Genomic DNA, 144,179 nt, shown 5'->3' with positions numbered 1-144,179 from the left:
ACAGCACCATGCATTTACCCTGCTGATCCCTCTAACCTACACATCCTGCGATACTAAGGGGAAATTTAGCATGACTAATCAACCTAACCTGCACATCTTTGGACTGTGGGAGGAAACTGGAGCACCCAGAAGGAACCCACGTAGACATGGAGAGAATGTGCAAACTTCACACAGACAGTGACCCGAGCCGGGAATCGAACCGGGTTCCTGGCGCTGTGAGGCAGCAGTGCTAACCACTGTGCCACCGTGCCACTTTAACAGAATGGTTTAACAGAACATAGTTGCATCCATGGAAATTATCTAATTTCCACAGTGACTTCAGAGGGTGATATTAAATATTGTGGAAGGAGGGACAGTACTTGTATCCTCTAGCATGGTCTTGCACACTTTCTAAACAGTTGACATAAGATTGGTTAAAGATCAAAAATTGCCTGAAAATGTAAACATTTTTTTAAAGCCAAGTGCTGTTCCAGCAATCATTCTGATCCCTTCCAATCACTTACTCCATCCATAATGAAAGGGGAAAATGCATATGCAAAAGGAAAATCCTGTTGGCAAAACAGCTCTTCATTAATAACCCCAATGTCAGCTGAAGATGTTTCTGCTCCTTTGCTCCTCCTCTGAAACCCCCTGGGACTGGAGGCTGTTAGTATTTATCACGGCTGCTGTAAAATTCCACATAGATCTGCTATTTTAAGAGATAAATCTGTACCAAGGATATCTGCAGGAATGAAGAAGATAAATGACCTCCACATTATTCTTGGGTGGCACTTTCACGATTTCTGGCATAATAGATGCTAAATAAATCAAATGTTCCTTGTTTAGCAAGGAAAAATATAATACTCAAAATGTAAGTGCAGCAGCAAACATCTATCTCAATGATCACCCGTAGTCCTGTGTGCAGGGCCATGAAACATTGAAGAGATACAAAGTCATTTCTTTGTGAAAATATCTATCCTGGAAATTAATGGAAAGAAATCAGAAAATTTAGAACTGTTACATTTGGTTTGCTTTATTCATGCACAAATTATATGGAGAAAAATGACCTTCTGCGTCATTGGTATTTTGACATGAAAGGAAATTTGTGCGTTAGATAGATATACCTTGAAATTCAGCTTCCAAAATAGGTATCTACTATTCAATTTTAAGAAAAAAATTCACTGGATATCACTAGTGAGGCCAACTTTTGTTTGCCAGTGCCACATTGTTCCGAGACCACAGTCACATGTAGACCAGAACTGATAAGGCCATTAGTGAACCAAATGCCAAGTAAGGGCATTAGTAAATCAGACAACAATCACTCATAGTTCCAGATTTTTATTGAAACCAAATTTCAACATCAGCCAAGATGGGATTCAAACAAATTACCTCAACGAATCACCTGGGTCTCTGGATTACTCATTCAGTGACAAAACTACCAGGCCATCACCTCTCCATTTCCTTCCCTGTCGATGATAGTTTCATGGCCACTATCTGTTATTGAAAGTAGCTTTCAATTCCAGATTTAATTAGTGAATTGAATTTAAATTCCACAAGTTGTCATGGCGGGATTTGAACACATTTCCCAATGCATCCGCCTGGGCTCAGTGATAACTGCCCTACTGTCCACCCACCTTGTCAATAACACTGGAAAACAGATGCACGATTACCTTGTGCAGCTTGATTGCAGTGTAGATAATTTCATCTGCTGCAGGCATTTCCAGTACCCCATCCATTGATTGTGCGTGAATGCTCTTGTATGAGGCCATTAATTATCACTCACCCTGGCAGTGTAGAGAAAGTAATTCAACCTTTATCAGCAAAGCAGCCCCATCCAGCAAGATGACCCAATGGCTGCTGATCTCTGAAACCTCCATCCACACTGTTTGGTGCTTTTCAGTGGGTTTTGTTTGCCAATGGGCAGCAGGATGTGAGAGCAATCAGACACAGCATAGAGGAGGACATGCAAGGAACAATCATCAAATTGTAGGGCCCTCTAGGTTTGCGAGTCCACCATTGTACCAAATGGTTCTCAGGTGCCCATTGGCTCAAATGGTGGGTTGGGCGGAGGGGATGTGCCTAGTTGGTCTGGCTTCTCTCAGATTGAGACCGGCAGATGTTTAAATCTTCAGCTGCAAGTCACCAGTGAGCTATCAAAGCACCAGCCTCAATGATTGAAGCAGCCCATCTCTACATGATCCTGTCAGCCCTTGAAAGACATGCCTGACCCTTCTTCTGGGTCATGGACTGCCAGCACTGAAGAGTTGGATTTGGGACCCTTCTTGCTGGATTCGCCAGCAACCCTACTAGGTGAGCTTTTGAATTCCTACAATGCAGAAAGAGGTCACTCGGCCCATCAAGTCTGCACTGACAGCAATCTCACCCAGGCGCCTTTCCTGTAACTCCACATATTTACTTTGCTAATCCCCTTGACACTAGGGTCAATTTAGCATGGCGAATCACTCAAACCCGCACATCTTTGGAGTGTGGGAGGAAACCAGAGCACCTAAGGGAAAGGTTGGGGAAAACATGCAGACTCCACACAGACAGTGATCCGAGGCCAGAATTGTACCCGGGTCCCTGGCGCTTTGAGGCAGCAGTGCTAACCACTGTGCTACCGTGCCACCCCAAAAATCTTTGATTGATCCCTCAGCTTTAATGGGCCCAGAAAGAGTTTTGTGGAGCTCAGTGTGTGGGATGCCTGCTTCTGCATCAGGCAGTGAGACTCCTCATCCCACTATGTAATTCAGCCCAATAAGACTGGAGAAGACTGTAACCTTCTGACTGAAAGGATGTGTTCGGCTATGTTGCAGACAGGGGAGATGTGAAAGATAATTTCTCCCTTTTTCCCACCTCTCAACTGACTGCAATAAGATGTATTTTAGAGATGCCTTTTAACCCCTTGAGTTCTGTGACTTTAAAGAATTGATGCAAAGCAGGCTTTCTTCAATGTTTAAATAAAAATATATAAGAATGTAAGAATATAAGAAATAGGAGCAGGAGTAGGCCATCTAGCCCTTCGAGCCTGCCCCGCCATTCAATAAGATCATGGCTGATCTGTCGTGGCTCAGTTCCACATTCCCGCCCTCTCCCCATAACCCTTAATCCCCTCGTTTATCAAAAACCCATCAACCCGCATCTTAAAATATTTAGCGAGGCAGCCTCCACCACTTCAATGGGCAGAGAATTCCAGAGATTCACCACCCTTTGAGTGAAGAAGTTCCTCCTCAACTCTGTTCTAAACTGCCCCTCCTTTATCTTGAGGCTGTGCCCCCTAGTCCTACTGTCCTTTCTGAGCGGGAAGAGTCTCTCCACCTCTATCCTATCCATCCCATTCATCATGTTATATGTCTCAATGAGATCTCCCCTCATTCTTCCAAACTCTAACGAGTACAAGCCTAGTTTATTCAGCCTCTCCTCATAGCTCAACCCCCTCAACTCCGGCATCAGCCTAGTAAACCTCCTCTGCACTCCCTGCAAGGCCAAAATATCCTTGCGTAAGTGCGGCGACCATAACTGCACACAGTACTTCAGCTGCGGCCTCACCAATGCCCTATACAGCTGCAGCAAGACCTCCCTACTTTTATATTCAATCCCCCTCGCTATGAAGGCCAGCATCCCATTAGCCTTCCTGACCACCTGCTGCACCTGCAAGCTGGGTTTTTGCGACTCATGCACAAGGACCCCGAGGTCCCTCTGCACCGTCGCCTGCTGCAGTTTTTCGCCACGTAAGTAGTAGCCCTTACTTCCATTATTCCTACCAAAGTGGACCACCTCGCACTTGCCAACATTAAATTCCATTTGCCATTTCCTGGCCCATTTGCCCAGCCTATCTAGATCCTTCTGCAGACTCTCCACACCCTCTGCGCAATTTGCCGTTCCACCAATCTTGGTGTCATCAGCAAATTTCGACACCATACACTCGGTTCCCTCCTCCAGATCATCTGTATAAATGGTAAATAGCTGAGGCCCCAGCACCGACCCCTGGGGCACTCCACTAGAAAGGAAAGCTGTTCACTTGTGCAGCACCACACACACACACACACACACACACACACACACACACACACACACACACACACACACACACACACACACACACACACACACACACTCTACACATCCTAAATGATGATTTCTAAAGAATTTCTCCATGAAAGGTATCAAAGGGCTTGTTTGCCTGAAAATGTTCTTGTTAGTTCATTGAAGATACAATGGAGGTCGAAGGTCTCTGGTGATGAATTCACAATGGTAATCCCTGTAAAGGTAACTTTCTGGCTTCTCCAATTGAAGCTGTGGTTGAGCCTCTGTAGGAAATTTTGCTAGTGTAAGAAAAGCCACACTCCTTTGTCTGCTGTGACTTTTTGAGCAGTGTTCTTCCCTTTGCTCTGCAGAATGGCCTCCAATTATTTGGAATTCCATATTTGTGGATTCAATGATGTCCTTTAGGGACATTATCCTTTCCTGGTCTGGCCTATGTGCGACTCCAAATCCATAGCAATGTGGTTGCCTCTTAAATGCCCTTTGAGGTGGCCGAGCAAACCAACTCAGTTCAAGGGCAATTAGGGATGGGAAATAAAGGCTGGCCCAGCCAGTGGCATCCACGTCCCATGAATGAGTAAATAAAAAGGTGCCAATCTGCCTGACAGTCATTGTTACTTTAAATTTCTTCAAATGAACTGAGATGTGATCATCAACATCCAAGTAGACAGTTTGCATTTTAAATACATTTTCAGAGATATGCTCTGACATGCAAACAGGTGAATTAGCAATGGGAGTAGGCCACAGAGTCCCATCAGCCTGCCCCACTATTCAGTAAGATCAGATGGCTAATCTGATTGTAGCCTCAATTCCACATTCTTGCCTACCCCCAATAACCTTTCACCTCCTTGCCTATCAAGAATCTATCCACCTCTTCCTTAAAGATATGCAGAGAGTCTGCTTCTATCCCCTTTTGAGGAAGAGTTCCAAAGCCTCAGAGAAAATAAATTGTCCTTATCTTCATCTGAAATGGGTGACCCGTTTATTTTTAAACTATGGCCCCTGACATGTCTGTCCTTGTCTGTACAGAATCCACAAACTAAATCACCTGATCCCCAGGCCCCATTCTGTCAAGGTCAATTGTTCATATTCTATGCTCCTTTTAAAAAATGAAAAAAAACTATCACCATCATGCATTCACAGACATGGGAGATGTGAACGTAACAACTGTTAGTTGCAGCAACAGATGAGTACAGTTCTTATTAGCAAAGTTGTTATCAACTGATCAGTAAGTAATTAATATTTCTCAGTAACTATAGGAAAGGTAACAGACTGGAATGTTCTGTCCTGAAATGGGACGAAACAGGGCTAAAATAACTAAAATAATGGCCGCTGAGTGGCATTCGTGGAAGTGCTGCCTCCACTTCTGCCAATAGCCAACTTGCAGGCCATGAGGAACGGCATGGGGTGGGAATTCTACCTGCCCTTTTCAGAAGGCTCAAGGCCAGACCTTTTGAGATTTTCACAGGGGTGGGTGACTTCTGAAGTTCTCCATAACTTGACTGAGTGAAAAGAGATGTGAATAGCCATGTAGACAAAACAGAAGAGCAGGGTTCATCTTGAAAGGTAAATTGGAGGATTTCTTTTAGGCACTTGAGTATTGGAGGAAAGATAAAATGGAGGGAGATCAATCAGGAAGAGAATAGAGGTAGAGAGAAGACTCAATTGAAGGGCCAAATTTTAAGCAGGCATTGACTTTGATGGGGTTTCTTTGATGGCTCGAGAGGCTCTCATCTGGATTTTTAAGTGCTGGTAATAGAAGCTGATACGTAGTGTCAGCATTTACAAGGACCGGCATTTTCTGGCCTTTCCAACAGGAGGGATCTACTTGTCCTGCTAAATGTGACTATCTGCTGTGCGTTCCCGGGTGGCAGGACAGGCAAGCAATGTAGAACACCAAAAATATTGGCTGGACTGAAAAATCCTGCTGGCGGCCACTGGGGAAGCATTTCTGCTGTCAGAAAACACACTGCAGGGATTGGCTGGAGAAAATCCCACCCAAGGTGTTTCGTTATGTGGTCAGAGCTTGGAAGTGTTTTAGGCCTCTAAAGGTATCCTGCTCAAGGCTATAACGTTTTGAACATGACTTATTTATTTATAGCAAGTATTTTACAATTCGGACCTATAAACGAGGTAAAGAGCTTCTGCTCTCTTCAACATCTCTCTTGCTTCTCAGTCACATGACCTATTATCATTATTACAACAGCATCATGCAGCCTTCTGATATTAACCTTTTACTCTACATCTCCAACCAAATCTTTATCACCACCTTATTTACATCTCTCTACATCTTCCCCCAAAGTCTCAAACTGCACAGGCAGAATAACCTGCTCCCAAATCAAGTGTTCCTCACATCCAGAGAAGTAATATCAGTTGTGATGATGTTGGGAGACATTTCCAATGTTGTTACATCAGTTTTGTATAATACAGCAGGTGAGTGGGCTTAAAAATTGGAATGCTGCCTGCGTTATGTAAATGTCAATTAATGGTGTATTTAAGGCTGTTAATGATCAAATTGACTGCCATAACACTATACTACACCTTTCAAGTCAGATTCAACCCATCTGTAGTTCCATTTGTTTAAGGGCCAGCTTGCTAGGGTGGGTTTAAAAGCTACAGCTTTTAGCATATGGTGGATGTCTTGCTGATGGGAGAGCTTATTTAAATGAGCAGGCTATACATTTTGAGATCCTATGAATTAGAAGCCTTTCCTCAGCTACTGAGCGTTCTGCTGAGCACTCTATTTTGTTCCTGTAGCTATAACATATCTGTGGGAGCCAGGAAATTTTTTTTTAAGTTTATTTATTTGTCACAAGTCAGACTTACATTAAATCTGCAATGAAGTTTTTACTGTGAAATTCCCCTAGTCACCACAGTCCGGGACCTATTTGGGTCAATGCACCTAACCAGCACGTCTTTCAGAATGTGGGAGGAAACCAGAACACCCAGAGGAAACCCACGCAGACATGGGGAGAATGTGCAAACTCCACACAGTGACCCAAGCTGGGAATTGAACCCGGATCCTCGGTGCTGTGAAGCAGCAGTGCTGACCACTGTGCTATCGCGCCGCCCGTGGTTGTTGTGGTCTCACTCCACCTGAAAAGTCAGCTTATTTCAATCCACTGTGAATAATAATCAGTAATGATAAGGAACATTTCCTTCTTAAATTCAGTGAAGTTCATTCCAAGGCTGTGGCCTTGATGGAAAATAAAAAGGTAATAATTGTTCTTTTTGTTTCTGGCTGTCTATGGCACCAGTAAGATAGGAATAATTTCTTCCTTAGATCGAGTAGTAGCTGGCCACCAGACTGATTGTTGCACCCTCACACCAGATTTTGTAATTTTGCAATGTCATTGGTGAAATCTTTAACAAATATCAACCGAGGACTCTCAATCTGATTAATCTCTTGCTGAAGAGTAGTAAGTCATTAATGACAGTGAGATACTCGCACAATTCAAAACACTTGACAAAATGGGTCATCAGAAATCTTGAAGAAAATGGCAGCTGAGGCACCTTGGCTCCTAAGTAATTGGTAAGCCTACCTCCGGCTCAAACTGGGCTTTCCCTTCCAGGAATGACCATTACCCTGAGGCTCGATGATGGAGGCAGGATTGTGATAGTAGGATTAGTCCCACCTCAATCCTTCATGAGTTCAAGGGGACAGCTCCTTTTCAAACTAAGCGCAAGTTCCCTGAGCAGATTGTGAAGTAAGGAGAATGGGCGGATCTTTCAATAAAGCAACACTCTTAAGCAGTTGCAACTTCCATTAAAACAATATTACACATTTGTAAATCCGACTGATGACAGTAAAGAATGGGAGGGGTGTGAGGGGGTGGGGAAGGAGGGGCTTCTCTCCTTTTGACTATGCTGCTCTGGGGATTTTATGCCACAATGCGCCAGTAAAGAGAGTTTCCCTGACTTGTAGTTCCAATCAGAAAGACAGCTAGAAATTCCTGGGCAGAGGGGTTTGGTGGTTCAGTCATATCTGCTGGAGTTTGTGCCAAGCAGCCCAAAGATTCTCAAAGGAAACTTGAAAAAGTCTCCTATCTACATCCATCGAGTAATATATTCTTGCTGTAATGATGCGCTTTCAGAAACTTCATTAGTAAACAACAAAGGATTTATTTATTTAAAGTTTATTCTAAGCTTTTTTTTATTAGACACAAGTAGGCTTACATTAACTCTGCAATGAAGTTACCATGAAAGTCCCTTAGTCACCACACTCCAGCACCTGTTCGGGCACACTGACAAAGAATTCAGCATGGCCAATGCACCTAACCAGCACATCTTTCAGACGGTGGGAGGAAACCTGAGGGCCCAGAGGAAACCCATGCAGGTATGGGGAGTACATGTAGACTCCACACAGACAAGTGATCCAAGCCTGGAATTGAACCTGGGTCCCTGATGCTGTGAGACAGTGCTAACCACTGTGCCACCATGCCACCCCTATTCTTCTTCTTCTTATATGCAAAATTTGAAAAGAACAGCAGCATTTCTGCTGTAAGTCCTGAAATGCCTCTTGCTTAAGAGAGACCTCCCCCTCCGTTGGGATGATTCCCCACTCTGAGTCCCACTGGCCTTTAAAGGGACAATCACCACATCTGCTCAAATGAGTTGTATGCCACCATGGAGAGAAAGCCAGTCTGTTTTTTTATGATTGAGGCCCAAGCATGGTTTCATGAACAAATACTCTCACTGAGGATACAGACACATAGACTTCCAAGATTCAACATAGAACATTACAGCCCTTTGGCCCTCGATGTTGCGCCGACCTGTGAAACCAATCTAAAGCCCATCTAACCTACATTATTTCAATATCATCCATATGTTTATCCAATGACCATTTAAATGCCCTTAATGTTGGTGAGTCCACTACTGTTGCAGGCAGGGCATTCCATGCCCTCATTACTCTCTGAGTAAAGACCTACCTCTGTCCTATATCTATCACCCCTCAATTTAAAGCTGTGTCCCCTCATGTTAGCCATCTCCATCCGAGAAAAAAGACTCTTACTGTCCACTTTATCTAATCCTCATCTTATATGCCTCTATTAAGTCACCTCTTAACCTTCTTCTCTCCAATGAAAACAGCCTCAAGTCTCTCAGCCTTCCCTCATAAGGCCTTCCCATCATACCAGGCAACATCCTGGTAAATCTCCTCCACACCCTTTCCAATGCTTCCATGACCTTCCTATAATGCGGCGACCAGATCTGTACAGAATGCTCCAAATGCGGCTGTACCAGAGTTTTGTACAGCTTCAATATGACCTCATGGCTCCGAAACTCAATCCCTCTACCAATAAAAGCTAACACACCGTATGCCTTCTTAACAACCCTATCAACCTGGGTGCCAATTTTCAGGGATCTCTGCACATGGACACTGGGATCTTTCTGCTCATCCACACTACCAAGTATCTTACCATTAGCTCAGTACTCTGTATTCCAATTAGTCCTTCCAAAGTGAACCACTTCACACTTTTCCGCATTAAGCTCCATTTGCCACCTCTCAGCCCAGCTCTGCAGCTTATCTATATCCCTCTGTAACCTGCAACATCCTTCCGCACTGTCCACAACTCCTTTGACTTTAGTGTCATCCGCAAATTTACTAACCCATCCTTCTACGCCCTCATCCAGGACATTTATAAAAATGACAAACAGCACTATCCTTTAGCCATCTTTTACAATTCTGGGGAATTGGATGGTGGAAACCTGATGCGTATCTTCAGTATCATTGAATATTGAATAATTCCCACATAAATTAGTTGACATACTGAGGGAGTATTCAACAACAGGCAGTTGGCAAGGGTTTGAATGGATGATGGAGTTGTCTCTAATTGTGGCCTTCTCCTACAAATCAAATTGAACCATATATCCAGCAGGCCATCACCCTCAACACGGTAGTTATAACAGCTTAAATTGTCGCATTTATAGGCCTCCACAGAGACTCGCAGCAAAAACAATTGAACCAGTGCAAAAATAAACTCAATAAAGCATGAAATTCTACAGGTAATGAGATCCGTATAGTACTTAAACTAACTGATAGTGCCTTGAAAGCAGCAGTCTTAATTAAGTGAGTGCTCAGTAACTTCCATGTATTGTTGACTAAACAAAGGAAACAGTATAACCAGATAGTTATCACACCTGTACACCTTTATTGCAAAGTGAAGATAATGACCTGGTGATATCGTTAAAACATGGGATCAGTCTGTGCAAGAGAAACATAACTTTCTACAGAATGTCAATCAGCCAGTTCTTTTCCCCACTCACTTGATGCCATAATTGTCCTTATTGTCTGAAACATAGGGTACATGCTTAATGAATTTAATTCTCATCTTCTAAATGCATCAGCAAAAATTAAAATCTCAATGCCAGGCTATAACATATTAATCTCCAGGAAGGAAATTCAGGTGAGTGTAGAGGTTGTATAGATATTAATAAAATTGTATTAATTTAGTGTGAAGTAACAGCAGTTGCTATTTACATTCTAACTGACAGGGTAGTGGCTAATGTTCATTTCATGTTTCATTGGTCATATCCTGAATTTCAAAAAGAGAAGCATAATGGAAAAGATTGACCAGAAGCCCTAATAGTAAAGGGTGACATCTGAGGTGTCATAAGAAAGGGTCTTTTTCCAGAAGATCAAGGTTTGAATAAGAACGTGGCTGGAGAAAGGGAGTTATAATGGTCAGAAAATGCTGGTGGCAGTAGTGACAGTTGTTACTCAAATAGATAAAGCATTAAGCAAAATACATTTGGAACTTATAATTGTCATGATAGGGCGAGATTTTCCAACTGCACTCGCCCCAAGACCAGAAAAACCTGTCTGAGGTCAAAGGACCTTTGCATAAGTCCTGTCCTGCTTGCAACTATTCCTGTGGTGGGTGGGACAGGACAAATCCTCCTATGATTTTAAATATATACTGGGAAAATCAAAAAGACAAAGGTGGTCAGGCAGATGAATTTGCTTTCATGGCAATTTCCTAGAATATGTTATGAAACCAACTACGAATAAATCTATTTTAGATTACATATTGCGAAGTGAGGAGCGTTAATTAGGAATTGCATCAAATTAGATCTTCTGGGAAAAATTATTATATAATTGAATTCTACATTAAGTTTGAAGCGACATCTTTGAGTCCAAAAACAAGAATCTTAAACAAAGCCGATTACCTAGCTATGAAGCGAAAGATTTTAAAATTCACTAGGTAAATAAACGATCTGACAGTAAATTTAAAAAAAATTGGAAATATTTAATGAAATGGTCAAAATTTTCAATAAAAAATGGTCCATTAGTACATAAAAACTGAGCAACAAGGGTCCATCTGTTTCTGGGTAAGTTATTTCCACCGGTCACTGGGTAATTCATTTCTCTTTTAAGAACTTAGTAGTCATTGTGGACATCATAACAGCGGAGGTGGAGGATTGCTTAACAGTCTGGAAGCAGAGAGTTAGAATAAATGGAATTATAATCAATACAGGAGTGCAAGGATCAATCTGAGGCCTCAACTGTTTATAATCTATGTTGTTGAGTTGGACAAAGCGATCAAGAGTGATATATTTACTGAAGATATAAATTTAACATAAAAATGTTAGCTTTAAGGAGGACACAAAGAGGCTGCTTGGAGGTATAAACAGGTTAATGAATGGGCAACCAGGTGGCAGATGTATTGTGAGTGTATTGTGAGAAAGTGAGAGGTTATTTACTTTGGTGGTAGGAATAGAAAAACAGAATGCTTTAAAAAAAGATTTAAATAAGGTGAACCATACTCTGATGCAACAGGCACAAGCATGTAAAAATAAAAGTCACAAGGTAGAGAAGGTTAATCTTTGGCTAAATTGACAATCAATGATAAAAGACAAAGATATGGGGTGGGATTTGCCTTCCCCCAATGCTGCAGCCATTGCCATGATTTTCCTGTCCCACCGATTGGTTTGATCTGTGGCTCACGTCCTTCACTACCAGGTAACCTGTCATGGCGGGATCACCATCCCTGGAAGATCCTGCTGGCAGGAATTTTGGCCATTAAAAGACTTTATAAAGAGGTCAGTGATTCCTTCACTGTTGCTCCTGGCGGAGGCAGTTCTTAAGCTATAGATGTTGGGCTTTCCTCTTGGAAACATCACTTCGGAGTTGAGCTTCTTTGGCTGCTGCCCAGAGTTTGACACAAGCAGAAAAGTCCACTTCAGCTAAAAGAGAGAGAGGCAAGCTGCTTTGTTGTTGCTTACAGATATTCCTTCGCTGGATTGTTCTTAGAAAGTAGGGTTTTGCAATAAAAAACTTCACAAATCAAAGAGTTTCAAATATTTTGGCCAGAACTTGCTGGCTGTTCATGCCGGCGGGATCTTCTGGTCCCATTGATGGCACACCCCTAACGCGGGTTCCCCAGCAGTATGGGGTAGAGCCAATTGGAAATCCTATTGACAGCAGCAGGGCCAGAAGATCCCAACTCTGGCCAATAGTGCGCCAAGTCCCACAGGAGGCAAGAGAATCCTGTCTGTCCATGTGTCAGTCCAACAGATGAAATTGACATTTAATATGTAATATCAACACAGCTCTGTAACAGCTCAAGCTTGCAAAATTCTGCACAATAAATAAAATCATGTGACAGTCAATTAAGACCAAGGCAATGATTTTGTATTTTGCATTGGGATCCCAAATCTGGAGCTGAATGGGAGTCCTGACCTACAGCGCTGTGTAAGGAACACCCATCTAACAGTGATTTTGTCTTGATTGGATAATAAGTGGCTAGAGGATGACAGAGGATAGTACGTGAGTTCTCAACACTGAAGGGTCAATAGAAAGCTGTCCGGATCTACGACCTGCCATGACAGATAAGGGGGCGAGTAGGCATCTCCATTTTGCTTCTCCCTCCCATCAATTTTAAACAGTCTGGAACATAACAGATACTGGGCCACCATTGTGGGATGACCTCTCCCTGGGGCAGTCTGTAGCCACAGGCTGTGCCCAAGAAGGTAGAGGGAGCCTTAAAATCTGCTTGGTGTGCCCCAACCCCCATCCCTCCCATCACGCTCACCCCTCCCCCTGGTTTGCTGTGGGCAGGCCTCCTCTAAATATGATGTTTGTGATGTCATAGGAACCTCACATTCCACTTTGCCTTCTATCCATTTCCTTAACTGGCCTTTTAATTAGTTTAATATGCTACATGTTGCTTGTGGGCCACTAGACATATAACACACCCCCCGATACATCTTTCAGCAAAAAACTCAGGAGCTGGGTGGTGCAGGCCACCTGACATGCTCGCTCGTTGCACCAAATTGTACCCCCACTTGTGTCCATTCTCACCCACCAATTGAGGTGAGAGCCTTGCTCTATATTCTCAAAACATACGTGGACCACCTATAGGCAGAGTTTAATGTTAAGAGTGGATTACTGTTGACTGGCTGTGAAACTGGTGGAAACCTCGCATCAATTATTTTTGAGAGGCCCAATGGTATTTCATATCATTCAGGCACTTACCTGGGCAGTGCCAAGCCTCCCAGTGAATTAAGTTATCTTCTAGAATTGGTTGAGAGCAGGGCAGAAATCCTGTTGCCAAGGATTACTGGCCAATCTGAGGCCAACAGCTCTCCAGGAGCAGCTTTTCCAGTAACTTCATTGCAGTGTTAATGTAAGCCTACTTGTGTCACTAGTCAAGAGGGGCTGGAAACCTGATTGAAAGGATTCAACATGGAATGGTGGGAAAGAAAGGAAAGGATTTTGGGACTTGATACCACGTTCAAATACTTTGGTAAGACAAGGGAGGTTAGAGATCTGGGGAAGTTTGCAAAGACAAAGGCCTTAAGTGTATTTTTTTTTGAGTGGCTTTACACAGACAATTATTTGGTTGAATAGTATCAAGAGAACAGTAAGTGAGGCTCATGGAGAAGGTGAGCTCAGTGAAAGAATCATAAGGTAGAGTTGTTAGGGAGGAATTCTTTACTTTGGCAGAAAGGTTTAGCACCAATTGAAGGTGGTTAGCAAAAGAATCAAAGGTGCATGAGAAGAAACTTATTTTTACATAGTGTGTGGTTCAGATCTGGAATGCAATGCTTGAAGGATGTTGGAAACAACTCAAATTTGTGACTTTCGAAAGAGAATTAGATGATAATTTCTTAAATGACTCTGACTATTAAATAAACTTTACTTTAGTGGCCATTTCCAGTACTATGCTGGGACTTTACCAGGGATTGATGGTGGGATCTTGATGTTAAATGTGGGTAGGATGAGTGTAACTGGGAGCATGGTGGAACAGTAATAAAGGTGGTGCCATTTATAGACAGGCTGCGGAGGGTAAGTTCCCAGGAGACCCCCTCACTCTCTTCTCCCTTCAATGCCAGAATACTCGCTTTGGGCCTGCACACCTGGTTAGATGACATTTTTGCTTTATTCATTTGTGCGATATGGGCGTCGCTGGTTGGCCAGCATTCATTGCTCATCCTGAGTTGCCCAGGAACTGACTGGCTTGCTAGGCCATTTCAGAGGGCAATTGAGAGTCAACCATATTGCTATGGCTCTGAGGACGGCAGATTTCCTTCCCTAAAGGACATAAATGAACCAGATGGTTATTTTCTGACAATCAACAATGGTTTTGTGGTCATCAGTAGATTCTTAATTCCAGATTTTTTTTATTGAATTTGAATTCCACCACCTCCCTTGGTGAGATTTGAACCCAGGTCCCCAGAACGTCAGCTGAATTTTTGGATTAATAATCTAGAAATAATACCACTCGGCCATTGCCTCCCAACCTTCACTAATTAGGTTGGTACATAAAGAATGGTCACTTGGACAAGATATCAGATTGCTATTAGCATTTGATGAGCTGTCAGTCAATATTTTCACAAGAGGAGCAATTCAAAATTGAGAGACAGTCACGTAGAAGATAGGAAAGTAAAGGTTTTGTTGAAAATATTGTTTGTGTTAAACTACACTTACTGTCTGTGTGGAGTTTTCACATTCTCCCTGTGTCTGCATGGGCTTCATCCGGGTGTTCTGGTGTCCTCCCACAGTCTAAAAGTTATGCTGGTTAGGCGCAATGGCCATGCTAAATCCTCCTTCCACATAAACAAACAGGTGTCGGAGTGTGGTGACTAGGGGATTTTCGCAGTAACTTCATTGCAGTCTTCCTCTAAGCCCACTTACGACTAATAATAAATAAGTAAAATAAATAAAGTACACAGGTGAAGTTCAGGAGTCCATTGGCTGCCGGTCTAAATAAAGAGAAAGTTGATTCTCAACTCCTGCTGCTTCTTTCCTTTAGGATCAGCTTCCCCTCACTAAATTGAGGAACTCGTAGTCCACAAAGCCCACAGGAAAATCTATTGACCGTGTCCCATGGCTGTCATAACACCAGGCTTGTAACATAGGTTAATGTGAAGGGCAGTGGAACTAGCAGATTAGATTTGGAAAATCCAGCAGGAAGAGCTGAAAGGGCACGCATAAACTCTAACATTAAAATATATAAGAATAAATATTAAAACAATGCATTGCTGCTTTAAGCTGCGGTGGTGAGAAGATTCAACTGCATTTAATATGCATTGGTATTTAATATTGATTATGCATTAATATTGAGGTTGCATTAGTTTTAACATAGTCATTTAAGATCGTACATATTTTGAAAAATGTCGTTTGCCCAGAAAGTATTCAGTTATGTTCATAAGTTTTTAGAAAATGATTAGGGTGCTATTATCTATGAAGGGAAGTGAGAATTGAAATTCTTACCTTTAATGAGACAATTAATTGAGATGTAAGCAATTAAAACTAGTTGCTCATTTACGCACCACCTTGTTTGCCTCATTTCCATTTTTAAGTGTCATCCTGACTAAATCATTAATTATCATAGTCTTCTCTCTTCCATCACCTGTAGCAGAAATTGCTTGCAGCTCATGAGATTTGCTTTACACTCCAGCCACATGTAATATACCTTTTCACAGAATTATATTAACCCCAAATTACACTCAATGCAAAACGGAGTCACTCGTTCTTCATTACTTACATTGATGAGCTTAGAAAACGCCTTCTTATCAAACAGATTGAAATCTTCCAATTATTTCTGACTTCTCAAGACTCAGGTACAGGTGGTATCAATAGTGATAAAAAAAATCTGGAATATAGAATCTATTGATGACTATGAAGCTGTTGTTGAATGTCTCTAAAACCCATCTAACTCACTAATGTCCTTTAGAGGACGGAATAGGCTGTCCTTATGTAGGATGTCCACATGTAGAACTGCAGCAACTGCTCTCTGAACAAGGTAACTAGGAATGGGTAATAAATGCTAGCCAGCCAGTAACACCCATGTCCCATGAATGAATAAAAAAAACTGTAAGAGAAAGCTTAAGGACTGAAATCCCTACTCTCGTTTCCATGGTTCTGATGTTTCTATGAATAGGAGAATATTTAATTAGCAGATCTACCATCTCATCCAATTTCTAGAGTTTTCAGAGCTTCAAATCACCTTCTTGAATTTGTCTTCTACTTTTAAACTGAAAACTGATACTCAAAGTTACTGCAAAAAAAAGTACAGTGGACACGCTTTGTCTACCCATTTAGAGGCAAGGTACTGTACCTAAGTTGCGGTATCTGAAAAACATCTTTGTTGTTGGATAGTAATAAAAATGAAGACCAGATTTCAGCTACATTCCCATGAAGAGGGGACTTAAAGTTCCCTCTGATATTTGAAACTCTGAAACTGGGAGCAATGGTATCCATGGGAGCCCTCCTGTGCAGAAGGAAGCCATTTGTCCCATCGGGTTAAATTTTCCTGTTCCGCCTGCCCCAAGAATCGTAGCAGGTGAGGGGTGGATCATAGAAAGATCTGGTGACTTCACATGGGATTTTCTGGTTTGGGGTGAGTGTGGCTGGAAAATCCCACCCGTTGAGTCTGCACTGGCTGTCTGACAGAACATCCCACCCAGGCCCTATTCCCATAACCCCACGTATTTACCCTACCTACCCCCTTACACATCTTGAGCCACCAAGGGGCAATTCAGAATAGCCAATCCACCTAACCTGCACATCTCTGGACCGTGGGAGGAAACCAGAGCACCCGGAGGAAACCCATCGCCGCACAGACAGTCACCCGAGGCTGGGATTGAATCCAGGTCCCTGGCACTGTGAGGCGGCACTGCTAACCCCTGTGCTACCATGCCACTCAATATATAAGCTTCTACGTCCTGTTTGGTCTCATTAGCCTTTCCTTCACTATTGCAGTGATTGTTAAATATTCTCTGCTAGTTCATTCTGCTTTCAAAATATCACTAATTATCACAATTATCTTCAAGGAGTTTTTGGCACATACCTCATTTAAAATAGTAGATTAATTGGGTATGATGGATGATTTAAGATGGGCCAACTGGTCTTCCTCATCTGTACTTGTGAATCAAAAAAAAGGTGTTTTGCTGAAGTAATTAAAAAATGTACAGCCGATTACTGTCGGCTCATAACCACTGAATCAAATTCCTGACCTGCTTTTGACTTAGAAAAATCGTGTCCTAAATTTCAGCAAAAGGCCTGAATCTAGTGATTTACAGGGATGTGTGTGATTAAAATCCAAGCAGTTGGTGGCAAAGAATACTTGAGCCCAGATTGCCCACGATGAGTCGTGTGATCTGTGTTGCTTCACCAAGAAAACTCTCAACAAGCAGAACTTGTCATCAGTCTTCCCTAGAGTTTTATGAAATTGCAGCATCTACACTATCAATACAGATTTAACCCATGTTAGAGCTGTTGTTTATCAGTGTAGCATTCCTGTTGGGTAACCTATGCTGCCAATTAGAGGTGGCATGCTGGCACAATGATTAGCACTGCTGCCTCACAGTGCCAAAGACCCCAGGTTCGATCCCCGGCTTGTGTCATTGTGTGGAGTTTGCACCTTTTCCCCGTGTCTCCGTGGGTTTCCTTTGGGTGCTCCGGTTTTCTCCCACAGTTTAAAGATGTGTGGTTAGGTGGATCAGACATGCTAATTTGCCCCTTAGTGTCAGGGGGGCTAGCAAGGGTAAATGCATGGTGTTACAGGGATACAGCCTGAGTGAGATTATGGTCAGTGCAGACTTGACAGATGAATGGCCTCCTTCCGTACTGTAGGATTCTATGATTCTATGAATGGCCTTTCATTTCACAAGCAGTTAATGATCACATCATAATTGTTCTACACAAGCCACTTTGAGCATGTGACCTGGATGGAATTTGTTGCGCATTCTGCTTCAAGCTCATGTTAAAGTCATTTCAGTTTGTTAGAATTTAAACTGAACCCCACCTCCCATACTCCGTTTCAAAATTTGATAGTCTACTATTTTGTATGCAACTACCTTCTGAATTAGTAAGTAATATAAATGTGAAATAATAACATTCTGAACTCTGGCTAGGAGAATGCTTTGGTTATGAGTTCATGTGCTTGTTCCATAGGCAAAAAAAACCATTTTCTCCTTCTTGTAATTTAATGATAAGCTTTGTCGAATACCCAGTGACCACTTCAGAGATTTGCTGACCACACCTGGCCCATCTGCTCTGAGTGTGCTCCTGTTAGTCTTTTTGACATATCTCACTTCTGTTTTAGCAATTAAACAGTTCTAAAATAGTTATGGGGATTCTCCTGGTATCTCTTCTCCATAATTGCATGGCGTGGCTCAACGTAAACTGAGTGTAAGCACACTTGCTGTAATATTTTCTGTAGCACAATAACAAAATGGGCAGCATGGTGACACAATGGTTAGCACTGCTGCCTGACAGTGCCAGGGACCTGGGTTCAATTCCAGCCTTGGGTGACTGCCTCTGTGGAGTTTGCACAGTCCCCGTGCCTGCGTGGGTTTCCTCTGGGTGCTCCGGCTTCCTTCCACAGTCCAAAAGATGTGCAAGTTAGATAGATTGGCCATGCTAAATTGCCCTTCAGTGTCCCAATATGTGTAGGCTAGTGGAATAGATGTGTGGGGTTACGGGGTAGGGCAGGAATGGGCCTAGATAGAACGTTGTGTTGGAGAGTCAGTGCAGTCTCAATGGAGCAAGTGGCTTCCTTCTGCACCGTAGGGATTGTATGAAAAAAAATACTAAATTGACCACTCTTGAGAGTACCAAATATCTTGAACCACTAAGTTTTAAGTGCGCTATGAGGGTTTGACATTGGTTTCTTTTCCTTTTCAAATTTTCCACTCTTATTCTACCTTCGTTCTCGCTTCTCCTGTTATCCTTGGTGTGACAGTCACAGCCTGCATCCCCCACCAGTCCCCATAACCATGTCTGTCTCCTATCCTTTTATCACCAGACCCCAGCCCTCTTCCCATTTTAGATCTTGGTGCTCTTTCAGTCTTCAATTCTTCCTTTGTGACCTTTGAAAAGTGAGTGTTGCTGTGCTATTTGACCGTGGTAAACATCATAACCAAATCTGTTTTAATGTTCTTACCCAACACTCTCATGCAATCGCACCAGGGATTATTGAGAGTCCCTTGTGTGAAGGGTGCCACAGCCAGTCAGGTAATGCCTGCTGCAAGTAGATCCAGATGGGTATCTGATGAAGCCTGAATCAGGTTTGCCTGTTATGGCCTTATGATCATCAGCCTCACAATTCCAATGAGAAGTCCTGCCTGGGTGAGATATCAGGGGTGGGATTTTACACCCTTGCTTACCCTGAAACCATAAAATCCCATCCAAGGTCAATGGACCTTTCCACGTTCTGTCCCTCGCCCAGGCCGATTGCCATGGCAGGTGGGGCAGTAAAATTTGGGCCCAGATTGGAGCTCATACTCTAGAATTGTCCTCCTACAAGCGATGCTACTTTTAGAAAGGTGGGGGGGGGAGAAAGTTCAATGGGATCAATCGATGTGGGGAAGATTTATTTCCATTGATTGCAACTGGGTTACAAACTCCCTTTTGCTGCTGGAAATGCTTTGGTTTTGATGGAAGGTTGCACTTAAAGTGTGAACAATTCTTTTTCTTTTTGAAGTTGCCTACTGATCTAACGGGGACTTTTCACATTTTCTCTTTTGTGTTTAACAGTACACTCTCAATTAATCTAAATGACAGCAGGGAAGGAAGATACCTGGATTCTTTCATTCTTCGACATTAATCCCATTTTTTAAAAAGGCTACTTGATTCAAATAATCTCATTCACATTAACGTAACCTAATTCACTTGAGTGTAATATTTTTCCATTCCCTCTCTGCTGTGCACAGATGAAGGGACCGTTGGATGCACACAAAAGTTTTTTTTAAGATAGGATTCAGAATGAATGACATTTTATTATCTGGAATCAGGACCGTTGCCATGGCAGTGTGATGGCTGACTCTCAAAGGGATTGATTCTTTCATGATGCTTTTTTGGTCAGTGTAATTTGTAGAAGACATCATAAAGAAGCAGGGAAGGCAGGCTCACCTGTGGCAACACGAGGATAAGAGATTGCAGTACATTGATGTTACTTTCCAAGGTTGTAGTTACTCCATTCTTTTGTTCATCAAATAGGAGGATTGCTTTGCAGCCTTGACACTGGATTGAGAGAGCTCCAAAGATCTAAATTCATGCCAGTTTACTGACTAATGCTCTCTACTTCATCTAACTGAATTGCTCCGCTGACTATGTATTTAGTGTTCAATGGATACCTTTGTAGGAAATAATGTGTTTTACACCTTCAATACATAATGATCAGCAAAGGCCAGAATTTTCCGGCCATTCACGGTCCACAGCCACTGCAAGTGAGGATGGGGAATATGGCGGTCGGCCAAATCTCCGTTCACTACAGTGGGACTGGAGAATCCCGCTGACATGAATGGTCAGAGGATTCTGGTCAATATATTTTTCTTGCCCTGTGATTGAGTAAAGATGTGTAAATCTGAATAATTTTGCAAATTAAACAATATCTGAGCATCTCTCTTTCTGGATTTACTCTATTTAAGCACAAAATTTAGAATAATGTTGAATTAAAATATTATAGAAGTAATGCACCAATTTCAGGTTACCAGTGTGGCCACTTTTTACTTTGTTTGTGGGATGTAGGAGTCACTGGCAAGGCTGCATTTATTGACTATCACTTGTTGACCTGACAAGATGGTCATCAATGAACCCTGTAAACTTTCTTTGCCTGTACCCTGTATTTTAATCCACAACACTTATAAGTCTTCTTCTGTGTTGCCACAGAAGCACCATGGCCAGAATTCTCTGGACGTTCATGCCATGCCGTCGCTGCCAGCGAGGACGGAGGATCTGACATTCAGCCAAATGTCCATTCACCACAGCAGGGCCAGAGGATCCCATCCACTATCTTCCAGCAGACAGCTTGTGAATGACCTACATAGGACATTCACAATTACTGCATGGCCATGCACATATGCAGTCTAGAGGGAACTTTGACACTTAGCCTAATCAAACTGCAGCTGCTCTTGCATCATGAATGCTCCCCTAATGGTGTTAAATAAGTGTTACAATCCTCATAGAGATCGATAAATTAAAAAAAAGGTACTTTCTATTAATAGCTGAAATGATAGTGCAACAAGGTGTCATATTTTAAGACTTTTGCGCCAGCAAACAGACTTAACAAACAAATAAAAAGCTCTTCTAACTAGACGCTGGACAGGATTCTCTGGCTGTTGGCTGGTGGCAGGATTCTGTGGTCTCATCAGCTGCGCATTTGCACCCATGGGCTTCCCAGTGGCGTGGGGTGGCTTCAAAGGGCAAATCCCATTGGTCCTGCAGCTGTCAATGGGATTTCCCATTGAAGCCACCCTATGCCACCAAGAAACCCACGTGTGGGGAGGAGACTGCTGACAGAACCAGAGGATCCCACCGCAAGCGAATGTCATGCTGTCTCCGCCACCGAGAAATAGACAGCTGAGATGCAGCGAGTCCTGCCCACTCTTAATAGGCAACTTATATTTTAAACCATGGAACAGAATTTCAAACACCAACAGAAAAGCCCATTATTAATATACATTGTTCCTTGTAAGTAAAGAATCATGCAAAGAACAGACCAGTACAGGAACAGGGCCATCAGTCTTCCAAGCCCTGCGCCGATCACATTGTCCTATCTAGAGCAACCGCTTTTGTCTCTCTATTCTCTGTTTGTTCATATGCTTATCAAGATAAGTCTTATAAGTCAACCTCACTTGGCAGTGCATTCGAGGCCTCCACCACCCTCTGTGTAAAACACTTTCCCTGCACATGTCCACTGAACATTTCCCCCCTTCTCTTGAACTTGTGCCCCCTTGTAATTGCCATTTCTGCCTTGGGAAAAATCTTCCAATCGTTCACCTTATCTATTCCTCTCATAGTTTTATGAACTTCTATCAGGTCGTCCTTCAACCTTCGTCTTTCCGAGGTGAACAATCCCAGTTTATTCAATACATCCTCATAGCTAGTACCCTCCATATCAGACAACATCCTGATAAACCTCTTCTGTTCTCTCTGCTAAGCCTCCATGTCCTTCTGGTAGTGTGGTGACCAGAATTGGACATAGTATTCCAAATGTGGCCTAACCAACGTTTTATACAACTGTAACATAATTTACCAACTTTTGTACTCGATGCCCCATCTGGTGAATGCAAGCATGCTTTCTTCACCACCTTTTCCACCTGTGCTACACTTTTGAGGATCTGCGTGCGGATCTGTCCACCCAGATCTTTCTGTGTGTCTATGTGCTTGATTGTTCTGCCATTTACTTTATTGTCCCCACCTGAATTGGATCTATCAAAATGCATCACCTCACATTTGTCCAGATTAAATTCCATTTGCTGTTTCTCTGCCCAATTTTCCAGCCTATCTATAACCTGTCGTATTCTTTGCCAATTTTCATCACTATCCGCAAATCCATCAATCTTAGTATCATCTGCAAACCAGCGATGTTTTCTTCCAAGTCATTTATATATATTACAAACTGCAGAAATTCCAGCACTGATCCTTGCACCATGAGATTTAATCTTTTATAACAGCCTGCCATGAGAGACCTTGTTGAATGATTTACTAAAATCCACATAGACAACATCCACAGCCCTACCCTCATCAATCATTTTTGTCACTTTCTCAAAATATTCAATTCACCCAGAATCAGCCCAAAATGACTCTTAGCTCTTGAGGGTGTACCTCTGATCTTTCTCTTTCCCAGCCTGGAATCATTTAATTCCAGAACAGTCTCATGTTTTCCTGGAGATCTCTCCCTCTAGCTAATGCTAGGGAAATATTCCAATCTCATTTTAACTGCCAAGAGCTCAGTCTTTCTTGCCTGATTGCAAGCTCCCATCTGCATTCCTGCACAGTCAACCAATGCATCTTGCTACCTATAGCTGCTTTCCACCTTCTGGATCCAGGCATGCTAACCTGCGATAGTTAGTGATATTTTAGGAAAACCTGTAACCTGAGATTTACAATGGCTTTCCCTGCACCCTTCTCCATTGCAATAAATCCCACAGGCCTTGTATCAGGATAGGAATGCTGATGAGCTGTTCTTTCAGCACCACCTTTATTCTATCCTTGAATCAGATAAACAGTTCATAGTACAACCTGACATTTTAACACTTTCTTGGGACTTGGAGAACCACATCTTTTCATCGGCATTACAACTGCCTTCACCATTGTCTACAAGTGTGACTACCTTGCAATTTCTTCCCAGGAAAAGAATATTGCCCTTAATTTAGATTTAGCAGTTCCATGACCCAGACCTGTTTTCAGGCAAGCTCCAGCAAAGGCCACATGACTCCATTCATTACTATTCTAAATTTAAAGACACAGTCCCAAAACATAATAATCTCATAAACCTCATGATTGTAATATAAGGAATGACATTGATCCAGATCTTCTGGTGCGAAGATAGTCATTCCAGCAGCATTGACTTGAGTTGTGCGCCAGGACCCTGCAGAATTCCTGATGCAAGGACATGCACAGAAGATATGCACAGTATTTAATTTTCCGAACCAGCTTCTTAAATTGCCCAGCTCTGACGAAGGGTTACCCAGATTCAAAATTTTAGCTCTATTCTCTCTCCACAGATGCTGTCAGACATGCTGAGATTTTTCAGCATTTTCTGTTTTTGTTTCAGATTCCAGCATCTGCAGAATTTTGCTTTTATCTTAAATTGCCCAATTGTCTACAATGTTGTAAGGAACAGCCTTTTCAATAAATATAGCAACACTTGCTTCGATCCAGTGATACAGAAGAATTTAGAGGCATTTCTTCAATATTTTTCATTGATAGACTAAGAGCAGCGAGGAGATGCAACGACTATATTGGAGGACTTGTGAAGGAAGGTGAAAACTGATTTCTGGATGTTTAATAGATACACCAATGATCCGTAACTCACAGAGTGTGTAAGAAAGATAAAAATGTCAATTATTTTACAACGTTTTATGCCTTTGAAAAGGGCTGTCTTTATGAAACATGGTAGTTTTAAGTTTTATGGGTCGCTTTTCCAAAAGTAGATTAAAGTTTATTTATTAATGTCACAAGTAGGTTCACATTAATGCTGCAATGAAGTTACTGTGAAAATTCCCTATCCACCACAAGCAGTGCCTGTTTGGGTACACGGATGGAAAATTTAGTATGGCCAATGCATCTAACATGCATGTCTTAAGGACTGTGGGAAGAAACCAGAGTACCCAGAGGAAACCCACACAGATACAGAGAGAATGAGCAGACTTTACATGCACAGTGACCAAACCAGGAATCGAACCCAAGCCCTAGTGCTGCTGAGGCAGCAGTGCTAACCATTGTACTACCGGATTTATGTGTTATCAATTCTTTTCTTTATACTGAACAGTATACTTAAGTTTTAGAGTCTTTAATGTGATGTTGAGAAGCTTTTTCAACAGTAAGTTTGAAATATGCAGTGGAGAATTCTGCAGCATTTTATAATTCACTGTTACATGTCTATTTATGTAATTTGGCTTTTCAACATGTTTTATAACAGTGCAATGTGTTATAAATGACATATGTATGCCATCTGTAAATTGATGTGAGCTATCACTTCACTGATACTCAATAGTTCTATCACTATAAATGTTGAGAGCATGAAGAGGGCGCAGGAACCATCAGGACACAGTTAGGCAACATGTCTGTTTGTTGAATGATTTAGGGGGAGGTAATGGCCTATTGGTATTAGCGCTAGACTATTAATCCGACTTGGGTTCAAACCCCACCAAGGCAGCTGATGGAATTTGAATTTAATAAAAAATATCTGGAATTAAGTACCGACTGATGATCATGAAACCATTGTCGATTGTTGAAAAAACCCATCAAGTTCACCAACGACCTTTAGGGAAGGAAATCTGCTGCCCTTGCCCGATCTGGCCTATATGTGATTCAAAGCCATAGCAATGCGGTTGACTCTTAAATGCCCTCAGGCAACTAGGATGGGCAATCAATGCTGGCCAACCAGTGACGCCCATGTCCCACAAATGTATAGAATAATTATCCATTCCAGACAGTGGGCTGGCAGAGTATGTTTGTTGAAATGATGTTGGAAGAGTTGTATGTTGTGCTTCAGCAAGGAGATTTTGGGACACCTCTGAAATATTGAAGGATGATGTGAAATCAACTTCAAATACTGAACTGTCTTAACAGTGCCAGTGGAAGTCAACACAACACTCAATTTCTTCGCATATGAGTCCTTTTGTTGGTTACGACTGGCTGAGGAATGACTACTGAGACAATGGTATGCCTGAATAATAACCAGTTTATTGGATAAACTTAACTATACAGACATTGTTGACTGGGTGTTACTCTGTCTAAGCCATGAATATTCTTTCTCTCAACTCTAGGTCTCTGACATAAGCATACATGTGGTACAGTTTCCGCAATTCCATATGTTAACCTTTTCAACCCTGATCACCCCTTTCCATCTGGATCTGGTGACTTGTGTAACATTTCCCAAAGTGCTCTGCATTCCCAGATAACTGAAGAAATTTTTCACATGGCTTCAGACTTCATTAATTCCAACCTGCACCCTGTGAGGATGAAAGAGGGGTCCTTCACATCCTACAAGATTGTTGAGCTCCCTACCGGATTGGGACCATTGATGGAATACATATTCCATTGAAGACATTGATAGATGAAGTTTCATCAAGAGGAAGGAGGTCCTTATTTAAAGATTTAAGAAATATATGCATACCTTGGCAGCACACTATCAAGATTCTTCTAGCATGGATCTGCTATACTTCAGCACAATGATGTTCACTTTGGCTACAGTCATTGCTTCCTTCCAGTTGATGGGCTGCACTTTTCTGGGTGGTTTCACCTTTCCTCGCTGTTTTTGTCCTCAGTAATGGAATTTGCAGGTTTTCAAGTGCTGTTAAGTTTGGGAAGTTTCTGTATTACATCTGTGGATAGGACATCTGTAGCCACCATTCCTCAGTGATTAGAAGGACTGATATTGGCCAGAATTCCTCAATTTCATATGCCTCGCTACCGCTGCCAGTGTGAATGGACAATTTGGCAAACAACCAAATCTCCATTCATGAAGTGGGACCACAGAATCCCAGCTGCAGATGAGGCTGGAGAATTCCAGCCATTGAGTCTACTTTAAGGAAACTGTTGATGAAGTCGACTGGATGATGTTAAGCTTTTTCTATGTTGTTGTGTTTACATCCGTCAAGGCAAGTGGTTCTTCAGATCTGAACCTTGTAGAAGACGTTAGAGAAGTTTTGATGGATCATGAGGTGAGCTATTAGTCATAAGGCATTACGTTTTAGCCCTAATTTTGTAGCCATGTTGTTCATATGACTAATCAGTTAAGACTCTGGTCAACGATGACCTACTTCCCAAAATATTGGTGGGAGGGAATTTAACAATGATAATGTTACTTACAGTTCAGGAAGGTGATTCAGCCTTCTCAATTTCTCTGTAATTATTAATAAATTCTCAATTTAAAGGTTGAGTCCTCCATAATTACCAAGAAAATAAAATCATGCTTTTAGTATAACAGGTTTTGAAAGTTAAGTTAGAATCATAGAAACCGAACAGTGCAGAAAGAGGCCATTTGGCCCATCGAGTCTGCACCGACCACAATCCCACCCAAGCCCTACCCGCTTATCCCTACATACTTACCTGCTAATCCCTCTAACCTACGCATCTCAGGACACTAAAGGGCAATTTTAGCATGGCCAATCAACCTAACCCACATATCTTTGGACTGCGGGAGGAAATCAGAGGACCCAGAGGAAACCCACGCAGACACGAGGAGAATGTGCAAACTCCACACAGACAGTGACCCAAGGCAGGAATCAAACCCAGGTCCCTGGAGCTGTGAAGCAGCAGCGCTAACCATTGTGTTACTATGTTGAGTAAGAAAAATCAAGAGGCAAGAAAGGAGTCTTTGTAAAGTTAAGATGCTGGACTGTGTTATCAATTCCATTCTTAATAACTGAGAGAAAGCTATTTCCAATAAAGCTCTGTGGAGGATTTATCCACAAGATATATTTTTGCCTTGCTAGACAGCACAGCTGCATATTGAGAGTCAGAGCAAAAATTTGCATTTGTCCTTTTCTTCAGTGAGAGATATGAATATCAGTGTCCATGATACAATATGTGATGAACGTGTTCAGTGAGAATGATGTGTGGAGATATGACAGCTTACTTACAGAAATAAAGTCGGCATGGATTTCTGATGATGGACTTATTTTTAAGGAAAGAAAGAAGGAAACATGATTTCCTTATCATATAAAAAAATGAAAATACATCTTTGGACTGACAAAACTACATCACATAATGTTTGCACATATGTAATGGTGGAGGTTATTCCATTGAGACTGTGTATTGGTGAAAGCAGAAATAAAAATTATTGAATTACTTTCTGGTTAATTTTTAATGGGATGTGGGCATCACTGGCATTTATTGCCCATCCCTATTTGCCCTTGAAATGAGTGGCTAGCTTGGTCACTTCACAGAGGGCAGTTAAGAGTCAAGCACATTAATGTGAGCCTGGAGTAAGATGTAGGCCAGGACATGTAAAGATGACAAATTTTCTCAGTCAATCAGATTTTTGCTTTCCCAATAGTCAATGATTATCAATCAGGATTACTGAAATTGACATTATATTAATTAATTGGATTTTAAATTTCTCTAGCTGCTTTGGTAAATGTTTGGGGTTACGGCAATAGGGTCTGGATAATCTGTCAGAGGGAGTTGGTGCAGACTCGATGGGCTGAATGGCCCCCTTCTGCATTGTCCGTTTATGTTTATTTATTAATGTCACAGAGTCTTATATTAACACTATACTGAAGTTACTGTAAAAATCCCCTAGTTGCCACATTCCTGCGTCTGTTCGGGTACACTGAGGGAGAATTTAGCATGGCCAACGCACCTAATCAGCATGCCTTTCAGAGACTGTAGGAGGAAACTAGAGCACCCAGAGGAAACCCAAGCAGACATGGGGAGAGTGTACAGACTCCAGACAGACAATGACCCAAGCTGGGAATTGAACAGGGATCTCTGACGCTATGAGGCAACAGTGTTAACCACAATGCCACTGTGCCGCCCTAGGGGATTCTATGAATACCCCAGTTCCAGAATTTGGGAGTGGGAGGAAATAATTAGATCCACATTCAGACTGTAATTTGTTTATTTATTTGCCACTAATTCCTTCCCAGGAAACCTTTACAAAATGGTGAAACAAATTAAATTCTAAAAGCACATTAAAGGCTGTAGCCATGCTTTAGACTTGAGCTGATGTGAAAACACTGCAGGAGGACATCTGTCTTCTCCTGCATTTTACAATGTCATTGTGATAACATTTGATGAGTTTGCATCCACTATGCATGACTACAAAATTGATGGAATCTGGCATTTTCCCAAAACCAAACATTTCAATGGAAAGACAACAAACACTTCAGTAGAGAATGAAGACAAATGATAAAAATTGGAAGTGAATGGCAGTTCTGAATTGCGTTATTTGTGATTGCATTTTTTTTTGTCTCCCCAACTCAAATGAATCACCTCCATTGGTGCTGGAAATAACAATTATGTGCACTGGCCATCAATCACACTTTATTTTTAACTGTTATATGTAATTTAGAGCAGTGGAATTTCTTCGACACGTAAGTGTGACTTAGAAAATCTCAGCTTTTTGTAGCTTGACAATAAGAGAATTATTCATACAGAAGATGATTTGACCTTTCCAGGAAAATCTGGGAGGAAAAGGATCACCTGGAGCATCTTATGTGTTTCCACACCAATAATTCACCCTTCATTTGACAGTGATATACTATATTGAATTGTATCTGCTAAGGTCGGGAACCAAGGTTAACCAGTGCATGTACATTACGGGCTTAGTGTCTCAATGTGCAAGAGTTGCAAGGCAGAATGGTGCTTTTTTGAAAGAGAAAATCTTCTAAGTTGCTGTCTGACACCCTTAGTAATGGTACACACAAAGTTACAATAGATACGCTTCAGAGGATAACCCTACGCAAGTGATACAGCGACTCCAGCAAAACAGACCGCTACAACTGATAATGGTATTATGTTGATTAAGATAGTTAGCCTTCTGCATGCAGTTTCTCTGTTGGGTTTGCGCTCATCAGTGTCTCGCTTTCATTTTACTGGAAGCCATGGTAAAGGTGCATCTATTAAAGATATGAGGGGTGAAATCTTACCAAAACTTGGCAGCCTGTTGGTTCTAGCGAGAAACATGCCGGTTCTCTCTCCAGGTCTTACCACACTCTGTCACAAAATGACAGCTGGGCGTGTTTCATTTCATTGTATAGAGGGCAAGACCTCAACATGCCAGCAAAACCTGGCTGCACTGAGATTGGAGTGCCATGTTTAAAGGGCACAGTGCTTCGATTAGACCAAACAATGACCTCCCCCCTCCCCCCCGCCCACCACGGTAGTCTCAGGGGCTTCCCTCCACTGCCAACCCCCTTCCACAAAGCCCCTATCCCAATCAGACCATCTTTCACCACACTTCCCTCAAGTCAGTGCCAGCACCCACTCTTCCTCCCAAACATCGGACCCCTTCATCATCCCCCTGTCCTGACACTCTACCCACATAGGCACTGCCAGCACCCTCCCACCCTTTCCCCAAATGGCCATTGCAGGCATCCCCAGCTCCCATATCTAATCCACTCCCACCACCACAAATAAATGAATAATCACCCCCTCCCCCTACTGCCAACCTGGAAGTGCCAACCTGTGCCAAGAGGCTGTGCCAGGGGCATTCCCATGACACTGCCTGGCCATTCCCCTCTCCCCCAAGGATTATACTGACTTGTTTGTCCCTGGGGGATCCCCTTGACAGGTTCACGTCTGGGTGAACATGTTGTAAACCTCACTGATGTGACATTATATTGGTGTGGATCGAAAATACACCTTAGGCTCAATATATGGTGAGTGGGGTCTTTAATAATATGTATGTTTAGAGCAGGTTCACACCAGGCGTGGGCCTGAGCCTGATTACATTGCGGGCGAGTGGTGGCGAAAATCGGAAGTCGATCTCACCGGCAAGGTTCGCAAATTTCTGGTTTTCACTAGATCTCAAGTGGCCAACATTCCCACGGATTGCAAATGCAGGCTCAAGATCGCCCCTGGGAAGCTTGACAAATATGTCAAACGTGAGAGCAAGGGAACAAGAAACACTGAGTGCAGGTGCTGCAAAATGTACTGAAATAAATTCACCCTTTATTCCTGTTTGTAGATAAGAAAATGTCTGATGTCCAAAAATGCAAATGGCCATCATCTATGATGTTCCTTGTAAGGTTCCTGTGGAGGAGGCCGAAGACACTGGTGACTTTAAGAGCCAGTGACGATGCATGGCAGATGTCTCTGCAGGTCTTCAGAAAGTCGTACCTCAGTCACAGACTTCCAGGAGAATGTCAGAAAAGCCACACACATCATCTTTACCATACCCAGAAAGCTGACTCTCTTTTCATTTACCTACTGTTTTGGAATCACGCATGAGAAATGAGGCTTGACTAAAATGAAAATAAGTGAACAAATTATGTTAAGCGTTCCCATATGCACAACAGGCCTGCAAGATATCTAAATAGTCTTCAAAGCCCTAAAGCACAATCAATTAAGGAACTATTAAATTATATTCAATAACAGCATTCACTTTAGGGATCATAAGCCAGAAAATAGCACAGTAGAAACATATGAACATTCAAACACATTATAGATTTTGAGAGTATTTGGCTTTCAAATATTCAATTAAACCTTGAATGATGAATGTTCTCTGCATTCCTAAATCTTTTGCCTTCACCTTCTAATGCAGTGATTCAGCAGCTGTTACTCTCAAGCTGAATGCATCTCCACATTATTCTTTCTATCATTGTTCATGGAATCATAGAACACAGAATCCCTACAGTGCAGAAGGAGGCCATTCGGCCATTGAGCCTGCACCGACAATAATCCCAACCAGGCACTATCCCCGTATCCCTATGTGTTCACCCTACCGATCCCCCTAACACTAAGGGGCAATTTAGCATGGCCAATCAATCTAACCCGCTCTTTGGAGTGTGGGAGGAAACTGGACCACCCAGAGGAAACCCACGCAGACACGGGGAGAATGTGCAAACTCCACAGTTACCTGAGGTCGGAATTGGACCCGGGTCCTTGGCGCTGTGAGGCAGAAGCATTAGCTACTGTGCTGCCATTGTTATGATGATATTTTAAAATGCTTCCCTTTTGTAAATACAAGTGCATGAGTTGATTCTCAGTGAGGTTGAACCATGTCTTAAGAAGTTAGGTTTAACCTTAGAATCAAACAGTGCAAAAGAGTCCCTTTGGCTCATTGAGTCTGCACCAGCACACACAAAACACCTGAACGCCCACTCATCGTAGCTGCCAGCACTTGGCCCATAGCCTTGAGTGTTATGATGTGCCAAGTGCTCATCTAGGTACTTTTTAAAGGATGTGAGACAACTGACCTCTACCAGCCTGCCAGGCAGCACATTCCAGGCTGTCACTGCCCTCTGGACAAAGAAACTTTCCTCCCATCCCTCCCTAAACTCCTGCCCCTCACCTTGACCCTGTTTCCCTTCAAAGATTTCACATTCTTTTCTTTAAAAGAAACTATTTTTTGGATAGGATGGATCTCTTCAGAATATTAAATATAGATAACTATTCTGTTAGTCGTTTTAACCTGATGATGCATTTTACCAACAGATGCTTTTCATGAGGATCAGTGGTTCAAAATTAAACAGCCGCTGGACAACAGTTTTCAAAAAAAAAGTTGATGGAATCATAGAACGTAATCTTCAAAATGCCTTTAAAAATATTTGATTAGTACTAAGTAACATTGGGGGTTAGGAGAGCCCACACTCACCGTCTGCAGGAATGGCAGCAGACGCTCAAAATCCGGAAAGCGCGATTCGCACCAGCGAGTCTCCGGATTCCAATTTCCCTGGCCCCTCGCTGGCAGAGTAGCGTGAAACAAGCTGTGGGACCCCCGGAAGCATAGTGAGCATCCCCTCTGGGACTTACGATGGGTCAAATGGCCTCCTCCTTCACTGTAGTGATTCTATGATCTCTTTGTCTAAGCTTTGCTGACTGTCCTTATATCTTATATTATCTTGCCTAATAATATCTCCCAATAATGTCTGGTTACATAGCTCAGCATCAGATTTTGTTTGATAGTTCTTCCTGTGAAGTACTTTGGGACATTTTATTGTGTTAAAAGAACAACCAAAATAATGTTGCTGGTTACCATTTTCTGTGATCTGTTTTTCAGGGGTGAAACCACCAGGTTCTCAACGATTCATGTCATCTCTGACAATGCAAGCCACACTCAAGTTACTGATGGCACTTTTGTTCACATGCCAACTTTGTCATCTCTAAATCGAGCTGCCTTTAAACGTAATTTGTAAATTGAATCTCCCTTTGTAAGTAATATAACTGACCTTCAACTGAAAAGGCCAAGACTAAATAAAACCTCCAGGAAATCCAAACGAAACTGAGGAGTGCAAAGGAACCTTCTGATATCCTCTTGCTTCAGATTGTGAATTGCTGTTGGTCCAGACTTTAAGTTGTTTTGAGAAGTGATACAAATTCATTCATGTGCAAATCAGAAGCTATGCTGTGATTATTTTCCCCTTTAAGTAGATTTTAAACTTAAATGACATTAATTGATCTTTATTAAACAAATTTCTTGATACAAAAGTGAGAGCATCCAATACAGGCCTGAATTTGATAAATTGTTATGCAAGTTATTTGCTTACCCTAACACCAAATATGAAGTAATATTGATTCTTTAAAATTGAAAATTATACCGAAAGGCTAATTGCTTTAGTTCAGGAGACCATCAAGGGCGAAGAGAGTAAATGTCAATGAAATACAAAGTGTAATCACTGTTGTAATGTGGAAATAGCAGCAGTCAGTTTGAATACAGCAAAATCCCACAAACAACACACTAAAAATATCATCTATTTCAGTGATGGTGATCAAGGGACAAAAAAATGGCAGGACATTTCCCCTGCTATTCTTCAAATCTCTGTCTTAAGGACCCTGAATGACCTGGCCTCCACAGCCTTCTGCGGAAAAGAGTCCCACTGATTCACCACTCTGGCTGAAGAAAATTCTCCTCATCTCTGCTTTAAAGGATTGTCCCTTTAGTCTGACTTTGTGCCCTCTGGTTCTAACTTTTCCTACTAGTGGAAACATTCTCTTCACAGCCACTCTATTCAGGCCTCACAGTATCCTATAAGTTTTGATAAGATCCCCCCTCATTCTTCTAAGCTCCAATGAGTACAGATCATTCCTCTTACGACAAGCTCTTCATTCCAGGGATCATTGTTGTGAACCTTCTCTGGATCCTTTCTAAGGCCAGCACATCCTTCCTTAGATATGGGGCCCAAATCTGCTCACAATACTCTAAATGGGGTCTGTCCAGAGTCTTATACAGCCTCAGAAGTACATCCCTGCTCTTTTATTCTAGCCTTCTTGACATGAATGCCAACATTGCATTTGCCTTCCTAACTGCCAACTGAGACTGCACATTAACCTTAGGAGAATCTTGAACAAGGGCTCCGAAGTCCCTTTGTGTTTCTGATTTTCTAAGCATTTTCCCATTTAGAAAGTAGTCTATGCTTCCATTCCTCGTTCCAAAGTGCATAACCTCACTCTTTTCCACATTGCATTCCATCTGCCACTCTCCTGGCCTGTCCAAGTCCTTTTGTAGTTCCCCCCGCTTCCTCAATACTGCCTGTCCCTCTACATATTTTTGTATCATCTGCAAATTTAGCAACAATGCCTTCAGTTCCTTCCTCCAAATCATTAATGTACATTGTGAAAAGTTGTGGTCCCAACACTGACCCCTGAGGCACACCACTAGTCACTGGCTGCCATCCTGAGAAAGACACCTTTATCCCCACTCTCTGTCATCTGCCAGTTAACCAATCCTCTATCCATAACAGGATCTTACCCTTATCGCCATGGGCACTTAACTTATTTGACAGTCAGAATACGTTACGTAATGAGAAATAGTTGAAAATGTAGTGGGGAGGGTGATTCAGGGTAAAATTTCTGAATGTATTTCATTGTCACAATGAACAAGGTGCAAAACACAGTATAGATGAGGGCTGAAAAAGAATGGAATCTAATAAAGATAACAGCTAATATAGTTAAGGCCTTTGAAGTATGGTCAGCAACAATATTCAAAGCATGCGGACAACCAAATAGCTTCGTGAGCAGGCCTCTTAAAACAAGATGGGGCATGCTTTATCATCATCAATGAAAATATGAAGCACATTGTTTGAAAGATGTCATTTGATTTGGTTGATTTGTTATTTTCACATGTATTAGTATACAGTGAAAAGTATTGTTTTTTGCACGCTATACAGACAAAGCATACCATTCATAGAGAGGAAATGAGAAAGTGCAGAATGTAGTGTTACTGTTATAGTTAGGGTATAAAGTTTAAAAGAGTTAGAATGAAGTTTTAGATGCATAGAACGAGAGTAAAAGATAGAATTAGAAGGTATGCTGGGCATAGCCTGCAAGAAGTCGCCTCGCTCCGACGCCATCTTGGATTATGACTGGATTGTTCTACAGAAATTAGGCATGGACTCGAGTTACTGAATGGTGGTGAGAGATGATATAGGTTCCATGGAAAAGAATGTTGAATCCATTTGAGTGGAAATTAGAAATCGTAAGGAGAAAGGCTTAGTCTATAGGCCACTAAATAATAACATTAAAACATATTTAAAACATAAATAGTTAAATCTTGCCGGCCTGCAAGTTTGATGTAGTGGTTTTTACTTGGCGACCCTTCGGGCCAACAAATTAATAAAAAAGACCCAAGTCATCAGGATCAATTGCCCAAAATATTTGGAGGAGATCTGTGCCTGTGTGTAGGTCGATTTTTTTCCCAAAAGCAACGTAAATTTGTCACAAAATTTATTCATTGATCTTTCTAATGGATCTGAACAACAGAAGTGAGGAGCAGCTATGTTGCCGGAGAGGAGGGTGTAATGTGCCTGACGCAACATGTAGCATAGCAAGCAGTTGATTAAATATCAGTTTACTGTACGGTGAGTAAGTCAAGTGGAAACACAGTATTCCACAGCTGCATAGCAAAGTACAACAGCAGATGAGCATTACATAAGGGCTTTTGTTACTAGGCTAAGATGACAAGTTTGCTGATTAGGTCACAGAGTTTGATTTTCTCAACAGTTTGCATATGATGATTTCAGTTAAATTGGTGATTGGGCAAGGATGAAGCCCAAGTGAATACAGTTTGTACGATGATCAAGATGCTTCGTGCATTTATGAGCAGCGTTGGCATCGTGCAGGGGAAAGATAAGAGAACACCGTTGCTGGAATCATTTCAGACAGAACACTGACAAAAGTTTGTATTATTCATCAGTGAGATTTCGGAGGTGGAAAAGTCACGAGCTTGATTGGCAAATACACCATCATCAATACAAATGCATTTCTACAATTTAGTTGCAGGCAAGTTGCATAAATTGAAAATGAGTGGTACAAGAACTGCTCATTGAAGGAGACTGTTGATTTTGTATCCACATTAGCTAACGTGGTCAACCATATGTACTCTGGTGTCAGTAGTTTAACTTAGTTGGTGGCTAATAAGGCTGGACTCTTGAAACTCTTTACCAGTGCTTTGATTAGATGACAGGCCTGGCTGTGGCCAATCAACAGGTCCCTTACAGGAAAATGGCTGATAAAGTCTCATTGTTCACTCATACTTGGGGTCAGTACCTGTATTTGATTCTAACCTCAGACCCTCCTCTCCTGAGGAAATTCTGCCTAAATTGGCTAATTTATTTCAATGTTCAGAAATGACCCTCATTGAGGCTAAATGCAAATTTTAGTCTTCTCTGAAAGGCCGGAATTTTCTATCTGTTCACGCTCTGCCGCCGCTGTCAGTGAGAACAGAGAAGCTGGTGCCCAGCCCAATTTTCATTCACTGCAGTGGGGCCAGAGAATCCCAGCTGTGGGCATGGTCAGAGAATCCAGTCAAAAATGTTTGCTTGCTTTTGCCTACTCAGTAGCTACAGGCAGAGCCACCTCTATCCCAACCAACATTTGTAATTTTGAATTGACGAAGATTTACCTGTCTTTGCTGATGTGCTGGGGAAACAAGCAGAAATGCCTGGTGTATTGACAGAGAGTGGAATTGGCAGTACCACACATCTACAGAATTGGGAGTTCAATCCTAAATAGGTGCAAGGAACAAGGGAATAAATGGAGGAGAATAAACCCAAGGACATTTAATTTGTTTTTGATTATGTTTATGTTAGTTCTTTCTGCCTATCAATTGCAATGTTATTTTAAGGATCTTATGGAAAAAGTTATGTGATCTGGAATATCAGTGATATTAATCATTAATGATAATGATAAAATCCGATTATACATTATTTAGGGGTCATACATTTGTTTAAAATTCCATGTAATCCTATGTGTTATAAAGAGGAACTGGTAGAATTTTGATTTTTTTTTACACTTTCTTCATATATTAAATCTACTAGTTATCAGTAACTTGAAGTGTGCCTCCAGTGACTTCCACTAAGAGTAAAACACTCTTTAATCCTGATTTTATATTAAAGGAAATGCCACAGAAAATAATCAATCTTTACTTTCTTAGGTAAGCAGTTCTCATGCCTGAAACGCAGTAGCAGATGGGCGAATCACCTTCGAACCAAAGAATCTTGACAGTGCAGAAGGAGGCCATTTGACTCATCAAGCCTACACCAACAACAATCCCACACAGGCCTTACCCCCGTAACCCCAAATATTTATCCCACCAATCGCCCTGACATCAAGGGACAGTTTTAAAGTTTTATTTATTAAAGTCACAAGCAGGCTTACATTAACACTGCAATTAAGTTACTGTGAAAATCCCCTATCGCCACACATTGCCGCCTGTTTGGGGGAACACTGAGGGACAATTTAGCATGGCCAATGCACCTAACCAGCACGTCTTTTGGACTTGTGGGAGGAAACTGGAGTACCCAGAGGAAACGCATGAGGAGAACGTGCAGACTCCGCACAGACATTGACACAAGCCGGGAATTGAACCCAGATCCCTGGTGCTGTGAGGCAGCATGGCTAACCACTGTGCCTCTGTAATTTAGCATGACCAATACACCTAACCTGCACATTTTGGAGTCTGGGAGGAAACCAGAGGAAACCTACATAGACATGGGGAGAATGTGCAAACTCATTTTTCCCTTTAAAATGTTTCGTACTCCATGTAATCTATTTATATTTATTACATGTATTACTTTATATAATTCTCAGATGAGAATTGATTTGCTCTGCTCTCTTATCAAGTGTCAAAATTGTTACAGTGAATGTTATATAAATTTCAAACATTGACACATTGTAAACTCTACATAATTATGAGGATGTTCACACGCAGGTTTGTGTAACACATGTTTCTGAATTTTGTGCTGATTGGGTGCGCTAATAGGCAGGACCCGAAGTGGCTGCATTGACCACTACTATCTGCCAAATTTCTAAAAGACCCAACATCACACTGGCAGGCCAATTGAGGGCCGGACAGCACAAAACACGCCCCCACTCAATGGTGAAAGGTTGCCGGCAGAGGCATGGGTGTGCTAGGCACCTGATTCAGTGGGACCTGGTGGTGGGTTTAAATATGGCTGTGGGCAGAATACAGAAGACATCTGAAGACATCTCGTCCACTTCTCAGACAAATGCCCCTACACTCTTGTGGTGGTGGTGAGTACCAGCTGGGACACCTTCATGCCACAGGATGACAAGTGGAGGCCCAACCCCATCAAACAAAGAAAAAGGCCTGGGCAGAGGTGGCAGCCGAGGTCAGTGGGCACGATTTGGTGTGCAGCTACCTGGATTCAGTGCTAAAAAGGTTCAATGATCTTCTGTACTTGACAAGGATGAGTACCAAGTTTGCATGATGGAGAAGTCTGGAAGGGTGGCCATTTTTAACAGTGTCCGGGCTAAAGGAACCAAAGTAACAAAAGGCACAAATATGTGTGCATGTTAAGGCTGGGGGATAAAATTGGGTCCATCTAAGGGTCAGGTGTGCAAAGATGACAGGAACTTCAACATGGTTCACAGGGGTGGGGGTGATGGGGACAAGCACGTGGTCTAGTGCTGCAGGTTGAGGGTCAAGTAATGAATGGTCCTTTATAATGATAGGGGAAGAGAAGCTGAAATGCTAAGCGCCTAGCAACTGGTAATGGGATGGTCAGATAGCCCATCCTGAGTACAATTGAGATGGATTCCCATGAGTTTGAGAGCATGCACAGAGGATAGTTCTTATGTCATGGAGAGGCAGGCACCTTACAGGAAGGCAAGAGTCCACTGGAAAGAAGGGGGACAAGCAGAGAGTTCAAACAATGTACAGCCGTCACACTTCATGCAAGGACTTTGAGTCCCCAGTTATTTAGCAATCACAAAGATACCATGATGCCATTGATATCAGTCTCACCTGGTTACATAATATGGACATTGACTATATGATAAGTGATCATTGATTTTTATTTGTTCATGGGACATCGGCATCGCTGGCAGGGCTAGCATTTATTGCCCATTCCTATTTGCCCTTGTAGGGATAGTGAAGAGTCCATCACATTGCTGTGGCTCTGGAGTCACTTGAGGGTCAGACCAGGTAAGGATGGCAGATTTCCTTCCTCTCGCAGGATCAGACATCAGCACAGATGATGGTGGACGCCAGTTTGGTGGCTCAGATGGAGGGACAGCACGGCACACTCACATGAGGAGCTGGCAGAGGCAACAAATGCCCAGGGTGCTAGCTGTCAGAGGACTCCTGGAGACTAGAACCAAGCCAGTGTGATCCGAGGCAATTGATGAGCTTCTGGAGATGCTCACCATGTGGCAGATGCCCAATGTCTTGTGGGATGCATGGGGAGTTCTGGCAGAGATCCTGGGGGGCCCATCTATCATGGTCTGTGTTGTTCAGAAGTCGATGATAAGCTTGAGCAGTGTCCTGCTACCAGTGACCGTGGCAGCTTCTGAAGCTGTGAAGAGTGCCCAGCTATGTCATTAGATGTATGCCCTCTGGCAGAGCCTGCTCAGTCTCCACTGTTCACAGGATGACCATTAATGTTATCAGGACTGACACAACAGCAGAGTTAGCAATCTGCCTCGAATGCCATTACCAGTGGCCAGTGGGAAGCTCCGAAATGCAGCACCTTCAAATATATGGTTAAGGCACAGGGAGCTCAGGATGGTGTTTTCACAGGTCACATTCCTCAATGTAGTTTATAGTTTTAGTGTAACTGTGGCATTCAGTTTATGTTTTGTTTCTTGCTGTGAAATATATAAATCAAGACTTTGTTTCAAAGCCTTGAATGCCCTTTATGTTTTCTATTGGTACATGCCTCATCAGTGTCTTATGATAGACAGCGGGGGAAACAAACCTTATTACAGGGATTGTGAGGCAACACTGAGGTCATGGCATTGTATTTTCAGAAATGTACACAAAAGAAGCACTGTCCTTACACAGAGATGGAAACTGAGCCTTGGCAGACTAAATGAAGGAGGGTTGAGTCAAGGCCTCTCTGATGCCCTGCCTTCGTGATGGCTCATCTTGTCTGCCTCCTTGTCCTCTCCCTTTGCCTGCTTGGGCTCTTCATTAGATCCATCTGCGGAGTCTTCCTCTGAAGCTTGCAGAGCTACTAGAGTATCTCTTCCTGCTGGCCTTGCATCCCCCTGTGCCTGCGCCTCTCCTCCCATTGATCTCTCCCTGCATCCTGGTCTCCCTTCCCTTCTGCCCCTCTCCTTCTCCAGCGAAATCCCCATCTACTGAAATGCAGATAGCACTGCCCTGTGCACTGAAGGCAGCAATGGGCAGAAATGCTTCTGAAATGTTCATGAAACAGAAGTCCTCGGTATAAGGCTTTGGAAGAAAACAGAGGAAAAGATCTGAAATGTTAAGTAAACTTTCACCTGAGCTCCTAACAACTTACATAGCTGATTCTCCGGCGCCTTTTATCTGCTCTTGCGTAAGAAAAGTGAAAAATCAGGATGGCCACCTGCCCATGTTGATTAAGCACTAACCTAAAAATTGGATGGGCGACATTAAATTTACTCTTTATTGCCTTATTGCCAGCTGATTAATTGTCTACGGGCTTGTTTCTAATTCTCATGTGTACCTGCCAACCGAAATATCGCCCCGATGCGCAATAATGTCAGGACGCATGCCTAATATTTTCCGCATGATTTCGCATTCTTCCAAGTAGGCCGCAGCTTCAAAAAAAACATGGAAAATTCCAGCCATAGGTTTCTATCAAATGGGACTCTTAGCTAGCGAAAGGTTGGTTATTAAAAGATCACCTCAGTTAGGGATTATGGTTAAGGTGAAGTTTTGGGAACAGAACTCAACTGACAAGAATCTTTAACAGGGAGATCTCGGTAACATATGAGTCTAGCTTTAAAATGTCTGAGAGTGTGGTGTCAAAGCGTAATAGTATTTAATCTCATGTAACATGTTCATCAGTCAGTCACAATCACATTTCGCACATTTGAACCGAGGGAATGAGGCACATACAATATCATGAGTGTGATTGCTAAAATATGATAATCTATACAAGTACAGTTTAGGTGCATTCACACAGTAGGTGTAGTGAACATGAGCAGTCATCTCACTTTGCAGCACTGTTAGTATTGTATTCATGCAACCTGGCACTGGAGTCAGATTGGATGGAAGTGGAGTGGGGCTGCTTAGAGAAGGAAATCTCAGAGTATTTCACTCCTGGACAAATAATTCTGAATTTATGCTAAACATGTTCAATGTTGATCTGAAGTAGAAGCTATTTAGATCAACAGCAAAATTAAAATGTGCATATACCTTTAGACTTCTGTAGCTCCTATCCTGGCTTGATGATAAGTGTGACGATAGATGGGACATACATATTAAAACCCAAATGTTCAAACAAATTTATTTGTGCTTAGCTGATGGTATGGAAATTATAGTTACACTGAAGATTCTGGATACATATGTGTCTTATTATTACCAGTAAACATATTAACAATTAATTTAAACGTTAAATTCAGAAAATAATGTTTTTTGTTGCGATCACTGGCGAATCATAAAATACTGAATGAGACATAGTCATCAATTTGTGCAAATAGCTCAAGCAATCAGCAAAGTAAACGTCAGTTCTTGTAACACGTGAAAACAACGTGTAAATTAAACTCAAAATTATTGGAGCATAGGGTCAGATTTTATCTTTTATCTGGGATAGAAAGGTGTGATTTTTCAACAACTGTGCTTCTGCTATTTCGTATCTACTTGCAAGGTATAATGTTATTTGGTGAAAAATTTCACACCTCGAGTACACTGTGTACTGCACAGCTCTATGCACTGCTGCCTTTGCAGAGCAGATAACTATCTTAACAAATATTAATTTAGTCCTGAGAAATTAAACAAGTCACTAAGATGTGATTTTTAATGTGGCTCACATTGCATGAAGATGCAATTTTGTTGGAAATATCAATGTAGGAATGGTTACCACTCCCCTCTTTTCGCTCTAAGGTAAAGCCATTTACTCATGTTTGAGTCACTTCACTCAGTATAACAGCTTGACTGGGAACTGATAACACACACCATGCCCATGACTGATGAATTAAATGAACTGATACGCTTGTGACTTGAGCCTATTGTAAGTATCCTAACCACTAAGCTGCATGCTATGTGGTACATTTAGAATGAATGAATGCATTTAGTTTGGTGAAAGATTAATAGTCCTCATAAATTCTGTTTGTATTCAGGTAATGTTTCTTTGTTATGGCCATTTGAACTATTTCTGTCATAGACTTGTAGTGATTTATGGTATAAAAAGAGGCCCTTCGGCCCATTACGTCAGCCATCATGCACTTATCGATTCTCATTCCATTTTTCAAGCACTTGTTCCATAGCCTAATATGTTATAGCATTTCAAGTGCTTATCTAAATGCTTCTTAAAAGTTTTGAAGGTTCCAGCCTCTACCCCCACTTTCTGACAGACTCCTATCACCCTCTGGGTGAAAATGTATTTCCTCAAATCCTCCCAAAATCTCTTGCCTTTCCATTCAATCTATGCCCCCGGGTTATTGACCTTTCTGCAAAGGGGAAAAGTTCCTTCTTATCTACCCTATATTTGTTCCTCATATTTTATACACAATGATCAGGTTTCCTCGTAGCCTCCTTTGCTCGAAGGAAAACAACCCCAGCCTATTCAGCCTCTCTTCATAGCTGAAACTCTCCAGCCCAGACAACATCCTGGTGAATCTCCTCTGCACCCTCTACACTGGTGATCAGAAGTGCACATTGAACTCTAGCTGTGGCCTAAAAACTGTTTTATACAATTCCATCATAACCTCCCTGCCCTTATAGTCTATGCTTTAGCTAATGAAGGCAAGTATCCCATATGCCATCTTATCCATCTTATTGATATGTTCTGTTGCCTTCAGGGATTTTTGGACATTCACCCCAAGGTCCCATTGGCCCTCTGTACTTCCCAGCATCCTACTATTTACTGTGTATTCCCTTGCCTTGTTGGTCCTCCCAAAATGCATCACATCACACTTTTCAGGATTAAATTCATTGTGGTGGCACAGTGGTTAGTGGTTAACACTGCTGCCTCAAAATGCCAGGGACCTGGGTTTGATTCCCTGATTGTGTAGACTCTACACAGACACTGACCCATTCTCCCATGTCTGCCTGGATTTCCTCCGGGTGCTCTGGTTTTCTCTCACAGTCCGAAAGGCGTGCTGGTTAGGTGCCATGCTAATTCTCCAGTTGCCACTGGTTTGCCCATCTGACCAGCCAGTCAGTCCCGTAATCTAATATTTTCCTCTGCTATTTACCACACCACTAACCTTCATGCAATCGGTGAACTTACTGATCGTATGTCTACTTTCACATTTAGATCTGACAAGGGAATTGTCATCGGTCCCTGTGGTTCCTCCATATACAGAGGCTTCCAAATCACTGAAACCTTTGACTATCACCCTCTATTTCTGGCAGCTCGTTCTAGACACTCACCACCCTCTGCATGAAAAAAATTTTCCTCTGCACCCTTTTGTATCTCTCCCCTCTCACCTTAAACCAATGCCCTCAAGTTTTAGACTCTCCTACCCTTGGGAAAGGATATTGACTATCGACCTGATCTATGCCCCTTATTATTTTGTAGACCTCTATAAGATCAACCATAAGCCTTCTACGCTCCAGGGAAAAAAAACCCAGTCTATCCAGCCTCTTCTTATAACTTAAACCATCAAGTTCCCGTAAATCAAATAAATCTTTTCTGGACTCTTTCTAGTTTAATAATATGCTTTCTATAATAGGGTGACCAGAACTGTATACAGTATTCCAAGTGTGTCCTTACCAATGACCTGTACAATTTCAACAAGATGTCCCAACTCTTGTATTCAATGTTCTGGCCAATGAAACCAAGCATGCTGAATGCCTTCTTCACCACCCTGTCCACCTGTGACTCCACTTTCAAGGAGCTATGAACATGTACCCCTAGATCTCTTTGTTCTTTAACTCTCCCCAACGCCCTACCATTAACTAAGTAAGCCCTTTCCTGGTTTGATCTAATGTGTGGCTTCCTTATTTCTCTTACCAAAATATGTAGCCTCGAATTCTATTTGTTGAAATTGATTTGTCAGTTTTATGGCCTTTCTACAATTGTATTCTTATCACATGTTGCAGTCCTCAGTGTTGCCGATTCGGTGTCAATATTTGAGCGTACGTTTCAAAGCCTGTATCGTTAGTACAAATTGTTTACATAGTGGCTCCAGCATTTATCTTTGTGGATTCTATCCTGTTGTTGTCCACCTGTGACCCCACTTTCTAACTTGTGCTGATCTGCATAGTTACAGCACAGAGGCACATGGTTAGCACTGCTGCCTCACGGTGCCAGGGATGCAGGTTTGATTCCCAGCTTGGGTCACTGTCTGTGCAGAGTCTGCACCTTCTCTCCACATCTGCATGGGTTTTCTCCAGATGCTCTGGTTTTCTCTTATAGTCTGAAAGACGTGCAGGTTAGGTATTAAATTATCCCTCTGTGTACACAAATAGGCGCTGGAGTGTGGCGACTCGGGGATTTTTCACAGTAACTTCATTGCAGTATTGATGTAAGCCTACTTGTGACACTAATAAATAAACTTTAAAATTCTTTGCTCTCTCTGCTTTAGGTGTTGCAGCTACCTAGTTGTCCATATGTGTGCTTGGATCAACAGCACAATGAGCTTGCCAGCACAGGGCACTAATCATCTCCAGTAAACAGTGCAGAAATCTCCACCTATCCATTAGCACAATGGTTTGCAAGCTGCTATCTGGAACTAAGAGGGAAGAATTCCAGCCTCCGTTGCCTTGCCTTACCCTTCCAGGGTCCATTCGTAAGCTGCCTAGTCAATTATGGGCAAAACCCTGAAGGATTACAGACCTGCCTGATTGCTGAGTCTGCCACACAGAGTTGGCCAGCACTGAATTGCCATCATCCAGCATGTCAGCTCACAGGCAGTCTGACCTCACAAGTGATCCAGCGTGTTTGGACACCTTACAGTCATGATTCGTGACCTCTCTTGTAGCCAGGAGAAATAGATTTCCATTCCAACCTTCTCTGGTTCAAAGGAGTGTTCACATCAACAGCACCATCCAGACCATTATATCCAGTCTATAAATCTGGCATTGCTATGTAATCTAAGCAGTGAAAATAAATTCTACAGACATCTTCATGACTGGATTATATAATAAAGGATGGGAACTGATATACACAGGCTCGTTGAATGAATTCACATACAATGCCCAATAGTCTAAATATAGTGCATTAAATTAACTTTATAATAATGTACAGAAGCTCTGCATTCCGAAGGAAGTATTCTGCTTCATTAGTATGAAAATAATCTTATTCCTTCTGATTATTGAGTTAGATACCAAAACCACTGGTAGATGGCAGTGTTGGATCGTGCATACCAGGCCCCTGATACCGAAGACAGAATACCGCAGTGAAACATTGATATGCATGTTCAGCTTTCAGCCACTCCAACAGCTTTGAAGTCCTTCACTAACATGTAGAATCTGCCCTGTGAATTCATCACCAATTTTCAATCAATTGACAAAGAGAAAGGGGGGGAATATATAACTTCTGTGTTGAACGCATATGGCAGAGCAGAATTAAAATATTTTGTGTATACAGATTAATTAATGCATAGATATCTTTACAATCTATAATTTTTTTTCCAGCTTTCGATGAATGTACTGGATTTACAAGAAATATGGGCGATTTTGTGATTAGGAACCTTATCTTGAAATCTGATTACCTTTGTCAGTGCAATGGTATTTATTGCTCTGGGCAATTTGGAATAAATCTGAAGTAACAGCAATCTGTAAGTCCACCATTCAACAATGTAATATAGGCAGAAAAGGGAAACAGAATTAAAATTATACTACACTTGGGGCGGCATGATGGCATAGTGGTTGGGCGGCACGGTGGGACAGTGGTTAGCACTGCTGCCTCACAGTTTTGGGACCTGGTTGGATCATTGTGTGTGTGGAGTTTGCACATTCTCCCTATGTCTGCGTGAGTTTCCTTTGGGTGCTCTGTTTTCCTCCCGCAGTTCAAAGATGGGTGGGTTAGGTTGATTGGCCATGGTAAATTGATCCTAGTTTCAGGGGGATTAGCAGCGTAGAAAAGAGGAATTACAGGAGTAGGGCCTGGTGGTATTCAGTGCAGACTCGATGGGCCAAATGGTCTCCTTCCGCACTGTAGGGATTCTATGATTTGAGATCAATATGCGTTATAATGTAGCTTCTACATAGGAGATGAATGTTTCTGATGTCTTGGACATTTCGTCATTTATCGGAGTCTGTTCAATGTTTGGATCCCCGTCGTGTCAACCAGATGACCACAGGTGGACATGGATAATGTGATATATGTATGTTGGGGGTTTGGAGTGCGTACTGCCCCTTTAAGAGTGTAAGTCATGTGATCCAGGGGGTTGGTTAGTTCCTCCTGGTTTGGAACCTAGTTAGGCAGTTTAGGATCTGACTTTGGTGCAGTGCACACCTATACTGAGGAGTTCCCCAGTCTTCATGATACGTGGCCTATTTTGTGGTTCTTTTTGCACCATACATTTATAACAAATAAAATCCTCTCACCAAATATACATGTAATATACTTTAAACCGGATTGAAATGGATGCTTTAATTAACTGAGTTGATCATCTCATCCCCAACAGTTAATGTTCCAGAATCATTGGCAGATTCTTTATCTATCATTCAGTTCACCAGTGCATGAGGATAAGTAGATTACTTAAAGTGGGGTCAATTTCACACAATTAGATTGGAAGTGATTAATAATTTTAGATTTGTCTTCAATGTGCACAGTGTAAGCGATCGCGATAAAAGCAGAAAATGCTTGATACATTCAGGCAGCATTTGTGGAGGGAAAAACAGAGAGTGGAAATCGGCAAAGACTGATGACAGATGGGAAAAGTGATGTCGAAGCTGCTGACAGCAATGACAGCTTTTGCCTTCATACAGTCTCATACTTAGAGTAAGAAGGGGTGGATCCCACAATGTAACATTGGTGGTGTGGCCTCAGATTTACCCCCCCGCCCCACTCCCCCGCAATGTAGTCCCTCGAAGATCAGAGCGGCATTGTTATAGCACAAAGAAGTTCACCTGGAGACACTGCCCATCCATGCCCAGGAATGACCCACTTCCTCGCTGAGCGCCTCACTGAGGAGCCCGTTCACCAGATGGACACCTCGACACGTCATCCATGATTCACGCTGTTCTGCCTTCACACCAACCTGACTGGACTTTCAGGATAAAAATGGATTTTCAGGTGTAGTGGCCTAATAATGAGATGACAGTGCACTCAATGATGTTCTCGATGTTGAACATTGGCACTCCATCACTGAGAGGGGAGTGGAGAATTGCATCCCACTTGTCTGTCAGTGTGAAATGCAATTTGAGATTTCTCATGAGATTTCTTACTCGTTGTCAAATCCACCTGACAAAAGCAGGAGCGGAAATACCTGGGCAGAGTTAAGGTTCCTGAGTTCCTTTCATCAGAACTATTCCAGCATTTTTGGTTTTGGTTTCAGATTTTCAGCATTTGCAGGAATTTGGTTAGCACTGCAGCCTCTCAGCGCCAGAATCCGGGTTTGATTCCCAGCTTGGCTCACCATCTGTGTAAAGTCTGCATGATCTCCCCGTGTCTGCGTGGGTTTCCTCCGGGTGCTCCAGTTTTCACCCACAATCGAAAAGATGTGCTAGTTAGGTGCTTTGGCTATGCTATATTCTCCTTCAATGTGCCCAAACAGGCAACAGAGTGTGGCGACTAGGGGATTTTCACAGTAGCTTCATTGCAGTGTTAATGTAAGCCTTCTTGTGACACTAATAAATAAAGTTATTTTTGTGATAGCTATCGCAATCCTTATGGAAGATTTTGTAAATTACATTACTTTCAGTAGATTATAATTTCCCATTAAATACCAAAATAAAGTCACTGCTCATTTACTTCTATCATATTGTAAATAATGTCTTCATTACTCATGATCAGGAGTGTATCTTCTCCAGCAAATATTTAGTCATACAATTGCATGATGCCAGACTGAAATCCTCTTACTACACACACAACTTGACACATGCCTCCATGTGCCTTCTCCCATCTTCCAAAAAGGAAACCAATTAATACTTTAATGAGATGAGGCAGAATGCAATTAAAAAGGTGTTTTGCTATTGTCAAGTGAATGAGCAGCTTAACACCACACAGTCAGTGTGTGTCCTGATAAGATGTGGGTGAAAAACAAGGCAAAGACCCCTGTTTCTTCTCCAAACCTGACAGATACACCATTATAAATGGCTTCTTATCCTACAATCTCATTTAGCTTTCACTAACCCACAAATGTTGGAATTCTATTCTCACACTCAGGCTTGTGCTCTCCAAGCAATCATGTTGAATTGTTTATCCAATACTTTAAATTACTTTGACACATTTGATTCACATGTTAATTAATCCCTCTTTAAGATAGAAAAGCCCATGGAGGCATGCGTGGGATCACAGTATACGATGGATCCATTGTATTGCGCCCTTGATCATGCATGGTGGGACAGTGGTTAACAATTTTGCCTCACTGTGCCAGGGACCCAGGATCGATTCCCGACTTAAGGCACAGTTTGTGCAGAGTCTCCATGTTCTCCCTGTCTCTGCGTGGGTTTCCTCTCGGTGCTCCGGTTTCCTCCTGCAGTCTGAAAGATGTGCTGGTTAGGTGCATTGGCCATATTAAATTCTCCCTCAGCGTACCCGAACAGGCACCTTAGTGTGGCGACTAGGGGACTTTCACAGTAACTTCATTACAATGTTAATGTAAGCCTACTTATGACACTGATAAATAAACTTTATTGTGTGACTAAATATTGGAGGGTATAGGTAGACTTCTGATCATAAGAGAAACAGTGATGACTTACATTCATGACCAATGCTATGGACCACAAGGGAACCAAGTCTTGAAATCTGTTCTCATGGAAAACAAACATTAAGATTATGTAATTGAGAAAAGGGCTTTTGTTCTGAAATTAATAATTGCTGAAAGCAAAATGAAAATTTCCTAAATCAATAATATTAGCATTACTCATTAAATCTAAAATTAATACAGCTGTCGTGTGTTGTATCTTGAACACATTATATTAATAGTTCTAAGTTGTCTCAATCACAATTCTGCATGATTTGATTTATTATTGTCACATGCATTGGGATACAGTGAAAAGTATTGTTTCTCAAAAACTTACAGAAAAAGTGCCATTGAGAGAGTAGAGGAGAAGGAAAGAAGAGGGTGTAGAATATAGTGTTGCAGTTACAGATAGGGTGAAGACAAAAATCAGTTTAATATAAGGTAGGTCCATTCAAAAGTCTGATGGCAGCCAGGAAGAAGCTGTTCTTGAGTCAGTTGGTGTGTGCTCTCAGACATTGGTATCCTTTTCCCAACAGAAGAAGGTGGAAGAGAGTATGTCCGGGGTGTGTGGGGGCCCTTGATTACGCTGGCTGCTTTTCTGAGGCAGCAGGAAGTGTAGATGGAGTCAAAGGATGGGAGGCTGGTTTTTGTGATGGACTGGGATACATTCAAAAATCTTTAGTTTCTTGCAATCTTGGGCAGAGCTGGAGTAATACCAAGCTGTGATATATTCAGAAAGGATGTTTTCTGTGGTGCATCTGTAAAAATTGGAGACAGTTGTAGTGGACATGCTGAATTCCCTTAGCCTTTTGAGAAAGTAGAGACGCTGGTGCGCTTTCCTAACTGTAGCTTCGATGGCGGGATCAGGACAGGTTGTTGGTGATCTGGACATCTAGAAACCTGAAGCTCTTGACTATTTCTGCTTCATCACAGTTGATGCAGACAGAGGCATGTCCTTCTTGAAGTCACAAACTACCTTTCTCATTTCACTTGAATCAATTTTAGATGAACCAATCAGTAGTAAATTACAAGTGACTAAAGTAAGTTGCATGGCATGTTATATTGCTGTTGATTTGAAACCTACAGCATCAAGATAAAAGTCCATAGTGTCTTGTTTCTACAGTGTTGTATTTATAGAGTGCCTGAATGATGCACTGAGAAATCCCTCCTGCAGGTTCTCACGACAGTTTATCCAGCAATTGTCCAGAAGTGCTAGCCTCCCCTGGACAATTGCACTGTGCTGGGAACATTCTGACAGAAGTGATTTAAATCATTAACTTTAGATAGCTGTCAGTTTTACCTCAGGGGACCCGCCACAGCAGCTTCACCCCCAACCCTTACCCCAACCCAAAGTCCCATCCCTCCAGAACCAACCAAACTCTCAGGGTGCAACCAGACCCGACATCACCCACCCCCCACCCCCTGGCTCTGGACACATCCCCTCTCCACTCTGGACACACCCCACCCCACTCCAGACACTCCCCTCCACTCTGGACACCCCCCCCATTCCAGACACGCCCCCTTCCACTCCAGACACACTTCCTCTTTGCTCCAGACACCTCCCTCCACTCTGGACATCTCCCCCTGATCTGGCCAACGATTCTGTCCAGGACACTCCTGCCCTCTGGTCTGGGACAAACCCCTTCCAGTCTGCTTCACCAATCACTTTCCGGTCTCTGCCCCTCCCCACATATTCACCACCGCCCAACTCCCCTCTGCCAGTCTCCCCCAATGGCCTAAACCACTTACCAGTGGAACTTACCAGCCTCCTGTCCCCTTTAAACGTTCTCTTCACAGCAGTAGCAGCTATAAAAAGGTGGAAGTTGCTTACCCCTCTGCACCCCTGTCACCCCACACCAATGCTGCTGAGGTCATGCTTCTGCCTCACCCAGCCTGAGTGAGAAAGGTTGGGTGAGACAGAGCCTTCAGAATAAGCTTATTCAGAGTGGCAATCTGATGGAGATTGCAACTCTGGGGAAGTTAGGTCCTTTTGGCTTTTGCATTACAATATTACGCAACATACTTATATACCCTTGACTAATAATTCAGTAACATTATTCATTGCAGAACACTAGCTATTTACTTCCACCTCAGTATCATCAACTAACTCTACAAATATTTAAAAAGAAATGACACCAGGAATGAAAGGAGGAAAGGTGCGCATGACACAATAACCAGCCTGTGAATCCTTCTATTAGCTCACTGCTGTTTCCCCAAGGGGGAACAATAATCAATGGAATTTTCTTGTCCTGCCTGCCACAGGAATCATAATGGGTGGGAGGGAGAAAAGGGCAGACCGGACCATGCAAAGATCCGTTAAACCTTGGGTGGGATTTTCCGGTCTTGGGGTGAGTGCAGTCAGAAAATCCCGTCCTGTGTGTGAAGATACTCAAAGAAAACATGGTGACAAAAATCTTGACAATCAAGAAACAAACTCTTCAACATCAAAAAAGTTGATATGAATGATTTGACTTTTAAGAGTTATATTAGACTCCAAACACTCGGTGGGATTTTCTGGCCGCACGCAGTTTAAGACTGAAAAATCCTGCCTGAGGTCATGGACCTTTGCATGGTTCCCTCTGCCCCCTCCCCCACCCATTACAATTCCTGTGATGGGCACGTCAGGAAAATTCCACCCATTAACTCTGTTTCTCTTCCCATAGATGCTGCCAGGATTGTTGAGTTTTGTCTGTATTTTCTGTTTTCAGGGGATTAGCAGGCTAAATATTTGGGGTTATGAGGATAGGGCCTGGGTGGGATTGTTGTTGGTGCGGTCTTGATGGGCTACACTTTAGGGAATCTATATGAAAAAAACTTAAACAAAGTGAATGAGCCTCCAGCAGATGATGTTCAAGCTCCAATGCTACAAACTCCATGTGATCTACAAGCATGGAAAGGAGCTATACCTCACCAATGCCCTCTCCAGGGCTTACTTATCCACCACTGAGCATACAGATCTTGAGGAGGACATTGATATTATAACAATTCAGGTGCTGTCATCCTGCCGAATTGAGGAAATCAAAGCTGCCAGACAAGTGGATCACACATGTAAGCAGCTGAAAGGGTGGCCCGTGGAGCTTCCCCAGGAGTTCCACATTTAATATTATGAAAGCAGTTAACTGTGCAAGATGGACTGATACATGGCCAAAGATTCACCATCCCCAACTCTCTGCAAAAGTGCTACACCCAGAAACTCCACCAAGCGCACCTGGAATGGAAGCAACAAAGCATAGAGCAAACAAATCCATGTCCTGACCCTGAATGTATGGTGACATAGAGAGAATAGCGTCCAGATGTATGCCATGCAATGCGCTCAAGCTTCAGCAAACTGAGAACCAACGCACCTCCATGATGTCCTGGACCTTCCATGGTTGTACCATTGCAGATATTTTAGAGTGGAACAGCGATAAAGAGGGAAAAAATACCCTGCCTGCAGACTCTGCATTCTGGAGCCAGGTCAGACGGTCAGAATGCAAACCACACATGGTTATCATAAACTGCAGTGATCCGTAACCATGCCTCCCCTCAACCAAACAGTTAAGTGGTTGCCTCAGACAGTGCCCTGTATGACAGGAGCTGGCATCATTTGTTACAGCTACCCAAACCAGCTCTGTCAACTGCCACTGAGTTTCATACACTGAGTTCACAGCCTGTCTCCCCGTATCAGTGGGAAAGGAGTTCCCTCCTGCTACCAATGCAGCAAGTTGTGCAGTCACTGTGCATATCCCAGGCCGGCCTGATATCATCTGCCATGTGAGTAATAATCTGCCATGTGAGTAATAATCCCAAGAAGAGCCAACTGGTGTCATTATATACTTGGCAGGGAAGCTGAGTAGACCAAAGCCCAAGTTCCAGGACTGACTTAGGTATATAGATATGTGCCATTTTTTTAATAGGAGGGGCGGAAGGGACATATTTGGGCTTTGCACCAGGTTTTGTGACTATAAGCTTATGTGCTGTGCAATTTTAATATTTGATATTCTGTTACTGCATTCAACATTGTTATTTGAGAGTGAGTATGGATTGTCCCAATTAGAATGGGGAAGATGTAGAATTTATATTCATGTATATGTTGCCATGACCTGTACACAGAAAGTGACCTGTTGGCAGCATAAGATTCCTCACCAGTGTAACTATAGCTATGGCATGTATGAGCTTCTGACAATCTTATAGTAAACCATTTAAATTGTTGTCCTTTTGTTATCATTCCTACACAGCGCAGCAACTTTACAACATTTACTAATATGAAAGTCTATTTTGAGCACTATTACCAGTGGTCAATGCCAATACTATAGGATTACCTTTGAGTTTGTATTCTGTGTGATATGTCAACTCCTTTTCTTAGAAGCAGAAGGAAGTTAGAGTACAATGAAGAAGATGGTTAACCCTGACAGAGTGGAGGAAATCCAGCTCCCATTAAAAAGCATCAACACCTCCCAATATCATAGAATGGTGCTTTTTATAACGGCTTATGCATCATCATCAGCCTCCAAAACCTCTAAAGCAATATTTAACCTGGAGGAAGAATCCAATGTGGGTTTCAATCATGGTCACTATAATGGCTGATCTAACGTGAATTATACTTAAATCAATTGACGAATTTAATGCTTAAATTTTGTTAGATTTGACACTGCACTGTTGTTATGGTCACAGGGAAAGGCTGGTGTGAGCAACTAATTCTTGACCCAGAACTGTGGCAGCAGCATCAGCTTGAACACTGGCCTTTTGCAGTCCTCAGTAAGGTCCTGAGATTTGTCAATTTGTCAGATTTATCTGCTTCTAGCATTTTGGGAAACATATACTGAAAAAAGCAAACAAATCACCAAACAGAAAGATCAACATCAAAGAGCTGCTTTGAAGATAAATCATACAGGTCACAGTTTGGGGATAAGGGGTAAACCTTTTAGGACTGAGGCAAGGAGAAATTTCTTCACCCAGAGTGTGGTGAATGTGTGGAATTCACCACTACAGAAAGTTGGTAAGGCCAAAACATGGAATGATTTCAAGAAGAAATTAGATATAGCTCTGGAGGTGAAAGGGATCTGGGGAGGAAGGCAGGAGTAGGATATTGAACTTGATGATCGAATTGAATGGTGGAGCAGGCTCGAAGAGCTGATTTTCTATATTTTACTACGGTTGTAAAATGGAGGTTGATTTCCCCCCCACCTTGTCTGAAAACTAACACTGAAACATCCAAAGGAGAATACCCTACCTTATTACTTGTAAAAACGGTCTGTGAAGTGGTGTGAGCTGCTTTTCAGCAATTTCTAGTGTTTAAATACAAAATAAATCCCTGACACTTACTCTAAAACCAATACATAACAATTTATTTATTCATAACAATTGTTATTGTCTAAAAGTGAACAAATTAATTAAACTACTAACAAAACAAATAAATCTCCTAACTATTTCCGAATAAAACAAGATTTAAATAGTATGCTGTTCAAATAAATACAGTTCCTACTCATTAACAAAAAATAGAATTTTAGTCACTGCTTAAATTACAACCAGGTTTTGTGTCTTCTGTAATATTTCGGGCCTTCTTTGTTGATTCTTTTGACTGGAACTTCTTTCTTCTTTGGTAGCTTTGCTATCTAGATGGTGCTTTCTTTAAGAGAGAGAGAGGGGGAGATGGGGGGGGGGGGGCGGGGGGAGGAGAAAAGAGAGAGAGAGAGAGCTCTCATCGCCGGTAGGTGGCAATTGCTCTCTCCTTTGTTTCACTACTCCTTTTATATCCAGGATGACATAGATATTTCTCACAATAGGATTCTTTGCCAATCTAGAACAAATCAAAATTAAATTTAATAGGCTTTTGGTATCTAAGTGCCTGATTCAAATTGATTGGCTAAATTCTAAAGCCTGTTGTCTTGGTAACTGCTGCTTGGCCTTTTGATATTAATGTTTCAATTTGGGCTCTCTGTGTAATTGCAATTTTTAAAAATCACTAAGCACAGAAAAAGCACCACATTTTAAAGAGACCAAGCAATGCTTTCCCCCCTTGCATTCCCCTTGCAGAATGCTAATGGAATGTAAAAGTGAGGGGGATAGAATATAAAAGCAGGGAGGTCTTGCTGCAACTGTACAGGGTACTGGTGAGGCCGCAACTGGAGTACTGTGTGCAGTTTTGGTCGCTGCACTTGCGGAAGGATATATTGGCCTTGGAGGGAGTGCAGAGGAGGTTCAGTAGGCTGATACTGGAGATGAGGGGGTTGGACTATGAAGAGAGACTAAATAGACTGGGTCTGTACTCGTTGGAGTTTAGAAGGATGTGGGGAGATCTTATAGAGACGTATACGATGGATAGGGTAGAGGTAGAGAGATCCTTCCTGCTTAGAAAGGATAGCAGGCCTAGAGGACACAACCTCAAGATAAGGGGAGGGGGGGCAGTTTAGATCAGAGTTGAGAAGGAACTTCTTCACTCAAAGGGTGGTGAATCTCTGGAATTCTCTGCCCGTTGAAGTGGTGGAGGCTACCTCGCTAAATATATTTAAGTTACGGGTAGATAGGTTTTTGATAGACAAGGGAATTAAGGGTTATGTGGAGAAAGCGGGAAAGTGGAACTGATCCAATTCAGATCAGCCATGATCTTATTGAATGGCGGGGCAGGCTCGAAGGGCTAGATGGCCTACTCCTGCTCCCATTTCTTAAGTTCTTATAATTTTACTTTGTTTACAAACACCAAATTCTAACTCCCTACCTCCCAATCTACAATTACACTACCCAATTTCACAGCACTGCTGCAAAGAAAACACACAAGTAATAACCTGAAACTTAAACTACTGACTTTCAACAACTCTTAATTATTTAAGAATTAAACAATGAAATGACTCAAAAACAAAGTTAGACAATACTTCTGTTCCAAAATATGTTAAGTTACAAATCTATTGAAACAAAGGTTAACAATGACATTAGACAGATATGCATGGAGTTAAGAAAGGTGCCAGTATAACTTCCAGTGTATGGACCAACATACATAGTCAACACCTTTAATGATAATATGGACTGTTAAGCCAGTCTCTAGCCATACGAGAACATTCTTGTAAATAGAAGGGGCGATTTTCTGGTCTTGCTGTGCCGAGAGCAGATTGTGCTTATCCAGGAAAATGGTGTGTGGGCCTAAAATATGCTCCCTGCCCAGCGCCAAATAGTTTACGATTGGACAGAGTGGCATGGATTGCTCTGGTTTTCTCACTGTGATGATGGCCCATTTGACTTTTGGTGAGGCAAGTTGGCACAATGACAGAAAGGCAAAAAACCAGGCGTGTTTCTGATTCCTCCAATCGTATCGGCCCAGGTTTGCAGCCTGTCAATTCATTGTCAATTGTCAATGTCACTTCATTGTCAATTCACTGTCAATTCATTATTAATGACACGGTTAACACTTCACTAGTGAGTCCCAGATTCTGCCGTCTGGTCATACTTTGATTCTGGCCAGCTTCCCACTAGCAAGGATCAAAGCTGGTCTCCATCAGCAGGTGTGATGACTTCGCAGGGGATACTGGAGGCCATTGGAGCCCTCAGATGGTCAGGGGTGGTGTCAGCCTGGCGATGCCCACCTGGTACCTTAACTGTATCAGGGCAGTGCCAAGGAGGTGGTGCCAGGAAGGGGAGCTCCGCTGGGGTAGTTATCAGGGATGGAGGGAGCTCTGCACGCAGGAGTGATCAGGGAGGAAAGGGGAACTCTGTAAGTGGAGATGATCGGGGAACACTGCAGGGGTGGTAATCTGGGAGGGAGAGAACTCTGCAGATTTTATAACACCTCTGATACATTAACTAACCACATATCTGCAAAACACAAGGAAACTGATGCAGACTTTACAGTTTTAACCGCTGGCTTTTTCTTTAATCTCAGGCTCTTTGATATCTTTTTAAAATTTTGTGATGAGATTTATGAATGCTTTGTTAAGCATAAAATATTCATTATTTTGTCCAGCAATTATATTTGTTCAAGTGTGCTTTATCAATGGCAAGAACCCTAATGAGAACAGATGTACTTGTTCATTCACATTAATGTATAAATCATGATAGAGAATTCGGAGTGGACTGCAAGATAACAAAAATTAAATCAAAGACAAAGCATATTTTGAGAATGCCCTCTTCAATTTAGGTATCCATTAATATGTTTTATTTTAATGAAAATAATATGAATGTTGAACAATCACCATACAATTCTCCATGATCCAGATACTATCCCCCCAGAGTACAAAGCAAGTCAGTAACTTAAACTGGGGCACTAGTTTGAAACATACAGGCCAGAGATTTCACAATGCCTTTATATTCTCAGGCTTCATGATGTTAAGAATGTACTGTTCTGACCAACTCAAAGATTTGCAGTTTAGATCTACTTCCTCCGATTATGTTTCACAAATGGAGAAAAAGCGTGGTGTTTTCTGGAGGTAACAGAGGTCTCAGACATTTGCTGGAGTGCTGGTGAGGGACCCATGGTGCCCTCCTTCAAGGAAAGATGGCCTAGCTATGAGCCAATCATGGAATTAGCGAGCCTGCCATTGGGTCAGGACCCCAGATACAACAAACAGGGCCCAGGCTAAAAGTGGGATGGCAGGAGGGGCTTTACGGGATAAGGATCACAGGAGAAGGGAATGTCAGGGCTTGAGCAGCAAGGGTGATCTCTCACTGGGTCAGCTCCTTCCCAGTGCTGGGTCCCTTGATCAAAGGATGCCTGCACTCACACAACCAACCCACACAGGTTATCATGCTCTCCTTGTGCCAATGGCCCACCTACCACTGGTTTAATGTCAGCAATGTTGGGATGAGGCCTTTAAGTGGGTATTAATTGCTCACATGAGGGCCTCAATTGGCAGTATAGTTTGAAGGTCATCCACAGAAAGGTGACACCATCTTGCCTGATTAGATAACAACATTCATGTTGCCATGTTGCAGGGGTGAGTGTGGGGGCTTTAAATACCACCCATGAGTGGAAATTTTGAAAATTTGTGCAACACATTGAAAATCTATCCTCCTCTCAACCCAGATCATCCAAGGATAAAAGGACACACAGTTAGGTAATATGGTAAGGTTGGTTTATGGGTTAACCTTTCCAAATGGCAGTGCCAAGTTTGAAGCAATTGTACTAAAAGTATCCTTTTGCACACTTGGGTTGTGTGGTGATGCTGGGAAAGAACTGATTTTGTGAGGACTGCTCCTGCAATCCAGAATGTGAAGGGAAATGCATGAAAAAGAAGTAGAGCTTCACTGAATAACTGAGATAAACTGAATAAAGATAATCAAGGAAGGAAAGAGATGCAGAAAGGACGGGGACTCAGATGTGTACCAAGGTACAAAATAAAACACCAATTTAAAATCAAGCAACAAATGCATTTTATGAAAAAAGCAAATCCTATATAATAAAAGTTTAAATTAAAAACAAAATAAAGTCTGATAAATAGATAATAAATATGCTCTGACATATTGAGATGTAAAAATCAAAACTACTGAATAAAGGAGAATCATAGAAACATAGAAGATAGGAGGCCATTTGGCCCTTCGAGTCTGCTCCACCATTCATTACGATCATGGCTGATCATACAACTCAATAGCCTAATCTTGCTTTCTCCCCATAACTTTTGATCCCATTCACCCCAAGTGCTATATCCAGCCACCTCTTGAATATGTTCAATCCTCTTGCATAATGCAATACATTGTACAGGGTATAACACACCTATCATCATCAGACAGTCGGTCCTCTGACCAGCCATCAAGAATTATATGTCAATTTTAATTTATCTTTCTGCTGTGCATTCCATCGACAAAAGTGGCTGCTGATCATACAAAGCTAACATGATACTTAGAAAGAATATCAATATTCTTCTCCCTTAATATTATCCCATCTTATTATCTTTAGTTAGACTGCTGTGCTACCAAGGAATCTGTGGGGAAGAAATTGAACATCACTGTCCAATGTTCAGAAGACAAATCTTTGATTGCAACCTTCCCTGCCCAATCACTTCTCCTCTACTGCAGCAACTGCTAAATTGGAAGCCAACTAATTTTAGATATGCAAACAATTTGTTTCAAACAGGCTGTGTTCTTCAGGCTCTTCTCTGAACTGGAAATATTCATAAATTTTACTTTCAATTCGCACCCTTTTCTCACCTTTACATGGTTCATCTCCAATACTCTCCTTCCCTTCCTCGACTCTGTCCCCATTTCTGTGGATAGACTGCCTACTAATATTCATTACAAACTCACTGGTTATTACAGCCACTTCAGCAACACTTTCTCACACCTTGCTTCTTGTAACATCTTGACTCCACTCTTCTCCATTGATGTTGCATCTGATCTGATGATGCCAACTTCCACAACAATTTCTCTGACAGGTCTTCCTTTTACCTCAACCAAGCATTCCACCCAATTGCTGTTGATATGACCCTCAACTGTGTCCACCCTATTTGTAGCTCATTTGCCCTCAGCTCTTCCCATCTAGAACCCTGATGGGGTTTCCTTTGTCTTCGCTTTTCACCCCACCTACCTCTGGATTCAAAGGACCATCTCTTTTATTTCTGCCATGGTGCCATCAGCAACCACATCATCTCTCCTCTTTTCTGTCAGCTTTCAGAAGAGACAGTTTCCTTGGTGGCACATTTCTCTATTGCCACATCCTCCTGCACCCCCTGACTTCCCTTTCCCATTGCAGCTTCTCATGCAATCTCAGGAGATGATTGCCCCTTCACACCTGCCCCTTTACCTCCTCCCTTCTCAGTCCAAATTTCTGAGAGTTTCGTCCAGAGGAAGCAAAAATTTTCTTCTCTATATCAGGGAGACCAATTGCAGGCTGGGTGACAGCTTTGCTGAATACCTTCACTTGGTCCATAGACATGACCTCGATCTTGCGACACAAGTGGAGAAGGTTGTTAGGAAGGCTTATGGAATGCTAGCCTTTATAGGAAGGGGTATTGAGTATAAAAGCTGCAGTCTAATGCTTCAGTTGTACAGAACGTTGGTTAGACCGCATTTGGAGTACTGCGTCCAGTTCTGGTCACCTTACTACCGGAAGGACGTGGAGTCTCTGGAGCGGGTGCAGAGGAGGTTTACCAGGATGTTGCCTGGCATGGAGGGGCGGGCTTACGAGGAAAGGTTGGAGAAACTGGGACTTTTCTCCTTGGAAAGACAGAGATTGAGGGGGGACATGATAGAGGTATATAAGATACTGAAGGGAATAGATAGAGTCAACAGTGAGAGACTGCTCCCTAGACTGGGTACAAATACGAGAGGTCATGATTTAAGGGTGAGGGGGGAGAGGTATAATTTGGATGTGAGAGGAAGGTTCTTTACGCAGAGGGTCATGGGGGTATGGAACGTGCCACCGAGTAGGGTGGTGGAGGCGGGAACGTTGGACTCGTTTAAGGTTCAATTAGACAGATACATGAGCGAAACGAGGATGGAGGGTTATAGTAGGGTGTATTAAATAAGGTCAGATCCTCGGGAGACACTGGAAGTGCAGACTTGTAAGTTAACGTTTTTTGTCTTTTTATTCTGCAGGTGGAGGTCCACCTTGTTGTCAAACGAGGGGCATGCACACGGTGGGTCGTGCGTGGGCTGCTCTTGGAGGTTCCAGGAGTGGCCTAGTACTTAGTGTCGGTGTGTGTGCTTGATCCTGGACCGGTAGATGGGCGCCGCAACAGCTCGGTGATTAGCGCTGCTAGCTGTGCAGATACATGGATTTGGGCCTGTGTCTGTGGGAGTTTGCGCATTCTCCCTGTGGTTGCGTGGGTTTCCTCCGGGTGCTCCGGTTTCCTCCCACACCCCAAAGATGTGCTCTTAGGCTGATTGGTTTACCAAATTGACACTATTCTCCCCTGAATCTGGCTAAGTTAGGGGTTCCATTCGTAGATATGCAGGGTAGAATAGGTATAGGGTGATGCGGCGGCGCGGGCTCGTTGGGCCGAAGGGCCTGTTTCCCGTGCTGGGTTTTTCTTTGTTCTTTATCTCCCAGTCGTTTGCCATTTCAATTCCCCATATTTCTCTCATGGTCAAATTTGCATCCTCAGTCTGCTGCAATGTTCCAGTGAAGCCCGGTACAAGCTGAAGGAACAGTACCTCATCTTCTGATTAGGAACTTTACAACCTTCTTGACTCACAATCAGTTCAGCAAATTCAGACCATGAACTCTGTCCTCCGTTTTGAATACATTCTCCCTAAGTGGCAGCCTGTACCTTGTTCTCAGCTTTCAGACATAGCTGACATTTATTCTGTTATTAACAATTACATAGAACCAATACTTTATTTCTTTACTACTACCATTAGCATGCCCTTTGCCTTTCATTGCATGATAGATATTTAATCTCCTCAGCCATCTAATCTAACCTAACCTTCCCTTTCATTTCATCAAACCCGTTCTTCTTTGCCAGGAGCGTAAAACCCTTCACATTTCTACCTCTCTCCATGGAGTCATACTAGTCTCAAAATGTTAACTTTCCACAGATACAGCCAGACTTGTTGAGTTTTACCAGTACTCTGCTTTTATTTCAGATCTCCAACATCCACAATGTTTTACTTATAAGTAAATGTTTAACTTTTGCAAATTGGTGTCTTAGGGTGGAATCTTCCAGCCATTCATTGGCTAGCTTAGTGATTAAAAAGTAAGGGGAGCATGGACAAGTTGGGCTGAAGGGTCCATTTCCATGCTGTAAACCTCTATGGCTCTATTCACATTGATGGGATTTTCTGGTACTGCTGCAGTAAGAAATCTCACAAATTTAAAGTTAAGTCCAACAAGTTTATTTGGTAGCACAAGCCACAAGCTTTTGGAGCACTGCCTCTTCATCAGGTAAGTGGGAGTTGTGTTCACCAACAGGGCATAGATAGACACAAACTCAGTTTACAAGATAACTGTTGGAATGCGAGTCTTTACAGATAATCAAGTCTTGAAGGTACAGACAATGTAAGTGGAGAGAGGGTTAAGCACAAGTTAAAGAGGTGTGTATTGTCTCCAGCCAGGACAGCTAGTGAGATTTTGCAAGCCCAGGCAAGTCGTGGGGGTTACAGATAGTGTGACGTGAGCCCAAGGTCCTGGTTGAGGCCGTTCTCATGCGAGCGGAACTTGGCTATCAGTTTCTGCTCAGCAATTCTGCGTTGTGTGTCATGAAGGTTGCCTTGGAGAATGCTTACCCAAAGATCAGAAGCTGAATGCCCTTGACTGCTGAAGCGTTCCCCAACAGGAAGGGAACACTCCTTCCTAGTGATTGTCCAGTGGTGTTCATTCATCTGTTGTCGTAGCTTCTGCATGGTCTCCAGAGATTTGGCTGAACGCCAAATTCTCCATCCTTGCTTTCATTGGCAGCTGGGTGTGAATGGCCAGTAAGATCCCGCCCTCCTGTAATGTTTTTTGTAAGCTTTTGATATATCATAGAACATAGAACATAGAACATAGAACACTACAGCACAAACAGGCCCTTCGGCCCACAAGTTGCGCCGATCACATCATCACCTACCAACCTACAGACCTATCTATAACCCTCAATCTCATTAAACCCCATATACTCATCCAGAAGTCTTTTAAAAGACCCCAGCGAGTTCGCCTCCACCACCACTGACGGCAGCCGATTCCATTCACTCACCACCCTCTGAGTGAAAAACTTACCCCTAACATCACTTCTGAACCTCCCTCCCCGCACCTTAAATCTGTGTCCTCTCGTAGCGACCATTTCAACCCAGGGAAATAGCCTCTGAGAGTCCACCCTAGCTATTCCTCTCAACATTTTGTAAACTTCTATCAGGTCGCCTCTCAACCTTCGTCTCTCCAGGGAAAAGAGTCCCAGCTCCCTCAACCTAACTTCATAAGGCATGCCTCCCAGTCCAGGCAACATCCTTGTAAATCTCCTCTGCACCCTTTCAATAGCTTCTACATCTTTCCTATAGTGAGGCGACCAGAACTGCGCACAATACTCTAAATGAGGCCTGACAAGGGTCTTATAAAGTTCCAGCATTACCTCCCGACTCCTAAACTCAATCCCTCGATTAATGAAGGCCAGTACACCATACGCCTTCTTGACCACCTCCTCCACCTGCGAGGCCGATTTAAGAGTCCTGTGGACCCGGACCCCAAGATCCTTCTGCTCCTCAACACTACTCAGACTTCTGCCCTTGATAGTGTACTCGTTCATCCCGTTGGTTCTGCCAAAATGGACGACTACACATTTATCCGCGTTGAAGTCCATCTGCCACTTCTCCGCCCAGTCCTGCATCCTATCAAATGTGTGGAGTTTGAGCTGCGCATTCCCTACCCAGTTGTTGCTACTCCTCAGTGATCAAAGAAACAATCCTTATCGTGCTCACAATATCGAATGAAAAGATTTTTTCAGCCTTATTTCTATTGACTGGGTGGAGTAGGAATGCATTATTACTCTGGCTTCACAATACTGCAGGCTGCTAATGGCTTTGTCACCACCTGCGCCCTCCGTCTCCAATCCACTTTCCGTTATCCATTGCCAACACATCACGAGAGCTAGCCAACATTCCTAAGGCTACATCCACAAAGATTTCAATTGGAAAAGGCCCAGTTTTGTTTGGTTCGGGGCCTGTGGATGTGCTTTCAGATCACACTATTTTAAACAGGAGACTAACCTGGGTTGAATTTATCCCCCTGAATTTCATTGTGTTGTTCATAACAAGAATTACGTTGCCATTTTCTGTTCACTACAAGTCCTGCTTGCCTATAATATGTTAGAGATTCTCTCATTAAAGTGTCAAGGGCTTACTCTCATAAGAGTACTGGAGTCTACTTTATTGATCTTTGCTGTTTAACGCTCTATTATAGCAAATGGCTGGCTGCACAGCAGCTTTTATAGAGCTAGATGCACAGACTTCTTGGCCAATCATTGCTTCCACATGCCAATAATGATCAGGGATAATCTGAGACTCATCATTGTAGGATCAGTGTTAAATAAAGCTTGCCAAATACCAAGACAACATAAACTCCTCCGGGATCCTAATTTTGAGATTCCAATAGCGTGTATGCTTTATTATTTAGGCTCCTCTAGTCCTTCTCCATTTTATTAAGTTTTTCTTTCAATAGATAAAAAGGTAGAACGAAAGGAAAATGAATTATATGCAAAAGGTTATTTGCAGTTTGGTCCTATTACAGCTCCTAATTAATTGTGTAGTTGAAAGCCTGGGATTTTTAATTAAAAGGTGGAAACGTGTTCACACACTCTACATGCATTAATTTTCTATTAGGCAGCAGTTGCTTATTTCTCACAACAATTCCTGTGGTCACAAACTGCTTGACTGTTACTCACTCAGACCAGCAGTTCAATTATACCCAGCTCAGGATCCATAGAACCATAGAATCCCTGCAGTGCAGAAGCAGACCATTTAGCTCATTGAGTCTTCACTGACTTTCTGAAAGAGCATCTTACCCAGCTCTGCCACCACTTCCTCCCTCCTCCCCACACTTCCCCCTGCCTCCTATCCCAATTACCTTGTGCATTTACTGTGGTTCATTCACCTAATCTGCATATCTTTGGGCATGAAGGGGCAAGTTAGCATGGCCAATACATCTAACTTGCACATCTTTGGATTGTAGGAGGAGAACGGAGGAAGCTCACGCAGACACAGGGAGAATGGGCAAACTCCACACAGGCAGGATTTCAAACCCGGGTCCCTGGCACTGTGAGGCAGTAGTGCTAACCACTGTGTGGACCCTTAGATAACAATTAATTAAGCAGTCATGGGAACTCACTCTGAAGCCCTGCATTTATAATTGGATATTTGTAGTTGGGATGTTTTATTTACTTAATTGTACTTCCACTTTTAGGGGGAAATTTTAACTCGACAATGCATTAGGAGTAGATTGTGTGGATGGGTGTGAGCGCATCCAAAACTCATTCCCCAGTCATTGTCCCTCAACCCAATGATCAACCCCCCCCCATCCCCAAGGGCAACATCCCCCCAGATCACCAACCTCCTGATCACTGGCCCCACCCAAAGTAGCCAGCTCCCAATCACTGGTTCCAATCCCCAATCACCAGCACCACCAACCAGTTCAAACTCTCCAATGCAGAGCTCCCTCCTTCCCTCCCACAGAAATTCCTCCCCCCCACTTTCCCCATCTGGCTCCACCCCTGATAGGCTCCACCCCATCAGGCCCTGCCTCTTCAGGCCCCACCCAGTGGGCAGCACCCGGATGCCAATCTGCCCGGCCTTGCACTCGACCAACGGGGGTTGGAGGGGGAGGGGTTTCAATAGCCTCCAATCCCACTGGCAAGGCCATCACATCTGGCACCTATTGGTGGGAACCATCTGTGATCCTCGCTGGTGAGGATGCTCACTGGTGAGGTTGGAAAGGTAAGTGAGCCCAGACAATTACATGCCAGGCTCACTTACCTGATATTAAAGTGATCTTTTATATATGTTTAATCAGCCTCACACCAGCAGAACAGGGCTGGCAATATTGGGAGAGGTGAGAAATTGGGCATGATTTCAGGCTTAAATTTTCACCTCTTGCTTGTATCTCCCACCTTACTACACTACTCAATTAGTGCAGCGAGGTGAAAAAAAATCCATCCCATATTTTCACTTTACCCACTGCACTCCATTTAACCATCTGATTGGCCATTCCTTCCAAATTCAAGGTAAAATCTATACAATCCCATTGAAACAAATCTACCTCTTCCACAACTTACAGATGCTACCCGAGCACAGAAGTAATCTCAGCACTTAAAATTATCCTTAAAAAAATTATATTTCATGTGGATTTTCTCCTGAAACCTTTTGAAGTATGTAAATTATTATTAAGCATGTTCTCAATAGGCTTTTCATTTTATGCAAAGCTCTTTACAATTGCTGGTTACAATTACTTTCTTTGCAATGCAAAGTTGTATGTTGCTTTTGCAGATGTGTTTTGTCCTTCATTGTCTGAAAGTAACCTAGATCCTTGCTTAAACTAGCACTGCGCAAAATAGCTGACTATACATTTAATGTGGAGGCATTAAATAATCTGAATTAGTAAAGTTTGTGTGTTGAATCAACAGTTTCAGAGTTCCTTCTATCTGATGTGGTTTTAATGATATAAAACAGATAAACAGAACTCGTTTCATGATTGTTTTTGCTTTTTGTTGTTAGTGGAAACACTTGGTGGGGACAAACATTTATCATAATTAACCGTTTATCGCTGAAAGCAGAGCTCCCCTTTTGAAGAAAAATCTATGGTTCAATATTCACCTTCATGTCAAATATGGTAATTTGAACTTGGTATCTGTTTAAAGCACCCAAATATGCAAAACAATGATTATTTCATGTTGAATTACTGGTATGTGAGAGAACAATCTGTTTATACTGTCTGAACTTTTGCTTAGATTAAGATTGTTCACTCTTTAATAAACAAATAGCGGATCTTAGTAACCCTGCTAAAAGATTATTTGAATTGATTTGCCGGCTGTCAGGCATAATCTACTGCGCAACAGTTGACCTTCTTCTAGGCATTGTACCTATCTGCACACAACATTAACTGAATCTATTTTCTCTAAGATCAAGTGTAGTTTCTGTACTTCGCTTCTCGGCCTTTTGGCTAAGATCAAGTGTAGTATTGACATGCTGCACTTGGTTGAAGTCATTAGGTTACATTTTAGCTTCATTTGAAGCAATTTTTTAAAGCAGCATCTCGGCCTTTTGGCTAAGATGCAAATGAGATCAAGCCTTGGAGGAGGAGCTACACCTACTTCAATCAGCTTGGATCATGTAGATCAAGCCCAGGACAGGAGGTGAGAGCCCTGTCTTGTCAGCTTGGATCGGGAATGTCCCAACTTGTTGGGACTCTGAATTGGCTTTAATTTGACTTGATTGGATTGGAATAGAGTAAACAAAAAAAAATGTGTAATGGAGGAAATGAATGCAAAAGTAGTTTTAAAAGCTATTTCTCTTTTGTTACGAAAGGCAGGATTTTCCAGCCATGCTTGCCCCAAAACCAGAAAATCCCGAGGTCAACAGGCCTTTGCTTGGTCCACCCCCATCTGGTACTATTCTCATGGCTGGTAGGACAGGAAAATTCTGGTCTAAATCTAACTACCATGCAAACTTTGTGTCCTTTCTCCAAGGAGTCTGTGTTCATCTCAACTTGTGGCTGTGTAGCTGTGAAAGTATCCTTGTTACTTTCTGAAATAACTCCTCAGGAGTCCCTTCACAAGATTCCCTAACTTAATTCCACGCCTAAGAGTGCTCCAGGTACAAAGTCAGAATCTGGAGAGTCAGTGGGCCCCATTTTACCATTTTGATTCTAAGTGCTTGGCAGACTTGAAACTGGGAATGTTTCAGGTCTGACTCTTAGACCTGTTTGAGGCGCCCCCATATGCACTTTGCCTGTAAAAATGTCAGCGATTCTGAATCACGCTGCACAAGGCTGTGGGTGGGGTTTAATGTTCCCGAAACCCTGCAGCTCCAATCGGCACCTCCAACTGTGCATGTGCAGAGAAAGAAATGTTAGAATGCTGCTCCCCTACCACATCCCTCCCGGGCTGGATAATGTCTCCCCCGGCCCCACAGTCATTCCCCCACCCCCACAACATTACCGACCCCATTATGCCCCCCACACCTCCACCACCTAGACCAATCACGGGCCCCTCCCTTCCTCCCCTCCCACTGATCACAGGCAGAGTGACAGGGGACCCCCCTACCCATCCACCCCACCGACCTCAAGCAGAGAGCTGTCTGATGCTCGGCACTTAGCTCCTCACTAACCCTCACCTGATAAAGTCAGGCATGTGGCGCTCTATCAAGTTTTTGCTCCCGAAAATGGGCGCAAGCAATGGTAAAATCGAGCCCAATAGCCTTGACACTACATGTACAGGTGAGGCTCCCTGACTGAGCAGGCATTCATTACCTCAGTCAGGGAGATCATTCTCCAAGATGCCAACCTCATGGGCCTTGTTGCAATCACTACACTTTTTCTCCGCTATACTGACTCATCCAGTTTAAGACTTCCAAATTTTAAAGTACAGGGAAATCATATTGAGTCAGATTCAGATGATACAAAGTTTGGATTGCATTGAATTTGTCAACCACTCCTGCCATCAGAATAGCAAATCTCATAGAACAATGGCCACGATAAGCTGAAATTCCACACTGGTAACTTTCAATTAGCTGAACTTGGCTAAGTTTGTCACATGACCGTGCCGACCAGACTAGACAAGAGTGCAAAGTCATGGGGTGCTGGGCTTGCCAACATTTGAGATTGAAATCTCCCTGAGAAAGTTGTCAGTCGGAGATTGGGTTCAAAGAGGTTATGACAGCACAAGGCATTGAGAATGGTGAGTGGGGTGAGACCAACCAATGTGATGACAAAACATTTCTTGCTCACTTGTGGCATGCTGGCATGGAATTTTCCGCAGAGACAACTATGGACATTTACGCAGTGGTGGGTAATGCTCTACGCTGCACCACAGAATTGACAGATGATGCAATCAAAATGTCTGAGGAGACTGATGACCCTGAAGAGTCTGATTCCTGCCTTCTTGCCTCAGCAGAAAAGATTGTGGAGGTATTCCAGAGCTAACTTCCAACATTTTTCATTGCAAAGCTTTGGCCTTTTACAAGCTGTGAGGAGATTAAATACTTTTTCAGACTCTGACTGCTTAACTGCATTTTTGTTTAGGATTTGAATCTGTTATTTTTAAATTTGGCCACTTTTGTAGGCATATCAGGAATTGTGAGCCAGAAATTCTGATCTACAGGGGGTCGAAGTCTAAAGGTACTCTAGAAAATACACTGAGGAATCCCCAGGGGTCCCCACACCAGGGCTGCATGGAAATATCCCAGGAGTTTTAAACTTCTGATGGGCAATTAGCCTTCATTGGGAACCATCCAATTCCTTGATTTAAATCAGACTTCAGTGGTTCCTACTTGCTTTGCAGAATTGTTACCCAGGATAGGTTAGAAAGATTAAAACAACTTCTAACTCTTGTAACAATACGACCAATCTGATCCCCCAGCCCTTCACTGCACCCACTAATTATCCCAGCACACAACTCCACCCCAACCCTCTCACTACACAGTGAATATTACCCCACATTCTCAACACCTTCCCGCCACCTTGACTACCTCCTGATTCCACCTACCGTCCCATGCTCCCCATTACTCACCCAACACCAAATACACTTCTGACATCCTGCTTGCCCCTCCCACTCTCAGATTACCCTCCTAACCATCCAACGATTCCCCCACACACCCTCCAGTCTTCCCCCTGAAATCCCAACTACTCTCTTTTCTAGTTGTCAACCCCCCCATTACTGTACCAACCCCCAACTAACTCCTCAACCCACAACTCCCCCACCCTCTGACTACTCTCCCAATTCCCCCCACCCTTTCCTGGCCATTTGACCCTGAACCTCCACCACCAGTCCCTCTCTCCTTCCTCCCTCCCCCCCACCACACACACACACACACACACACACACACACACACACACACTCTCCAACCACCTTAACTCCTTTCTCACTTAACTCATACTTTTACTTTCTCCCTGACTTCTCAAAGTGACTAGGACTTTTGAATTTACCTGTCCAATGGCAGGTAGTGCTCTAAAAAAAAGGTGCAGTGGTTTCTGCTGCACTGGACCAAAAGGACTAGGGAACCAGGTAATGATGCACATTTCTCAACAAGTCTGGGTCGGAAGGCCAGGCTAGAAATGTGCAACTCCAAACGGAGGTAAAGAGAAAGGAGCAAAGCAGTAATTTGACAGTGCTTTGCCTCCGCTCGAAAGGCCTGGGCCACGGAGATACATTTAGGTGGAATGGGATCACCCAGCTGCCGTGAAGCTTCACTTAACACAAATTTGTAGGCAGATCTCCCTGGGATTCATCTTATTGGGATTACAATAGTTGAGGGGGGACCAGATTGTCATCTCAATAGTGAGAACGTCACTGAATGCTTTGAATCCAAAAATGTGGGAGTTAGGTTGACCGACCATGCTAAATTGCTCCTTAGTCTCAAGAGGATTAGCAGTGTAAATATATGGGATGGGACAGGGCCTGGGTGGGATTATTGTTAGTACAGGTTCGATGGGCCAAATGGCCTCCTTTCGCATTGTAGGAATTCTGAGATTCTATGATTCTACTCATCTCCATTGGAAAACTTGCTGTCTACAGGAGCAACTGAAGAATTGTGGCATTGACAGTTTGAGTGGATTCATTTCCTGTCATCTGCGAATTGCATGGTTGCAGAAAATGTCCTGTTTCCACATGAGCAACAATTGGGCGTATTATTGTTAAATGGCTGATTAGTTCCTTCTTCCTTAAGTACATCTATGTGTAAGCTTTTATGTGAATGCATCTTGCTACAATTTAGTTGGTACGTAGGATCTGATGTCAATCAGACTGGCCTGTGAAGTTTCTTCTTTTGTTCGGGGGAAATTCTCAAAGCAAAACAAAATCACAATCTGATTATCTCTCATCTTCTCCTGGTGCCAGTTGTCAGATTCATTTGCCCTCTCTCTGGAAAAGTGCTTTGGTGACATTTTTAAAGCAGACATTCCTTTACTCAACACATAAATAGATTACTTTCTGCCCAGATTGTTCTGGCTACATTTAAAAAAAACAGGGAAGCTACAATTACCTAGGACACTGGCCATGTCCATTAGATATTGGGGTGAATTTCTTCACCATTTTTGGTGCACTTACTGTACAGGAATGTTGCAAGATGTACGTAGTGGGAGGATGTAGGTGGCAGCTTCTTCCATTACTTGTGGCTTTTGAAATGCTTGTCCCAAGTTTCCTTGCAGATTTTGAGCTTATGATCTGCCCATCAATTTTCCATTGACACAGCCAATGTTTTTGCTGCTCCAGTTGCCCTATGTTTGCATTCCTCATAACTCTGGAATAAGCTACACTAAGTATGAGTTGCTGTATCTGTCAGGCTTAGCTGATGCAAAGGGGCACGAGGAATCTTTGACACTGAAGAGCTGGGAGGTATTCAAATGCAGATTTCTGCAACTGGGATTTTATTTTTCTGTGTACAGCAACCTGCGCTTGTTTGTCACTGAATCACAGTCGCCGGGAGATCATTGGATCATTCTTTCGACATACTCTCTCGCACAGTCAAAGGTTCTCAGTGAACTCTGCTTCTGTCACCTTTCCAATAAAGCTGTGGCAGCAGAAAGGCAGCAACTCCAAGTAAATTAATAGACAGATTAAGATTTTATGTTCTGCATAGCAGGAGGTTGGCTGTGAACTGCTAACAGGTGGGAAACCGTTCTTGTTTCCTTGCAAAATTTATTTAGCCCAATTTCAATTCTGACTAAGCTTTGAATGCAATTTCCCAATGATGCAAGGCTCTAATAAGTCCTCAGGAATCAATGCCTCACAACATGAGCATCTCTCGGAAATCCCCTTTGCGTCACTCAATGTGGAGTGTTTTCCTTGTGGCTGTTCCTAAACATTCTATACTCAATTGTCTCTGTCTTCTACAGATGCACTATGGCTTTCTATCTTACCGTCCTGTCAAGCTGGAGTTCCCAGTAAAAGGCTTTCTACATAGCAATCCTTCCCTGTTTCATTAAGGATCTGACATGGAGAGTGTTGCGCACATCACCGGTCCAATGCAATTTCAACAGTTTCACAGATCCCATAAGACCATAATACCATAAGATAGAGGAGCAGAATTAGGCAATTCTGTCCATTGAATGGCAGAGCATACTCAATTATGGCAGATATGTTTCTCAACATCATTTTCCTGCTTTATCCCCATAACCTTTGATCCCCTCACCAATCAAGAACCTACATATCTCTAAATAAAATACACTCAATGACTTGGCCTCCATAGCTTCCTATGGCAATGAATTTCACAAATTCACCACCCACTGGCAGAAGAAGTTCTTCCTTATCTTGCAGGCTGGCAACAGTATTTGGATTTCAGATTGACAATGAGTGTTAGAGGATGTAAACTTTTTTTCTATTATTTGACATTGCTGCTGTTTGAATTTTGGCTGTGCTAGAATCCCACATTGTTCATCCTTAGCCACCCAGTATTGATAGGAATGGGCAAGACAAAGGGCTTCCATGTGGAACTATTCATGTGCTTGGTTAAGGTGACCATCAGTAACACCAGACACCAGGCTTTGTGTGTTTGAGGATACCATTCGGCATTATAATGGCTTCTTCCATGGCAATGTCACACTTGGTTATCTGTGGAGAGGGATCTGCTTGTACACTTGAGCCCTACACACCTTGTGGACACTGGAGGCATTGGAGTGCACTGTCAACACAGACAATATTGTGATATTGTATACATGCCAATATAATGTTGTGATATTATATATATGCCAATACAAATTATGTTGTGATGTTGTATACATATCAATACAAACCATGTTGTGACATTGTTTACAAGCCAACACAGACAATGTTGTGATATTATACACATGCCAATACAAACTATGTTGTGATATTGTACAATGCCAATACAGATAATGTTGTGATATTGTATACAAGCCAATATAGACAATGGGTGGGGGGAAAGGGGATAAGGGGCCGATGATCAGGGAAACTCGTTAGAGTTTAGAAGAATGAGGGGAGATCTCATTGAGACGTATAAGATGATGAATGGGATGGATAGGATAGAGGTGGAGAGACTCTTCCCGCTCAAAAAAGACAGTAGGACTAGGGGGCACAGCCTCAAGATAAAGGGGAGGCGGTTTAGAACGGAGTTGAGGAGGAACTTCTTCACTCAAAGGGTGGTGAATCTCTGGAATTCTCTGCCCGTTGAAGTGGTGGAGGCTGCCTCGCTAAATATTTTTAAGAAGCGGGTTGATGGGTTCTTGATAAAAGAGGGGATTAAGGGTTATGGGGAGAGGGCGGGAAAGTGGAACTGAGCCACGACAGATCAGCCATGATCTTATTGAATGGCGGGGCAGGCTCGAAGGGCTAGATGGCCTACTCCTGCTCCTATTTCTTATGTTCTTATGTTCTTATGTTAAAAGGGAAGAGGAAAGGGTTGTTGATCGCAAGGGGGAGTGGTTGGGGTCAGAGTGAGTGCTAGGCAGAGGGGGTTTATACATATTCTTCTCAGTGCATCCTTTAAAGATGGCACGCCAATCTCTGTGCAGTAGGGGGTTGCCAGCACATTGGGCCTTTGCTGCCCTGCATGACAGCCTGAAACACATCTTGATTTTCTTTTGAGAGTCTCATAAAATCTGAAGAGAAAACCAACCAGTTTCTTTGGAGAGAAACACAGTGATTTTCTTGCCAGGAACAACACTGCCATTTTTGGATAAGATTTTGCCCATAGTTTTTATGGCCTTTCATGCTTTGTACATGTAAAATTTCAGGGTGGCTGGAGCCTAATTCACCCCCACTGGAAAGTACATTCACCATTCACAATTTCACCATTTGCGAGGTTTCATGGGAACATGATTCCCCTGAACAGAGAGGGTCTATATCGCATCCATTAACTTCATGATTGTGCTAAAAGTGAGCCAGGCACATACTAAAAAGGGGTTAATAACAGAATGTGGCGATGCTACAAAAATTAAATAATTTCTGGCCATGGACCAACAACTCACCTTGCACATCTATTGGCTGTTTTCCAAGATTTTAACACTAAATTGGATAAAATTAACTAGATTCTAAACAAAATAACAGGTATATATGGTGAAGCTCCTAACTTTGCTTTGTGTTATGCTTTCTTTAAAAGCAGTAATCAAAAGATGACCTCCAGAGATAGTGTGCAGAATGAAATAATTAGAAGAAGAAAAGAGAGAATACTTTCTTTTTTCCTAGGAGACACATGCGACACACAGGGCTTACACTACACTTTGATGATAATAGAATTTGATCCTCTGGGACTAGACCAGGTGTTTGGTCCACATTGATGTTAAATTTACCATTTCAACAGAATTGCTGTCATGCATGAGTCTTGGAATTTGATGAGCTATATCCATCTCAATTTCACCTCTTCTTTATTTTTTAAACAAATCATCTGGATTCAATTGAGCTAGCAGGTGGATGGATGATGGCACAGGCAGCAGCTAAACAAGGTTATATCGTAGCTTCTTTCGAGAATGCACAGGGTGAATTCCAATATTTTGATTTCTCTGGGATGAAGGTGTCAAGTATTGCGGCCTCAATCCATATTACGAAACTCAAAAATATATATAAAAATTACTTTTCAGCGACACGGGCCAATTGCGCAGTAACTGGATTGTAAATATAAACAGAAAATGGTGATAACACAAAACAGGCCAATCAACATTTGTAAAGAGGAACGGGCAAGTTTGACATATCATATACTCTTCAACAGAGTGAAATCAGGAAAAGATGAGCACACATTTTAGTAAAGTTATTTAAATAGAGAGAAAAGGTGGGAGACGGCACAACGGATGAGCTAATCACAAAATGGGTGTTAATATGGAGTTGAATGTTCTATAAACTGAAAGCTATTGAATGAAATCAAAGACCCTTACCGTGAGATGAAAGAAAAGCTTTATAAAGTCCAAAATCATATATCTAGTTAAAGAATGAAAAGACATGTTGTAGGATATTCACACCAAATATAAAAGTAGTGAGAAATAAGGGAAATGCAAAGAAAAAAAAGTTGTAAAATGGCAATGAAATGGGGACAGAAATTTCTGTTTAACTTTAATCCCAAAAAGTGAGAATATAAAGCAACATCACAGTTGCAGACCATTTTGCTGCTGTACTGCATTGAAGAATACTTGCTTGTTCAGTTGTTTAGTAGTACAGAACTTGAGTATTGCTGAATAAAAAGAGATGTACAGCGATATTTCACAGCCTCCGTGCTGCGTGTTTCCCTCTGGAGGGAAGTGGTGTGTTGCTTGCTAGCAGCAGGTTTCTCTGGTGTTGCCGCTGTCGATGATAATTCCCATTGACATCACCCCATTGCCAGCGGGAAACCCACGGACGGGGGTGCACTGCCAGCGGGACCGGAGAATCCCACCTGTATGAATAGCTGTGTTGTCAAAGCCGTTTCACACTATTACTATGCAATAGCAACATGAGTGGAATTGTCCACTTAAGGATGTTCCGCCTATCATACAAATGTAGATTGTGGCAGTTGGAATTCAGTGCTGGTGTGATGCCAGGCTGTGCATTCTAAAGACTGGTGGATCTTATCAAACAGCATGCCTTTTTAGCTGTTCGCAACAGGCAAAGTACAGACTGCCCCCAACCAGCCTGTACTTGCAAAACCCCCAATGACACAGTGGCACAGTTGTTAGCACGGTTGCTTCACAGTGCCAGGGATCCGGGTTCAACGCTGGACTTGAGTGCCTGTTTGTGTGGAGTTTGCATGTTCTCCCTGTGATGGCATGGGTTTCTTCCGGGTGCTCCGGTTTCTTCTCACAGTCCAAACATGTTCAGGTTAGGTGGATTGCCACACTAAATCGGCCCTTTGTGTCCAAAGGTGTATAGGTTAAGGGGATTATCTATGGTAAATGTGGGGTAGAGGGAATAGGGTGGGAGTGGGGGGTTTGTACCGGGGTATGGTGCTGGGTTGGCCCAGACTCAATGGGCCGAATGGCTTCCTTCTGCCCTGTAGGAGTGCTATGATCCTGATTTTGGAATTGGACAGCACTTGCTAAACAATCCTAATTGCATGAGGAAATACACAGAAAACCAAATTGAGATTATTAGTTGGACTTGCAGAGTGGGTCACTTACACATGTTAAAAGCTACATGTATTCAGAGGGCCCTGTCATTTGCAAACAGAAAGTGCATATCTACATTGAGCCTTTTTCAATTAAATGAAACCCAGGGGGACAGCCATTCCCTTTTCATTCCCTATGGCTATGCCTTGACCAGAGTCAATTTGCCTGCTTTGTAATCAAACAAAAACTTGTTGGTTTACTGTTCTCTGGTGCATTCTCCAGGGAAATGCCCCAACCAATCAGAAACCACTTGCCACCAAACAATACTATCTTCTCATGCAGCACAAATTGTTGTTTGTCTTCACTATTGGTTTCCTGTGAACTGCCCGGTCAGGTGCAAGGTGAAAAGATTTGACAGCACGTTTATTTTTTCAGCAGTGACTGTTTATTTGTCATTTTCAGTCTGATAAAGGGTATGCACACTAAATGTCATCTTATTGTTGCACAGATACTGATAAATGACCCATAGTGAAGTTATATTTATATATTTATAAATATAATATTTATATCCATATTTATAGTCTTTTTTACTAATGTACATGTAATTATTGTTTAAAAGTGGAAAGCATTGTGGGGCTTATTTACAAGCTAACAAACAGAGTGAACAAGAATGGGTAGGATGGGTATGGAGGCATATGGGCCAAGCGCAGACAATTGTTTAGTGGTAAAAATTGGGCTGCATAGACAAGTTGGGCCGAAGGGCCTGTTTCTAGTGACTGGAAAGAATGCTTTGGGTTTCAGAGTTCTAAAGACAAGATGCCAAACAACAATCTTAACAAGCAAAGTAATGTTGAACAGTCAGTACATCACAACACCTTTGGGTAAGTTAGAATCATCGAACCCCTATAGTGCAGAAGAAGGCTCACTGAGCAGCACAGACAACAAACTCAGCCAGGCCCTATCCCCCTAACCCCACATACTTACCCTGATAATCCCCTGACAGTAAGAAGAAATTTAATATGGCCAATCAACTTAACCTGCACATCTTTGGACTGTGGGAGGAAACTGAAACACTCAAATGAAATCCTCGCAGGCACAGGGAGAACGTGCAGACTCCACACAGACAGTAACCCAAATTGGGAATTGAACCTTAATCCCTAGCACTGTGAGGCAGCAGAGTAACCACTGTGCCAATCTATATGATGCAAAAGGCAAGATTCATACTTACCATTTATATATCAGGGGTGGAATTCTCTCAAACAAATTCTAAGCATTGAATTCATGTGAAAACTGGAATAATTCACACTGTTTTTTTTCAGTGGATGTTCAGAAAAGTATCTCCCCCACTCTGTGCACTGCAGAGGCCACCGGCGTGAATATCATTAAAAACTATGGACAGAGCCCATCCCCACTGGAAAGGCTGAAGTCAGTGCACTGAACGAGGCACTGCATATGCGCTGATCTGTAAATGCTGAGATCGCCACATGCACAGTAGCCCCACACTGATGGCCTCCTGATTTCTGGCCAGCCCCATGACCCTTGCAATGTTGGCTCTCCACCCCCACCCCCCAATATTTCCAGGCCAGATCCGAACTCTCCCCTCCCAGCCCAGCCCGATCTCCAACCCCTCCCAATTTCCTCACCTACAAGTCCTGACAACCCCCCCCCACCTCCTGCATTTCCAACACCCCTTGCAGTCCCGCCATCCCCCCCAGCAGTGTCGGCTCCCCCAGCAGGCTGGCCATCCACCTGGCTGACCTCCCCTCCACTTCCACCCACCCCTATCGCTGTTCTCCCTCCTTCACCCATTGATCCCTATTCAGAGTGGCAGTGGGACACCTCCTGCCCCCATCAATCTCCCCATCAGGCCCCTCCACATCAGGCCCCACCCTTAGGCCCCATCCCCTTGGCACTGCCTCATATTCAATGGGCAGTGCCAAGGGGGCACAGGCTCGCACTACCAGGGTGCCAATGGCTCAGAGGCACTCATCCCAGCACCTGACCCCCTGGGAGGCCTTGATGACCCCTTCATCCAGTGGGGTCCGCTGGTTCCTCGCTATTTGGGAGTTACTCTAAACTCCAGTAGAGTGAACCGCTCTGACGGGCTGGGAGATGCTAGGAGGCTGAGAGACTTCAGTTCTGGGTACGCTAAACACATTTAAATTATATGCAAATGACCATTTAAATTGTCTTTGCACCTCCGATTTCTGGCTCAGATGTGATGCTGCCGAAAATCTGGCGGTGGGAGATGCTAGTGGGGCACAAGAACGTGCATGAACCCCATGATTCAACTGACATGAGAATCTTCCCCTGTGCTAAAAAAATTAGTGCAGTGGGATGGGCGAATCGTGGCCCAGGAAGCTGGCACTTTCTGACCATTGGACTAGGATTGCAATATTACAACGTAATTGCTTTGGCTTATGAAGGAATACAGTCTCATGTAAACTGCTTTTGTTCAGGAGATTACATGGATGCAACAGTAAATGCTGGGGTTGGAAAGCTGAGGGAAGATGTATGAAAGTCAGGCCCGGTGCCACTGGAATGAGTATAGAGATGGGCTGGATGGAAGACTGGCCGATGTGCTCTGTCGCTTTCAGTTATTATAAAAAAGATTAAAACAAAAAACAGTCCCCCAGGCTGCACTCCTCACCCACCTCAGTCCTCACCCACACCTTCTGCCCATCCATGTTGACCTATGTCACCTCATGTCTCTCATCCAATCCCCATGGCCCTGCACACCTATGCTAACCTATGACCCTCTATTCACCAACATGACCACTTAAAGCCCCATGCCCTCCAAATTCCAATGGTACTTTAGAGCCCGTGCCAATTTAGTATCAACTGCTGCCAATCCAGGCCCCCAGCCTACTATCCTTTGCCCTTACCCCCTCCAGGTTAACTCACATCTTATTCTTTGTCAGCCTCTCGACAACTTTGACAGCAACTTGGCAGTTTTGACAGCTTAGACAATTTGTTGACAGCTTCAACAGATCTGAAGATTCTTTGTCAATTTGACAGTTCTTTGACAACTAGATAGCTCCAATAAGTTTGTGTTTGAAAAGTGCATAATCACATTCACTATTTATAATCCCAGTCGCTGCTTTTCCTATTCCCAGCACCACATCTTTCCAAAGGAGTAAACTGACTACCCAAACAAATATAACAATTTCAGGCATCCTCTAACCTGCACTCTTTAACTTCACACTCCTGACTTACCAAAATCCTATCTCAGTAGAGGCCATCAATGTTTTAAGTGATCAGCTTCCTCTGCAAACTGTGTATGCACAAACCCCGTGCTGACTCCACCCCTGCCCCGCAAAAATGGGGCATTTTTTAAATTCTTTGAATGGCTTTGAATTTTCAGCCATTTTTCTTCAATGCTAAGATAAAAGCAACTTTATTAAATCTTGCTGAAGTGTTCAAGGATATAATTGGACTCCTGTCCACTTATTTCTGCTTAAGAATTCAAGTAGATTTATGAGGCATGGAATATCACAATCAGAGGTATAACTAACATGGTGCCTTAATAGTAAGCTCTCTATTGAATCAGCATGACATTTCTATTTTGCCACAAACAATCCTTATAGACCGCAGAATGACTCCTGCCTGTTTAGTGCTAGATTAAGGACAGTGCTTTGTGCTATGGAGACTCATCAAATTACCACATTCCATAGGGGAAGTGCTGCAACTCACCGTATCATTTAGTTTCTTTGTAATCAGACATTTTCTGATGTTCCTTCAATGTGTTACTTCAATGTGTTATCTTCCTTTAACTGAAGATAAAGGAGGATTCACGTACTGTATTTGCACAAACCCTATCGCAATAACAAGATATGTATTGCTCAGCTGGGAAGAGGTTAAAGTTAAAGTTTATTTATTAGTCACAAGTAGGCTTACATTAACACTGCAATCAATGCATATCCACAGCCAAAAGAAAACCAATTGAGAGAATTAAACTCTGCTTCAAGGCTTGAATCTGGGCTTATTATAGCTTTGGTAGGAAGCAAACTAATTTTGCAAAACTATGTAGTCATAATATAATGAAAGCCAGTATCATGCTGTAATATAATTATAGCATGATACTTGTTCTCTTTAGGAATAAAATTTGCACGACGTTCACACTATAGCTATTCAACAACAACAATTATCTGGATTAATTTTGCACCAATCAGAACTTCCCAAAACACTTCACAGAAGTGCAACCTGACAAAAATCGATACATAGGAAAGGACATTAGGGAGGTTTGAGGAAAAGTTTGGTCAAAACGATTACATAACATAACATAAGAAGTAGGTGCAGGAGTAGGCCATCTAGCCCTTCAAGCCTGCCCCGCCATTCAATAAGATCATGGCTGATCTGAAGTGGCTCAGTTCCACTTTCCCGCTTTCTCCCCATAACCCTTAATTCCCTTGCCTACCAAAAACCTATCTACCCGTGTCTTAAATATATTTAGCGAGGTAGCCTCCACCACTTCAACGGGCAGAGAATTCCAGAGATTCACCACCCTTTGAGTGAAGAAGTTCCTCCTCAACTCCGTTCTAAACTGGCCCCCCCTTATCTTGAGGCTGTGCCCCCTAGTCCTGTTGTCCTTTCTGAGCGGGAAGAATCTCTCCACCTCTACCCTATCCATCCCCTTCATTACCTTATACGTCTCTATAAGATCCCTCCTCATCCTTCTAAACTCCAACGAGTACAGACCCAGTCTATTTAGTCTCTCTCCATAGTCCAACCCCCTCATCTCCGGTATCAGCATAGCGAACCTCCTCTGCACTCCCTCTAAGGCCAAAATATCCTTGCGCAAGTGCGGCAACCAAAACTGCACACAGTACTCCAGCTGCGGCCTCACCAGTGCCCTGTACAGTTGCAGCAAGACCTCCCTGCTTTTATATTCAATCCCCCCACGCTATAAAGGCCAGCATCCCATTCGCCTTCTTGATCACCTGCTGCACCTGCAGACTGGGTTTTTGTGACTCATGCACAAGGACCCCCAGGTCCCTCTACATTGTAGCATGCTGCAGCTTTTCGCCCTTTAAATAGTAATCCCTCCTACTATTATCCCTGCCAAAGCGGATAACCTCACACTTGCATTTAAAAAGGAGCCTGAATAAGGAAAACGCAGTGGAAAGGTTTAAGGAAAGAATTCCAGGGCTCAATACAGAAATGACTAAAGGTATAACATTAATGACAGGGTAAAGAATGTGAAAATACACAGGAGGCCAAATTTAGAGGAATGCAGAGTTCTTGGGCATGCATACTTGTGTATATCTGGACACTGTAGTTTAACAACTCACAGCAGATTACCAGGTTTCCACATCTGTCACTAAAATCAATCACTAGTCCTGGATAACTCTTGATTCCTCTTCTCTATTATTAACTATCTCTTTAAACCCTTCTCCCCTGTCCCTTCCGCTTATACTTTCAACAAATGCACAGAACTCATGGATATCTTCAGTCTCATTTGTAATGATATCAGTTCAGCAGCCTCTGTTGCACCCAAACCACTCCCACTCCCCAACTTCTCAAACCTCTGTTGACCAAGCCAAAAATCCCCCAAGTCTTACTCACATCTGAACATGAGAACCACTCCCATTATGCCCTCTCAGAGCTCACCTTATCCTTGACTCCCATTTCTTGCTCCTTTGGCCTCATTTTCAATTAACTGCTGACCATTCATTGTCTTCATGGGCTATCTGACCCAATAAATAATTATCCCCCTCTCTTTCATAGTTGCTTTCATGGCCTGCATTGTCCTTTAGAAAAGCTCATATTAAACTCTACTATTAATATGCTACTATTCAATGTCCAACTTTGATCAAGTTTGATTGTTTGTGTATGTAAAAGAATATTATAAAATAAAATGCTTCAGAGTATTCTAACCAAATAATTATTGTTATTTACATTCTGCCATTTAAAATGCTCACAAAATGTAACTCCTCAAGTAAAAGCTTTTATGTAAATTGAAAACAAATCCTCAACTTCTAAAAAAAGCTTACTGCTAAAATGTATTGGAACTTCCTTAAGTTGTATGAATACGGCATTATGATAGAATACAGGATCCCCTGTTAGGTGAGCGGAGGCTCGCCCAATTGGGGAGGAGCAGCAGAGAGTTCAGAACTAGCTGGCTCCACTCAGGTTGGCAGTCAAAAGACTCTGGGGTTTGACCTGTACACTGTAGCCATTAAACAGCACTGTGAGCACATTATAAATGAAGGGTCATGGTGATGAAAGACTGGCCTCGGTAAGATTATTACATATAGGGGGCTATTCTCCCAGCCTGCTCTAGACATTCACGTATAATTATTGGTCCTGGGACTGAGGTCTCCAGGCCCGCTAGCCTCTCCTCCTCACAGCAGGTGTTTTATTCCAGCAGGGTTTACAACAGCTCTCACTAACTGGGAGCAGGCGGCACAATCCTGTTGGAGGGAAATCATGGAGGCGCCGTCAGGTGATTGGGAGCAAGGGGGTGTACCCCCTGGGCATTGCCAGCACTGCCCAAGGGGAAAACTGGCAATGCCCAAGGGTCACCTTGGCACTGCCCACCAGACATCAGGTGATACCAAGGGGATGGGATCAGGGGCAGGGCCTATTCCGGAAGGACTTATGGGAGGGGAGAAAGGTGGGCCTGGACATAAGGATTGGTGGCAGGGGGAGGAAAGGAGCTGATTGGGGCTGGTCATAGGGTTGGGGGGATCCGGGTTGGCCAGGGGATGAGACATTGGGGTAGGGTCAGAGACGTCTGGGAGGCCAATGACCATGGAGTGCTGGGGAGTGTCGCACAGCCAGCATTGTGGGGTTGCTGTGCTGGCCAGCATTTGGGTGTTGAAAATTCATTTTGAAAATCCCACTAAAAGAGCTAACAAAAGTTACTCCAACTTTTACGCAAATTCAGCACTTGGAATATTTTTTGGAGAATTCCGGCCACAATTTTGAGTATTTGAAGTGTTCACCTCAGCGTATTATACTCAAATGCTTGTCTTGAAAATGAGAATAATTTATTTTAAGAATATGGTTTACATTAATAATTTCATGCAGATTGCTATTTTGATGTCTATATTCAATCAAAGAAAGCGAGGAAACGCTCTCTAGATTAGTTGCTTTTCAAGTACCATAGATAATGACGTAGAAGGGGATTTCTGGAGCCTCCAAAGATTGTTGTTGAAAATGGACATCAGCTTATACGCCAAATTTAAAATGTAAATCACTGTATGGGTAAGTGGTCACTATTTCGAAATGTGAAGGAGAATAAGAATTACATAATGCATACTAAATTAATATAGCATAGTTTATTGAATACATTAATTGCAAAATATATGTTTAACAGCAATGAATGTAGTAAAACATGATTTGTTGATGAAACTGCAAAAACATCAAGTGGGAAGCCCTTTGAGCAGGTAATTTTGTGCTTAAACCATTCCCCTGTTCCAGTCGACACGGACATGATCCTTGAATGACTTACTGAGGCATACCTTGAAAGGCTGAGTGACTAATGTGAGACCACCTGCTATAACTGTAAAGTGGGTATTATTTCTTTGCAGGCATCTCTTGACCTCATTTTTTGCTTGATTACGTTCCACACTTTTGGTATGTATTATAAACCAATGCGTCGCTATGTATCATAGAACAGAATCACTACTGTGCAGGGGAAGGCCATTTGGCCCATCGAGCCTACACCGACAATAGTCCCACCCAAACCCAATCCCCGTAATGCCACTTATTTACCCTTCTAATCCCCCTGAAACTAAGGGGCAATTTATCATAGCCAATCACCTTAACCCGCACATCTTTGCAGTGTGGGAGGAAAGTGGTGCGCCTGAAGGAAACCCACTCAGACACAGGGAAAATATGCAAACATCACACAGACACAGTCACTGTCACCCAAGGCTGGAATTGAACTTGAGTCCCTGGCACTGTGAAGCAGCTAACAACTGTGCTACCGTGCATTCAGTGTAGTGTGTCATACGACTACATAGTGACATCACCGCAGCCATTTGGGAGATTTTCTCTTTCTTCCATCTTGAACAGTAAGCAAGCAAAAAGTGGTTAAATAACCCACCCATCATATAGCAACCTTCTCATTCTTTTATCTTTGCTTATCTTTATCATTGTCTATAAGTGAGCTGATCATTTTAATACACAACAACTGTAAACTGTTCTTTGTGTAGACCTCCTGGGACATTACCCACACATTATCGACCCATAACTTCATTCTATCCCCATGCATCCAATTGTCGTCATGCATGTACTTTTAAAAATTGCCATAGGCTTTAATTTTTTGGTTAGACAGATCAGTACCATTGTCAATCTTGTTTTCTCATCTCCTGCAGTTTTCACTAGAACTGTTCAATCCGCACTTTGGTTGTTGAGCATGTAAAACTTCAGGGGCATTTTTTCCATGTTGCCAATTTTGTAAACTCATGGTTTTGCACTATCAGATGATGAATTGCTGGAAGCTAGTAATGTTGGCACTGAAGCCTTTTGATGGTTTTTGGCTAACAAAGAGGTCAACTTGTATGCCATGATCTAAGCTTTAAGTTTATTTGTTAGTGTCACAAGTAGACTTATATTAATACTGCAATGAAGTTATGAAAATCCCCTAGTCACCACACTCTGGCGTCTGTTCGGGTACACTGAGGGAGAAATTAGCATAGCCAATGCACCTAACCAGCACATCTTTCAGACTCTAGGAGGAAACCAGAGCACCCAGAGGAAACCCATGGTGATACATGGAGAATGTGCAGACTTCGCACAGACAGTAACCCATGACGGGGTTCGAACCTGCATCCCTGGCATTATGCAATTTGAAAGTTATTGTCATTTCCAGCCCAACTGGCTGAGCCACTTATTGAGAGAGAGGAAACTGCATTGAAAAAGACGTTTGCTGGATAACAACTGGTAATAGTTCAGAAATAATTCCAATTTTAAACATTTCTGGTAAAACAAAACACAACAAATATCTTTTTCACAGGTGGAAATTAGTTAACAAAGACTAAGCTAATGTACTGTCAGAGGAAATTAAACTCCATCATGCTATTAACTTATTACACAATAAACATTTCAAATATGATTCAATTCTCCTTTGTTATACGATGCTTGTCAGGAAAATCAGGGTAAAATTCCCCGCTGCTTTATTTTAATGCAATCATTAAGCTATTTATTTTAGAAGTGCTAGGGCCATTTTAAAATAGTGCACACATACAAATTTTACACAAATTCATTAATCTAGGCGCTGCCGGAGGAAATTGAAGCCATAAATGTTTAATAAAGTGCTACATCTTGCCATGCTAAAATGTGTAATGTTTGACAAAGAACTCATGTTGTTACACTGGGTAACATAAAAAAAAGAGGTCATGCTGATTGCCCCGTCTATGAGAAATGTCAATGTCTAGATGATGCCATTTAACTCACTACTATGGCTGTACAGACAACTGGTAAGTTCCAGAAAACATCATGCAAGCATAGTGTCTAACATAATATTGTACAGAAAGTAATTTTTTCATGAAAATTCAAGTTGCATATGGTATGATGCATAATAACACGAGGTGATTCAATATGGCAAACAATAGACTAAAGAGTTTATTGATAAGAAGAACTATGTACACAGATGGCTCAGCAGAACAACTAATGTTGGTCTATTCCTAACAACGCCCTAACTCTAAGTGAAACCCTCCAGGCCTGGGTGCCCCTGAGTGGCCTTGATTCATGCGTTCCCACTCCATTGGCTCTGGCCCAGTCACATGGCCCATGAAGGCTCTCACTCACACACATGCACGTTAGAGTTCACTTTTTCAGTGCCAAAGAGATTAATTGACAATAATTAAGATTTCTCAGACCTGTCAGTTTTCTTTAATGTCTTGCAAATGCTAATCAAATTACCAATGCATATTTTAAATTCCAGAGAATGTAACCCTAGTTTATGTAAACTCTTGTCATTATTTAGCATTTGGAGTCTAAACACATTTTGATAAAACTACACTGCATTTCCTCCAATACTTCTTAAGTTGGTAGTGTAAATAACTGCTCACATTCCTTTAGCTATAGCCTAACCAGGGCCTTGTATGTCCATACCCTATCCTCTTGTTACTCTCATCCTCTCGAAACAAAGGCCAGCATATCATTTGTCTTTTTGATAATTTTCTTCACCTGTCCATAACATTTTTCTGATCTATGTATATTTTCTCTTCAGTCCTTTTAGACTCGCATTGTTTCCAGCTTGTTATCATGTAGAAAATACTTGGATCTGTGCTTTTTAGATCCAGAATGCATATCTTCACTCTTGCTTATTTTGAAATCAAGTGTTGCCACAGTTTTACCAATTCACTTAATCTACAAACGGCTCTTAAATGTTCAATGGGTATCTATCGTATAAGTATCACAAATTCACACAGTTCCACTTGTTTCAATACAAGCTCTCTCATTGAGATACCATATCTTGGAGGAACAAGGCAATTTGTGCAGGTTGGATGCGCAGGTTAGGTGGATTGGCCTTGCTAAGTTGCCCTTTAGTATCCAAAAATGTGTAGGTTAGGGAGATTAGTGGGATAAATGTGTGAGGTTAAAGGGATAGGGCAGGGGTCGGGCCTGGGTAAGATGCTCTGTCAGAGAGTCAGTGCAGGTTCATTGGACCAAACAGCCACCTTCTATACAGTAGGGATTTTATGTTTTAAAAAATTTGGACAACAGCTTCTTAATTTCCATACTTAAAGGCACATATGCAGTCAACAGCAGTTAATGTTTAATTTACTCTTTCTTCGTTTAAATGGTGGCTGTGTTGCTGTTTTACCACAAAAGCTAGACCAATATGACCATCTAGTAATCAGAGAATTAAATAAGCCATACTGTGCATTACATAAAGTTTGTAATGATATTCACGAGTAGCGCAATTTTAAATGGCTAGATACTGAGCTATTAGCCTGAAGGATCAAAGTTGATGGAGGAAATAATTATAGTATCAAGTCAGGACATAGTGAATGACATATGCATGGAACTCCATATGTAAAATTGGAATTATTGACAAGTTCAAAAAGCCGTCTTCAATAAACTTTTGTGCATTTGTCAATGTGGCTAATTACCAACTGTTAAGGTCCCAGACCAGAACCTCAAGGTATATTGTAAAGCCAGCTAGACCCCAACAGTTTTTCTATTTTAGAATAAATGTGAGGAATGGTTTCTTCACTCCTGGAGTAATTCCATTGCAAATTAGGGATTTTTAAAATTAAAACAAGCTTTAATAATTAAACAGTTTAAAAATAATTTTAACAAATGAAGCAGCTTAACTTTTAGCAGTTGAACAACAGTTAAAAAAAGGAAACAACTCTAATTTCTAACTTATCATTATTTCAGTTACAAATCAGCAACAGTCCTCTTAGACTGAAATTCTACTTCTAATAGAGTTAGCAAACTGAAGTGTACTTACTATAAATTGGGTTTACACCTTTGAAGTTTTTAGAGAGGTTTTGACTTTCAGAGCAGCTTGAAGACTTCTGCCCCAGCCAGAAACTGACTACAAAGCTAGCTCCTCCCACTAACCACTTTATCACATGACCCTGCATACTTAAACACGCCTTGCATTCTTTAATCAAAAAAACTCAGGGGACATTTTCTTTTGTAAACAAGAGTCCATTAGCTCTCTTCTAAGTAAACAGTACAGGGCTAAAATGTGTAATTATCCTGCTTTCCCGGCATCTGAGATATATTCCTACCAAACATACTGACTGCTATTAAAAAAACTGAATCTTAAAACAATCTTCTTGAAGATAAAACAGATCAATAGCACAGTTTCATCGCAAAAAAAACTCATTGAAAATTAATTGAATTCTACTGCACACTATAGACTTTTTACATTAAGTCAATTAACACAAAAAGACTCAGCATTTTCAACTTCTGGCAAGATTGATCATTCGTTTACCTACCTATTTAGTTTAATGTTGTTTTTTTTAGATTCTTATTCTTAAAGATTTGCCGTGAAAGACAAAATTATTATTGATTATGGTATGAATATTAGCATTTATAACAGTTGTTCTTTTTATATATTCATTTCTTTCATGCTGCACATCTATCAATGACATAATGCATATTTCAATAGAACATCTTGATGATAATGGTCGGAATTCTTCAATTTGTTCCCCCCATCACCGCTACCAGCAAGAACGGAGAACTTGGTGCTCAGTCAAATCTCCGTTCACAGCAGTGGGACCGGAGAATCCCAGCCGTGGTCCAGGTCAGAGAATTGCAACAAATTATGACATTAAAAATGTGTGGGGAAAAACGGAATTCTTACTAGGTAGATCTTTTCAAACATGGCTTTGATTCTCCAGAAGGTATGACCGACTGGAGATAATGAATAATGTAAAATCTTAAGGTGGCACAGTGATTAGCACTGCTGCCTCACAGTGCCAGGGACCCGGGTTCAATACCTGCCTTGGGTAACAGCCTGTGTGGAATTTGTATTTGCACCCTCTCTGTGTGGGTTTCCTCCAAATGCTCAAGTTTCCTTTCAAAACGCAAAGATGTGCAGGTTATACGCATTGGCCATGCTAAATTGTCCGTTAGTGTCCCAAGATGTGTAGGTTAAGGGGATTAGCAGAGTAAATATGTGGGGTTTCGGGAATACGGCCTGGGTGAAATGCGCTGTTGGGGAGTCGGAGTAGATTTGATAGGCTGAATGGTGTCCTTCTGCACTGTAGATATTCTATGATTCTATGATAATGAGAGATGATTAAATCTAGTAAATCTATAGAATCCCTACAATGCAGAAGGAAGCCATTTAGTCCATTGAGTCTGCACCAATCCTCCAAAACAGCATTCTACCAAAGTCCACTCCCCTCCCCTATCCCTGCAAGTCGGGACATTGGCCATGGCCAATCTATCAAATTTGCACGTCTTTGAACTGTGGGATGAAACTGGAGCAGCTGGAGAAAACCCAAGCAGAGATGGGGAGAATGTACAAACGCAGCACAGACAGTTAACCAAAGCTACAATGAAACCTTGGTCCTTGGTGCTGTAAGGCAACAATGCTAACCACTGTGCCACCCTTAAAAGTTTCCTTCAGGCCACGAAGAGGCAGCTGCGGCAAAGAAAAAGCAAAGAAACATTGAAGAACTGGAAAAAGAGGGGTATAATAACTGAAACAGCAGGCAAACTGAGGAGTTGCTGTGTTTTACAGCTCAACCTTGGCCCGCATGTGGAAATAATCTTTCAGTCCTCAATCACATGCTTAGAGAACATCAACATTTATTTTCAGAGCATGTGTTGTCACTTTAAAAGATGCAATTTTCTGCCAATATATGGCATTATTTGTTGAGGCCACCACTCAATTGAACAAGATAAAAATCTAGAAATTCATGCTGATTCTTATAAACGGAAGAGAAATGGACATTTTCTGGACTTGTTCATCATAGAATCATAGAATCCTATAGTGCAGAAGAAGCCCATTCAGCCCATCAAGTCTGCATTGATTACAATCCCACCCAGGCCCTCTCCCCATAACCCCATACATTTACCTTAGCTAGTCCCTTGACACCAAGGGACAATTTAGCATGTCCACTCCAATAACCTGCACATCTTTGAGCTGTGGGAGGAAACTGGAGCACCCACAGGAAATCCACGCAGACGTGGGGTGAATGTGCAAACTCCACACAGACAGTGTCTCAAACTGGGAATTGAACCTGGGTCCTTGGCGCTGTGAGAAAGCCGTGCTAACCACCGTGCCACTGTGCCGCAAATAAACATGGAATTGACTTTTTAATTATGCTTTTTCTTCAAACATCCCTCTTGTTCATCGAGTTGATAGTTGAACATTATGACAGTATTGTTTGGCCTGTAAACAAGACAATCCAAGGTCATGGATTTATTCTTGTTCAGATTGTTCAGGAGAGATACAAACAATGTCAGTTTATTCAATTTCGCCACAGTTGATTAATCTATTACAATGACAGACTTTCCTGATCATGGTTTGATGCAGTGAAGTGTATGATCCTGGGAATCTTGACATTCAATTGTAAATTGAATATTTCTACTTAACATGCTAATTGACAGGAATGAAATGTGTTTATAATCAAGGATTACAGAAATGAATGTAACAAAAGGATTTTGGTAACCCATGCGCAGCTAAATGAAATGCAGGGTTTTTTTTGTTTTATCTTCTATTGATACTAACTGGCAGAGCCAGGACTATCTATAATTCCACACTGTAACCATGCCAGTGGATGAATGATGATGCACCATTCTGGTAAGATGTCCAGTTTTTCTGGCATCAGGGAGGGGTCAAATAATCTAAAAACGCTTCAACATGATGGACACACTGACACATCCAATGAATGTGGTGGGTAGGATTAAGGGCTGGGGTTGGTGGTGCAGTTAAGTAGTGCAAAATTCAGTGCAGGATTTAGACAAAGCTAGCATACATGTGAACAAAAATTATTAGGTAACTTTAAAATTTCAGATGGCCATATTTTAGAATGTTTCAACCCAGAACCTTAATGGTGGTTACAATGAACAGAGAATCACTACAGTGCCCATCAAGTCTGCACCGATCACAATCCCACTCTTGCAACCCCACACATTTACCCCACTTATCCTCCTGACGTAAGGATCAATTTAGCGTGGCCAATCAACCTAACCCCACATCTTTGGACTGTGGGAGAAAACTGGAGCACCCAGAAGAAACAGATGCAGACGTGGGGAGAGCGTGCAAACTTCATACAAATAGTGACCCGAGGCTAGAATTGAACCTGGGTCCCTGGCACTGTGAGGCAGCAGCGCTAACCACTGTGCCACCATGCTGCCCAGATTGGCAATGGTTTCATGGTCATCAGTAGATTCTTAATTCCAGATATTTTCTTTTGAATTCAAATTCCACCATCTACAGTGGCAGAATTCGAACTTGGGTCCCCAGAAGATTAGCTGAGACTCTGGATTAATAGTCTAGCGATAATACCACAAGGCCATCACCTCTCCAGTAATGAATTTGTTTGCATCAGATTGCATGAACACTTCATTTGAAAACCTTGTGAGAAATGTTAAAATCAAACCCCCCCTGTGATTGAGAACTATTTTCCATGTTGCCGTACAGAGAATCATTAATATCTTAAAAGGTCAGATGTGAAACAGTCTGCAGGAAGCACTGACTTCACAGTGGGGAACAGCAGAATTTTTACTTCTAACTGTTCAGCTGCTTGTAACATCCATAGGTTTAGTTGTGTTCTCAGGTGACTCAGGTGTATGCTTGAGTCACAGCAGACAAAGTTTCAGGCTCTTGATCTGCCGACCTGGGAAACATAATATGGAATCAGTACACAAGATTAATATAGTGAATTATACATGATAAAAATAATTCTTACGTTCCATGGCCTTTACACCTTAACTTGTCTTACAACCATTGAAGCACTTTTGAAATGTAGTCACTGTTGTAACGTTGGAAATGCAGCAGCTAATTTGCATGTAGCAAAGTTATCCCTATTGGAGCCAGTTTGTTTAGCTGGACCTGGTTTAGCCTGAATGATTTGGATCCCTTGCTGGGCTCCTCATCCAGATTGTTTACACGAGTTAAGCTGGAAGTTGCTGCCTTTTCTTTTACACTGACTGTCCTGATTGAAGCTCTGCACCGTGACTTTAAGTGACCTTTCTTGTTACACTTGAAGCACAAATAGTTTGAATAGAAAAACATTTTGGGATTGTTCTGTCCCATATTGAAAATACCCTTCAGCCCTCAGAAATGCTGCATTTCTTCTACCCGACACTGTTGCACCCATTCCTGGGCTGTGTTGTCTCACAGTCATTTCCCACCACTAATGTTGTCCCTTGTTTGGCACGCCTTGTAAACTTTGCAATTCTGTTAGTCGTCGCTCTACGTATTCAGTCACTCCATAGCTTTTACTAAGATGATTTTAGTCTCCGCCAGTAACCTTTTTTGAAATGTTAAGCTGCTTATTCTGTTACTTAACATTTCAGTTCATGCTGGGATGAAAACATTGTGTTCTGCCAATCCCCTATGTCTTGCCATGAAACCTGAAATGATCTTCCTTAGCTCACAATTTGCTGTATGAAGTTTGTAGTTTAGCTTAATGATAATGGTCGAGGAACAGGGTTGAAATAAAATTTAACCAGCCCACGATTTGACTTTGTGTTTTGATCATCTGACAATGTTAATGTTCTGACTTAGCTGTAAGTCTGTGAGCCACAGACTGAAAGCAAAATAATCTTCCTCTCATCTTCATAGTTATTTCATTTGCAGCAAAGTAATATTGCAGAAATTCTATATATTGTTCCCTGTCATTGACGTATGGTTTGAGTGGCTCAATCTTTCCTATCACTGGCATTGTGAAATATATGCATCTTGCTTTTTCTTATTATTCTGAATGGTCAAATCTCCTCCCCCTTTGGCTGGATAATTTGAGCCCTGACCACTTTGATGTTTGCCTTGTCGCCAATGGATTGAGGGCGACTCAATGCAGCTTTAACTATAAAGAATTAATTGCCAATAGAATTTTATGAACAAGTACAACAAGACAAGAATAGGCTACCAGTGCGATTGCTCTTCTGGACTCCCCAGCTCCAACAGTCAGTCCTTCCTCAAACCTCCTGTTTGTGCCTCCTGTTGATTGCCTCAGCTTTGCACTGGAATGATCCATTTGATTCTTTCTGGTCATGTGGTCTTTGGAATATGCCCTCCCTTCAAGATCCATGCCACTATATCCACAAGATACTAATAGGATCTCTGGATTGCCAGTTCAGTAACATTACCACTGCACCACCATCTCTCCCACTAAATTGAACTAGTTTCTGAGTACTGAAGGATCTGAACACAATTACAACATCAATATGACAGTGTACATATTTTAGTAATAAAGATGTAATGATTGAATTAGGTAACATTTGATACCAATGTTTTTTGACGATGGGTATAATTTGTATTTACTATCTGTAATCTCCTCTTTCTAAATCAATTGTAGCCTTTAACTCAGAATCAGATGGGTACTTAATTATTCATTACACTGATGAGCATATGTTCAGGCACTCTAACAGGTTTTGATACTTTGATCAAATAATGTGTCTGTTGTGAACAAGTGGATTGGTATTCCTCTGGTTCAGGAAGCTTTCCAAAAAGATGCATGTGTTTAAAGAATGCTGTGTGAGGAGAGAGTTAAAATGTACTGCTTGCCCTATCCGGTAAAACTAGGTGTCGAAAATATTTCCACTTTGGGGTAAAAGGTTAATTGAGCTTATTATGATTTGATTAAAGGTTACAAAAGAGCAAAACGGTGCAGGAGTTCAGACCTGGCATATAAGAAGAGCTCTCAAAAGGTTAAGACAAATAGTAATAAGTAGCACCAGATGTTTCTAACTGTGAGCATAGAGGTAGCATCCATTTACACACATACAGTGAAGGGAGAGAATTGTAAATTATTTTGGAACTCCTTCTATGTATTAGTCAGCCAGTTGATCAACCATAATGAGTCTAAAACATAGACACGTTGTGTTGTGTCTGAGAGGTGCAAAATATCATTAAAACCAGAAGAATATCCACAACAGTTAACAATGACTTAATGCACTCATTAGTAGTTAAAGTTACCAGCCAGAATTCTCTTCCTATTCATGCTGGCAGAATCTATTAGGCTCGCCAATGTCTCACTCCCCACCATGGATTTCACTTCTGCCTCCCCCACCCCACTGACGTTGTTCACACATCTCCCATAATGCAGTTGAGGGGGTGATATGATTGTCAGGAATATGGGAAGCGGCTGGGCTGAGAAGTATCAAAGAGATTGTGGGGGGAGGGTTGTTGGGTGGGGGTGAACATTGTTGGTGGGTGAGGGAGGAAGTGGGCATTGTGGAGGGGGAACCTTGCCAGGGTGTGAGCATTAGAGGGGTTGAATATTAATGGGAGGTAAGAAGATGAGCTTTGTCAGGAATAAGGGGGGCCAGTGAGGGGTGAGCATTGTTAGGGATGAGGGAGGGGTGAGCATTTTTGGGGATGAGGGAAAGTGAGTGAATATTGTTGGGGATGAGGGAGGGGGCGAGTATTGCTGGGGATGAGGGAGAGAGGGTGAGTATTGTTGGGGATGAAGGACAGAGGGTGAGTATTGTTGATGAGGGAGAGGGTGAGTATTGTTGGGGGTAAGGGAGCAAGGGTGAGTATTGTTGGGGATGAGGGAGAGGGTGAGTATTGCTGGGGATGAAAGACAGAGGGTGAGTATTGTTGATGAGGGAGAGGGTGAGTATTGTTGGGGGTAAGGGAGAAAGGGTGAGTATTGTTGGGGATGAGGGAGAGGGTGAGTATTGCTGGGGATGAAAGAGAGGGTGAGTATTGTCAGGATGAGAAAGAGGGGGTGAGCATTTTTGGGGATAAGGGAGAGGGGGCGGGTGTTGCCAGGGATGAGGGAGAGGGTGAGTATTGTTGGGGATGAAGGACAGAGGGTGAGTATTGTTGATGAGGGAGAGGGTGAGTATTGTTGGGGGTAAGGGAGCAAGGGTGAGTATTGTTGGGGATGAGGGAGAGGGTGAGTATTGTTGGGGGTAAGGGAGCAAGGGTGAGTATTGTTGGGGATGAGGGAGAGGGTGAGTATTGCTGGGGATGAAGGAGAGGGTGAGTATTGTCAGGATGAGAAAGAGGGGGTGAGCATTTTTGGGGATAAGGGAGAGGGGGTGGGTGTTGCAGGGATGAGGGAGAGAGGGTGAGTATTGTCAGGATGAGGGAAAGGGGGCGAGCATTTTTGGGGATGAGAGAGAGGGGGTGAATATTGCTGGGGTTGAGTGAGAAAGGGTAGGTATTGGTGGGGTGATGAGGCTTAGTGTCATTGAATTGAAGGCAGACCTAAAGGGGTGCATTTATAATCAAAATGAATACGATGGTATGGTGGCTCTAGAATTACACTTAGCCTCTCATTTCTTTATCAGTGGATTCAAAAAGCAGCCAGAATGGGAAGGTGCAAAGGCTTCAGTGTAAAATGGGAAGTGGGTAGTTTAAACCTCAGACAGTGTTAGGCAGTCCGCTGATCAAAAGACCTGGGCCATAACACACGAAGTCTTCAAAATTAAGGAAGACTATTAAATGGGGCAGGGAGGGCGGGTGAAATTTACGGAGAGGAAAAGCAGGTAGTATAATACCTCAACAAACTGGTTAGGTCTCAGTATCACTTTAGCCTAGGGGATGCATATTATGGGGTGGAGGCAGTGTTGGGGTGGGCGGGTACAGGGTGGGTTGGACGGGGCAGGGTGAGATGGGACGCCTGTGGGGGGGACAGACAGCTCAGGCCCCGGAAGTAAAGCTGATGAGAAGCCGATACACTCCGTGTTAGCCGGACCCTCAGCCATTACACGGTGTGGGTGGACTACATTGCCTGACAGCGGGATCTCAGCTCCTCAATGGAGGGGAAGTTCCACCCACAGGAGCTGGGGCCAGTCAGATTGGCAGTGCTGGCAATGCCAAGATCTTATCCTTAGGCACGGCCAGGACTTCAACCAGTCCTAAGAGGAAAGTCAAATGGATGGTGGAATGAGGTTTGGGTTATTGGGCGCCAAGTGGTTGACCAACTTGAGTGAGAGGGGGGAGGTGGAGGGGGGAGGTAGATTGGGATGGTGGGCTGGGATTTGAAGACCAAATGAGTAGGAAGAAAGGGGAAACTATCTTAGGGGGCTATCCCCCTCCAAGGTGTAAAAGACACCCTCTGAAAATAGTATTGCCACTTCAACACAAACAGCGTGCCCACTCCTGCCCGCCTAGCCGCATCAACCATATTATGATGCGGGCAGTACATTATTGGGGTCAATTGACTTGTTAATGAACTTAATTGACCCGTGGTTATTTATTTAAACATGGTGGGCGTCTGCCAATTTCAACACCAGCCGTAGCATGTTTTGGGGGATGGGGGGACAGCAGGATGGACTCGGAGATGCTTGGGAAGGTGGTGTGGTGGGCACCCAGTCTAATTTAAATGCCACCCTACCCCCTGCCATCGTAAACATATCCAATGGGGCACATAAGATCCAGTCCTAACTTTTGCTCTGCTCTGTGATCTACTAATATCTGAAGGAGGAAAGTACCGAGGAAAAAACATCAACAATGACCATAAATCTAACAATACCATCGACACAATGACAGTGACAATTACTGAAATGGACTGAAAAAGAGAACATTAATTTTTATAGCGATGCTTAAACTCATTCTTTTTAAGACTAATTGCTAAGTAACTGGAAAAGCTGCTAGCAAAATTTAAAAAAAATGCTGTGTAATGAATGTTCCAATGAATTCAGAATTGCGTGAGGGTATTAGCTGACCAGACGGAAAATCTAAATAACAAGCTTTGTTCTCTACTCTGCCAATGATACAATTATATTAATAATTTACAAGTTTTAAATTAAAAAATATATGGTGATAGTTCAGCAGCAGCTTCTGTAAGCAATGGAGAGTGTCTTGAAGAAGGAAAAGGTCTGACCCTATCTTCCTTAAGTGAACTTAAAACTTTGCATTAATTGTTAATTGAGCCTCAACGGTCATTAATCACTTATTCTATGATGTTCAAAACTAGCATTACTGTAAGTTTTATTTTAATGTTTAGGCATCCCACAATGGTTGTTACCATTTAACTCTTGGAATATCATTTAAATACATTCATCCTAATTTGTTACCATCACTGATAATTATCACATGATACTTGAGTCTCTCCTGTTGTTTTATTTCAGCTGATAATTATATAAACAATTATAAGCCACGCTAAATAAGCGGGTGCTCCAGTTTCTTCCCACAGACCGAAAGACGAGCTGGTTAGGTGCATGCTAAATTGTCCCTCAGTGTACCCGAACAGGTGCCGGATTGTGGCAACTGAGGGATTTTCACAGTGACTTCATTACAACGTTAATGTAAGTCTACTTGTGACACTAACGAATAAAAATTAGATATAAAACCTCATTTCTGATGAAGGGTCATCCAGATTCGAAACGTTGGCTGTATTCTCTCTCCACAGATGCTGTCAGAGCTGCTGCGATTTTCCAGCATTTTCTGTTCTTGTTTCAGATTCCAGCGCCTGCAGTATTTTGCTTTTATATAAATAAAGTCTTGTCCAAGACAATATCCTCCCACACAATTGCAGAGAGAAGACCTCTAGTCAATTGATACTGATCCTTCAGAAAAGTGGAACAAAAGGAAAAAATGTCATGAGAGAGGTGAAGTTAAATATCAAATTCCAATGAAGACTGATCGACAATCATTAAGATATGGAAACAAAATACTGCGGATGCTGGGAATCTGAACAAAATAAAGGGAAAATTCTGCAAGCACCTGAACACATCAGGCAGTACATGAAGGGAGAAAACAGAGCTGGGGGTGGAGGGGGTGGGGGTTGCGTGGTTTACAGCCAGGGAGGAAGCTGTTCTTGAGTCAGTTGGTATGTGACCTCAGACTTTTATACCTTTTTTCCAATGGGAGAAGGTGGAAGAGAGAATGTCCAGGGTGTGTGGGATCCTTAATTACGCTGGCTGCTTTGCCGAGGTAGTGGGAAGTGTAGACAGAGTCAATGGGTGGGAGGCTGGTTTGCATGATGGATTGGGCTACATTCATGACCTTTTGTAGTTCCTTGCGGTCTTGGACAGAGCAGGAGCCATATCAAGCTGTGATACAACCAGAAAGAATGCTTTCTATGATGCATCTGTAAAAATTGGTGAGAGTCGTAGCTGACATGCCAAATTTCCTGAGTCTTCTGAGAAAGTAGAGGCGGGACCGGGACAAGTTGTTGTTGATCTGGACATCTAACAGCTTGAAGCTCTCAACTCTTTCTACTTCATCCCCGTTGGTATAGACAAGGCATGTTCTCCTTTATGCTTCCTGAAGTCGATGACAATCTCCTTCGTCTTGTTGACATTGAGCTGACATTTGTTGACATTTTGTTGACATTGACAAGAATGGGTTTAAAATATGAATTCACTTTAGAGGGAAACACCAGGAAATTGGGGCTCACAATGTACTGGTATTGGTGCTATGGAAACCCCAAAAAACACAAAATGATACAGAATAAGCTTCCAAAGCAGTCCACTGGGTATGCCACCCTGCTGGCATCAGCTGGTATCCTGTGAAGAGATCTAACAGTGATCCCAATCGTTTCCACTCACTTTGGAGGACATTACTTGCTAGAGCCCTGGCTCCTTTGGAAATGTGGCCTCATTCTTCCTGTCTATCACCATGACCGAGGCCTCCTGCACAGTTTCCATGAAACTTTTGGCACTTCTTTCTCTACCCTGTTGTTCTGTTTTCTTTGCCTCCAATGTCAGTACTAGCACTCAGCAACAGCTATCGTTCAGCCAATGCAGTTCCCCTTTTAAGCAGGATGAATCAACTTAAGAGCTGCAGTCTAGCTGGTATGCATATTAGTTTCTATACTTTTAGATCCCTCGTTCACACAAAAAAAGTGTGTGCTGCCAGTCTCAACAGAACATCATCCCTATAAACAGGCACAGACCAATTCTTAAAACAATCCACTCATAAAATGCAGGTTATTTTATTATTTTTTGAAACTTCAGCATTGCTGGCAAGGCCAGCATTTATTGTCCATCCTTAATTATCCTTTAGAAGTCGGTGGTTAACCACCCTCTTGAAGTGCTAAGTGGAAGTGGTGCTGGTACACTCACAGCGCTATTAGGAAGGGAGTTCCAAGATTTTGGTAAGGCGCTAGTGAAGGAATGGTGATGTAGTTACAAGTTGTGGCTTGCAAGGGAACTTGCAGGCGATATTGTTGCCATGTGTCTGTTGCCCTTGTCTTTCTAGGTGGTAGTGATTGTGGGCTTTGGAAGGTGCTGGTGAAGGAGCCTTGGTGAGTTGCGACAGAGCATGCTGTGTATGGTATGCACTGCTGCCACTGATTATTGAGAGAGTGAATGTTTAAGCCAGTGGATGTCTTGCCAATCAAGTATGCTTATTTTCTTGGATGGTGTCAAGCTTTTTGAGTATTGTTGGAGCCACACTCAACCAGGCATGTGAATTTCCATCATAGTCCTGATCTGAGTCCTGTCAATGGTAGATGGACTTTGTGATGACTCAACCTTCAGTAATAAGTGAAGAGTGTATAAAAACCTAATTATACAAATAATTTAAATCTACTGAATATAAAAAGCATTCATAAATTCTAATATTACACGCGATGGTACTGTGCCTTTAAGAATTTTTTTTAAGAATCATGTTCTCTGTAGTTTGTAAGCAGCTATGTTTTTTATTGTGGCACCAGCTGCCTGCTTAGATGTAATTTTACTTTACTGCTTAAGTGGGATTTTGTTTATTTTCACTCTGGGCCTAATGCACTTTCTGGGAAGTTACAACCTTTTGAAGTGTTATGAGATAATTAATTGACAAGTCAAAGGTTCCTTCACAGAAGAATCCAAAGATTCACTTTCAGTTTTAGTTAGAAGCCGTGTGGAAACCAGACTGAAAGACAGTACATCTGCCTTCCTATCATTAGAAATTCTGCAATGTCAGAAGCTATTTTCTTGCCTTCCTGGAGTGAAAAATTCTGATGTTGATGATTTGCTAGTTTGAGGCCAGCAGTGGCATTATTTCTCCCTGGAGGTGCTGGGAGTTTCCAGAATGGGGAAGTCAGAGTTTCAATTCTCCAACCAAAGGGCTAAGTTCCAGCATCACATGAGCATTCTTATTTTCTGTGTTAAACCTGTGGCAGGTGTATGTTTATAAGGAGATTTGTTGTATTGGAAAAGTGCATTTAGTTGTTAAGATTTGTACAACATCATGTATTTTTTTCTTGCTTGCAATTGGTAAAAGCTACTGCTAATTTTCTTTCTATGTGTTAACTGCATCCTTAAATAAACTTTGTTTGATAAAATCTCCCTCGTGGGTCACTTGAATCATACCTAGAGTGAAACATTGTGGGTCCCATTTTACCGTTTTGATCCCAAGTGCTGAATCTGGGAGTGTTTCAAATCCAATTTTAAGACCCGTTCTCAGGCACCCCCACATGCATGCTGCCTGAAAAAAAATCAGTGATTCTGAATCACGGTGCAGAAGCCTGTGGATGGGGATTATCGCGCTTGAAACATTGCAGCTCTGATTGGTGCCTTCAACTGCACATTCATAGTAAAAAAAAGAGAAAAATTCTCCCCTGCCACATCACTCCTGGGCCAGATAATGCCTCCCCCTGGCCCCCCACAACATTGCCTCAGCCCCCACAACATAACTAACCTCTTATCCTCCCACCCCCTGCTGCCCAGACTGATCGTGGCCCCCGCCCCCTAACCCTCTTCCTCCCCATTGATCGCATATAAAATGGCAGTTTAACCCTCTTACCCCCCACTGATTGAATACCAAGTGGCAGCAGAAGCCCCTTGCCCTCCATCAGCGAGCGATTTGACCCACCTCCTTCCCCCCCACCGGAAAGCCATCTGACCTGTCGCCCACCCCCCCTCCCCCGAGGGCCATCTTACCTGCCTCCTTCCCTCCACCAGAGAGCCACCTGACCCGCCTCCCTCTCGCCCCACCAGAGAGCCATCTTACCCAGCTCCGTCCCGCGCCCCCACCCCCATGAGAGAGCCATTTGACCCATCTTCCCCCCCCACCCCCCAACACTGACCTGAGTCAGAGAGCTGCCAGAAGCTCTGAACCTACCTCCTCAGAAGCTGGAATGCCCGAATTGGACCTTTGCAGACCGTGTCTATTTTGCACCGAATCTGGACAGGCGAATGCAGTGGCAAAGGGACGAGTGCCAGTAAGTTTGGGCGTGCAGCCCATAAAGACATGGCTCCCATTTTGGGTGCAGTTCCGATGGCGGCCATTTCCGGCCCTTGGTAAAAGGAGAACGGGCACGGATCGTGCTACTCGCCTCACACCCGACTTTACAAAGTTTTTGCGCCCGAAAAGGGGTGCAATTTGGTAAAATCGGGCTCTGTATGCTTACCCTAGCCAAATTCTAACTGCAAAATGCATGAAGAGGTTAACTTCATAAAATACCATGGAGTTTCTGACCTGGATGATAACATACATGGATAGATAGATCTCATGAAAATGATCTGTTGAACGTAGACATATGGTAAAGTTCAAAGTGTTGTATTTGAGTATTGGTGATAAAAGGAACACTGAATTCAAGAATTCTAAAGTCAAGACAGAACTCTTTAACAATGCACTGGACATCAATTATTGGTGCAGATAGGCTAATAATGTGGATCTGATCCCTCACCAGAGCTCTGATGAAGGGCCTCTCACGAAAGGTTAACCTTCTTTCAGACACCGATCAACCTACTGTGCATTACCAGCACATTTAGGATTTAAAAAATTTCTTCAAGTTAAACAACAATTTTAGTGCTCTTTTTAAAGGTTAAATTTTAAACATTCTAATCTCCTCCTGAGAAGATTGTTTGTTGTAAAGTGGCAGAATTGTGATTGGTGAAGTTAACAATCTCATGGCACATTCCTCTGTGTGATATCTGTAGCAAGCATTCACTTGTTTACTTCACACAAAATTCTGCCTGTGTGAAGTTAGCCCTCTCAGCATTAAGCAGCTTGTATTCAAGTCCACCACGTGGAATTTCTAAAATGATCTTGATATGATTGACAAGTGAACAACTTTGAAAATATTTGTTCACTTTCACGGGTTGTAATCAATAGGAGCAACATTCTGTGCCCTTTTGTAACTTGGAATTGAACTTTCACGGAAATGGAAAAGTTAGCTTTGCTGAGAGGACAAGAATGATATGTCTTTTGTCTTAAATAAACAAGTTCTCAAAGTCCTATTTAGTTGCTCGTGCTAGCACAACTATTGCTGCAGAAACTCGTAACAGAAACAATGAACCTTAAAGTTTATTTATTGGTGTCACAAGTAGGCTTACATTAACACTGCAATGAAGTTACTGTGAAATTCACCTAGTTGCCACACTCCAATGCCTGTTCGGCAAACTGAGGGAGAATATAGTATGGCCAATGCACCTAACCAGCCCATCTTTTGGACTGTGGGAGGAAACCGGAGGACCCAGAGGAAACCCACGCAGATACAGGGAGAACGTGCAGACTCAGCACAGAAGTGGCTCAAGCTAAGAATTGAACCTGCGTTCCCGGTACTAATGAGGCAGCAGTGTTAACCACTCTACCACCCCATAACGCTTATGAACTTAATTATTTGTTTAACATGTGCATGGTCATAAAACCAATGGCTAACTTAAACAAGGGCAAGCTGGGTTCTTCTCCAGTTGCTTGTCTTTTGTAATTTCCTCCCTTATGTGGTGGGGGTGGGAGCTTTAGGGAGTGGGCTGTGGGGAGAAAGGAATGGCAATGTAGGGGCAATGTTGCTCAGGATTGGGAGGCATGAGAGATGTGCTGGTCGGAGAATGCCTTCAATGACAGCATTGTTGAGTTGAGTTGCACATCGATAAGTTTGACATGGACAGATTAGTACCGCATTGAGGAGCAGTATTCTGCAATTGAGAACATGATGGCAGAAGCAGACATCCTTAAGGTCTTGACTTGTGATCCCCATGAGGTATTGGTTGGTTTCTAAGGAGGTTATTGCATGTTTTCCTTTTTTTTGTATTCAGAAGGATTTCATCAAAGGTGACACTTAGAAAAACAGCACGGAGATCTTCTTTGACAAGGAACAGGAAACGCCATTCAACCCCCTTGAGCCCGCTCTGCCGTTCAATAAGATTATGGATAATCTGTAGCCTATCTCCGTGTACCAGCCCAATGCCCATATCCCTTAATAACTCTGCTCAACAAAAAACTGTCTATCTCAGATTTAATCCTAACAATTGAACCAGCATCTACTGCCATTTAAGGAAGACAGTTCAGAAACTCAACATTCCCTGTGTGTAGGAGTGTTTTCTAACATCTCTTTTGAATGGTTGGGTCCAAACACAAATGTAAACTTATCCTCATAATGGATGTGGTGTTAGTGAGAATCATAACTATTATAACTGAATTGGCTAAATTAATCAGAATACTAAGTTACTAAAGCAAAATATTGTGGACGCTGGAAAACTGAAAAAAAAACAGAAAATGTTGAAATGCCTCAGCATGTCTGACAGCACCTCTATTTCTCTCTCTGCAGAAGATGCAATCATACAAGGTTAGCTCATTTGATACAGGTGAATGGATACACAATATCTAAGGAGCGTTATTGCCCTGTGGCGCTGCACTGTGTTATCAGAGCCTGTATGTCTCTGTTATGTGAAAACTATCTATCACCTAGGAAGCTTGTTATGCGGAAGGCTTGATTTTCCTCTACCCTACTGCCAAATAACATCCAAAAGACTTGTGCAATGCCAAAAAAAGGGCTAATGTTTTGGTCCCATTTTACTGCTGAGTAGCACAGCACCCAAACTTCATCCGTGGTCTTTCTGGCATCTGCACCTGAAAAGAATGTTGTGATATGATGTGCAGGCACCTTTAAGAAAACTCTTTTTAAATTGCCATCAATCAGTATCCATTTTAACAGGATGCAATGCCTTAGTCCCATGACTTGTAGTCAGTTGTCAAGCTGCTGTAGTTGAGGTCAGATATGCGTCTGAGTCTCCAAGTCAATATTACCTGTCCGTAGCCTTCAAATAAAGAATGTACAATATTGCCACACGAATCCTTGTATGTTTATGTTGAACAGAAGAAGAACATAACAAGGATTCAACAATATAAAAATGCAAACTAAGGCCTCTGCAAGCATATTCCCATGAATGGAACTGGATGAAACTCAGATGCTTCTCAAAATCTGATTCTAAAACTATCAGTTGAATGTTATGTGACCATGGCACAAAATCATAGACTTATTCACATAGAAACTATGAGATAAATGTAAAGACTGCCAACATACAATTTACATCTTATGGCACACTTTCTTTACTGTGAAGTTGTCAGATTAGTATCTGCCTGCATTACCTTCTAAGTAAAAGAAATAGGGTTGGGTTTTCTGACCAGAAAATCCCACCTGAGGTCAATGAACCTTTGCATGGTCCATGTCCCAACCGCTACAATTCCCATGGTGGGTCAGATGGGAAAAGTCTGCCAAATGGTGGCCTAAGACCTCTGGGTTTCTTTTGTTATTTTATGCTTTTAATTTTTCTTTAAATGGAGCAATACCTTCATAGGAGAATGCTATCACGAGGGGGCATGGCTTTAAATTAAGGGGTGGTAGTTATAGGACGGATGTCGGGGGTAGGTTCTTTACCCAGAGGGTGGTGAGGGATTGGAATGCCCTGCCTGCTGCGGTTGTAAATGCGCCTAGTTTGGGGGCGTTTAAGAGATCTGTGGATAGGTTTATGGATGAAAAGGGATTGGTTTAGATTAGTGGGTCAGTGTTTTTTTTAAAAAAACTGGTCGGCGCAACATCGTGGGCCGAAGGGCCTGTTCTGCGCTGTAATGTTCTATGTTCTATGTTCTATATGCCACACATATTCTTTTAAGTTCATCCTTTCGTTCTTAATGGTTATTAACCAGGAAGGACCTCAGCATTCAGTGATATTTCTGGAAAAAAACCTTTGGTGAAGGTAGTTTTTTTTTACCCTTAACTTGATGACTTGACAGCTAATTTCTCGCCTCTGCACATGTGCTTTTGAATTCCAATGCACATTATCTGGAAAAACATATTCGCCTCAGTTCACAGAGACCAAAGAAAAGATTGTTTCTTCCTTCTTGTCAGAAGTGTTGGATGTTGTTCTTTTCATTTTCTTATTTGCATTCTGTGTGAAACTTAACATGCGGAAAATTATCTACTTGTCAAACATCGACATTTTGTGTAAACCAGCGAGTTCCAACATTCACAGGAAGTGGTAAGAATATTCAAAATTTGACCTTTAAAGGAGTGCGCTAAAATTAGCATTTTGCAATTTACTCATAATCCACATGTAATTCATTCAATGTAATGTTCGTTTAAGCTACAGATGCAGGGTCTATTAATTGAAGTGGTTTGCAGTATACAGTTTAACATATTAAATGTATATATGCAATTCCACAAGATTAATGGGTTGGTTGAAGATCAAGCTTACTCGCACAAAATTCAGTTGCAGTGTGCTTGACGTAAATAATCTTCCGGCTTTGATACCCCAAACTATTGAAATTTAACCCACTCTTGGAATTGGAAATAGCCTGTGGTCTCAAATTTTGGTCTAATTTTACTTTGTTCAACATTGAAGAATCATGGATTTTTTCAGTGGTTGTGAAAATGCATATTTCAAAAGCTAAAAGTGCAAGAAATAATTAATCTCACAATCAACTGCAGGTCTTCTGCGTCCATTTTTATTAAACTGCATTATGTTTACAATTAAAATCAAATTATTGTTGTAGATTTGACAGCATAGAGATAGTTATTTGGCTGGAAATTATAGCATGAAGGGTTAACTTTAACACTACTTGAACAACAGCTACTGAGCTTGTGTGTAATAATGTCACACATTGCATACAAGAGAATGAGAATCTGAGAATGGCTAGTTACTCTTACCCAGTGCTTTATCATCCTCTACATATTTATGGTAAGTTGCTTTGCAAAAAGGATCATCGCCTCCAGCCAAATCACTTGCTAAAATTAAGACACCCAACATCTTCCATGATGACCCAATAATTACAGATGGTGGCAGCAGTGACCAGACCAACAACAGAGCAGCTTTAAAACAGTGGGAAACAGCCAGAGGAAAAGCACAGCAGCAGCAGAGATCAAGGCTGGCCTGGTGTGGAACCTTAGAGAGAAATCACATGGACATTCCAGCGGCTAATTTAGAAAGCAGTGCAGGAAGTAGGAACCTCCACCTAGGGTGAAAAATGATCTCTATCCTACGTCACATAATTGTTCCAGAACATCGAAGATCCCAAACAGGGAGGGCATTGGCTAAACTGGAGGAAGTGGGTGGAATTCTGTGCCCTCCCAGCCATATGTGGCCAGGCATGATAAAAATGATATTTGTTGGAGGCGTGTCATTTGCTGGTGGCGAGATTCGCTGGTTCCACCGCTGTTAATGGAGTTTCCCATTAAGTTACTCCACACCACCAAGAAAGTCATGGGTGGGGTTGTGAAGCCGGCAGATACAGAGAATTCTGCTGCTAGTGAACAGCCAAAGAATTCCACCCAATGTTTCATTTGTTATCATAGTTCTTTGGGTCTCACGCGTAAGATCAACAAGGACCAGGTTAGTACCATTTTATATGTGATCAGTACTGATACTGCATTGCTTGCCAGACAGTGGATAATGGGCAGATATACTACTCAGAGAATACCATGGGAGCCTTTGACTCATATTTTAGCCTTTATCAATAAGTAGTATACAGAGAGCAAAATTCAACTGTCACCAGCATGACCGAGAGAAGGAATTGATTCATTTTGAAATATAGAAACTAGAAGCAGGAGTAGGCCCTTTGAGCCTGCTCCACCATTCATTTTGATCATGGGTGGCCATTGAATTCAATATCCTGACTCCTCTTCCTCTCATATCCCTTATTCCTTTAGCCCCAAGAACTACATTTAATTTCTTCTTGAAATCATAAAATGTTTTGGCCTCAACTATATTCTGTGGCAGTGAATTCCTCACATTCACCACCCTTTAGGTGAAGAAATGTCTCCTTACCTCAGTTCTAAAAGTAATTTTAATGGGACTACTCAATTCCAGGTCCAATACGATGGGATAAGAAGTCTTGTCTAATATGCAGTCCTTAACTGAAACTGAAGAGAGCTACACTTGTCATACAGAAAGAAGTTCTTGCAGCAACTTGGGATTGTGGAAAACAATTCTGATTACATCTTAGGCCTACAGTTCAAGATCGAAACTGATCACATACCACCAGTAACTTTACTGAATTTTCTCCTTAAAACTGGGCATTGCTGATACATGTTCTTGGATGTGAAATATTTATTGGACTTTACAAATATGGGGTTCAACTACTCTCCTGTAGTAATTACAACAGAAGGAAACTCTAAGGAACCATTGGAAATTCCATTGTTCTAGGTTGCTATTATTTCTAAGAGTTTACTTGTTGCCTTGTAAGAGGAAATGCCCATGTCTGCTCATTACAAGACAAATAATGGAAAAGGTAGAGACATGCAGACTCCAAGTGGTGTGAGCTTCTGCTCCTCAGTAACAATGAAACTCTGAGCCTAGAGTTCTTCTTAAAAATAAATTACACCTCATTGCCTCCAACTTTCTTCATAAACAATTATATACACCAGTAAACTGTTGAGTTGAGTTACATATGAGTTTAAGTTCTCTCCATTTTGATTGATGTAAAACAGGTGTAAATAGTTAACAATCACAGTGGCACAATGGTTAGTACTGCTGCCTCACAGCACCAGAGACCCGGGTACAATTCCCGTCTTGGGTGACTGTCTGTGTAGAGTCTGTAAGTTCTCCCCATGTCTGCATGGGTTCCTCCAGGTGTTCCAGTTTCCTCCCACAATCCAAAGGTGTGTCAGTTAGGTGAATTAGCCATAGTAAATTACCCTTCAGTGTCAGGGAGATTAGCAGGGTATAAACGTGGGGCCGCGGGAATAGGTCCTGGATGAGATAATTGTCGATGCAGACTCGATAGGCCAAATGGCCTCCTTCTGCGCTGTAGGGATTCTATTCTATTCTAAATAATAAATCTCTCACTGCATTTTAACAAAAGGCAACCTGCTCCCTTCAGCAGACTGGGTGACAATGAGTTAAGAGGAACAGTAGTTAGATCTTTCACTTGCATCATTTAGCAATATTTTGTGTTGTATTTCTACAGAAATATGGCCTCTGAAACACCCACTGTGTCCAGCGGATAAAATATGGCAAGAAGTCAGATAGCACACAAGGTGACATATCAGTTGTTTTGGAAGGGACTGGAGGCAAGGTGAACAGAACCCAGGGGGTAGGTGGCACAATTATCATTCGTGCCACTTTGAAAAAGGTCACCCTGGCACTGAATGCTAGCACTCTCACTGCCAATACTGCAGAACACTACCCCAAGCAGCTTCATATCCTCAGTAGGCCAGGCAAGGTGACACTCTGCAGACTTATGCTTGTGAATCTTGGGCATGTCTACATTCTGCATCATTACTCTTAAACCAACACTTGATCAACTAACCCTTTCCAACATCCTTTGGTTAAGGAGGGCTTTAACACAACCTCTTACTGTTATGACCAGATGAGGAGAGATTCAATGTCTCCCCTCTTTTCCCTCTCTTTATTTGACTGCAACATGTTTATTAAAATGGATCTACTTGTCAATTTCATGAGTGTTTAATTTGAGTAACACTTCAAAAAAAACACTTTTTTTTGTGGAAGGTATTTGTCTTGCAGATGCCAGGACATTTCCAGTCTTGTGACTTTCCTCTTGAGTGCAAAATGAAGGTTGCAATCAGACATGTATCATTTTTTCAGCAATGCTCACGTACTGGGCTACCAAATGACCGGGTGTTTAACTGTTTACATGCTGTGGTTAGAAAGGACACAGATACAGCTTTCCTTGAGTTAAAAGTGCTTAACCTGATCTAAGAAAATAATAAAAATGTTCCAGCTTTCAAACACACACACACACACACACACACACACACTCAAAGTTCATGCATATGCACACATACAGATTCCAGAGTGACAGGCAGATTCAGTAATTAGAGAAGAATAAAATTAGGGGTATAAGGCTCTTGAAGGGTGATAACTCAGCTGGCTTCAGGTTGACCTTGATGGTTCTGCTGCTTTCAGTTTGAGGCTGTTTTTAAAGGTGTACATATACAGTTAATATGTCATTCTATGACAAAAGCACTAGGTTGAGTTCTTTATCTCTTTCTGTCACACCTAAATAGTCAAAATCAGCATGAGGGTTCAACACTTGCAAGTTGGATGGCAAGAGAGAAAGAAAAAAGGAACCACTCAGTGCTCATTCCTGAAGTGCCTCAACTGTGTGTCCTGTACAGCAGAGAAGGTGCTTAAATGCACAAAGGATTGGTTATTACATGACTTTCTCTCGTCACAAATATGGCCATGGCTAGTGTATTGCAGTTATCTTGATTAAATTGCAGCTGGGAATTCCTCTATCAACCATGGTCCCATTGTTCAAATGATTATGTTTCATGGTTTGTCTCCACCAAGTTAAGTATCCGTATGATTGTCGGGACACTTTACTAATATGATAGGGTATAGTCCCATTCATCTGCTTCAGGACAGTTGTTCCTGTTTCCACTTTCTGGGTAGGTTGTCTCTGTTTCAATAGTTTCAAAATAAGGCAGAGGGACTTCACTGGACTATTCTGGGAGAAGTTGGCACTAAAACATTTACGAAGAAATGGGAAGCAGAAAAACCCCTCCAGTGATAAATGGGAGGAAGAGTATCTGGTAGAGGCAGCAGAGGGAGATCGTGCATATAAAAACGGCATGTGAATAAATAGTTATGCAATGGGATGATACTTCATTCAATAAATGAGATCAATACTTCAGATAAATTGAATTGTTTGTCTGAGGTATTTTTACCTAGTATAAATTATTTCTCAAAGGAAGTATGGATTATGTGGTAGTTAGAGATGATGATAATGGAATTGTGCATTGCCCTCTGGATTGATTGAGGTTATTAGACCTAAATGGCCTATTCAGCATTCTATGTTTGTTATAAGTTAGCTGATCTAAACTGGAGATACAGCTGGGCTGCTGCAATGGACCTCGTTGTATCTAAGCTGCAGAACAAATTAAGCTGATAATATTTTTGCCTGTCTTGAATATGCTAAAATGTTAGGTTCTGTAATTCTTTCCAGTATTTTATTGTATTACTTGCTGCTAAATTATTTGAGTATTTGTTTCAATTCATAATTTGTTTTTTTACATTTGTATCTCCACATCACATACTATCAAAGATTGGGTTTTATTTGTACAATATTTTATTCAAAGGCTGAACATATTAATATTTCATTCAACTGTGGGAGAGAAGAACATTGTGTTGTCCTCTTTGTATTTTGATGGGTTCAAAGGGAATTGGAGGAATGGAAACATTCTATAAGATGTTCTGAATGCAATTGCATCTTGTCTAAACAGAGACATTGCTTTTCATTTCATATTGACATTTATAACTGAACTATTGGTTTCAATGTTGTACACAAAGTAATCATGATATGCACATACATTTTACACTTATAATTCTGCTAAACTGAAAGTACAATGGTGATTATCTGCTGGGCAATAAAATTAGAAAACACAAAGGCAAAATGTAAAACCAAGAACAAAGAGCAAAACCACACAGGAACAGGCCCTTCGACCCACCACCCCTGTAGATACATGATTTTTTTATCCCTCTATTCGCCTCCTGTTTATGTGTCTATCAAGATACATCTTGAATGTTACTAACGTGCCTGCTTCCACTACCTCCATTGGCAGTGCGTTCCAGGCACCCACCACCCTCTGTGTGAAATACTTTCCCTGCACGCTTCCCCTAAACTTACCACCTCTCAACTTAAACCTGTGCCCTCTTGTAGTCGATCCTTTCATACTGGGTAAAAGCCTCTGACAATCCACCCTATTTATGCCTCTCATAATTTTGTAGAATTCTATCAGGCCTCCCCTCTGTCTTTCCAGTGAAAACAATCTGAATTTATCCAACCTCTCCTTGTACCAAAAACCCCCCAGATCAGGAATCATCCTGGTAAACCTTCATTGCACCCTTTCCAAAGCATCCACACCCTTCTGGTAGTGTGATGACCAGAACTGCATGCAATATTCCAAATGCAGCCTAACTAAAGTTTTATACAGCTGTAACATAACTTGTCAATTTTTAAACTCAGTGCTCTGGCTGATGAATGCAATCATGCTGTACACCTTCTTGATCACCTTAGCAACACAGTAAAATTTCTGTGAACAAACACTCTACGAAGTAGAATTCTCTAATTGAAATCTTGGGGTTGGTTCTGCTTTTTGACTAGAGATATCAAACTCACTAGTAACAGTTATTGGTGGCCACTCCTTCCTTTGGTCTCAGCTTCCCAATGCTCTTCCCATCCTTCAGCGCTGCTCACTTGCTCCACATGTTCCTGCACCTCTCAAGACTACACCACTCCCATGATCATCCCAAAGATTTCTCATTGGATAAACATGATATGGAGATGCTGGTGTTGGACTGGGGTGGCCCACTCACCTGGGGTGGCCCACTCACCTAATGAAGGAGAAATGCTCCAAAAGCTTGTGATTCCAAATAAACTTGTTGGACTTTAACCTGGTGTTGTGAGACTTCTTATTGAATGAAAGTGGCGGATTTCACCTTACATCCCAGCTAACCAATGTACTTGATTAACCAGCACTCCGTTCCCTGAGTATGCTGGAGAACAGGGATTTTCCTATACTGCCAATGCTGGAATCCTGAATTAGAAATGGAAATGATGTAAATACTCCTGCAGATAAGGCAGCATCAGCATCTCAGGCCATTGACCCTTCACTGGAATATAGCATAGACTTAAATTTTAAGCAAGCACAGACATAGGAACAGATGGGGGTGGGTTGTGGGGTAATAGAGAACATAACAGAAGAAAAGGTTTGTGGAAGAGTGGGGGGCAATAATGATTAAATGGCAAAAGGGATGGTTGCAGCATCTGCAACATTTTAACTTCACCTTCAGTTTAATTCTTGTTTATCTTCATGGCTGCCTGAGATACGGGCACCTTACCAAGAACACAATAGCTAAAAATATAATTCAGGTATGGGTGAAAATTCAGAAATAAGATGACAAAAGGTTATTATTACTAATGATGACTATTTGCTTTTTCAAAATTTTTACTGAACCATTTTTAAAAAACTTTTGGGCGAGATGATTTTAAACCTTTGTCTGAATACCTCCTGGAGATTGTTATTGTGCCAGGAATCATTCTTCTGTTCCATTCTGTGCTGTGATGCAGAACATTGTATATACTGCAGAGAAATATTATTCAGCTATCATCGATAAATTTTAAACACCAAGCTATCATTCTCTAACCTTTTTAAGGGTGAAATGATTCAGTACAACTCTAATAAATTATTGAATTTCTCCCTCTTTTCCATTTACCTTTCCTTCGAAAAGAAACAAGACAATTCTGCTTTTTTTCCATCTGTCACAGAATGCTTACTCCTTTGGGAATCAGTATCCTTTTTGACAATATCTATTTTACCGTTGCAGCAGTAAGCCACTTGCTTTTGGCTATTGTTGTTAAATGAAAAGATATCAAATTGGCCATTTAGGTATTGACATGCTCCACAGCACACACCATCAACATCAAAGAAAAACATTTTCTTTGGAACCAGCCAAGAATAAGCACATAATGGTTTAGAACAATGATGCAATGACACAAAGGGTTATTTCTCCCTAGTGCAAAAATATTTCCAACAGATTAAAAGGATAGAAGGAATGGTAAATGATGGGCCCTATTTGATCATTTGAGATAAGGAATTATCTCATGTCATTTCTCTCTTATCAGTAACCCCTGTGCTGCCAGTTGCCTCTTGAGTGACCTTCCAAGGTGGGCAAATGTACAGATGTTTCACCTGCAGGTACACTGGAAGGCTCTGGCTCCACGCAATCCTGTTGTCATGTAACCTAATCTGCTGATTTGTTGCCAAAGTCACAAACTTCCATCAAACCCATAGAATCCCTACGTTGCAGAAGGGGGCCATTTGGTCTATCAAGCCTGCACTGACAACAATCCCACCCAAGAACCTAGTCCCATGAACCCACATATTTACCCAGAAAATTCCCCTGACACAAAGGGGTAATCAATTTAACCCACACATCTTTGGAGTCTGGGATGAAACCAGAGCACCCGGAGGAAACCTAGCCTGGAATTGAACCTGGGTCCCTGGTGCAGTGAGGCAGCAGAGCGAACCACTGTGACACCATGCCATTCTTCAATCTGCCTCCACCTCATACACACAGTGCATTCAACTTCCTCATCATTCATTATGAAAAAGAACATTTTTGCTCATGTCACTATTTTGTCAATCGTCTTAAATTAGTGTCCTCTGGTTCTCAACCCTGCCTACCATGACACCTGCCATGACACCCAACTCCAATGATTTGTGTGCACAAGTAGTGTCACCATTGCCTTCCCGGTGACAGTGACCTGGAAAGTAGATCTTTTAAACTAAGAGGGAGGCAATGCTTAGTGGGACTATCACTAGGCTATTCATCCAAAGACTCAGCTAATGTTCTGGGGACCTTTGAATCCTGTCATGGCAGATGGTGGAATTTGAATTCACTAAAAAAATTTGGGAATTGAGAATCTACTGGTGACCATGAAATCACTGCCAATTGCCAGAAAAACCCATCTCGGTCACTAATGTCCTTTAAGGAAGGAAATCTGCCGTCATTACCTAGTCTGGCTCTATGTGACTCCAGAGCCACAGCAATATGGTTGACTCTCAACTGCCCTCTGAAATAGCCTAGCAAACCATTCAGTTCAAGGGTGACAAGGAATGGGCAATAAATGCAGGCCAGCCAGCAATCCCCATATCCCACGAATGAATAAATAAAATTTTCATGTGTTATAAATGGCACATGCTAAAATTCCTTACCTCATCATCCTTCAAACAGGGGTTCAGGTTAGATTTTTGGGGTCAGACAGAGAGAGAGAGGACATGTCCCTTTTTGTTTGTGCTCTGCCTCTTTTTGTTCAACTCATGTCCACTCCTTGTTGCCCCTTGAGATGACTTGCCCTTGTGTTGTGGCTTGTTGTCACCTTGTCTCCTGGGCATTTTCCCTTTTTTTAATTACTCATGTTAGCTTTTTCTTGTGTGGGCAGTGAATGGGGAGGGTGTATTTGTGTGGGAGGGGGAGAAAAGTGGGCTGGAAAATGTTGGTTGATGTCACTGGAGGAAGAGGGTCGTGCGTGCATGGGTTCTGCTGTATTTTAGGTGGTTGGGGAGAGGTGGTGGTGTTAGTGGGAGAGGGCTATTAGGTCGGGGACTTTTGTTGTGTTTCCATGGCTTGAAATGGATGCCAAGATGATGTGTGTGTCGGAGACTTATTTTGGGGTTTCCTTGCTGAGGCTTATTCAGCCTGTTGCTGAGTAAGTTTCCGGATGGAGGGGGGGGCTTTTTCGAGGTGCAGCAGGTGGGTGACTGGGAGGAGGTCAGGTGGTGGGGGGAAGGTTACTGGAGGTTTCCTGAGGGATGTTGATGGGTCAGTAGTGGGTTGAAGGGTGGTTTGTTGTCTTTCTGTATCTTGGCTCTTTGGCCTCTCACGTATGTGACTGTTGGGGTGGGCAGGGGGCTCCCGGAGCTAGTAGGATGGAATTATTTTTTGTTTGTGGGTGTTTTATGTTATTGCGGGCAGGATGGAGTGGTGTGGATTGGGGTAGTGTGTACCAGGCCGGTGTCGGGGTATTAGTTGGTAGAGCAAAGCGATATAGGAATATCATTGTTTATCAGGAAGATTTATAGGTTTGGCATGAGGCAAGGACATTTGATAGTAGTACAAAATTACATCTTTGACAATTTATTTATTTATTTATTCATGTCTCAAATAGGCTATCATTACACTGTAATGAAGTTACTGTGGAAGGGTACAACGAGGGAGAATTTAGTACGACCAATCCAACAGAAAGAGAAAGATGGTTAGAGGTTTACATTTTAAGGCAGGATCTCATCTGCTAGTTATGATGAGTTTTCCTTCGTTCAGGGCCCTTTATATTATTTTAAAGTGATCCAGTGGAGGGAGGAGAATTGTGGTTGCCCTTCTTAAGGGAGTTTTCTTCTGCTAGTCATGATGAGTCCCCTTGTGGCCAGGGTTCCTTCCATTGTTCAAAGTGATTCAGGGAATCTAGAAATTTGCATTTTTAAGGGAGGGCCCTTTTGTTAGTTGCGGTGAGCTTTCCTGTGTTTAGGATTCTCGCATTGTTTAAGGTGATTGAATACATAAAGATTTGTCTTTTTCCTAGACTCTTCTGTTCATTGTAGTACATCCCCATGTGGCCAACGTTTCCTCTAGTTTTAGGTTGCTTGAGAAGTTACAGACCTATATTTTTGTTTTTGGGGTTTATCTTTCTCAGAGTGGATTTGTTTGGCCATTCTAATAGGTTCCCATGTGTGCCAGATAACTCCATTGTTTGAGGTGAAATTGTAACGATCTGCAGATGGTTCCCTAGACGCTGTCAAAAAATTGTTATTTTTGTGTGGATGTAGAAAGTTCACCCCAGGGCTGCTGAAGGTTAAGTCCAGGTCCGGCTGGGGTTCATTTAGCTCCCATTCATCCCATGTTCGGGCCTGGCTGTGCATAGCGTCTGGCCATTCTTGCCTTTCCTCTCCAGTGGAGCTGTGACTGAGGTTTAATATTGACTTAATTTGCAAACTGATGGGTGGGGGGAAGCAGGAGGGGAGGTTGAGGCAGAACAGTGGGGAGGGAGAGGAGAGAGTGTTGGGACAGTTTACAATATTTTATTAATTGCTTCAGATGTTCTTTGGCTGACACTGAATTTTGATTTTTGGTTTGCAATGGGCTTCCCAAAACAGTCCATGTAGAAATTTGCAAATTTTATATTCCATTTTTTGTGTTCAAAATATCCTCAATGTAAACTCAAAAACCAGACATATTTCACAATGAGTGAAGATAATGAAGGGAGAAAGTAATTGAACAAACATAATGCTTCTCACCAGGTAAAAGCCTAATGCCAACATTGAAATTAGAAAAAGCCAGCTTCTGGGGGGAAAAAAACGTAAGGCCATAAGAAGTAGGAGCAGAAATAGGCTATTCAGCTCATCAAGTCTGCTCCACCCTTTAATCATGGCTGAAAAGCTTCTCAAGCTCATTCTCCTACCTTGTCCCCGTAACCTTTGATCCCCTTACCAATCAAGAACATATCTATCTCTGTCTTACATACACTCAATGGTCTAGCCTCCACAGCCTTCTATGGCAATGAATTCCATAGTTTCACCATCCTCTGGCTGAAGAAATTCCTTTTCTAAAGGGCCTTTATTTTGAGGTTGCACCCTCGACCCTAGTCTCATCAACTAATGGAAATATCTTCTCTACGTCCACTCAGTCCAGGCCTTTCAGTATTCTGTAAGTTTCAATGAGATCCCCACTTATCCTTCTAAGCTCTATTGAATACAGACACAAACATAGGAATTTTACTGCCCAGCCTACCACTGGAATTGGAGTGTGCGAGGAGGAAGTAATGGGAGCGTCCTTTGACTTTGGGTGGGATTTTACAGTTTTGGGACAAGCGAGGCCATAAAATCCCACCCAGAGTCCTCAAACGCTCCTTATACATCAAGCTTTTCATTCCTGGGATCATTTTTGTGATCTCCCTCTGGATCCTCGTCAGGGCCAGCACATCCTTCCCTACATATGGGGCCCAAAATTGCTCATAATACCCCAAATGATTATGACACAACCATGTAATGAGATTAGGTGTTTTGTTTTTCATATTCAAGTGTAATGAAGTTAATTTTCCTCAGTTCCTCTAATGAATTCATCACATGAAGTGGGTCACTGGCTGCTGTTCAAAAGTATGAAAGAGCTGTCATGCAAATTACTACTCCAAATTCTGTCATCATTATTCAGTAAGGGCTGCAAAACGAGAAAACTGAAGGATAGAATCATAGAATCCCTAAAGTATAGAAAGAGGCCATTTGGCCAATCGAGTCTGTACCAACAACAACCCCACCTAGGCTCTATCCGCATAACCCCACATATTTACCCCACTAATCCCTCTAACCTAAGAATCCCGGGATACTAAGGGACAATTTAACATGACCAATCAACCGAACCCGCTCATCTTTGAATGTGGAAGGAAACCAGAACACTCGGGTGAAACCCACGCAGACACAGGTAGAATGTGCAAACTTTGCACAGAGAGTCACCCAAGCTGGGAATCAAACCCAGGTCCCTGGAGCAGTGAGGTAGCAGTGCTAGCCACTGTGCCAGAGTGTTAAACCAAACTGGCTTGCTGCATTCCAATCATTCTCATATGATTTTAAAATAAGTATAAGTTAAGAATCTGGAGGAATGTGCAAGAAATTAACATTAATGCAAACAGAAATGAAAGAGCAGATAATACTACATAACACTAAGGATTTATTAGCAATGTGTTTGCCCAAAGCATCACAAATTAGTCGATTGGTGGGCAAGTTAAAATGCATACGTATAAAAATTATTAAATTTAGTCTGAGCTTGAATGATCTCAAATGCAATTATGCTTTGGTGTGTAAAACATTAAATGTTTTATTTAATCAGCATTACCAGATAAATAATCCTTTTTTCAATGAACACAGCATATTTTATTTCCAGAGGTTTTTATTGCCACAGAAACCACAATAATTCATTCAACAACCAGTCTTATAACGTGTAACATTATTATAATTTAATATTGAACTTTTCTTTTCCTTCCCTGACCTGGCAGCTGGCCAAATCGACAGCTGCCCAGCAGGAAAACTAGAACGAGGATGTTGTATGCGTGGAGTCCTGGAGGCAATCTCTGGCAACTGGTATCTGGAGGCAGGCTGCAGACCAGGGGGTACTCCCCCGACTACTCTCTGATCACAAGAAGTGCTGAAAGAGGCACTTGCCTTTTGGAATCGGAAGCTTCTGTCTTCCTGTTCTACTTTCCTGAGACATAAGCTATTGGCAATTGGATGCCAACTGCTGTGTAGATGCCTGATTCAAACATGTCTTACCACTTGAATACAAGACATCTTCTTGTCATAAAACCTATAAAATATATATGTAAAATGGCTGATGCAGATCATAAAAACATAGAAAATAGAAGCAGGAGTAGACCATTCAGCCCTTCGAGCCTGCTCTGCCATTCATTTTGATCATGGTTGATTATAAAATTCAATATCCTGATCCCCTCTTCCCTGCCTATCCCTTGATCCCTTTAGCCTCAAGAGCTATACATAATTTCTTCTTGAAATCACACAATGTTTTGGCCTGAACTACTTTCTGTGGTAGTGAATTCCATAGAGTCACCACTCCCTAGGTGAAGAAATTTTTCCCCACCTCAGTCCTAAAAAAATTATCCCTTATCTTCAAACAATAACCCCAGTCTGGACTCCCCTCACCATCGGAAACATTCTTTCTGAATCAACCCTATCTACCCTGTTAGAATTTTATAAATTTCTTTGAAATCCACACTCACTGTTCTAAACTCCAATGAATACAATTCTACCTGATTTAGTCCCTCCTCATATGACAGACCTGCCATCCCAGGAATCAGCCTGGTAAACCTTCGCTGTACTCCCTCTACAGCAAGGACATCCTTCCTCAGATAAGGACAACAAAACTGCACACAATACTCCAGATATAGCCTCATGCCCTGTGACATTGCAGTAAGACATCCTAATCCTATGGTCAAATCCTCTTGTTACAAAAGCCACCATACCATTCGCCTTTTTTTACTGCCTGCTGTATCTGCACGCCTACTTTCAGCGATTGATGCACTAGGACACCAAGGTCTCGCTGAGTAATCCACCTCTCTCAATTTACAGACAGATATATCTCCTCTCATTTGTTGTGGGGAGGGGTGTGTTAATTTTGAGGCCAATGCTTTTGCAGATCAGTTTTGAATTGACTGCCCCCCACCCTCTCCAAGACACACACACACATCAACACATAATGGTTCTGCTGCCCTGGACAAGGTGAACCAGCTCATCACAATCTGTAGCATCTATCCCTCTAGAATGTTAAAGACAGCAATATTCAATTTGCTTTACTTACTGCCACCGAGCATTCTGCTGATGGTTCCAATTTATTATCAATTAGGACCCCCAGATCGCTGCAATTCTCCGTGCACATTATTTCCCTTCCATTTAAGTAATAATCCCTTGCAGGATTTTGTGTTCCCATGTGAAACACTTCTCTACATTGAATTAGATCTGCCACCTGTCAGGCCAATTCCCACGCATATTCCAATCATTCTGCAATTTATCCTGTTCAGCTTTGAATTCAGGCATCTTCATAGGCTTTGCGTCATTTACAAATTTAGGCACTCTCCTTTTGAATCCTAGCTGCAGAGCACTAATAAAGACACTTCCTTTTCTATTTACTACTATAACTGTTCCAAAGGAACTGCATTGAGAACTTTGCTGACATTCAAGTCTATTATATCCACTGCCAACACTCCCAAGAACTTCTTATGCCACACTCTCAACAAAAAAACTCGGAAATTAGACTGGTAAAACCTCCCCTTCCTGAACCCAAATTTTGTGATTGTATTTCTATCCAAATGCTCTGTATTTCCTTGAACAAAAGGTTTTCAGAACTTTATTGACAGTGGCATCAAGTTCATTGGTCACTTTGGCCACCTTTTCTAAAACTGGAATGACATTTGTCTTTCTCTAGTCTCTGGCCACCTCTCCAAGATGTGGGGATGCTGGCGTTGGACTGGGGTAAACACAATAAGAAGTCTCACAACACCAGGTTAAAATCCAATAGGTTTATTTGGTAGTAAAAGCCACTAGCTTTCGGAGTGGTGAGGGTGGTGAGGGATTGGAATGCCCTGCCTGCTGCAGTTGTAAATGCGCCTAGTTTGGGGGCGTTTAAGAGATCCGTGGATAGGTTTATGGATGGAAAGGGATTGGTTTAGGTTGGAGGGTCATTGCTTTTTAACTGGTCGGCGCAACATCGTGGGCCAAAGGGCCTGTTCTGCGCTGTAATGTTCTATGTTCTATGAGTGCTGCTCCTTTGCCAGATAAGCAGGAGTTCTGTTCACAAACAGGGCATATAAAGACACAAACTCACGAGCTTTGACTACCAAATAAGCCTGTTGGACTTTAACCTGGTGTTGTGAGACTTCTTACTGTACCTCTTTCAAGACTCAGAATTGACCAACAATTGATGAATAAGGGACTGGATTTTGGGGAACCTGCTGGAGTGGGCAAAATGTTGGATGGGCTCAAAGAATTGAGGGGGTGGAGTGCAGGTCGTGGGTCATATTGCTTGGAATAGGGAAAAGGCTCCTAATAGTATCGGAGCTGAATGGTAAGCAAGCAGAAAATTCACCCATTATCAGTGGAAACTTCACAAATATTCAAAATCAACCACTTGCATGTAACTTAAATGGAAGTTGCCAGAATTTCATGCAAACACCCTGATTAAGTGAAACTGACAAGTGCAGGAAAAAGGGATTAGCACGCCTTTAGGGGTAGTTATTGTCTGTGTAGTATCGATGGGCTGAATGGCCTTTTCTGTACTGTATGATTCCATGACCAGAGTGTTACCATTGTTCATGCCAGCAGGATTTTTCCATCCCACTGCATTGAATATAGATTTGGCTGGGTGCCAAAATCTCTAACGGCGCTACAGTGAAAGGGTGACATGAACAGCTGGTAAGATCGTACCCAGTGACTCTATGACATGAGTCTTCTGTGCTTGCAGTAGCTCAGGGAATGCTGAGGCTTATCGGACTCACTATGGCAGCTCTTTATGCTTGTGGGGGAGTGAGTCACAGGGCACTGCAATGTCTTTGGATAGTTTTTTCTGTATTCAATTTTGTTAATTTGACACTCAAAACATACAAAGTCTAACGTAGGACATGAATAACCTAAATTTCTGATCCCCAAAATTAAAAGGGTTGTATTAAGCCTGGGGACAAAAGGAAGACTCATTAAAGTGGCATTACATATCCGAGTCCCTTAAGATGAAAGGCTGCAGCTCCCCTGACCTCCAGGTGGAACAGGGCACCACCCTGACTGAGTTAAATCCGGAGGGCTGTCAAAAAACAAAGAACAAAGAACAAAGAAAAGTTTAGTACAGGAACAGGTCCTTCAGCCATCCAAATCTGTGCTGATCATGATGCCCCAATTAAAAAAACCTTCTGTCCTCACTCGGTATGTATCCAACCCTATTCATGCACCCATCCAGATGCTTCTTAAATGTTGTAATAGGCCTGCTTCCATCACATCCTTTGGGAGCGCGTTCCAGACACCCAGCATGATAAACTTGCCCTACATATCTGCCTTCAACTTTTCCCCTCTCACCTGAACCTGTGCTTTCTTGTAATTGATGCTTCCAACCTTGGAAAAAGGCTGAGTATCACCCTGTCGATGCCTCTCATAATTTTGTAAACCTCTATTAGGTCTCCCCTCAGCCTCCATCTTTCCAGTGAAAACAATCCTAGTTTATTCAACCTCTCCTCATTGCCAACACCCTCGAGACCAGGAAACATCCTGGTGAACCTTCTTTGCACTCTCTCCAAAACTTTCACGTTCTTCTAAATAATGTGGTGACCAGAACTGCACGCAGAACTCCAAATGCAGCTAACCAAAGTTAGGCTACAACATGATTTCCTAACTCCTGTACTCAATGCCCCAGCTGATGAAGGCAAGCATGCCATATACCTTCTTAATCACCTCAGCCACCTGTGTTGCCACTTTGAGGGAACTGTGGACCCGCACACCCAGATCAAGAGGTGTGTGGTCTTTCATCGGGTGGGTGTGGAGCAGGGAGCTGCCTTCCAACTGTCCTCCAACTCTCAGGGTCACGCCTGTTACTGCCTCCCTCATCTGTATCTACACGATTGTGCATTGCTTTGCAGATTGTGATGCTGGGCTGGCACAGGTTTGAATCCCCACTGAGGGTATCTGCACTGGCGCTGGGTGTAGGGGACACATGTGAAACTGCACCCTCAGAGATACCCAGACGGTTGCCCTCAGCGGAAGTGTCAGGTGGAGCACTTGGGAGCTGATCACCACTCTCTCATTATTGGAATGATGATGTTAAGAGCCACGCCCATCTGTCCCAGTTGCTTTGGTCATTTGTAATGATCTTTTGTTGCCATGACTGGAAAACAGATTCTGCATTTCCAAATGGTCTGAAGAAGGTCACGCTGTCACTGAACTGTGGGGCAATGTGCTAGTTGTATAATGGTTTCTCCGACAACAACTGAATTTGTCAATAACAAAGGAACATACAAACATCACCATTAGAAGCAGGAATAGGCCATTTGGCCCTTAAACCTGCTCTGCCAATCACGTTGATCATGGCTGATCATCAAATTTAATATTCTGATCTTTCCATTCCCCCCCTCACACTGTCTGGAAGGTGACACCAGCTGAAGGTGGTCATTTCCTTTACCTGGATTGCCAAAGGTTTTCTTTTACGATATTCACACGTCTGACAATGCTGGCAAGTTCGACTGCAGTCCTCCCTCAGAAAGGCTGCTCAGAATCTCTGCTTTTAAAAAGTGCTTTCTGTCCTTTAAGCATGGAGCTCAGGTGACGAAAGTCTCCCGACATCAGAACCTCCCCCACCACATAATCTGATGGTAATCCCGCATCTTCAGCTTGCTGCCATGTGATTGAGTTCAAGCATCCTTCCCATGTCAGGTTCCCAAATTCCTCCAGGCCTGCCAGCAGACTCACCCATGAATCCAGGTTACCTCGTGACTGGAATGAACAAAGACAAATGGGTCACAAAGTCCAAACTGTACGGAGTGAATTTCATTCCAACCCAGGCAAAAGCTGATGTGAATGTACCTCAGGTTTTAAACTGTGCAAATATGTTGGGGGCGGGCGTGGGGTGTTGGAGGTGGGGGGGTGGGGAGGTGGGGGTAGGGGAAGTTCACTGTCCCTGTTTGCCACTGGCGGGAATCCTGACATCCAGCTGAATTGGCATTGGAGCTAAAACAGGATTCCTACTGGGTGGCACACCCATTGCTATTCACCTGGCCCGCACCACCAGCTCTGATCAGGTTCCCACGATAATCATGCAAATTTCCTTAGCAGGCTGAAAGCCTGATTCAGTGGACTCCCACCATGCATCTGCCTCCCCAGCAAGAACTGCATCGGGTGGGCTTTGGTGACGGTCCTGACATAGAAACATAAAACTAGAAGCAGGAATAGGCCATTCAGCCCTTCGAATCTGCTCCGCCATTCATTTTGATTGTGAGTGATCACTGAGTTCAATATCCTGATTCCCTCCTTCCCCCAAATCCCTTGATCCTGATAACCCCTGGAGCTATATCTAATTTCTTCTTGAAATCAGACACCATTTTGGCCTCAACTACATTCTGTGGTAGTGAATTCCACACATTCACCACCCTTTGGGTGAAGAAATTTCTCCTCACCTCAGTTGTAAAAGGTTTATGCCTTATCCTCGAACTATGACCCCAAGTTCTGGATTTCCCCACCATTGGGAACATTCTTTCTGAATCTACCCTGTCTAACCCTGATAGAATTTATAAGTTTCAATGAACTCCCCTCACTTTTCTAAACCCCAGTGAATATAATCCAACTTAATCTCTCCTCATATGACAGACCTCTTATCTCAGGAATCAGCCTGGTAAACCTTCACTGTACTCCCTCTATGGAAAAGACATCCTTCCTCAGATAAGGACACCAAAACTGCACACAGTGCTCCAGGTGTGGCCTCAACAATGACCTTTGCAATTGCAGTAAAACATCCTTATCCCTACACTCAAATCTTCTCACTATGAAGGCTAACATGCCATTTTTCTTCTTTACTGCCTGCTGTACCTGTGTACTTACTTTCAATGACTGATGCACGAGGAGGTCTTGCTGAGTATCCACCAGACTTAACTTACACCTATTTAAGTAATACTCTGTCTTCCTATTATTGCTATTAAAGTGGATAATGTCACACTTATCTACATTATACTGCATCTGCCATGAATATGTCCATACACTCAGCCTGTCCAAATCATGCTGAAGCATCCCTGCATCCTCTTCACAGCTCACCCTCCCACCCAACTTTGTATCATCTGCAAATTTGGAGATAATATATTCAGTTCCCTCCTCCGGATCATTAGTACATGCAAACAGTTGGAGTCCTAGCACAGATCCCTGTGAAACCTCACTAGACACTGACTGCCAATCAGAAAAAGACCCATTTATGCCAACTCTTTGCTTCCTATCTGCTAACAAACCTTCTAACCATCTCAAGACATTAGCTGTAATCCCATGTGCTTTAACTTTGTACAATAGTCTATTGTGTGAGAGTTCGTCAAAAGCCTAAATAAACCACATCCATTTGTTCCCCTAGGTCTACTCTACTAGTTACATCCTCAAAAAAATATCCAATAGATTCGTCAAGCATGATTTCCCTTTTTTAAATCCATGATGACTTTGTCTGATAATACCAATGCCTTCCAAACACTGAGTTATGAAATCTTTGATAATGGGCTCTAGCAACTTCCTCAGTAGCAACATTAGGCTCACTAGATTATAGTTCCCTCTTTTCTCTCTACCTTTCTTTTTGAATAGTGGGCTTACATTAACTACCCTGTAGTCTGTGGGAATCAGTCCAGAGTCCAAAGAATTTTGGAAAATAATTACCAATGGATCTACGATTTCTAGTGCCACTTCCTAAGTGCTCTGGGATGAAGATTATCAGGATCTGGAGATTTATCCACTTTTAATCCTATCAATTTCCCCAAAGCCATTTCTCTGCTAATGATGATTTCCTTCAACTCCTCACTAAAATATATTTTTCTCAGAATTTCTGGTACATTATTCATGTCTTCCTTTGTGAAAACTGAAGCAAAGTATGAATTTAATTTCACAGCCATTTTTAATTCCCCATTTTGACTTCTCCCATTTCTAACTGTAAGGGGCCTACATTCATTTTTGTCAATCTTTTTTTCTTTATGCACCTATAGAAACTTTTACAGTCAGTTTGTATGTTCCCCACTAGCTTACTTTCATACTCTATTTTCCCCTTCTTAATCAATCCCTTAGTTATCCTTTGCTGTATTTTAAACTGCTCCCAATCCTCAGGCCTATTGTTTTATTTTGCCAAATTGTATGCTTCTTCCTTGTTCCTATTTCTAATTTCCCTTGTAAGCCAAGGTTTGGCCACAATTTCCTCACCACTCTTTTGCCAAACAGAAATAAAAAACTTCTGGAGTTCATCAATTCATTCTTTAAATGCCTTCCATTGCCTATCCACTGTCTTTCCTTTCAGTAATGTTTCCCAGTCTATCCTGACCAACTCATGCCTCATATCATCAGTTACCTTTATTGAGATTCAGGACCCTAGTCTCAAAATCAACTATATCACCATCAACTTTGATAAAGAATGCTGTCACATTGTGGTCTCTTGTCCCCAAGTGTTCCCTCACAACTTGAATGTCAACTAATCCTTTCTCGTTGCACAATATCCAGTCCAAGATGTCCTGTTCCCTTGTTGGTTCCTCAACACATTGCTCCAGGAAACCATCCCATATGAATTCCAGAAATTCCTCCTCTATTCAATTTGATTTATTATTGTCACATGTATTAATATACAGTGAAAAGTATTGTTTCTTGTGTGCTATACAGACAAAACATACCGTTCATAGAGAAGGAAGGAGAGAGTGCAGAATGTAGTGTTATAGTCATAGCTAGGGTGTAGAGAAAGATCAACTTAATGCAAGATAAGATCATTCACAAGTATGACAGCAACAGGGAAGAAGCTGTTCTTGAGTTGGTTGGTACGTGACCTCAGACTTCTGTATCTTTTTTCTAACTGAAGAAGGTGGAAGAGAGAACGTCCAGTGTGCGTCGGGTCCTTAATTATGCTGACTGCTTTGCCGAGGCAGCTGGAAGTGTAGACAGAGTCAATGGATGGGAGCTGGTTTGCATGATGGATCGGGCTACTTTCATGACCTTTTGTAGTTCCTTGTGGTCTTAGGCACAGCAGAAGCCATACCAAGCTGTGATACAACCAGAAAGATAAATTGCCTGTTGTGACTAATTTAACTCACCTAATCTATATGCAAATTAAAGTTGTCCATAATCACAGATGTTCCTTTAACACATTCATCTCTAATTTCCTGTCTAATATTTTTCCCAACATTACCAATACAGTTTGGTGGTTTCTATGTTACACCTGTTAATGTTTTTTGCCCCTTGTTCTTTCTGACCTCAACCCATACATCAGAACTATAATGTAACCACAATGTTTACAAACTTCATAGTTCTGCATGACAGCTGCAGACAACCTCAAAGCAACTAAGAGCTTTTATTTCCTCTTTTCTAACCATGGTGTTTAGAGAGGATTAATTTGACCGGGCCACTTCAAAGTTTTCACAGTACACAGAGGAGAATGAAGAATTTGATCAGAGAGCCGCCAGAAATCACCATGCCGGGAATGATCCTCAGATTTTCCAGGGCCAAATGAGACAATCCAGCCATGAGACCTCCATCATGGGGGGTCCTCCCTCTGCAGCCTGGCAGTGACAGAGGGGCAGTGCATTTACCTCCTTGACCACCCCTCCCCCTCCCCATTGCCCAACATGCCAGCATATCATTGGTAGGGTGACAGTGCCAGTGGGCCAGGAGGCAATGCAAATTTGGCAATGCCAACGGGTAGGACCTGGAAGGGAGGACTTGGGGTGGTGGCATCCAGTGGGACAGCAGGGCATAAGGGGGCCCTATCTTGGAGTCTTTGCTTGCATGGTGTCAGGGGTGGGGAGGGAAGGGTATTGACCTGTTCTCTTGGTGGTGGTAGGGGGGGATCCTGTGCTAAGGGGTTGGGGATACTCCCCTGGTCAGTAGGGATGGGGCGGGGCTGAGTTCACCTTTTTCCTTGTGTTGGGGGGGAAGGGAGCCTGTGCCTGAACATTGAAACGTGACATTGGGGTGCCTTTTTAAAGGGCGCTCTGATCTCAGAAATGCTGGGCTGGCTGTTGTATTTGCCACGATGCATAAATTTGCAACGATCAGATGGGTGGATCCCTCCTGACAGGAGCTGCTAACACCAAAAGAAAACACTCTAGTTTTCCCATGGGTGTGAGAACTGAGAGTTCCTTCAGGAAAATTGTGCCCTATAGCTCTGAGATTTGCTTCTCCATAACCCAACCAATCAATTTCTTCATGGCCTACAACTTTGCAAATGAACTTTGAATTGGTTCAACATCACTGACAGGTTAGTTAAGCTACTAGAGTAGCACTAAAATCGTAATTTTGTGCCTTGTGTGATCAATTATGCAACTAAATCATTTCAATACTTCTAATACAAATAAGAATTAATTCAGTTATCAGACTTCTTTCTTTACTGTCATTATGTGAAATATGTGAATCAAAATCATTATTTTAAAATTACAAATAAGAAAAGATCAGCATGAATGGTAAATCAGAGTAGCAGGACTACAGAATATAATTATCATTTTACATATAAAATACTTAATCAAAAACAGCAATATCCATTTGTCATAATCTGTTGGGTAAGGAAAAAGTAGGCAAAAGTATTTATGCCATTCAAAAAGGAACTGGATACAGGATTGGGATAGGAAAATTGCTTGATAGATTAGCTCCAAAAGGACAAGTTGCCTTTTCTCATTCTGTCTGCAATTTGTAGGATCGGTAAAATCTACACTGTCATTTAGTTCTCGATATGTATGCAGGTTTACATGTCTGTTGATGCTTTAAATATAATAGTAAGGTCCCTAATGGCAGGCTGGTGCAAAAGATTAAATCACATGAGATCTTGGCTGAATTAGCTTGATGGGAAAACCCAGTCTGCAGGTGCAGCAGGTGATCAAGAAGGCGAATGGAATGCTGGCTTTTATAGCGAGGGGGGTAGAATATAAAAGCAAGGAGGTCTTGCTGCAACTGTACAGGATACTGGTGAGGTCGCAGCTGGAGTACTGAGTGCAGTTTTGGTCACCGCACTTGCGGGAGGATATATTGACCTTAGAGGGAGTGCAGAGGAGGTTCACTAGGCTGATACCGGAGATGAGGGGGTTGGACTATGAAGAGAGACTAAATAGACTGGGTCTGTACTCGTTGGAGTTTAGAAGGATGAGGGGGGATCTTATAGAGATGTATAAGATAATGAAGGGGATGGATAGGCTAGAGGTAGAGAGATTCTTCCCGCTTAGAAAGGATAGCAGGACTAGAGGGCACAGCCTCAAGATAAGGAGGGGGGGATAGTTTAGATCAGAGTTGAGGAGGAACTTCTTCACTCAAAGGCTGGTGAATCTCTGGAATTCTCTCCCTGTTGAAATGGTGGAGGCTACCTCACTAAATATATTTAAGTCACGGGTAGATAGGTTTTTGATAGACAAGGGAATTAAGGGTTATGGGGAGAAAGCGGGAGAGTGGAACTGATCTACTTCAGATCAGCCATGATCTTATTGAATGGCGGGGCAGGCTCGAAGGGCTGGATGGCCTACTCCTGCTCCTTTTTCTTATGTTCTTACGTTCGTATGGATTCATAACTGGCCTGTCATAGGAGACAGAGGGTAGTGGTGGAGGGTATTTTTCTGAATGGAGGTCTGTAACTAATGGTGTTCCTCTGGATCAGTGCTGGGACCTGTGCTGTTTGTAATATACATAAATGACTATGAAGAAAACATAGCTAGTTGAATAGCAAGTTTGCGGACGATACTAAGATTGGTGGAGTTATGGATAGTGATGAAGATTGTCAGACAATACAGCAGGATATAGATGGACTGGAATATTGGGTGGAGAAATGGCAGATGAAATTTAATCTGGACAAATGCAAGGTGATGTATTTTGGTACATCCAATTCAGGTGGGAGCTATAACATACATGGCAGAACCACCAGGAGCATAGGCAAACAGAGAGATCTGGGAGTACAGGTCCACAGATCCTTAGAAGTGGCAGCACAGAGAGAAAAGGCGGTGAAGAAAGCATATGAAAAAAGATGATGAAGTAAGCATGCTTGTCTTCATCGGATGGGGCATTGAGTACAAAAGTTGGCAAATTATGTTACAGTTGTATAAAGTGTTGGTTAGGCCACATTTGGAATACTGTGTCCAATTCTGGTCATCACTACCAGAAGGATGTGGAGGCTTTGGAGAGAATACAGAAAAGGTTTACCAGGATATTGCATGGTATGGAGGGTATTAGTTATGAGGAGAGATTGAATAAACCTGGAAAGACGGAGGCTGAGGGGGAAAGCAGTTCATAAAATTATGAGGGGTATAGATAGGATGGACAGTTGGAAGCCTTTTCCCAGGGCAGAAATGACATTACAAGGGGGCACAAGTTCAAGGTAAGGGGAGAAAGGTTCAGTAGAGATGCGCAGGGGAAGCTTTTTACATAGACGGTGGTGGGGGCGTGAAATGCACTGCCAAGTGAGATGGTTGAGGCAGATGCGTTAGCAACATTTAAGACTTATCTGGATAGACACATGAACAGATGGAGAATAGAGGGATATAAGCGAGTTTGTCTAGGTAGGACAACAGGCTTGGAACACAGTCTTGGAGGACCAAAGGGCCTGTTCCTGTGCTGTATTGTTCGCTGTTTTTTTTTGTTGTGTACGGTGAACAGAAATCATGACTCAGCATTTGGTTCTATGCCACTACTCAGATGCGGTTCCTATTTAATGCACAGTATTTTCAGTGAAACCAATTCCCTTGACCCGTGAAAGAAATCTGTTGTGGAAGCTGCTGAATATTTTAGATGACAGGGAACTTGCCAAAGTGCATTGTAAAATCACCCTACCTCAATGCTCAGACTAGAAGTAATTGAAAACAAATAAATGACAATCCAGTAACTGTCTAACTTTGTTAATCGGATTTGGCTGATGAAACACAAATCTGTTTGGATTCATACCCAAACTAGCAGCATTAACACAATCCACTGAACAGACACTTGTTTTTGATTGCAGTTTAGTGATTAGCTGAATCTTTATCGACTTGCGTAAAGTCTTTGATGGAATCAATTGCAAAATGCTGCTCACTAAAATCATTGGGTTTCAGTCTGGAGACATTTTCTCAGTTCAAGCCATGCCTTACTGATAGCTAATGAAGGATAGTTTTAAGTTAGAAAGCAAACAGTTTGTTGGAGGCGCTGCGTGCTAACCACAGAATTCCTACTGCGCAGAAGTAGGTAGTTTGGCCCATGGAGCCTACACGACAATGATGCACACTCTATCGCCATAACCGCAAGTATTTACCCTGCTTGACGCCTGACACTAAGGGGAAAATTTGCATGGCCAATCAACCTAACTCATATATCTTTGGATTCACAAGATTTGATAATAAAGGCCTCAAAATTTAGCACTCGCCAGCTTATTAGGATTCTCATATGGCGGATAGTAAGCATACCACATATTTGGCTGTAGGTGAGTCGCCTGCCCTAAAGTAGATTTTCAATTCTGATCACTACACTACAAGAAGGATGTGGATGCTTTGGAGAGGCTAGAGAAGAGGTTTACCAGGATGTTGCCTGGTCTGGAGGATATTAACTGTGAGGAGAAGTTGGATAAACTCGGTTTGTTCTCACTGAAACGACGGGCGTTGAGGGGTGACCTGATAGAGGTTTACAAGGTTATGAGTTGCATGGACAGAGTGGGTAGTCAGGTGTTCTTTCCTAAAATAGAAAAATCAAATATTAGGGGACATAGGTTTAAGCTGCATGGGGAAAAGTTTAAAGGAGATGTGTGAGGTAAATTTTGTACACAGAGAGTGGTGAATGTCTGGAACGCACTGCCTGGGAAAGTGATGGGAGCAGGTACGATAGTGGCATTTAAGGAGCATCTAGATGAATACATGAATAGGATGGAAATGGAAGAATGCAAACTCTGTAAGTGCATTTGGTTTTAGTTTAAGCAGGTATCATGATTGGCGCAAGCTTAGAGAGCTTAAGGGCTTGTTCCTGTGCCGTACTCTTCTTTGTTCTTATCCTTGTAGTGGGATTGCATACCAGGAACATCTGAATGCCAGAATAATTTATACAGACTATATTCTTTTCCTCAAGAAGGACCTGACTTTGATTTTTCACTACTCCATTTCCTAGGTGCTGAACTCATACAGCAGGACATGGACTGAAGAAGCAAAAAGACGTATTTACTTGAATCCGGAGCTGAAAAGGTTAGGAGACGATCCTGTGTGTTGGACAAGTGGGAAAATCACACAAGGAGATTTGCCAAATTGAGGCAAATGATCCAGTCTGTTATTCAATTGGCTGAATTTTGTTGGAGCCGCAACAATGAGCCGGAAAGCTTTGTTCAATGTGTGGCAATCAGGCAGCTAATGAGCTGCCATCTGAACTCCTATCCCTTTAAAAGAAAAGATCCTTTCCAAAAATCTGTGGCCGATTGGCAGGCTGACAGTTCTTCAATCTCAGTGGCGTGATCAGAAGTGGTGCCCACTGCTGGGACTGGATACGGTCCAGAGGAGCAGTATGGACACTGCCCTCAGACCAATGTAAGTGAGGTCAGGGTTGCAAGTGCCAATGACTCCCTGCAAGGGGAGGGAGGTGTGATGAAGATGAAGGTAACACTGCCTTTAGGGGTGCCAATGGGGGTGGTGGGGACTTCCATAGGCACCCATGTTCTCAGAGTGCACTATCGAGATAGCACAACATTCCCCCATTGAAACACACACAGCCTCCACCAGGTTTACTGGGTGTTCTCCCCCCAGGCAGTGGAGGCCCACTTCTAGTACAGCAACAATGGCAATGGGATGAAACCCTTAATTGGGCATTTAAGGGCTTCAACTGGCCTCTGGGAGAGAGTAGGGCGTTGTCTGACCACACTTGGATTGCAGGGACTGTCGCCTGAATTCTACTGCTTCACCCACCATGGGATCGGAGTGAGAGAGGGTGGAAAATGGAAATGTCCATTGACCTCAGGCAGGAATTTCCAGTCTCACTCAAGCGAGGCCGTAAAATCCTGCCCTGTGTGTCCACTGAGAACATTATAGCATAAATATATTGTATACCCTGCAACATCACTAAACTCCGTTCACATTTGTGAAGGTAAGGAGTGAAGGAGTATTGTGTTATCGTCATACAATTCATATTTTATAAATGTTCCTTTGTTTTAAAAGCCGATTGACATTCCTGTGACTCTGTTCCTCTTTGTTTTCTAAGCAAAAACTAAAGTTAAGATCATTTGAGCCATGATAGCCATTCTGGGATCTTCCCATCCAATTATAACATCAACTGAGATTGTAATACTACTTAAGCAAATGGGGGAAGTGGATAGAAGGAATTGCTGATATGGATAGAAGGAGAGTAGCTGGAGGAGGTTTGTGTGGAAAATAACCACCAGCATTTGCCAGTTGAACTAATGGTTCAGTTTCTGTATTGTAAATTCTATCCAGTATATAATAGGAACACATTGAGTAGTTTTGCATCAGAATTAAAAACTATCAATGGCTTAATGCTCTGAGGCAGCAACAAAATTTAATGCTCATTTTGTCAGGGTATTTGAGGATGATCTGAACAAGCTACAGTAAATGGAAATCATTGCAGCCACATAATGATTAATTCTAAGACTCAGAGGCATCAAAGATGATCAGCCAGGTTAGAAAGAAAAGCTAAATCAGGTGAAATCAGGGAATAATTAAAGGAAGTGGAGTGAAGATGATGTTCGACAATTCTTCATGAGAGGATGAGTGGAAAGAGAGGATAAAGATTTGCTTGGCATGAACACCGTAGTGGAATAAATTAACAAATGAAAAGTGCAGTAAAGAGGAAAATGCCCTCAACAGTTACTGCAAGGAGAAGAGCGAAAGAGTAAGACATTCATTATACCACAAAAGGAACTTATAGAAACACACTAAAAGATTGATCAGATGGCCAAAGAGAGAGAACCAGAAATAAGCAAAGCTATAAAACTAAAGGATCAAAATAAATACATTTTGACTTTTGGCAAATTCAGCAGGGGCAGCATGGTGGCACAGTGGTCAGCACTGCTACCTCACAGCACCAGGGACCTGGGTTCAATTCCTGGCTTGGGTCACTGTCTGTGTGGCATCTGCACATTCTCCCTGTATCTGTGTGGATTTTCTCTGGGTGCCTCCCACAGTCTGAAAGACATGCTGGTTAGGTGCATTGGCCATGCTAAATCCTCCCTCAGTGTACCAAACAGGTGCTGGAGTGTGGCAACTAGGAGATTTTCACAGTAACTTCATTGCAGTGTTAATGTAAGCCTACTTGTGACACCAATAAATAAACTTAAAACTTTAAAATTGGCTCAAAGCTGAGTGTGAGCATGGAATAGGGATAGATTCCATCTTTCAACTCTTCACTGGGGCTAGACAAAAGAGGCATGTCCTCCCCAAGCAGAAATAACTCAAGCAAAATGATAAGGATTTTAACATAAACAAAATGGAACTCCCTGACAAGCTAAAGCAGCTGAAAGCAAATCCCTAGAAATAGATTAAATTTATGCTGAAGTGCTGTGAGAGATTGAGGATAAGATTTGTGATGCATCAAGAATCATTAGGACAGCAGGGTGGTACCAGTAGATTGGAGTGAGGTTAATATGATGTCCATGTCTTTGCCTTTTTATACGGTGGATTCTTTCAAACACAAATAAGCTGAATAATTTCAGTCCACCACCTTTTCCAGAGTGCACTTACATTGAGTACATTCTTCCAAGTATTATTCTTGTAAACAACATTATCAAGTAGTAGAATTACAGGACAGTGAGATTACTTTGGGTTGCAGAATCTGCCGTCAAGTCTTATCAGAATGGAAATATTGTGTTTGGAAACCAGGGGAAATTAGATATGTGATCCTTCACTAAACCCAATATTGACAACGTATCGCCGAATAAACTTGATTTCTTTGTCTGAGGCCACCAGGAAACGACAACACGTGAGAAGAGAAAACTACTTGATTCATTTGATTTTGTCCACGAGCTGCTGAAATTACATTAAAAATATTGCAAAATGAAAGATGTTATTTATACAATAAAGTCCAAAGATGTGCAGATTAGGTGGATTCTCCATGCTAAATTGTCCCTTAGGATTCCAAGATGTGTAGGTTAGGGGGCTTAGCGGGATAAATGCATGGGGTTACGGAGGTAGGACAGAGGGGGTGGGTGTGGCTAAGATGCTCCGTCAGAGAGTCAGTGAAGATCCAATGGATAGAATGGCCACCTTCTGCACTGTGAGGATTCTGTAAAAACTTAAGTAATCCATTGCAAAAGGAGTTTTAAGTGTGGAAACAAACTCCTGGCTTTGACCCTGAGCCCACCACAATAGATAGGGGAAGTGAAAATGGGGAACACATTTGGCAGTGGATTCTATGACATCCAAGTGCCCCACCATGAAGACACTTAATGAACATCCTTAAAAAGGCTACCACAACACAACTGTGCAGCTCAATTTAATATTCAATGCTGCTCCGTGGGTTTCCCATGAGTTGGGAAACTTGATAGTGAAAGGGAGTGAAAGTAACCTGCCACAGGTAAGTGCCTTTCTTAAAACGTGTGCCAGAGCAGGAGAGCTTCCTTGCTCCCTCAGAGTATTTGGCCTCTCCCCAGCTGATCACAGTCTCTCTCCCCACTAATCCTTCCCACTCCTGATCACTGACCTCCCTGTAAATCTCTACCATCCAACGTTCTCTCTCTTTTTTTTAAGTATTTATTAGTCACAAGTAAGGCTTACACTAACACTACAATTAAGTTACTGTGAAATTCCCCTAGTTACTACAGTCTGGCACCTGTTTGAACTTGGAACATAGAACACTACAGCACAAACAGGCCCTTCGGCCCACAAGTTGCGCCGATCAAATCTATACCTACCAAGCCATGGAACTATCTGTAACTCCCAATGCCATTAGATCCCATATACTCATCCAGAAGTCTTTTAAAAGACCCCAGCGAATTCGCCTCTACCACCACTGACGGCAGCCGATTCCACTCACTCACCACCCTCTGAGTGAAAAACTTACCCCTAACATCTCCTCTGTACTTGCTTGCCAGCACCTTAAACCTGTGTCCTCTCGTAGCGAGCATTTCAGCCATAGTTTGGGTTAATGCACCTAACAAGCATTTCTTTCAGAATGTGGGAGGAAACCAGAGCAATCGGAGAAAATCCACATAAACGCGACGAGAACATACAAACTTCACACAGACAGTGACGCAAGTTGGGAATCAAACCTGAATCCCTGGTGCTGTGAAGCAGCAGTGCTAACTACTGTGCTACTGTACCACCATAAATCTCTTCCTCAAATTCCAATTATGACAGCTTTTCTTCCCTCTGATTCCCAGTGTTGGCTTGCTGGCCTCCTTCAGTTGGTTGCCTTAAAGTTAATGCCCAGGCTATCAACTTGACCATCATATGGCCAGGAAATTGGACAAAAATATTGATAATGATGTCCTGCCATTAGGTTTCACCAGACCTCTGTGTCCTCGGCCTTGTCATGGTCTTCAGCTATTCAAAGCCTCCCTCACATCCAATAGAGAGACCACGATCTCACTGCACAGATACAATAACATTCACCAGCATTAAATGCTTATTACATTTTAATTTAACTAGGAGTTTAATGAGCTGAAAATTACATTTTAAATTTCACTGCTTGTACTTTAACCTTGGTCCGTGATTTAGAAAGCAAGGAAATTACTGGTGTGTATAGGATTGCAGCAACAAATGATATTGTGATTGTTAGTCTCTGTGATTATCTAATGTTACCAAGTTCATGGCAGCACATGAGTGGCAAACTAAATGGGGGCAAAAAAAAGAAAGAAATTTATTCTGATGCCAGGAAGTGGGCTAACAACCAGCAGAGGCTTCTAGCTTTCGTTTTATCTACAGTACTCAGACCACCCTAATTAAAACCACTGACATCGTGTGACTGTGATCTTGATGCATCATTTCACCTAGTCCTCAACTTCTTCACAGTCCTGATGCAGCAATCTACATCGTTTTTCTCCATGACCTTAGAATGCTTAGAATCCCTACAGTGCAGCAGGAGGCCATTTGGCACAGTGAATCTGCACCAACTCTCCAACAGAGCACCTTGCCCAAGCCTATTCCTGCAACCCCACGTATTTACCCACTTAATCCTCTTAGCCTATATAATTTGGGACACTAAGGAGCAATTTAACATGCTCAATCCACCTAACAGGCACATCTTTAAGATTATGGGAGGAAACTGAAGCATCCAGAGGAAACTCATGCAGACATGGGAAAAATGTACAAACTCCACACAGTCACCCAAGACCAGAATCAAACTCGAATCCCTGGTGCTGTTAGGCAGCAGTGCTAACCACTGCACCACTGAGCTCTCTGCAATGATCCATTTCCGTGATCATGCCTTTCCTAGTTTCATCCTGACCTAGTCCACATTTCTTGCCCTGGCTTCTCCTTTCCCACCTATATATTCAGTGTGGTGTTTCTTGAGGTTTCTTCTTTGGCTCAATCCTATATGTTATATCTTGGTAACATGCACTAGACAGTAGTTATCTCAAGACTTGGTTTGGTTAGTAAAATATTAACATAAAAACATGTAAATACATGTTAACTTAAAAGATTCTAGTCCATCATCAAACAAATAGCCCAGCCAGAATTTTACGAATTCAACATTGACCTGACCAATGTCATTTTATTCACCGCTGTCAGCCGTTCCACACTCTTGCTCTGATTCCATTTCTATTATGGATTCCCATTTATCCCTTATCTAATCTGACTGATGAGTGGAAGTTTAATCAATGTTCTATCTGCAGAAAAAAAACTACTCAATTTAAAGGTACGTTGCACATGGACAAAATATCACAGGCAAATTCAAATAACAACCAACAGTTGTGTTGGATTTGCATATTTTATGCAGAAGGGAAGTAAAACACAACATTTTCTTTTATTCATTCATGGGATATGGACATTGCTGGCTGGATCAATATTTATTGTTCATTCCTGAAGCCAATTAAAAATCAATTTCATTGCTGTGGATTTAGGACAACAGATTTCCTTTCCTAAAGAACATTAGCAAACTAGATAGGTTTTTGCAACAATCAGCAATGGTTTCACAACCATCATTAGATTTTTAATTCCAGATTTTTATTGAATTAACATTTGCCAAGGTGGTATTCAAACCCGGGTCCCCAGAGCATCACCTTGGGTCTCTGAATTACTACAATACTTACGATGGGCTATAACTTTCTGCCAAAGTATTGATGAAGCTCAAGGTGCTTACTGTTATTTATTTGCAAATGCTACAACAAATTCAGACAAGAGGTAATTGCCCATTTAAACTAAAAGATCCAACAGTTGGAATTTGGCTTTCTGCCATCAGCTTTGCAAACGCACCATTTGTTCTCTGTGTCACCATTAAAATATATTGAACGGTGCAGTAAATACAAACTACTCACCACAGAAAGTTAACATTTGTCAACTTCGATTTCTGTATCCTTTTAACAATGTTAATTACTGTCAGTCAATCTCTCTGGCAGTGAAAATTCACTCATATATACTGAACCTCATTCCTTCAGGTTTAACTAATTGTTGGAGTTTTTTTTTCAAAAGTTACGCATTTCTTCTGTTTCTGTCTACTTTTCACTCTTCTTAATCCAGTTCTCCTATTTGAACTTTATTTTACATTGAGTTTTCTCACAGTAGAGGCAGGGTTTTCCGATCTTTCCCATCGGTGGGATTTTCTAGTCCTGCTGAAGTTGACTGCTACCATGGGTTCCATGGCGACAGGATGGATAAGCTATGCAAAATGCCATAGATTTTGGCAGAACTGGAAGTTCCTGCAAGTGGCTAATGATGAGCTGCCTCCATTGCATGGAAACCTGCCATCGGAGTGGAGGGAAGGGAGCGTTGGGGGATGGAGGTAGAGTTGGATTTGGGTTTGGCATCTCCACAGATGCTGCCAGACCTGCTGAAATTATTCAGAATTTTCTGTTTCTGATTTCCAGTATCCACAGTGTTTTGCTTTATTTGACCTGTTTCTCATTGTTATCTGCTCTCACTTTTTTCAAAAGAAATCGTAAAACGTGCACAAACATGTTTAACGAATGGCAGTTGTCCAGCCACATCATATCATGTCTCAAAAACTGTAATAAAACAGCCAAAATGAATCTCAAGTTCTGCGCTTATGCAACTTTGAACACAAGTCAGTATTTTAATACATGAATGTGGCTTGTGCTAAAAATAGGTGCAAAATTAACAATAAACACTATTTGTTCATTCACTGATGCCTAATTGTATTAGATTGAATAAGTAATGTGTAAGATTTATATTTACAACATATCTGTGCTGCTGTTCTTTTCAGTTTCTGAATCAAACATTGTGCAAAACAAAAGCCATAAAGTTCAGAAATCTTTGGAAATTAGAAATTATTTTGATTAGAAATGATTAAAATTTGAAATGATTTGTTTTATTGTAATTAAAGCAAAGTGATAGAAATATTCAGTAGGTTAAGTATGATCTGTTTTTCTCATATTGTAGACTCCTATGGTTGTGTTCCTTAAAGCTCAGCACTGCTACAATGGCATTGTGGTATTGTCAGTGGATGGGTATTCCAAGGACCCAGCAGAATGTTCTAGACTCTCAGGTTTGCATCCTACTATGGCCAATAACGAAATTTGAATTCAATAAAAACCTGGAATTAAAAATCTAATGATGATCATGAAACCATTGCTGATTGTCATAAAAACCCATTTTTTAGGGAAGGAAATCTGCTGCCCTCACTTGGTCTGACCTACATATGAATCAGAACCCACAGCAGTGTGGTTGATTCTTAAATGCCCTCAGAGATGGGCAATAAATGCTGTCCCAGGCAGTGACACCCACATCCCATGTATGAATATAAAAAAAACTTCATTCATGTGAGAACTTCATATTACAGTTTCAAAACATTTTCCCTGGTCATATACTTGTGTTTTATCATGATACATTCTGAATCTATGTCTTTTTTCATGGTTGGACCATGCACTTGCACTTCATCCATGTGATACTTGCTGACATTTAAAGTGTCAACAAGTATGGAAATGATGGATTTGATTTTTTTGGTATTAAAACCTCAATGTAAATTCTCTGATGACAGGCTATATGGGCTAAGTGTTCAGATATGATTAGATGAACTTTCTTAATTGAATGAGACACATTTTGAATAGAAATAAGTGGTCCACTTCCGTGAAAAATTCATCTCTTTAATATAAATTCCTAGCTCATGAAAGGTGTTCACTAAATTACCATGATTCTTAGTCCTGAAATGCAGAGACAATTTGCAATTTTTCAGAAAATGAGGAATTGCATTTTTTTTACAACAAAGTACTGTCAGCTGGGAATAAAAATTAACTGTATGTTGCCTAGACCAATAAAGGCTTTAAACAGATAATGAATACCTGCTTTTTTTTACGGTGGTTTAGTAAGATGAGTAATAAGAAGATATGGAGAAAACCACAGGGAATATATTGCCAGCCAGCTGTGAAGTGTGGCTTGCCCCTTTGTTATAATAATGGAATAACAAAGCCCAAAGTTATCCATTATAATTTGTACAGAAATTAATCTCATATGTTCGGCTAACCTAAATCATTTTGTCTGCCTAGCTATGTAGCAAACCCACAGCATAATGATTATCCACTCAACTTTCCAGGCTAGTGCATATATCACCCAGAATGGTGGGGCCAACTTCATGACCATGATTAATATGCATTTAAATTTAGAACCTGTAGGTGTCACTTATCTTCCAGATTTTTTTATTTTGAAGGCTATTGTTTTATTTAGAATTGGGGAAGAAGTTAATTTGCCCATCGATCTCAGAGTTATTAGCAAAATGGTTGGAGAACAACTGATTCAGTTCAGAAAGTGTACTGTAATATCTGCTGGTCATCTCAAGAAATGAAAACTAGATTGAAGTATGTCAATAATTTTAAGAGCGTATGACAATTTTCCTGTAAACAACACACGAGAGAAGAAAAGACTGGTGAGAGGCAATTTTATAATCACCCAGCAGTGCCACTTGGGATTATTTGGTAATGAGGTAAAACAAGAGATCAAAACTAAGATAAAAGCAAAATACTGTGGATGCTGGAATCTGAAACAAAAACAGAAAATTCTGGAAAATCTCAACAAGTCTGACAGCATCTGTGGAGAGAGAATAGAGCCCACTGTCGATTCAAAACATTGACTCTATTCTCTCTCCACAGATGCTGTCAGACCTGCTGAGATTTTCCAGCATTTTGTGTTTTCTATCAAAACTAATCACCCTCACTCATTAGCACACTTTTAGGTTCCATGTTTAATAGCTCAGCATCAGAATCAAAATGAATCACACATATTGCAATTCTAAAACTTGCATCATGGCACAGTTACGTCGTGGTTAGCACTGCTGCCTCACAGTGCCAGGGACCCAAGTTCGATTCTGGCCTTGGGTGACTGTGTGGAGTTTGCATTTGCTCTCCCTGTTTTCTTCGGGCGCTCCAGTTTCCTCCCACGCTCCAATGATGCGCAGGTTAGGTGGATTGGCCATGCTAAATTTCCCTTTTAGTGTCTGTCCCAAGATGTGTAGGTTGGGGGGATTAAATATGCAGGGTTACAGGGATATGGTGAAAAGGTGGACCTGAGTAAAATGGGCCAAATGGCCTCCTCCTGCACTCTAGCGATTCTTTGATTAATGGCACAGACAAAAGTTATTCATGTATCTTTCAAAGCACTATACAACTCGTCTCATTCCCCCAGCTTACACAAGGTCCTACTTCCAATTTCATTTCAGGTTGACGACTTGTGCTAAGGTTCCATGCTTTAATCAAAGCAGATGATAACGGGTTAGGAACTTGTTAGTAGAATTTTGGTTCAGGTGGGTTTCCTAATGGTCATCCCTTAATATGCAGTGTTTGTAAAGTAAAATTCTAAGTCACCTGTGCCCACCGAAACCAGTAACTAAAAGTTTAAAGTTCATTTATTAGTGTCACCAGTCGGCTTACATTAACACTGCAATGAAGTTACTGTGAAAATCCCCGAGTTGCCAGACTCTGATGCCTGTTCGGGTACACTGAGGGAAAATTTGGCCCGCCAGCACATCTTTCGGACTGTGGGAGAAAACCGGAGCACCTGGACAAAGAGGAGAACATGCAGACTCCGCATAGACAGTGACCCAAACCAGGAATCAAACCCATGTCCCTGGTGCTGTGAGGCAGCAGTGCTAACCACTGTGCCACTGGGCTGCACAGAGACTGTGTCACCATCCCACCCCAAACTACAGATAAAGGTGAATGATTAGTGAAATGTAAGTGAAAGTAGCAGACACAATGGCAAAATTTACATACAATTAGACATTTTCTCAGGTACATCTGTTTGCATTCTGCTGTGCCCTCAGTGATGTTGAAATAATGTATAAACAGCTTTCCTTTATTACATTTGGCAAGATGCCAATCATATCTGCAGGACCTGGTAAAAAATACCTAGCAGTGATAATGGGCAATGGTTTTATGTAGTGCAGTTCAATAAAGAGCCAGATGTCATACAGATCCATCTACTGTAAGGAAAGCTGCAGCCACCTCATGGCATTGGGCCAGAATTTTTAGTTTGTGATGAAGAGACAGTGCTTGTCAATGACCTTGAAGTAGTTGTCCATGAAGAATTAATAGGTTATATGGTATTGATTTTCCTTATTGCAATGTAATATTTAATTCTGACACCATCTTCCCAGGATCTCTGGTATCCAGGAATAGTGAAATCATCGAACAGGCAGAGGAGCCAAACCGATGGAAGTATCCTCACAGACAGCAAACTAGAAATTTAAAAAAACATTCCTGTTTATTTGTTAACCATCTTATTGAGAGTGAGAAAGAAATTCAGAAATACACATGGGATTAAGATAGAAACTGAAATAATAAACAAACTTCAAAAAAGTATAACTCTATAGAATTATGGAATTGAGTGAGTGGCATGCTAGACTCCTAAGACTAATTTTTCTAAACCAGAGAGATTGTTCAGAAATAATTATGACTTAGTACACTGTAAAACAGTGACATCTCATTCAAGAAGTTGTAGCAGTTTTAATGTTTTTATAGGAACATAGAAACTAGAAGCAGGTGTAGGTCATTCAGCCCTTCGAGTTTGCTCCACCATTCATTTTGATCATGGCTGATCATCAGATTCAATATCCTAATTCCCCTGCCCCCCATATCCCTTGATCTCTTTAACCCCTTGAACTGTATCTAATTTCTTCTTGAAATCAGACAATGTTTTGGCTTCAACTACATTCTGTGGCAGTGAACTCCATACATTCACCACCCCCTGGGTGAAGACATTTCTCCTCACCTCAGTTCTAAAAAACTTACCCCTTATCCTCAAACTATGATCCCTAGTTCTGGACTCCCCCACCAGTGGGGACATTCTTTCTGAATCTAGCCTGTCTAACCCTGTTAGAATTTATAAGTTTCTATGAGACCCTCTCTCACTCTTCTAAATCCAATGAATATGATCCTAACCAACTGAGTCTCTCCTCACATGACACATCTGCCATGCTAAGAATCAGCCTGGTAAACCTTCACTGTACTCCCTCTATAGCAAGGACATCCTTCCTCAGATAAGGGTACCAAAACTGCATGTAATACTCCAGGTGTGGCCTCACCAACGTCCTATACAACTGCAGCAAAACATCCCTAACTCTACTAAATTTGTGAAGACTTGTGTTCAGGTTCTATGCTTCAATCAAAGCAGATAATAACCGGCTGGGAACTTGTTGGTAAAATTTTGGTTCAGGTGGGCTTCCTAACTGTAATCCATTAATGTATAGTGTTTGTAAAATAAAATTGTAAGTGATCTGTGCCCACTGGAACCAGTAACTAAAAGTTTAAAGTTTATTTGTTTGTGTCACAAGTAGGCTTACATTAACACTGCAATGAAGTTGCTGTAAAAAAATCCCCTTGTCGCCATACATGGGGCCTGTTTCTGCTACACTGCCTCAAATCCTTTTATAGTGAGAACAATGAGTAAGTGGAGGGTGTAATAGAGACAGCAACTTCTGAATTTCCTGATTTATAACTGCACATATAGGGGCACTGGAAATCACTGTGTTGGAAATCACTGGAATACACAGTGTTGACAGCAAGTGTTGAGAGCCCTACTGTCATTACAACCACCGCAATTGCTGGACCATTGGGTGGGATCAGTTGTTGCTTGAAACACAATTTCAGTTGCTGCTTGTGGCACAATTTCATCACAAACACATTACATTAAAGGGGTATTGGAGCAGAAGGAGACAATCCTCTTTACACTTGCACACCTTTCAGAGCAGCTGCCATCATTTCTGAGCAGCACTGCTGAGAAAAGACTTCCCTAATCAGTCCAGTCAGAACTGTTATTTCAGATAAAGATTGTGAGCAGTGGAGCCTGTAAATTCAACCAACCCCCGGTCTGACGTGTCACATCGGTGACATTTCCCCTTTTCTACCAGCTTAAGCTGCAATTTTGGTGTGAATGTTGAAATTTCGTGATAAGTGGCTTTTGACTTCATGATACTTATATTCGCCCAAGAAACGCTCTTTATAGGGAGGCAGCTCTGTCAGCGAGCATCTCTATCAGGATTTAGTAGATCATTCAAAAAAAAAGGTGCAACTTGGGATTATTGGGTCTACCAATCAAATTCTAATCTTTTGTATCACTGCAGCCCTGAGCCGCTCCCCAAAATTGAAAGCCCTCAGTAATAATCAGGAATGTAAGATTTTCTGTCTCGAACACAGTGGCTAGCATTGCTGTCTCACAACACAAGGGTCCTGGGTTCAATTCTGGCCTTGGGTCACTGTCTGTGTAGAGTTTGCACATTCTCCCCATGTCTGCATGGGTTTCCTTCAGGTGCTCCAATTTCCTCCCACAGTCCCAAGATGTGTGGATTAGGTTGATTGGCCATGCTAAATTGTCCCTTAGCATCAGGGGGATGAGCAGGGTAAATACTTGGGATTACAGAGAGAGAGCCTGGGTGGGATTGTTGTTGGTGCAGGCTCAATAGGCTGAATGGCCTATTCCTGCACTGTCAGGATTCAATGATTCTAAGATAGTGTCAGGCAAACTCTTGTTCAGGAGCAGATTCAGAAACAGACAGGCAGACTCTTGTACAGAAGCAGGGTAAATTTGTGGAGCTATGGGGATAGGGCCTGGGTGTGTATTGTCTCCATCCAGGACAGTTAGTGAGATTTTGCAAGCCCAGGCAAGTCGTAGGGGTTACAGATAGTGTGACATGAACCCAAGATCCTGGTTGAGGCCGTCCTCATGTGTGTGGAAATTAGCTATCAGTTTCCACTTCGTGATTCCACATTGTCGTGTGTCGTGAAGACCACTTTGGAGAATGTTTACCCAAAGATCAGAGGCTGAATGCCCGTGACTGCTGAAGTGTTCTCCCAACAGGAAGGGATCACTCCTGCCTGGTGATTGTCGAGCTGTGTTCAGTCATCCGTTGCCATAGCATCTGCACGGTCTCCCATGCAGGGATCTTGTGTTCATGTCACACTATTGTAACCCCCACAACTTGCCTGGGGCTTGCAAAATCTCATTAACTGTCCTGGTTGGAGACAATACACATCTCTTTAACCTATGCTTAACCCTCTCTCTACTCACATTGTCTGTATCTTTAAGACTTGATTACCTGTAAAGACTTGCATTCCAACCATTACCTTGTAAATTGTCTGTATACGCCCTGTTTGTGAACACACCTGATGAAGGAGCAGCGCTCCAAAATCTTGTGCTACCGAATAAACCTGTTGGACTTTAACCTGGTGTTTTGAGACCTCTTTCTGAAATTATGTCTAAACAATTATCTTTAACAGTCTCAGTCCCGGTCAGCTGGAAAGTAGCAAGGGAACTGATCAGGTCTGCCTGACATCATTGGAGAGGAAGTGTGAGGTTGAGGATGATGTCTTTTTGGGAGGGTGAGTGGATGTCAGACACCAGTTAGCTGCTCATCATTGTTGATTCAGGAAGTAACCTTGGTGGGATGGCAAAATACTCATGTTCCTCTTGGCCTACAAGCAGCGCAGCTAAGCCACTTACTTCAAGGAAGGAGTTCTGTCTGGTCTTGCCACAATTCCAGCCTGCAAGTGTGCATTATGATGATTGACTTACTTACCTCACTCGTCCCAACAAGCCACTCCCAATAAAAATGGAATGTGCTGCAACTGGAATTCCCATTTAAAAACAAATAACTCTCGTCTGATCTCTTTTACCACCAAACCTGTGAGTTAAAATTACCCTCCAAATCTTTGGGATGTTGTACATTGGTGCATTTAATCTTCTTCATTGACCTAATATTAATTTGCCTACAATTTTATCTTGTC

General features: G+C 42.2%; 1 pseudogene; it reads left to right on the top strand.

Annotated features, from left to right (window-relative positions):
- Window positions 1–66,345: 66,345 nt before the first annotated feature.
- LOC145355668 (U2 spliceosomal RNA) lies at window positions 66,346–66,487 on the top strand (annotated as a pseudogene).
- Window positions 66,488–144,179: the final 77,692 nt, after the last annotated feature.

Source organism: Carcharhinus amblyrhynchos, chromosome 19 (genome assembly GCF_965287045.1).
Source record: "Carcharhinus amblyrhynchos chromosome 19, sCarAmb.v2.hapA, whole genome shotgun sequence".
NCBI lineage: Eukaryota > Metazoa > Chordata > Chondrichthyes > Carcharhiniformes > Carcharhinidae > Carcharhinus > Carcharhinus amblyrhynchos.
This window is presented reverse-complemented; position numbering and strand designations above follow the sequence as displayed.